The sequence below is a fragment of the Meleagris gallopavo genome, chromosome 4 (genome assembly GCF_000146605.3).
Source record: "Meleagris gallopavo isolate NT-WF06-2002-E0010 breed Aviagen turkey brand Nicholas breeding stock chromosome 4, Turkey_5.1, whole genome shotgun sequence".
In the NCBI taxonomy this organism is placed as follows: domain Eukaryota; kingdom Metazoa; phylum Chordata; class Aves; order Galliformes; family Phasianidae; genus Meleagris; species Meleagris gallopavo.
In genome coordinates, this window is record NC_015014.2 from 8,981,282 (window position 1) to 9,114,302 (window position 133,021).

The 133,021-nt window shown below is 46.1% G+C and overlaps 3 protein-coding genes and 1 long non-coding RNA gene across 5 annotated transcripts in view; 2 read left to right on the forward strand and 2 right to left on the reverse strand.

Moving 5' to 3' along the window:
• The window catches only part of SETD7 (SET domain containing 7, histone lysine methyltransferase), a 19,208-nt gene extending 14,008 nt beyond the window's left edge, over window positions 1-5,200 (reverse strand). The window contains exons 1-2 of the mRNA XM_010709506.2: window positions 5,197-5,200; window positions 5,000-5,077 (exon numbers count right to left, since the gene is read on the reverse strand). Of these exons, the coding sequence (XP_010707808.2) occupies window positions 5,000-5,077; window positions 5,197-5,200 (82 nt within the window). The remainder of the gene's footprint in view (window positions 1-4,999; window positions 5,078-5,196) is intronic.
• Window positions 5,201-15,411: 10,211 nt separating this feature from the next.
• MGST2 (microsomal glutathione S-transferase 2) lies at window positions 15,412-21,828 on the forward strand. Its single transcript, XM_003205398.4, has 5 exons — window positions 15,412-15,541; window positions 16,632-16,731; window positions 17,577-17,647; window positions 18,863-18,944; window positions 21,583-21,828. The coding sequence occupies exons 1-5, from the start codon at window positions 15,484-15,486 to the stop codon at window positions 21,713-21,715; spliced, it is 444 nt and encodes a 147-aa protein (XP_003205446.1). The 5' UTR covers window positions 15,412-15,483; the 3' UTR covers window positions 21,716-21,828.
• Window positions 21,829-24,123: 2,295 nt separating this feature from the next.
• Window positions 24,124-97,329, reverse strand: MAML3 (mastermind like transcriptional coactivator 3). The gene is given in 5 exon segments (XM_031553011.1): window positions 24,124-26,396; window positions 26,398-27,218; window positions 30,569-30,656; window positions 32,652-32,894; window positions 95,797-97,329. Coding segments are annotated over 5 exon segments (2,841 nt in total). The 5' UTR covers window positions 97,315-97,329; the 3' UTR covers window positions 24,124-26,225.
• LOC109367153 lies at window positions 88,001-90,436 on the forward strand. Of its 2 annotated transcripts, XR_002113943.2 has the most exons (3): window positions 88,001-89,522; window positions 89,643-89,725; window positions 89,890-90,436. It is a non-coding gene; the product is annotated as an uncharacterized LOC109367153 (long non-coding RNA). The 2 variants fall into 2 exon arrangements; XR_002113942.1 differs by lacking the exon at window positions 88,001-89,522 and having other exon boundaries at window positions 89,533-89,725.
• Window positions 97,330-133,021: the final 35,692 nt, after the last annotated feature.

Consider the following 133,021-nt stretch of genomic DNA (forward strand, 5'->3'; position numbering starts at 1 on the left):
GTAGCGTTCGCGGTGCGGGAGGAGCGCGAGGCTCGGACAGAAACACGTAAAACGGGCGTTAAGAGCTGAGCCTTTGGCAGCGGCTCTTGGCGTTACGTGGCATTTCGCTTGTTCAAAGCCTAACTTCCACGAGCTGCAGGCTGTTACTCGTCCAGAATCACAGAAGCACAGAATCACAGAATGGCCAGGGTTGGAAGGGACCTCAGGCATCAAGAATCTCCAACTCCCCTGCCACACGCAGGGCCACCAACCTCCCCATTTAATACCAGACCAGGCTGCCCAGGGCCCCATCCAACCTGGCCTCGAACACCTCCAGGGACGGGACATCCACAGCCTCTCTGGACAGCTGTTCCAGCGCCTCACCACCCTCATAATAAAGAACTTTCCCCTGACATCCAACCTAAATCTTCCCTCCCTCAACTTAAAACCATTTCCCCTTGTCCTGCAGTTCTCTACCCTTTCAAAGAGTTGACTCCCCTCCTGTTTGTAGGCTCCCTTTAGGTACTGAAAGGTACCCCGAGGTCACCCCACAGCCTTCCTTTCTCCAGGCCGAACAAGCCCGGCTCCCTCAGCCCATCTTCACAGGGGAGGTGCTCCAGTGCCGTGATCATCTTCGTGGCCCTCCTCTGGACCCTCTCCAACAGTCTTTCCTGTACTGGGGCCTCACAAGACCTGTACACATTACGCTGCGTTTTGAAGGATGCTACCTGGGAGTTAGATGCAGGCAGTGCGGCTTGCTCCTCTGCTCCTTCAGGCAGGTGTAATGTGGACCGGGCTGCTCAAAGCCCCAGCCCCATTGCACCCCCACCTCATCAGGGGCTCACCAGGATTGGATGGGCTCTTCCCATCTCCGCTCCTAATGCTTCCCTTCTGCATTCCAGGGAGGGGATCAGTGAAGCTGAGGAAAACCAGAAGTTGGGCACTGCTGCAGAACTGAGTGATGTTTTTGTCAGCTGCTCATCAGCACGGACAAAATTCCCCCTGCAACAGAAGGCTCTGCTGTGGCCAAGCGACACTCTTGAGACAACTTATGGTTCCTGGCACGAACAACATGTCTTCTAGCTCCAGTTCCATCCTGATCTAATGATGGAAGGAGGTTCTGCATCTTCCACAACACCGTACCCAAAACGCAGCACGCTGTCAGCAACAACAGCAAAGCTACGCTTTGTTCCCTTGTTTAGACAGGGAAACTTGCGCTCCTTCATGGGCCGCAAGAACTTAGGCCAGATGGGAGCAAAGTAAGGACTGAAGCAAACGGAACTACAGGATGAAGCTGCACTGCAGAAATCTGGTGGAGAATTCCCTCCCAAGGACAGGGAAGGGATATGACTTTCTGTCACAGCAGTGCCAGCTCCGTCACTAAGCTCTTCTATGCACTTACGCACCTGAGTCGCAGCACAGCAAATTGTCCCGTGCCTCGACTGCTGAGAGATGCAAACTTTAAGGCGATGGGGGAGCGCATGCACCTGACTTTTTGGTGAGGAGCTCATTTAAATCCACTTTTCTCATCGGCCAAATAATTAGTGGCTGTCTCCACATAGTGGTTTCTCATGTAATTCCACTGAGTGGGGTTTGGCATTTGGTACTTTCTTTCCCTGTAGTGTGGTTTCCCAGAGAGGGGCCATTTGCAAGCCTGAACAGCCTAGCGGTCCTTGCAGAAGAGCAGTGAAATCCAGCTGGAGTCCTTCTGGCCACCAGCAGTCCTGTTTTGGGCCGGGGAGACTGGGGACTGGGAGGTGGTGGTGACCCGAGTGCACATCTGTGAGCGTGATACTGGGTGTCTGCAGAGACAGGGGCAGGGCGTCAGTGGAGGAATTTGGTTCTCCATAAACATAAGGACGTGCTGTGATTAAATACGTACATATTGTACCTACAAAGCCATTGTCAATATTGATTTACTCATCTGAAAGTGAAGGTGAATCTGCAGCTCTGACCGAGGACTCTCGAAGCCACGACAAGTGGCTGAAAGTATCTCATTTCAGAGAGGCTTGTGGGGAACAGGTGCATTACTGTAAGGAGCTCGTTGGATGCGTGCTGGGTGCAGCTGTATCACTTAGTGCTGCTCTCTCAAGCCATGGCAGCGGGCTGCTCAGAGGCTGTGATTTCAGTTACATAAGTTGCTGTGTCAGGCCGGGAGGAGAACGAGTGGAGGCACACAGATGATGCTGCACTCGTGTGCCGGACAAGGCACGACTCTAACCAGAAACTTTCTGGCACTGGTTTGCAAGAAGACGGATTCCCATCTGCTTCCAATTTTGGGATGTTCTCTCTGCGGGATGCGCAGCGTTAACCTGTAGCTTTCCACTGCAACATGACTCACGGTACCAGTCATCAGTTCTGGGAACCATATGTGCTTCTGGGAGCAGGCACTGACAACTGGGGACTATGCTGCTCCTCTGAAGGTGCCGTCAGATGTGACTACAAATACAGAGCTTTCTGCTTCCAGCCCGATAAACTCTGCCCTTGGATTCCCAGCTGTCTTTTTCAGCTGTTCTGTGCAAGCTCTGTCTTGCAGATCATTGGGTAGGCTCCTCCTTCGCCTGTCTCTACGTGGATCAGCTGTAAAAAGAAACCAGGCACTGTGCAGATGTTTAAAGGAAGTAAAGGAGAAAGAAAAAGACTCCTCCTTCTTGAGGGTGTATGTAATCTATAGAGAGAAACCTATTAAGCCCAGAAAAGATTGGATGGGGCGAGACAAAATATTGTCTGACCGTATCATGCCAACAGACTTGCAAGCAGCAGTTCTCTCAAGACTCCACTGATGGTTTGGTTCCCACAGCAAAGCCCCACTGCTCCAGGAACAGCACGTGCACGGGCCAGGTGGGACCTCCCACCCTGCAGTGTGAACAGTCACAGCTGCTAGTGGGCAAGGCAGCAAGTGGCAGAAAAGCAACGTGATGTCGCACCGGGGAACACGACGCGGTTCATATATATGTGTGCACATGTGTCTGTGTGTGTCCTGATCTCTTAAGCTCTTCTCTCTGCCACAGTGATTTCTGACAACTCATTCTGCCTCGGCTGAGAAACAGATGGGGATGCTGAGCGCTTGCAGTTTCTCGTGATAGAATTAGCACGCCTTGAGCATGCATGTGAAATATCCGGAGCGTCTATTCCTACAGCAAATCAGATTTGGACAACCCCGCCTTTCAAAGTCAACTAACGATAAAAGCTGCGTACTCAATTGCAACACTATTTAGTTCTTTCCAAGTTCCACAGAAACAGGTGCGTGATCTTCAGCTTTCTATCGCAACGTATGCCCCTCCATTTTCATTAACATTCAACAACTTCCCAGGACCACGCTTTCTAGAACCCAGCTGGGCTTGTTCTGGTCACCAGCAACCCGATCACAAGGAATACCACACTGGGAAAACTTCAGCTCTCCGTGTTTATGTTGAAAACAGCACGCATGCCTCAACAGCGCACAATCTATTTGGCACCCTGTGTCAGTGGGAATAAGCATTGCCCCCTACTGCTCGTGCTCAGGGAAGGTCTTTGAGCAACCGCTCAAACCAATTGATCTTGGGCAGGTTTTTTCCTCAGCACTTCTTCCCTTACTAATACACAAACCTTCTTTCGCACTCCTCGGGGCTGTTCTGACATTGTGCTGATCCGCAGCTGACGTCACATCAGCCGTGCCCTGCAACAGCGGAAAATTAAAGCTACTGCTGTAGAACAGCTGCACGCACTACTTTCTTTCACTGCTGAGAGCACTTGCTACTCTTTTTTTAATAGCAGTGTTTCTGACTGTATGCTGCCAATGTAGCAATGAATTGTATGTGCCCATCTAGTGCTGACCAGTTTGCTCAGGAAGGCATGCAACTCTGTCTTTCAGGCCATCAGAATAAGCACTCTGCTCAGAGGGACCATGCCTTGTTAACAAGGACATCCACCTGCACACACAGTGCTCCAAATAACTCAAATCCGGGGTTAATGCTCTGTTAAAAATGTAGGTGCTGAATCTCCTTCTCCTTCTGAAACGCAAGGCTGGCAATGCCTCCAGGCCTAGGGGCAGACAAAACGCTCCTTTGATGCAGGATCTATTCTTGGCCGCGTGACAGATCCTCAGGGAGCTGCTGCAAGTCATTTCAGGCAATGCTTTCCATAACACTTTGCCCTGGCTCAGGTCTGCTTACTGTCACTGACTTCTGCTTCTGCAGGAGGAAACCACTTCTAGATTCTTCTGAAAAACAGAGACTTCACCCTCGTGGAGCCCTAAGCTCAGAGAGCTTCGTGCAGACCGTCAAGTGCCTCTGTCTCCTGCCTCTGTGTATCCACTGCACGTGTGCTGTAGATGTGAAAATGAGGGATTCTGTCCACGGAATCTGGTATGGTGGGTGCCGTCAGAACAGACACTGCACAAATGTGGGAGGGTGACAAACCTCAGCCGTGCAGAAGGGACAAAATCAATGCACCCTCGCTCGCTCCAGCCAGCTGTGCTCAGAGCCTTTCCCACAGAGCCCGCAGATGTCACGCACAGCGTTCGGTGCCTCTGGAAGCAGCTGCAGATGGCTTCAGAGCTGCATGCCGACATAGCTTAGCCAGTTACACCTGGGCCTGCATCCCCTCCGCTCTCAAGGCTTTGCCAGCAGCTCCAGTTGCAGACAGCCTTCATCACTGGTGAATCACTGAGCTGTAAGCGCTCAGCTATGGCAGCACCCCACAGCAGCGAGTTCTTGGAGCACCTTGTTCTTAAAGCAGGTGCTGTTTCTATGCCTTTTTGGAAGAGCAGAGATTGCAAATCGTAAGAAAAATGATACAAAAATACACACAGAAGCTCACTGGGCTCATAAAATTGGGAAGTTTTTTTCAGGATTTTTTGCATTTCCAATTAAAATGGTATTTACCCATGAGTCACTGTGTATCTCAGTGTTATTCACATGGGTTCATGGCTAAGCTATCGTATTTTGCCATTTCCACTGAGTCTCCTTTTGAAAACTGTCGACACGTTATCAGGCAGAGTGACTCCCAAATGCCAAGTAACACCAATCTTCTTGCCTACTCATCTCCTTGCTTCCTGGCTGTTCTGTGCCTTCGCTTGGGATAGCGCCCTGGCAGGCAACGGGCAGAAGTTGCACACCTGCATATACAAGCGGTTACGTTTATGTCAGCAATCAGTTTTCCTAGCAGTGATTGGCAGCCGCTGCTTTTCCGTCGCTAGAGATTAGGCACGGAAGGTGACACGAGGCATTTCTGTACCCATCGCGCACACACACACGAGAGTAGTTCTCTGCCATAAGGATCAGGACTAACGTATTTAAAGGATAAGCCTAATAAGCTTTGGAGATTCTCTGTGTTACGGCGTCTCCAGAACATGCTTATTTTTGCACTGCTGGGAAGTGCTGTAGCAATTACAGAGAGAGGCTGGTACGCAAACTAGTGAACCACAGACTTCTGTTCATGCTAAATTGTAATATTTGTCTAAAATATTTAATAGGAACAAAGTAACATCGGTATTTTGCGACTGGATTCAATAAAAGCAGTGGCATCCAATTAGTTCCCGTCACCAGAGGGCATTGGAGGACAAGCTGATTTTCAGAAAGCAGAGGTCCTATTCCTGCAGTTCAACCGGTGAATGTTAACAAAGCCGGTGGAGCTGAGGCTGCACTCTTGCTGGTAACAAACCAGCAACCCTGGCGCAAGCAGTGAGATGAGGCCCTGGGTTTGCCCCGAGCAGAGCTGCAGGCGAGGGGCCATCTCCTTGCACACATCTGAGGGTAACTTCATTACCAATTAGGAATGTGACTCAGCGGTGCTTCAGCTTACCGTGCAGCCAAATTACAAGTGCAGGGAGGTGGCTCTCCGGGTACTGAACCCTCACCAACAAAGAATTGCCAACACTTGGCAATTGGCAACTTGAGTCTCCGCACACAGTGTTATTTCAGGAGACAGAAGGAAGGGAGGGAGGTGTGGAAAAGGCTGTGTGAGGCAAACCTGAGCTACCAGCCCATGAGTCTCCTATACAGGCCGGCTATCCTGCAGTGCATTTTTAGCAGTGTACATGGAGGCTGTGAGTCCCTTCTAGGCTCATGCAGTTCCCTTATGCTTCCTAATCTGATTCAGGAAATTCATTTCTATGCTAAACACAGGCTCAGAGATTTACAGCAGGAGAGGATTTTCTTAGACTGCCTCACTTGACTGAAGGGTACCTCTTCAGATTAGCAAGGGAATAAAACCCATCTGAGCCTGGAAACAGCATGAAAAAATATTCACCTTGGTGCCAAAATGGCAAACACATTTCAGTTCCCAGAAAGAGATACTGCCCATTAAAATCAAACAATGAGCCTTTCTCTGCACTGTGAACACTTCGCTTTGAAATGAGAGGGCGCAGACCAAGTGGCTCTGTTCTGCTGCACCACAAAATAGCAATACTCGTTTATTAGCTGTGCTCGTTAATAAACTATGACGGTGGCAAATTTGTGCTCCTTAAAGACAGCGCTTCCAAGCTACTGTCCCTACAGTTTGCAATGAAGGGGTTCTGACAGGAGATAATGACTTGAGTTGACACGAAGATGTGTCAAAACAAAGCGCATCCCATTCTCTCTCCTGTACAGATTGCCTTATTCTTCTCAAAGCTTATAGGCTGGAACGGCCTGATTTCTAAAGATTACTACATCCGTACGTTCTTAGCTTACAAGCAATAGAGCAGTCTCCAACTGCACAAAGCAGGGATTAAACAAAGCCACACACTTGAAGAGAGACCTGTTTTTCGCACTGATCTGAGCACGCTCACTAGTGTGTTTTTAGCCAGAAAAAAATTAATTCAAGAAAGATCAATTTTTACTTTTGAGACTTGATTTTTGTATTATAAACCTTCCAAGGAGATGTAGCATTTCAGTTTCAAAATATAAAAATGCTTAGGATGTTCACCTTTCCTCCATTTAAAAAGTTAACTTCCTTCAGCTCCCCTTTCAAGAAAAGTGACGCTGAGAGTGCTAGGTAAAAGCAGAACAAATTTCTGAAAACAATATCTAATTAGCAATTGCCAAAAATGAAATCCTGATTGACAAACAAAGAACAGTACAGACCCCAGGAAAATAAGAAGGAATGAATTCCCAAAGTCACCTCGAGTGCTTTTGTTTGCTTTCAAACTAGCATAAATCATGAATGACACTGGGACAACACAACTTGAAGTGTATTCCACGGTCATGCTATGCTTACTCCAAGCTATGAGCATTTTATAAGAGAACACTGCTTTCATAACCACGTCCACATATGGTAATGCACACATAGCTCTGACCAACAGGAAAACTAAGCACGTGACGATTAACATAGTGGAAATGTTACTTCTCAACCTGCAACTCCAAACTGTGGCGCACAGAGCAATAAATTAAGTGGTAGGGGAACGCCTATTTATTTGTCCCAGTGCTTTTTCTTTTAGACTAACTGAGCTAGGCTCCCTAGAGGAACAGCACCAGTCAGAGAAAACGGACCTAAACTCGACACTCGGTCCTCCTCTGGGGCAGCGTTGCCTTTCCACAGCTTCACCAAAGGACCTGCAGCCTCTCATCTCTTTGCTCCGTTCTCGTTTTGAGATGCAGGAGAGGGAAAAGAACAGCCTTGCAGAGCAGGTGCTGCAATTCCAATATTTTCCTCAAGAGTGGCATGGAAACCCTCCGTGCACTTACCCCCTTTCTATGGGCGCTTCAATAATTCGTGGAAGCAGAAAACCAGCCTTGTGCGACGGATCAGAAATAGCAGCTAATGCACTTGTGTGCAGCTCCCACTAGTCCTCATCGGAAATACCATTTTCTTCTGACAAGTGGAACAGACAGGACTGTAGCAGGAGAACATTGTCAAACAGGCTCAGTGCTACAGGCTACATGTCTGTCTGGTGACAAATTTTGAGATTGGAACTAAATTTGGGATTAACAGAGACTTTAATTTCTTTCTTGCTAGATCCTTCCTGTAAAACATACTGACAAGTAAAGGTCTGTCACCCTGAAGCTGTCATGGTGCCAGCCTCAGGGGCAAGGACCTCACTGTGAAAGGAACCAGTAAGCAAAGGAGAGCAAGGACAAAAGCTGTTTGCGCATGCTATTGATTTCACAAGGTGTAAAGCAAAGAAGAAGCAAGCCTCTGAAATGCAGGGAAGTGAACTGTGTAACGCTGCTTAGGAACAGGCAGAAATGGGACGTTATATTTGATAGATACAACCCATCCTGTGCGACTTCCCAGGAGTATCCCCCTCCTCCTCAGGAAAATAACTAATGGATTTTAGGAGCTGAGAGGGCATTTTCTATCAGAGGGTTGTGAGAGTGCCATGGAATGGAAGAAAATATGATTGTCATGTGCAGCTGGGAGAAGTGCTCCACACTCATGTCAGAGGCCCACGATCTGAATGGAAGATATTTATAGCTCTGGCTCTGAAGAAGATGAAAGTAGTTCTGATGCTGAAAAAAAGGGGGAAAAAAAAGTGTTACCTAAAAATAAATGTCCCAAGTCAATGCCACCTATTTCTACATTCCTCGTTTCAGAGCTGGTTAAATGAACTATACTGAGAAGCATTTGGATTACTCAAAGATTATCAAGGCAATTCTGGAGCTGGGATGCTTTTTATTTTCAAAATCTGTTAGTTTAGCAGGGGTTACCTGCACTCTGCCATACCGTCTCTCTCTGAGCTGAGAAAGGCAATTCGGTCAGCACGGGGGTATCAGCTGATCCAGGCAGTGACCAGGGCGAGATGTCCAATGAAAGTACTGCTAATTGCACTCCCACGTTACATGGTTTATCTCCCGCTAGCCTCTGCATGAGCAAACAAATAAAACCAGGTGCACAATGTACCTCTGCTGCTATTCGCTGTAGTTTCAAGAAAGAAATGGCTGGCAGCGGGTCACTCCCACAGACCGCTCCTGTCCTGCATTTCAGAGAACTTCCTCTTAAACCACCAATCTGCCTAGACCAAGAGAGTGGGATTCACAGGCTCTCTTCCTTCTCTGAGGAACAGCTGGGCAGTGCCATCCTCTTCTCTACTGGTGTAATGCCATAAAGGTGCACGCTGTCTCTCCTCTTAGGTGTACCTCTGTTGCAGCACCCCAGTGGTGGGCCTTCATTTCTACACAGGTCTTCATTTCAAGGCCTTTCAAAGGCCTCTGTTTTAGGAAGCCATTTCAAGGAGGCTGCGGTTAACAACCCCGGCTGTGGGAAAACTGGATTCAAAGGTAGTCTCGGAGTCCTCCATCTCAGAGCCTTTAGGCTGGGTCCTTCGTAACACCATCCTCAGCATGAGGGTGAACAGACGCAGATCAGGCAGTATACCTGAGTGCTGAGCTCAGAAACTGTATGAACATCTGATTGCAAGCACTGAAAACACATAAACAGTAACCCAATGTACAATCTAAAAGTGGCAAACTGTCAGGTTGGTACATCTGTCAGTACATATCGGCAATAAAGGCAGCTCGATCAGCAATGAAAAGAGCCTCATGATGCAAAAAAGATGTATAACCCCATCCTTTTTAAACAAACAAACAAACAAACAAACAAAAAAAGCAAAACTCTGCGTTACAGCAGAGATGGCTTTTATGAACCTCAATGGTTGGGGCCTGGCAACGTGGATGTCTGTGCTGGGGCAGCTCCTGTGCTGCTCGTTGTGCTGGGTGCTCCGTGACAACTGCCTGCTGAACCTACCAAAGCAGGTAATTTCCCAAAGTAAAGGAGAATGTTCTACTGAGGAAATCGGAACGGCTGAAGGTACACGCCAGTAGTTCTGGCATATCCCAGCAGAGGGCAATGGCAGACATACATATGCATGTGTCGCCGCAGAGCACTGCTCCAAGATGAAACAAAGTTCTCCCCTGCCTGCCAGATCTTTTCATTAGCGAGAAAGTCACTCAGTGCCAAGCAGTGGAATAAAACCAATCTAGAATGAAGGCTCGGCAGAAGACCTGGCAGCAGGTAACTAGCTGGCAGCACGAACAAAGCCTTCCAGGTCAGTCCTGAGCTGCAGTTATAGAGCAAGGAGAGGCCGAGGGAATACCTCTGCAGGATTTTCAGGCTAAGATCACAGGGGAAAAAAAGGATGTCTGTTCACATCAGTAAGGCCCCAGCTTTCCTGGATATCCTCTTTGTGCACAGAAATGTTTGCAATCTGGAAAACTTCACGTTAGCATTGGTGTCCTTTTGGAAGGGACAGAAAGTGGTGAGGAGCAGGGTTTGTTAGATACACAAGTACCAAAAAGCGATGGCCACAGCTGGCAGCACTAAGCCCGACTCTTCACACTGAACTGTGGTACTTTTGAGGAGAAAGCCTCAAGTGTTTCCATTTACAGCTGAAAAATAGAGACCTCCAGAAGCAGGAACCACTTTAGAAATGGCTGATCAGACTGTATGTCAGGTGCACGGTAACACAGTGACCATCCATTAATTACGCAGGCAAGCCACTGAAGTAGTAAGAATTTCAAACAGGGACGGATGTCAAGAAATACTCCCCAATCCTTTTGCAGCAACAACCATCAGCATGAAGTCAGCGCCGACAGCAGCCAATGTTGCCTTGGTGCTGCTCTGCGCTGCGCTTACCTCACCTCAGCAGCACTGAGGGGAGATGGCTGGCAGAGTGAGGTGTTGCTAAGCAACGGGACATGGCATGGCGGCCCACTCCCTGCCAGGCCACCCTGATGGTCTCTAGATTTGGAGGTAGCAAGGGCTAGAAGGGGCTGCCAGAGATGGCAGCTGCCCTGTTGATGCCTGTGATGCACGCTGCACGGACTGCGGGCAGGTGGCTCTGAGGGACTGGGTCACACCTGCCTGCAGGGATGCTGAGACCTTCCGTTCTCCCTGCAGGCAGTGGGTAAGGCTGGACGTGACCACAGCTCGTCATCCGCCTCCAAAGCACACTTGATTTCCACAAAGGTGAAATTAAACTTCCTTACGTGAGCATGGCTGAAAAGAATCCCCGGAGCTGAAGTCTATTAAAATACATCTTTCTCCAAAGTAAAATTGCAAGTACAAAGTATTGTCACAGATCTACTAAGCGTTGTGAGGGAGACAAGAGACGTGCAACCAACGTGTCCTCAAATCTCTTGCTGAAGCTCCTTTAATCCCCTGCATTCCACATATCAGAGCTATCACGCCGGCCTGGGATCTGCTTCCAATTGGTCAATAGCAACAGGAAAGTCTTTAAACCTCCTTTTGATCCAGACATAAGTCACGTAAGATCTGCATCTCGCAGACCAGCCCTCAATTCTCCCAAGACTACTTGCTGTAATCCGGAGACACCGTACACAGAACCAGCAGGGCTGTGTGCAACAGAAAGCGTTCTCACGTCTGGAAACACCGCTGACTCTCAGTTCCCATAACTTATTAATGAGTTATTATTATTCATTGTTGAAATGCTGCCAATTTATATTATACAGGCAGTCAGGCAAGATGATCGTATTGGGCCCCAGCAGCTTTAGTCTGTGAATGAGCCGCTGAACGTGCGCCACACTGATTTCCATTGGGTGCAGAATCTAGGAGAGCTGCTTCTAATCTTCAGGCATCATCGCATGTGCTGACAAAAGAAATGTGGCTTTGCGTAAGTCTCCCCTCAAATATCACGTGAATGTGAGCCCCGTAACGCCAGCCCATCTCCAGGCTGGTAGCTTTTGCAGCACACAGCAAGTATTGCACAAGGCAAGTCAAAGGAAAGAAGGTGAAATAGCTTTGTGTCACGCATTTCTTCCTCTACTGTCGAATGGAAGAGGCAGGCTGCGCCTCTTTTCAGGAGATGTACTGCTTGTTCTGGAAACTTCTGGGTTAGGAGGAACGCGTCTGAGACATGGGAGGTGGGGAATGTAAGTACTCCCTGATCACCACATACACACAGCCTTCACATCCCAGAGAAGATGTGCTTGTGCACCATTTTCCTTCCAGCCTTCTGACAGTCTCTCCCAAGCCACTGCAGTGCACTCGGAGCTGAGATCAGGTGAGGATATTTCAACGGGGGGGAAAAAAGCATCATTTTAACAAAACACAACCCCACACCCTCCTCACACAGAGTTACTTTGCACGATCTAGACTCCTATTCTTCCTGCTATTTTGAAAAAGCATGGTATGATTACAATGGGATGACTGCAAGATCGGCACAGTTTATTTTTCATAAACATGTGCGAAATTATATCACACTCTAAGCCAATCCAGAATGGCGTATGTTCTTGTGATATCCAAAGGAAAAAAAAAAGAAAAAAGTAATGATACCTATCCAAAGGCTTCAAAGAAATCCAAAGGCCTGTGGGCATGCAAGAATTTATGTGCATATAACAACGCACATTAGCACTGATGGGACTTACAGCACATCAATCTTTTGTACACCCAGACAGGAACACCATGAACCAATTATTCCCTGACTTATATACAGTACTGATGCAGGTGAAAAAAGGCTGCAGAAGGCACAGCTTGGGGAAGAATCGGAACCTTTGGCTACTACTTTATTTAATCCTTTTAAATCTGCTCTGCCACAACCACCAAAAATAATCTGATCTCATTGAACTGACATCCATAGGAAGGGGTGGAAACTGAGGATCTGTTTCGCTGTTTGGTATAGCCTGTGCAAACCGGAGGACGCTGGGCAATCAGGCCTTAAAATGGACCATTCATCCTTTCTCTGAGGGCCCATGCAAAGTGTACATATGACAGTAGCATACAGGGGTTATGAACTAGTATTTAGGAGGGAGCAGTAGGAACCTTTGAAGAAACAAAGATTTTTCTTTCCTCTTTCATCTGTTTCATAGTTCCATAATTTTGAAGCCTGACTATGGCTCAGTGCCATGCAGGCCCACGTTCTTTGTTATATGTTGTTTTAGGGTACAGTAAATTAATTAACTACGGAGCTCACTTACTGCTGCAGCAAAACTGCTTTTGACTCATGGGCCAGCCTCATACATTGTAATAGAGTTGATTTCCCCCATAAACACTTCAAGTGTAGTATATGAGAGTGCAGATATGCTCTCCCTTCCAGGAGCCTCTCTATCCTTCAGAGCCTGCCTCCTAAAGGTGTTTAAATATAAAAGATGTTGTGCTGCCAGTTGAGACCGGCCTTTAAGAAGGTGCACCCCCCAGCTAGGACTGAATCCTGCCCTTCGCAAAGCTCTTTTCAGCTCTTTCAGAGACAAAAACCAAGCAGCTTTGTCAGTGTAAGTCCATTAAAAGAGCTTATTTGATCTGTCTGTCTTCATGCTCAAAATGCCTTTGGTCTCACTACCCCAACCATCTGCTCTCTTGTGACAGCAGCTCTGCCACCCTGCTGGGATCTGCCTTTGCTGCTGAGAAGTGGCAGCTTCTCTGCAGGGAGAAGAGCCAGCCTCCTTGGGAAGGTCTGCCAGGGAAGCACAGGTCAGCAAGACACCAGGAGTGTGCCGTAAATCCTGTGGCTACACGGATCTCCGGCTCCAATATTGAACTACCGTGTGAAACTTGCCACTCTCTTTCCTGCCCTGTGCCTCAGTTTGCACTGTTCCGGATTATATTGGTAACAGAGAACTATAACTGATTTGCCCTGTAGAGCACAAAGGGAAAGTAAGGCGTGGGAGTGAAATACTGATGCTAGTGAAATACCACCGAAGTCTGCTAAGACACTACCAGTATCTCTGACCTCACATTATGTTTCACTGTTCAGAGCCTCCCTTCTCACTATTTGGCTTTGGACGGCCGGAGAAAACACATGCACTTACATCAGCAGAGATAATCAAAGTACATATAAAATACAAACAATTGGAGGAAATGCAACATCAAACTGCGCTCCTCAAGAGCTGAGAAATCAACCACAGACAAGCTGCCATAATGTCCCAGCATAACTGGAGAAACCTTTTAGTTGATCCTGGCATCGATTCATTTATTAGGACTTAGACACATCATAAAATCTCTACGCATTTGAGGCGCTACTATACTTACACAATCAGAAATAAACCTAACCTAAGAGCCTTGTTTTGTGCATGATCTGATTTTCTATTACTGGGTTACACAGTAACTAGGAGGGACCGTAACTCTAGATCGAATTGTCTGTGGACTACATGCAGCCAAAAGCAATACAGATCTATAGGCAGCTGCGAACCTTTTGCTATCGGTGGAATGAGAATGCTGTTTTAAAAGTGCCCTAGCTCAGCCATAATGGCCACGCAAGATAAGAACACTGTGAGTTTAACCTCATACCCCAAATTGTATCACTGCCTCCCTTGTAGTCAAACTGTGGTGGAACTTCACACGTCCGCTGTCATTTTGAAAGCCATATACTTGGAACGAAGTCGGAAAGAAAACACAACCTCAGCCTCAGCTGGCCTTACAACAGTCAGCTCTTACGGGCTTAACTTTTTAAGCTGATCTTTCAGACTTCTCAGTGACCAGCTCCGTGCCTCCATTTTCCATCAGTCCCCTATATCGGCAGGGTGACGGGGCTTTCAACCCTTCTCAGCCAACCTTCAAAAACACAGAGAAACCGTCTTGTCAGAAAGCCAACCCCGAACTACAAGAACACTAGTTAAAGTGCATAAATCGGCAATTAAAAGTTACTAAGTTCAACCATCCAACTGCTGTTATTAAAGCATATCTTCTGTTCTAATCTTTAAAAAGAACAAAGTGCTGAATTAACACACAAGAAATCAAATTTGGCACGGTAAGGTAACTGATGTAAAGGCGCTGTTGCCTGAGCCTTTGCAATTAGCCTGCTGGACTGAAGCCAGCGAAATACCCCCCTCAATGTCAGTCAGCAACAAAGCAGATGGATGATCCTGGAGTCACAAGAAACACGACACTGGTTTTGTTCTGGTTCTGGGATCACAGAGGCAAACAACACTGAGCTCCCTGATGGTTAGAGCTAGCTGACAAAAAAGCCTTGAGAGGATCTCTCCTAATCTTAGGCCTAGGCATAAACTATAGGAAATGTACAACAGATGGTAAAATGAGGAGACGTTTTTTCTTTCTTTCTCAGTTGTTTTACCCTTTGAATCACCCCAAACATCTCCTTTTGGCATGCAAACTATTAGTAAGAGGCTGTCACATCATCTGTAAGAGCCTTAAGTTGTACATGTTGGGCAAAAGCCTGAAATCAAGTACAGGGCCAGGACAAAGCCAGCCCTCCTCCCCACCTGCTGCACCTGCTGCTTTAGAGCAGCACTACCAGTGACGGACGCAGACCTCGCTGCACCAGGCCCTGTGCAAACAGCGAACAAGAAGTCTTCACCCCCAAAGAGATTACAGCTTGCAGGCTAAGACATAAAAGAACAGCTGAATCCACAGGGGCAGGCAGGGCTGGTTTTGTTCTCTCTGTGTTTTCACACAGGCAAGAGGCAAGCAGAGCTGGCTGACTGCATTTGAACTTTTCACGAGCAAAAAACGGCTGTAATTTTGCACTCGTTTCAGAAAGTCAGACATTTTTCTTCCCAGGGCAGCCCTTTGTCGCAATACTGAAAAGCCCTGCAGTTTCCCCACCCATCGAGTTCCTCATTGCTCTCTGGAGCTCCCTGCCCCACTCACACATCGCACACACAGTGTGCACACGTGGGAGCTGCTGGGAACATGGCTGGTGACTTAGCTCTGCTCGCTGCCGTGTCTCTGCTTTCTGCCCTCCAGCAAGGTAATCCCCCCTGGGGCTGGGGCTTGGGGAGGTTTCCTTCTGCTCTGCAGCACTGGAAATTATTTTGTAATAAACTGGCTGCCCTGTAACTTTCACTTCTTGTGACTCCTCAGACTTCTCCCGGAGGAGCAGTTTGCCCACTATGCAGCCCGGGAGGGAGTTGGCTCAGTGGGACAGGTTACTTTTCCCTCTAGGAGAAACGCATTTCTTTCCAATTCTGTTTTGTTTGCGGACTTGCTGGAATCACCCTGTTGTGAGAGCTCGCAACTAGCTGTGAAGTTATTACCCAACAGACACGCCATGTTTTGGTTTCGATTCTTATTTATGCAGCTACGCAACCGAAAACCTCAAAAAGGGAGAGTTATTTTGTCAGATTGAGTACATCAATGCTGGACTGAAAGCACTGCTTCCTAAAATAGACAGACACGTGCTTCAGTATCTGGAAGGAAAGAGGAAAGTGAACCTTTATACCAGGCAGCAATAATAGAGACACTCTGCAGCATGTCCCCCTCACTGCATTTCTCTAAGATCTAAATATACGTACTTTGTGCCTGCTGGCACGCCACAGGGAACCAAAGAGGCGGGCAGGCCTGTGACATCCCTTTTACTGTGCTTCTGTTTGTAACTGTGGGAGCATTTTTAGTGCTTGTAGCGATTTGTTTTCAGATACTCTGGTTCCTGTAGTTGTGTTTGACACGGGAGTGCGAAGGGTTAAAGCCAAACCAAACCACATTAACCAGAAGCCTCGTGTGTTTGGAAAACTCCACTGCTGCTGTCGGCCTGGGCTGTGCAGGTCTAGGACTCGGCTATTCGGTTCATAAATAGTGTCAGCAAATACAGAGAGGGAAAAAATACATTTCTGAAACAGCGGTTTTGCAGTTTTTCTCCCCTTTCTCAAGAGTAAGCCGCTCTTGAAGGCGTGACCTGAACTTCTGTAGGGAAAAAAATCTAGCATCCATCGGATAAAAAGAGCCAAAGAACAATGATTGCTTTTTTCTTTTTCCTTCTAAAAAGTGTGTTAGAGACTCAGCTGAGCTGTTCTTAAAAGAGAAGAACCATGCAATCCACAAGCCCTTATTTTTGCTTACAGGTCGTTTTGCTCGGCTGGTGGGAAAATCAAGAATGAAGCACAAGGTCTTGCCCCCGGCTGTCACTGGAGCTCCAGAATTTGAAAGAACATTTCGTGCACAGTAAGTCCCAACACCATGGAGATGGTGGCAATGAATAACAATTCAATCCGGAAGAGAAGCAAAAACATTACCTTAAGATACTACATTTGTAATTGCATCCTTTGCTCAGAAAAAAAATGAAAAAAGAATGAAGAGTATGCTTTTCAAATGGTGTGGCTATTATTTTAATGACAATGGATATGTTCAGCTCATTTAAATCTGTCCCCGTTTGAATTCTGATAAAGATGGGCCATCAGATCCTCCAAATCTCAGCAAAGGCTCAGAACTGGTTGGCTGCACCTTACAGAATTCAGTGTGCTGACATGAAAACTGATGATGTTGACAAAGACATTACGGTCCTAACCGTAAGAAAATCTATAGTGTGCTGCCTGTGCCTGGTTGCACTTTGTAAAGGCACTTGGCCTCAGCAGAGCAACCTGGGCTGCCTGCGTGTGGCTCTGTGCCTCCTCCTGCAGTCCCAGGAATGCTGACCCACAAAACGCACTCGCTGAGCACGGAGATAAGCAATCAACACCATATCTTTGTGCTTGAACTCCTGCCTGCTTCTGCTGTACAGCCGCCTTGAGTTAGGATACTGGTTAAGCACTTCCTTGTAGGTGGGATACAAAACCTCGTCTAAGTTTAAATAAGAGGAGACATTTGAAATTGTTTGTATTTGTACTGAGATTACAAAGAAGGAAATGTTTGAGAGCATCTAGTGCTGACTTGAGCATGCTCCTGCTGAATTCAAGAGCATTAACTTTGGTGGAACAAAGCGAGGCCAAAGCTGAATCTCCTTAAAAAATCTCTCTCACCTGTAGTCCTTTCCTTTTCCAGAATAACGTTATGTCAAATTTGTCCCACAGACAAAACTGTGCAGAGTTTTACCCTATATTCCAGACTCTCCTCTGGATCGCAGGATGGTTTTGCAATCAAGGTAAGGATTCTTGCTATCAATTGGACTGCAAAGATCTGTAAAAATCAGCTTTATTGGGAGGTAGAATACTGCAGACATCCTTTTGCCTTCCCTTCATTGCACTGTCTTACCCTAGCCTTCCTGAAGGAAGGCTTGATGGCACTGCAATAAATGCCATGACAAAACAATCATGGCATTTCACACAGCCCCACCAGCTTTTGCTTTTCTTGCAAACCATGGAGCACATTCTCATTCACAGAAAATCTACTGAGGATTTTCTGGGTGAATCATTCAGAAAAGCAGCTCCTAGATGTTTCCCACTAACAATTATGTGCATGTTATAGGGCAGTTCTCACAGGACATCAAACACAGCTATGGTCCCTTGGTCATTCTGGGACATGGCACTAAGCACTGAAGTGCAGTCAGCACAGAGCATCTCCAGCCACAGGTTGGAGATGGTTTCTATCCCTCAGGTATGTAGGCAGACTTGTGAAAATCCGTTGTGAAAATCTGTGAAAATCTGTTTCTCACATACCTACGCAGGCTGGCATTTTGGCATTTAAAAACAAAAAACAAACAAAAAACAAACAAACAAACAAAAAGCCCCCCCAAACATTTTATTTGGGGCTCCCTTACAGACAGATTCCCATCTCCATTGACTAAGATAAATCTGGAGCAGCTCCACTGCTGCTGGATGTGAGATGGTACACGGGCTCTTAGACAGATACTTGAATCAAGGAAGATGCATGCTGTCATATATAAGAAGGGAACTACTTTAACTCCACTTTAAGTCACCTTTACAGCTACTCCCACAGGCATGTTCACAGGAGTTAATCCAGAGCAGAGGAAAACCCCCCTCTCTAATATTTATGTGGTTGGAAAGGACACCAAATTCACTGCTTAGTGCTGGGCAACACAAGTGGCCGCACAGCCTGCTCCATCCATCAGAAGTATCTTCATGCTTTTCCCACAGGGAGATCAGAAAGCTAGAGCTTTCTCTCCTGTCTTTGGATAAAAGCCGCTATATAAATGCAAAGCAGGTTTTGAACAACATAGATAAGATTCTCTTTCCAAAAACAAACATTCCCCTTGAACACAAACTGCCGTAATGATACCAGGTGACAGCTGGGTCAAGCCGAAGTGCTGCAGCCCACTGCCCAGTTCCTGGAACAGCCCTCAAATAACTAAAATGACTGTCAGCAACTGTCCTCGCTTTTCCCATTACTTGTTTCTTAGAACTAGCCTCCTTGCTGGGCCTGCTGTACATGTACGCTCGCCACAAGTACTTCCACGGCTATGCGGAGTCTGTATCAAGAAGGTAAGGAGCTGCGTGCAGGTTACAGACCCCAGCTGTAGCCTGAGCTGGGCTGAGAGCCAACTGACAGTGAGAAGTCACTGCAATTGAGTGCAACACGTATAGCTTGCCGGCAAGAGAGCTGAAGCAAAGGTCCTGGGGAAGGAGGGCTGGCTGTGACAGGGAAGCCTTGGGGTGAGGTGTGCACGTGCTGCAGGTGATGGGAGGAAAGGTTTGACGCCCACCTCACAGGGGCCTGCTTTGTGCCAAGCATACGGCAACCGCACTCACAGGGCCGAAGGCAGAAGAAGCTCTGCAGCTTCATGTGAAGGAGGCTGCTCAGGCAAGGCACACACAGCACCGGCTTGTCTGCTGCTTCATTTTTCCTCAGTTTATCACAACAAGAACCTTTACCCATACAAAGTGCACTCGCAGAAGCAAACACATCCGTCCTTGTAGGCTGATAAACTTTGACCAAATAGATAAGAGGCACGGCTGCAGATAAGTGCATGTTAATGAATGTAAATGCACTGCATGTAGCGGCATGAATCCTTCTACAACAAACACACACATCAGCAAAACACCTCTCTGGTGTACGGGCACACTCAAACACGCCGCTTCTTGTTTTGCTGAAGCCACAGCACTACCTGCTGTTTCCTGACCCAGGGCTCCCACTAAGGATGCAATGGCTCAAACGATACACTGACCACAAGACTGGCGACTATTAAGGAAGTCTAGGGAGCAGAGCCTTCAAAACAAATGAACAAGGAGAGCACAAGGCACTTTCATTTAATCAACAAACTAAAAAAAAAAAATGGAGTAACAAATCTTTCCCATGCTTTACTTCAGCACTCTTGGGTTTAAAAAAAATCACCCTTGCAAGGACATCTAAGGATAGCAGCTTGCTTTATTATCTATTAACTGAGGAGGTCTTACACTCACCATTCTTAAACCCTTGCTTTGCACACCCTGTATGGGGAAGCTATATGTATCAAGCCTCTAGGCACCAGTGAGGTCCTCAGGCTCCACAGCCTCCTGCTGAACACCCAACCATTGCACTTCTGCAGGCATGGGCATAGTGGGCTATAAACCAAAGTCCAGTAAGCTGTTCAGATATCTCTCCAATGCTTACGCGATGGCCTGTCCTCACTCACTCTGCCTGCAGAAATCAATCCTGCAGAAACTCCCAGAATATGCCTACCTGGCCAAAGTCTGCTCCAAGGCAGCTAAGAACGAAGAGTACATGCTGTTATTGTGTGCCAGACACATTCCGTGCTTCAGGGTTGAAGAGCTCTCCAAGTACTCCCTGAGATTTCCAGTTTAAAATCACAGAATGGCTTGGGTTGGGAGGGATCTCGAGGAACATGCATGGGTCTGGCAAAGGTCAGAGCAAAAAAAAAAGGGGGAGAGCAAAATTCAGGCTGCTTAAGGAATTGTTGGATGAGATCTCCTGGGAAGCTGTCCTTAGAGACAAAGGAGTGAAAGAAAGCTGGCCGCTCTTTAAAGATGCCTTTCTGAAAGCGCAAGAGCTCTCCATCCCCCAGAAAAAGAAAGCAGGCAGGGGAGGCAGGAAGCCCACATGGCTTAGCAGGGACCTGCTGTAAGAGATTGTACCAGATGTGGAAACAAGGGCATGTCACCTGGGTAGAATACAGGGATGCTGTCCGGACTTGCAGAGAGGGGATTAAGAAAGAAAGTGCCACGGTGCAGGTGAAACTGAAGCTGGTGAGAGATGTTAAAAACAGCAAGGGATTCTATAGGTACGTTTGCCAGATCAGGCAGGCCAAAGAGAGCTTATCTCCTTTGGTAAATGAGAAAGGAGAACTGGCTATGACAGATACGGAGAAGGCTGAGGTACTCAATGAGGTGGTTTTTTTTTGCCTCAGTCTTCTCTGGCAGCCAGGATTCTCTTATTTCTGACGTCCCTGAAGCTCAAATCACTGGGACTTTAGGTGGGAACTGGGGGAGTAAATCCCCCCCTGCTGTAAGGGCGGAGCAAGTCCAAGACCGCCTCGTGAGACTGAATGCATACAAGTCTATGGAGCCAGATGACATGCATCCCAGAGTCCTGAAAGAGCTGGCTGATAGGACAGATAGATAGCGATGGGACAAGGGGGAATGGTTTTAAGCTCAAGGAGGGAAGGGTTAGATTGGATGTCAGGGGGAAGTTCTTCACAGAGTGGTGAGTTGCTGGAACCGCACCTCAGAGAGGCTGTGGATGCTCCATCCCTGGAGGTGCTCAAGACGAGGTTGGACAGAGCCCTGGGCAACCTGGTCTAGTACAGATCTAGAGGTTGGAGGCCCTGCCTGTGACAGGGGAGTTGGAACTTGATGATCCCTTCCATCCCATGTCAACATTCCCAGTTTGTCAAAGATGCCTCCTTGGAATGAAGTAGTTCATATCAGAAAAAGTTCTCAACTTCACCTTATCAAGGAACAGTGGGGGAAGTATGTTCCTCTAGAGAGGCTACTAGGAATCACTCTCCTCCCTAGCAAATGTCACATGTGAGAATGGTTCTACTGCCGAAACACCCGAGGTATTGTTACAACAGTGATGCTTTCTGACTGTGCTTCTCTTAACTGAGGTAGACAGGCAGCTGGTTTCACTGTAAACACATCGTGTACAGCTTGTAACAGCTTTTTTTCTGCCTTCTACTTCTAGGTTAATGGGTTTTTATTTGAGTCTGATAGTTCTGGCTTGCTTGGCAATCCTGGGTGCAGCTGGGATCGTTAACAGCTTTATGGATGAATACCTGGGCTTCAACATTGGGAAGAAATTACATAAATTGTTCTGAGTACTTTAAAACAAAATAAAACCCACAAGTAAATAATGCAGAAGCTCTCCCTGTACACCAAAATGATGATAGGCTGTATGTGAATAAAGTATCAGAATTCTCCATTAGCATTCCATTGCAGCATTAAATGTATGCTTTTTCTGAGCTGTTTACAATTTCTCCTTTCTCTGTGCTCCTGAAAAGGAGTTACCAAGCCAGAATGGTGCATCACATTGCGTTTTCTATTTACACGGTCTGTCTTCCTATGCACTATCGCAAACTCTAAACAAATCACAAAAAACCAGAACCCATTAATTCACTAAGTAACTCGGCTCCAACTGACACTGCAAGCAACAGCCCATCTTAGCCAGCATCCTCTGGCTTTGTCGGTGCCTCTGAAGCCTTCCTTCACTCTTCTTCACTCCCAGCAACAGCAGCCATTCTGCACAACGGGACACTATAATGCTCCATGCTGTTGCAGCACAAATTGCATAGAACTACAGAGAAGTGAAGACCATGACTGACCATTTTGGTAGCTCCTGATAACTCAAAGGACTTTGGCAACGCTGGATGCATTCATGCTAGAGAATTCATGCTAGAGCCAGCAGGCAGAAGCTTTCTCTGCTATGCCTGATGCACAGTTTGGCCAAAAATACTGCATGTTTATAGTTCTGCTCAGTCAAGTCTATCTAATGAACACTTACCGTCTTTCTAGAAGTCCACGGGGGTTGGCAACCTGAGCACTAAATGAGCATTGACTTGGGTTCATCGTCACCTTTCACAAAAGGTGGGGGACACAGTGCATGTGCAGAAGTTTGCTTCCAAGTTGCTATAATGTGACTTAAAGGCAGTCCTTAGCGGCTGCAGGTGGTGACAGGTGATGGGGTAGTTGAACCAATAAAATGAAAAGCGTACCTAGGTGTAGGACATGAGGGCAATAGCAGCTGCTGAGGTCAGAGGACAGATCACGGTGGTGAGCAGGCGAGAGCTGACACAGTTGTAGAAAAGGCAATTCTCTGGCACGTGGTTCCAGGGAAAAAGCAGAACAGAGACGACAGCCGCAGAAATCACTGGGAATTCTTCCACAACTTCCCTCTGACAGGCAAAAGGACAGCAAATCTACCTGCCAGTGATGCCTTGAGGCAGTCACAGGCAGCAAGAAAAAGAAGGCAGGTGTCTCAACCACACATCAGGCTTGAAACACGTAATAGAGGAGACCCAGAGGCTGCTAGTAGTGTTCAGATAAGTCCTTGCTTCTGAAGTTATTCTGCACTAAGCTCACCTGTTGAAATGCACTGGCATGCTTATGGATAGCTACCCATTCCCCATCTACCCCAGGGGAAGGAAGAGGCAGCACAGGGACAGCTACATGTACCAAAAAAGGCAGATGTGAGGCTGCAAAGTGCCATCTAGTAGCACAAGCTGTAATACTGTGGGATATATGTGGGCCTCAGCTGCTCAGAGCTGCATTTACAATAGCACCAGACTGACATAAGGAGAAAAGAGCAACTCACCTTAAGGTCTGTAGTTGGACCAAGCCACACGGACAGCTCAAACACAAAGGCCTTCTGCAAGCTGCACTAGCAGGGCCCAGTGTGCGCTTCACTATGACTCCCCAGGGCGTGGGAACAGAAGAGAGACGTGCCAAGCCTTGAAAGCTGCACAACATGCTTGTCTTACACAGGTCATGTAAGTACAACAAGCCTGTATGCACTTACCAAAGGGTTTCTGACCACAAAACCTCACAGTGGAGCAGCAGGTTGGGGAGCTGCTGTGAACGTGCTTTTCCCTCGCTTCCCCAACTCTTCTTTCTACCTCCTACACCCAACCCCACATCTCTCTCCTTCCCTCCCATCTCACCTCTCCAGAGCGCAGCTGCATCACTCCTACACCTTTCACCCCGTGTCCTCCCCAAAAGCATTTCCTTCCTGCATGCAGTCATGGAAACTGAGAGATGCTGCCTCTCGTGGTAGCACAATGAATGACCAGCTCACCTGTAGCAACCACTCCAGTACAGAGTACAAGCCTTGTCTCACAACACCTGGAAGTAATGAGAGCCTTTCTTGCTCTTACGAAAGGGGAAGAAGGGCCTCAGAGCAATAGCACACAGCTGGCTGTACAACCAGCCCCCAGCAGCTCATTGCACTCACCTGTGCTTGCTGCCTGCCTGGTAACCCACGTCTGGGGCAGCATCACCGGTGTGCCACAGGAGCAGAGGGGTGAGAGGTGATCTCACAGACCAGCCTTGGATATGACTCAGATAACCATATTTTATTTGTTTGCTTGGTTGGGTTTTTTTTTTTTCTTTTTTCTTTAAAAGTGGTATGTTAACATCAGCTTTTTTCTACATTTTCAGAGCTCTGTACAGGTCTTAAAAGAAAATAAGCAATGCTTAATGTACAAAGTAAAAACAGAAAACTAGAAAAATCTGAATAAAATGGAGCAAGTTGCCATCAGGGATACAGTACAAATTAGTAATCAGACATCATCTGAAGTGCAATACCACTGCAGTAAGGATGAGTTAAGGAATGAAATAAAAATACTCTATTTTAAACAAACAGTATATATATATATTTTTATATGTATATATTTTACAGATAGTAGACCCAGTGATATCTGTAGAATTGTAAAAACATATTTACAAATAACTTTTTTTTTTTAATATTACATATACATCAGCACCATAGTAAGGAGGAAAAAAAACCAACAAAAAACCTCAAATCTATTAAAATCTACGTCTAGTACTTGGTCCCAGTACGGAGTATTTGGAGGAAGCTTTGCAAAGACAACAGCTTGGTGCTGGCCACCGTCCGTGTCCCAGAGCTGCTCTTCCCAGTGGCCCGCCTGTGCCCCCACGCTGCTCCCTTGCCCCTGTCCTCAGGGTGCTGTCACTGTGGGCTGTCCCTTCCCTCAGGCTCGTCCCAACAAGAGTCGTCTGCCCGCGGCGTGGCTGTGGGCTGAGAACTTTGGCTGGTGCTCTCGCTCGCTGCATTGGGGCCTGACCCGGCTCCTGCTGCAGCAGCAGACAGGCAAACCTCTGCCATCTTCGGAATGGGACCTCGTGCTGTGCTTCAGAATGGGGTAAGCATGACCTCCCCTAATGGGCAGCTCAGCCGAGGAGCTGGCAGGTTTTGGAGGGCAGCTTTCTTTGGCTCGGGCCCCAGCTGCATTAGGCAATCAGAATGGCCAGCATCTCTGTGGAAGACGTATCACCCCTTCACTGCAGTGCTCTCGGCACCAGTCCACACAGTGGAGATAGACAGTGGAGACAGTGATACGTCACTGTTACCTAAAAGCATATTTAGGCAGACTCAATGTTTTTAACGCCTAAATCCACTATTTTAGCCATTCATTCATGCTCTTTACTGTAGTCCTTCCTTGACTCCATTTTTCAAATACTGCAGTGAATGTTATTCCAGCAAACAAAGGAGGTTGGACCACCACTTGCTTAAAACAGAAGACCAGGTGGCACTAAATGGCAGGTTGAGAGCCCAGACACGCCAACCTGCTAAGCCTGCATTTTGCAATACAAGAGGAGGAACTCGCTCCTGCTTGCCAGACCCGCCCTGCGCATCTTCTCCTTCCTGTCTTCTCCTCCCCTTCCTGCCCCTTTGTGAAGAAAAGCGCAGTGAGTTTACTTTGTTTTACACTGACAGATGGGAGGGGGATGGATGAAAACATACCGGGGAGGGAGGAGACAGGGACCTCCTTAGGACTTTCGCTGGTGTCCCCTGGTGCCTTGAAGCCCCCTTTAGCATCTCTCTCAGCTCTGTTCTGCAACCTGGGCACACAAAGTGCTCTGACAGGGAAGCACTACTGCAAGTCCCTTGGGGACTAAATAGCTCCTTACACAACCCACTCACTAAAGCCATCTCCAGCAGCGGTCCTGTAATCAAACTGTCCTCACTGCACAACCACATTCATGTTTTGTTACACTCCTACTGGATTTTTATCACTCGGCAGTGAAAATGGTGACCTCTCTGTGACTGTTCAGGTTTGTTACATGTATGCCCCTCGCAGCAGCCCAGAGCCCGGCCATGGTTCGCTGAGGCCTGCCGACAGCAAGGCTGGTTGTGCACGGTCATCTGCGGGCATCTTTGGGCTTCCATCTGCTACCCTGAAAGCCGCGGCCTTTGCAGTTACATGAGGCGGGACACATCGTGGCTACCCCATACTGCTGTGCAAGGAAATCTCATTTCAGCAGAGAAAGACCACCTTTTCCCTTTCAGAGGCATCAGCCGGCTTTTCCAGTTTCCCCATCCTGCCCCGCACCCATGCAGCAGGTGCTGCCACGCAGTAGAGACTGCCTGTGGAAGTCTCATGATACCGATGTTCTCAGCATCACCCGAACCTTCCCAAGTTGGCTACAGATCAGCTCGATTTGCACGATTAAAAACAAAAAAAAACAAACAAAAGAATCCAAACCAATTCAAACAAAAACCCCCAACAATCCGAGGATGGGGAGCACATCCAACCCTCTCTTTGATTTCTTCGAATGTAACAACCCAAACTCCAGACTATACAAGCCCATTCACTGGGGGTTTCCGAACAACTCATCGAGTTCTTGTATCCACTCATCCCCCGGTCCGCTCTTAACGATGGAGTCCACGAGGTCTGCGCCCTCTGTTAAACTGGAGAACGAGCCCCCAGCTCCTTCGTTACTGTAGCTGTAAGATATGTCCTGAGTGGGATTCCTCTCACTAGGCCTGGCCTTGGCTGCTCGGAGCAAAGCTACCACCTGGCATCTGCTGCGCGGAAGGCTGGCTAAAACCAGACATGGTGGGGACCCCCTGGCTTATTGCAGGCATCACCATCGGCCTGGCCTGGCTGGTTCCCTGCTGTCCGGGCAGCGGCTGCAGCAGCTGTCTCCCCATTGCCGGGTTCAGGGCTCTCACTGTTCCGCTTGTGTCCACAACTGTCTGGTTAAGTCCCTGTGGGAAATGCTGCTTGGGCAGCCGAGGCTGCCCAGACTGCATCGGGTACGTTGTGCCATTATTGAAAGGCCCAATTTCACCGCTAGTCCTTCCGGGTATACCTTGCAAGCCTCGCTGCTGCCAGTTCTGCGTTCCCTGAGGGACAGTCCCCATCAGGTTCTGAAGCCGTGGTGCTTGTGGCCTGGGTAAGACCTGGCCCACCGCTCCTTTCATCTGTTGTTGATGCTGGGCAAGAGCAGAGTTTACCAGCATGTTCTGACCAAAACTGCTGACCATTCCCACCACTTGTCCAGAGGCAGTCTGCCTCGTTCCCTGGCTTGCGTTATGCGCCATGTTCATGCTGCTTTGGTTTGGGTGCTGCAACATTTGGCTCATCCCTGTGCTCATACTGTACATTCCCGGCTGGCTGGAGGAGGCGTTGCTGTAAGGAGCCATGCCCAGGTCTGACTGGCCCACCGTGGTGGGCAGCGTGCTCGGGTTCTGGGAGGGACCCATTGCCATCATGCTCGCGTTCTGGGCCATCATTCGGGACGTCCTCATGCTCTGGAGCGCTGCTTGGTTTCTTGCAGCTGCTATATCCTGGGGAGAACCTGTGCCAGAAAGGGAGCAAGGTGAGAAAAAACACGATCCTGTAAATCTTACACAAATCAACACGTCTGTGCTTACGAGAGAATCTGCAGGAGCCTCCTGCAAGACAGTGGGATTTCAGTTTGCTGTGCTTTTTCAGTGAATAAATTACTGTTTCACATGAGGGCTAGCAGAGAACTAGGTTACCTGTCCTTGGGAGACGTACTTGCAGCCTAACATTAGCCGCATCTCAGAGGTGATGCGTTCCGCGCACTGCTGTGACTGCAGCCTTGGCACTGCCCTGCCAAATCCCCACTTCTCAGAGCTGAGAGGTAGCACAGCTGAGTGCTACCCCAACCAGGAATCACTGATCGAGTTACGTATTTCATTTGTGAAGTGGGACACCGCTCCGCAGAGCGCTGTCGATACAGGCCAGCAGCTTAATTTCCCATCAGGCCTGAAGCAAGGCTGGCAAGGTGAAAAGGCCAACGGTTTACTCTCTAAGTAATTTTCAATTATGAAAGCTTGGGGATTTGTACCCAAAGGGATTTGTGGCTTTGGATTTTTGAAGAATTGTGGCAATGTGATTCCTTCCACGTGTGACGTGCCATTACAGCCATGGTTACTTCCCTGCTAATGAGCTGCTCATGCTGCACAGCCACTGGGGCCGCAGGGCTAACACAGGCCTGTCTTTCCGTTACTTTGCTGTGGCCAACAAGTAGTTATTTCTGCACTGACCTAGGAGGAAAAGTCTTCTTTCAAAAATAAAAGCATTTTTTTGTTTGCGTGCAATTTTCCACAGGCCTGGGGATGATGCACGCCCCGCTCTGTGCAATAGTTAGTCCCTCAGACTTCTGAAAGGTGCACAGCACTGTGATCAGAACTTAACCTTCTTCAGATACACCTGGTTCAGCTTCTAGTTCAAATGAGAATGCTTCCTCTGGCTTTCAGTCAAAACCGAAAGCTGAACTTGAGTTATCTGTCTGAAGCTCCCTTTTAAATATCTCCATTGTCTTTCAAAAGTAAGCCTTGAAAATGGAAATGTCAGACTCAGAAGACCAATCAATTTTTTAATAGCTCAGGAGGCACAAATGAATGGATTTTCTTTACCATTGTTACTGATTAAGTCTATGGAAAGAAGAAAAATTGTTTTTTTGTGGACATTTAAAGCAAGGAAAGTGTATTAGTGAATCAATATGATAAGCACATTTTAGTCCACCTTAGGCCGGTGATGGGAAACCAGAAAATCCTAACCTTGTTAAATTCCACACCGTGGCACAGAACTGGACCGTGCTCATGTCCCTTTGAGGGGTGGGGGAGCTATTGATTTTTGGGAAACCAATACGCTCCTGTATTTACTATCTTTATTTAAAAACAATTACCGGAGCTCTGATTGTGCCACGGGTTCGTTGTGGTTTTGAGTCAATACCGTACCAAACTAAATAGAATCCTCAGCAGGCAGAGCTCCGAGAGCAAGATGCTCACAATTACTGCAGCTCAAATATCACTAAATGCGAGAAAAAAAGTTGCTGTAAGAGTCATAAATTGTACAACAAAATCAGGATGCTCTTAAATCAGCCCCTACCTGATGTCTCTCGGCGGCAGACAGCGTACCTAAATGTCTGTGGAGACCAGAGAATGGTAGGCCCTGCTATTTGTGCTGGCCAGATTCCCATGAGAAATGGCCATGAATAACTGAAGTGTCACTCCTAGAGCGACACACATGATGCAGCGGATGGCTACATCTCATTTTCCCTGCAGCCGGACAAGCTCCAGGAGGATGCTTTTAGCTGAGCTCGCCAACATATGCATAAACAAAGCATCCTGTAGCATGAAGTGAGACCATCTGGATCTTACTTGCAGAGGGCAAATGTACCAGCAGCTTTTACTTCATCTATGCCACCAATTAAACCGGTTTTTTAATGACTGGCACTAGGGTCCCCTTGAGGTTTTTTTTTTTTAAATGTAGGTCATCTCCTTCCTCCACGGTTGCAAGATACCTCTTCTTACAGCCATTCCAGCCATTGCTGATGAGGTCAGGCAATGCTAAAAACCTGTAGTGCACCTCTCGCCATCTATGAACTGCAAACAGCAGCTGCAAACTTCCAAAGGAGTCAGCAGAACTGAGCGGCTCACTCCCTGCCTCTGGGAGCTGCTGTGCCTGGCCGGAGAGGCAGGGCTTCAGGCAAGAAGCAGTTAAAGTGGAGATGCAGCAGATTTGAAGATTTTGGGCCACCTTCTGGTCTCCATCCCACATAACCCACTGCACTAGATTACAGTATTGTGACTAAACAGAAAAAAAATAGTGCAATATTTATATTTAAATTGGCTCATTTATGAAAATGAATTCCTCGCTCTGTCACATTAGCCTAAACTCTCTTTTGCATTTCTTTTAAATTATACATATGAAGGCAAGGTTTCAAAAAAGCATTGACACAGAAAAGATTTTACATATGCTTCTCAAATAATGCGTGACAGTGCACACATACATTTTGATTTTGCAAACAAGCTATCGGGAAAGAATTCACTTCGTATAGAATTAATGCTGCCAAAATCAAGAATTGGAAGGCAATTAGAAGAGCCACACTGCTGTCTGTCAGCAGAAGCTTTGGCTGTCTGCTCGCTTCCTGAGTACCAGAACCGCAGTGTGCTCTCCTGCCTCGTTTCTGTTGCAGTTATGTGACACTATCATGGATATGCAGCACAAGGACATGCTGGTTCTATGTATATTCAGAATCCGTGGCTAGTGAAGGCATTCAGCTGATGAACTGCACTAAAAAAAGCTCTGAAGTAACCTTTTTCCTAAACCAAAACGAGTACCCTCACATTCCCCAATTATTTGTGAGCACACCGAAATAATTCTTGTTTTGTGAGCTCATTGCAGAAATCTCCATTTTCATCTCAGATATTTCACTATATTTCTCACACTTGTCTCCTATCAGAACTATTGTTGGTCCTTCTCCAGATGAAGATGACCTCTTTGAAATTCCCTGCTCATCAAATTAAACAAAGTAGGACATGAAGAAGAGTAAAACCAGGATACAGCGAGGGATGCTGGCTGAAAAAAAAAAAAGAACGATGAGAGTGAAGGCAAACATGATGAATCCACTGAACCCAGGAATCAAGCAGGCAAAACACATGTCAGATACAAAATACAGCTTTTGCTGAGTGGAACAGAACGGAAATTAGAAACATGACCAAACATTCCAAGCTGGACATTCCCCTTTAGTGAAGTCTTTGGTACGTGCAAGTATACAACAGCCCACTTTCCTATTCTGTCACATTGCTTAGCTCCTCGCGTTCACAGAGTTTCATACGCCTACTCCAGAGGCGAATTTTGTCTCCACAACAGGAAAAAGAATGTGACTTTTACCTTGGAACTGATTGACCTGTTGCACTGGATATGGGCTCCGCTGTTGCTGCAGATGCTGCCGAGGCAAATGTGACTGCTGCTGCAATTGCTGAAAATGAATGAGGGAAAGAAAGCAGAAGTGAAAAAGATGATTAATTAATTAGTGAGCTGGAAAGAGGCTGGTGACAAAAGTGCTGCAGCAGAACCGCAGTGTTCCTTATCTAGCAAGCTGTTCCAGAGAGACAAGTGGAGACATTTGAAGAATCCTCCTGAGAGTACTTGGGCTACTCAACACACAGACTCCTTCTGGTTCAAAAAGGAATAAGCACTGAGGCTAACATCATCTCTCCTTACTTACAAGCACTTCATCTTGACCTCTAAACAGCAAACTGAACTGTCCTCGGGCTGAATGGGAAGGGAGGGATCTGAGATACCTCTTCTCACCCAGCTCTGACTGCTGCTGTATCCACACACCCTTTCCTTCCCCCAGCCCTGAGAAGACCTATATATATATACACACATATATATACAGGAATATATATATTATAATATATATGTATATAAATATATATATTTAATAATCTATATAATTAATATATATATTCCTATATGTATAGTCCTTGTGCAAGACTGCAGCCCACCTCTGCACATCCAAAACGGTCAGCTGCAAGGGACAATGCCTCCTAATCTGAGCACTGTGTCCCAAGACCATTGCCTAGCCAGACCAGAAACAGCTACTGAGGCACATTCCCTCTTCCTCATGCTATCTGGGGAGCTGGCCATTGCAAAATGCCCCTGTCCCTTAGTCCAGTCCGTGCTGGTCCTCTGCACTTTTTTTTTCTATGAATAGTCAGGCATCTAAAACAGAATCACGTGTTGATTATAAAAACAGAGAGCATGTCTATCAGAGCTTTCAAGGCCCTGGATATACTTGACTGAGCAGTTACTACAACGACGCAGATGCTTTGTCCCAAACCAGGACTGAGGAACAAAGGAAAGAGAATGGCAAAGACAGAAAGGAAGCAAATACTAATCCTAATGTTTATAAATACACATTACATATGATAAAAAAGATTAAGGGAACTTCATTAGGCACAAAGCACTCAAAAGCTAGGAGCTTACGGGCTGTGCCTTTTAGTCTTGCCTTCAGCATCCAAGTCAGTGACTGGCTCTTGGGTTTACACAAGTGAATTGGCCTGGTCCATGCAGAGGGAATACTACTGTATCACTGCTCTGTACTTGTTCCCTCTGAAACCATTCATGGATCTTCACAGGATCACAGAATCATAGAATGGTTTGGGTTGGAAGGGCCCTTTAAGATGATCTAATACTAATCCCTTTGCTATAGGCAGGGATACCTCCTTCTAGACCAGACCTTGCTTATAGCCTCTTCAGCCTGGCCTTGAACACCTCCAGGGAGGAAGCACCCACAGTCTCATTGGGCATCCTGTTCCAATGTCTCACCACTCTAAAAGAAAGACTTTCTTCCTAGTGTCTAGTCTAAATCTACCCTCTTCCATCAGTAACCATCAGTACTTCTACGGTTACACAGCATGCACAAGTTCTAACTGAAAGTGGCACCCAGGTCTTAAACTGTATTTCCCCTAACAAGAGAGACATTGCTGAGCTTAGACTGACCTATCAGAACATTTTCTAGGTAAAGTAGGGGACTGCAAGTTTAACCGAGGTGCGAGCTTGCAGTTACTGAACAGTGTGACTTTCTGCTGGCTTTTCTGCTGTGTTTCCTTTAAACTGCATCTGAATTAAACACTCATAAGACAAGACCATCTAGACCAGGTAACGTAATGTCTGTACTGCGCAAGTGTAGAGCTCTGGGAATTGGTGTCATGCTCGAATGTCACAGCTTCACACTGCCACTGCTAGGGTTGTGCTCACTGCTCCCCCACTTCAGCCTGCAGTTCCCAACCTCTCCCTGAGGCTAGCATGACTGCTTGCACTGTTTGTGTGATAAAACAGAGTAAAGAACTGATCTGGGAGATCAGAGAGAAAACTGCTGAAGGTGAAAGGAAGGGCTGCGCTGCACTGTCTGCAGTACTCGCCATCTCACAACAGCTGCAGAACCTGAGACAAACAGACACCGTACCTGCTCTGCTAGGATCTGCTGCTGTTGCTGCCTCTGCTCTCTTAGGAACTGCTGCTTCTGCTGCTCTATCACGTGCAGCTGGGCTCTCTGCTCGATCAGCATCTGCTTCATGATGGCCGCTTGCGGCTGGTTGCCCAGGAAGGGCCCCCCTGAGCTCGTGCCTGTGACCACGCTGCTGGCTCCTGGTGGGACAGAGGGCTGCATAGGTGCTGTGCTCCGGGACAGTCCCACCTGGTGCTGCTCCTGTGTGGAGAGAAGGAGAAGGGCTCGTTACTGAGGGTGCTCTGCGTGTAGGGAAGCTATGGCTCATTAACACTGAGCGCCGAGCCTGTGGGCAAGGGCTGGAGCTTGGAGAAAGTGGGAAAACTGGGCAAATGCTGGTGGCTCGTGGCCTCAATGTCTGCTTCAGGAACATGGGCAGGTTTCTCACACCAGAACCTGAAGCTCCAGGCCCCCTCTGATAAGGCAGGAGCACCTCACGACTCACTGGCAGTAAGAAAAGAAAACGGGGTGTGAGGTTTATTTGCAGTCAAGATAAGCAACCTCTGAGCAATGGACTCAGGAGCCAGGGTTTGAGGCACACAGAGAACACCGTGAACCAGCAGCCCTCATTTCCACTGTTTTGCACCAGAACCTCAGGATTTAACCACATCACACGTTTATCCGAGATTCCATCCCACAAGGACGAGGAGCTTGTAGATGGAAGGACGCGGAACACGTGATGCCACAGAAACCTATTCCTAAGATCACCCTGCTCTCCCCCGTCTCTGCGTGCAGGATCTTCCCGCAGACCCCATCTCCCCCGCACCTCCCCGCGGTGCTGCTGGGAGCGGCGAGTTGCCAGCAGGGGCCGCTGCCCGCCCGCTGCCACGGCTCGGCTCGGCACGGCTGAGCACCGAGTGCTGAGGCCAGGCCAGGAGCGCTGCAACGGCCCGCGCTCCGGTACCCAGGAGCTACGAGCTGCCAGCAGCAGAGGTGGAGGGTTCCTCTTACCCATGTAATGCCGTAGTGTGGGCCGAGCGCACTGGCAGGGAAAAGCAAACTAATCTTCAGCCAGGAAACAAGAAGAAATACAATTTGTCCACATCTCCACTTTACACAGTGTCCCTGAAGGGCTCTCTGCTGAAAGGCTGCTTCCCAGTGTCGAGCTTCTGCCTCTGTTGAACTCATGCCCTGGTCTGAAAGTTTCCCCCGCTACTCCCTGCTCCCTTCTCACACAGCACCTCACCGCCTGGTCCAGCATCTCCTAGCTCAGGGGCACGAGGTGAGGGCTCCATCCTGCCCCCCTGCCCTCCCCTTGCCCCAGTGAAGTCATCAAGCTGAAGATTGCGTAACTGATGCACAGAGCTATCTTGTGTTACACTGGGAGACGGGCCAACCGCTTCCATTTATAGACAACAGCAATGCCACGCTGCCAAAGAACCTTTGCTGCAGCTACAACATGGGAAAGGCGGAAAGGAAAACCAGGAGCCAGAAGGCTCTCTGTGCAGTGACATCAGCAGGAGCTGCCCCAAGCCCTTGGGGCCACAGCCCGCTTCAACACAATCTCACAGCAGAGCTGCCATCCCAGCTCTCACACACACGGGGAGCAGCGCCTCACAGCAGTGCTGTGCAGAGGGGCTCAGTGCCATATTGCGTTATGCTGCTCCTTGGCTTTAGGGCTGCAGAAGGCAGAGAGCTCTGCAAGACACCCCAGCAGCTGACAGCCCACACAGCAGCTGGAGGAAATGAGAAGATTAGCACCAAGGTGTTACTTCCAGGGCTGTGTGTTCGGCCATTTCTAGGCACAGGAGTTCGCCTATTCATAGTGAAAACTTCCTGCTTCCAGCTTTAATAACAGATTTAAAGCCAGGCTTTTTTCATCAAGCCAGAACACCGCTCGCCCCCCCCTTTCCATCTTTTTTGGCCAAAGCTCTTCTCAAACAACGACGAAAGGCCCCGCTGACATCACCAGGAGCAGCGCAGGCTGTGTATCCAGAAGCAGGAGCAGGGCAGCAGGGCCCCGCCAGCTCTTCCACTCGAGCACCTCTGCAGTGGGTGCTGCTCCACTAAGTGTGTCCACTTCCCAAATCATCCATCCTGACCCTGCTCTTTGCTCTCCTATCTCCGGCAACCGGCACTGCTTCTTTGCTATCCTCCAAACACACCCACCAGACCCAGGGAAGCGGTGCCTGTTGGCCCCTTCCTGCAGTGTGACTCACAGCGTGACTCAGGCTGCCGTGACTCCAGATGGATTTTTGGGGATGCACGGCAGCGAGAGGACAGCCCCGCTCCTTCCCCCGGGCCTGTGCTCACGTGTGTGCCTGTGTGTAGGGGTGCCCTGCACGGCAATACGTATGTACTCAGGAGGGTGGAATTCTGTGGTGCCTTGTCAGTGCCTGAGAGGCAGCTGCCCGCTGCTGGCAACTGGTCCTTGGTTAAGCACAAATCCCGTGTTCTTCCAACGTATTTCTGGGGATCTGCTGGAGCGATGGATCTTTCCCAGGAGTTTGGGGGGATGCGTGTGTACGTACGGTTATGCACATCAGTGGAATTGAAAGCAGCGTCAAAGTGAAACAGTCAATGGAACCTGAGCTCGCTGTGCATTGCAGTATGTGAACTAATGCAATCCTTAGTGTGCAAGCGGCAAAAGAGCAAACAGAAGCCAGGAGGTGGCTTATCCTGCGTACTGCATTAGAGGAACGACACCAGAAAGACGTGTGCAATCAGATGTCTACATTTTTGAGTCAGAGCAGAAAAAGAAGAAACAAAAATGATTTGAGGCAGAAAGTGTCTGCCAGTGAAGGACTTCAAGAGCTCAATCATTCAGCTTACCACAAAGAAAACAGAGATGCTTTGACCACGGTGTATAAAAATACCTTCACGAAAGAACGAATCTTTTAAAGAGCCCTTTTATCCAGTGAAGGCGGCAAAACCAGATACAAGGGCTGGAAGCCAAAGACGGATTCAAATCAGAAAGAAGAATCAAATTTTTAGGCCATGATTTCATTACCCAGCAGAAATGGCAGGTCTCTGCTGTTTGATGCCTCCTAAGACAAAAGCCTTTCTGGGTAAACACAACTTTGTAGTGCAACCTACAGGTCTGTGATGGACAAGGCACTGCTGACCTCACCTCCATGCACTCTGAGCTGCTGCTTGCTGGCAGCAAAAACGTTACTAGATTTCTGTACACCCCATCACAAGAAAACTTATTGCATACCCAGTGTTTTTGGAGTAACCTACAAGCACATTCCTGTATTCCCCCAGAAATATTTCTATTAAATTCCTGTACTGCTGTCACTTACTGTGTCTGGCAGGGATCTTAATCCCTGTCTAAATCTGGCTGCCCAAGCGCAGCCACCTTCAACAGATAGGTGCCATCTGACTGACTGAGGGAGTTACAAATCCATTCACTTCTGACTTTGCCTCACATGAGCCAGCATGCAGGACGAAGGGACGGGCTGAACTGTTTTGCGACTGCACCCCCCAGCAGACTTCACAAGGCAGACCAACTCACCCTCATCCTCTGTCATCCATCCCAGGGAGGGGCTACAAACCTCTCCTCTCCCTGGGCCCCCGGTTGCCATGGCCTTTCAAATAGTATCTGAGCGAACAAGATCACTCTGACGTTTGATGCCAGACCTCTGCATGCAGCCCATTTGTTTTCCTTTCACCTCCCTTCCCCTGCATCTCTCCTCCCCCTGTTTTCGATACGGTTTGCTCTCGCCGCAGAACAAACAGTATCCGCCAGACTATCACTTTGGTGTACGTGTTAGCTCATCAGAGGGACTAATTTCTTTATTTCTAGCAACAAAGTACACAACAAAGGATCTGAAAATGAGCAAGTGATTTCCTAACACCATTTAGGAGCTAAAGACTTGTGCAGGCCCTCACCGGCACCTACACGGCGACCACAGCCTGCAATCCTGTTTGGGAGTAGTGTCAGTGTGTCCCTGCTGCCCCACATGGGCATAGAGCTCCCTCAGGAGCCAGTGCTCGTGGCTGTGGTTGGGAGCAATGCAGCGAGGGCTGGGCTGACCCCAAGGCCAGAGCCTGTTGGAAATGGCAGCGCTAAAGGTTTTAGCTTTAATCAATGCCCGCTTCGAGTCCATCTGGAGCAGAAGGGAGGAGAGCTAATGTGAAACACAAGGATAATTATGGCTAGAGAGCCCTTGAGAAGGGGGGAGAGAAGAAAAATGGAAGATGAAAGCAGGCAAACGGTTTAAACAAACAGTCACACAGGGCCAATGAAAAGGGGAAACAGAGGGAAAATGACACAATAAAAATAAATGCTTTAAGAGAAAGAAGAGCTTCTAGCACATACAGGGAAAAATACAGACACTGAGAAAACATACATATAAGGAAAAGATGCTCTAAAGAAGTTTTCAAGCAGCAAATGCTAAACCGCAACCCGGCTGTCCCTTCTGCTCTGATGTCCCAAGCCCACATCACACCATCACCTCGCACCCCACAGAGCTCGCTGGGTACAGAGGCATTTCACAGCCCAGCTCCAGCTCATGCCTGGCAGGAGCTGCCTGGTGGCTCTTCTAGATGCTTGTAGAGTTCGGTTGTTTTTGTTTTCCTCTTGGAGAAATTTTGCTCATTCTCCCCTCAGCTGTTTTGTTTGAGGATAAACAAAGGTATTTTTCACGCTTAAGGACATTTTTCAGATCCTTTCCTCTGTGCTGTGATAAATGAGATCTCTTTCATTTTTAGAAAAAACAAACTTGGCACTTGTGTTGATCCTCAGCAAGAAGCATGTAATTTGCCAAGCCCGAAAGAATCCTGGCTGAGAAATAAACACACCGGGCCATATGCTCTCCTTCCCCTACACAGAAGGCAACTTACCTCAAAAATTGGTAAGAGGCTGCACTTGCCCCATGTTGTTCTTCTGCCAAGACAAAAAGAAATCCTCAGAAAACTTCAGCACAAAGGTTTGGGGCTCTCACAAAATAGCTGTGCCTGGGGGGGACCTCTCCTGCACCTTCCCCATCCTGTTGGTGACTCTTTGGCTTTTGCGTTGGGACAAATGGGGTCAGGGAGTGCATATGCTCATAGTACCGCTGCATTATCCTTATCAGTATTTCCTGGCACTGCTTGATTTGCAAGTGAACAACCCACACAGCCCAACTGTTCCTTTTGCACACCGCTCTCTGTCTCATTCACAGCATGCCCACATGGCAGGAAGATCACATCCCATAAGGGCCTCAATGAAGCAAGGACCCTTTTCAGTTCTACCTTGCTTCGCTGAATTGCTACAGGAAATGCCATGTATGTAACAAACACAGAGACAGCCCACCAGCTTTCAGTGGACTTAAGCAGATGGCTAAAAGCACCAAAACAGACACATGGATACTTGTGATGACCTGTACAAATTCATGCATGAATTCCAGGATCGTCTCCTGTCAGACACCAACACAGAAAGCTGGAGTAACTCTCATCCCTGGATACATGGGTACTTGTCCGTGTAGCTTATCTCTAAAATCAAGAACCCAAAGGTATCTGGCAAGACTAAAGGAAACGGTCTTCCACTGCCGCTGCCCAGCAAAGCCATGCTGTCTTTGCAGCGGTTTCAGATAACTCACTCAAGGTGGCTGGGATGGCATGCCAGTCCTGGGACATTATGAGCTACTTCTTTCAGCATCCTTGAACCAAGGCTGCCCATCACCCAGTTCCAGCACTGAAACCCCGCTCATTTCTCCTCCAGCTTGGACACAGCCTGTGTGTTTCCATTAACCACCCAGTCTTTGTTTTGACATCCAGTCTCACCAGCCCTAGTAAGAACTGACAAATAATTCTCATTCGGGCAGTGCCTAGGCAGTCTTCAGCCATAACACGCTCTTCACTGCATGGTTCCTGCCTTCTCTCCAGGGTCTCCTTTATTTATACAGCTCAGGAAAACTCCACTCCAGAATTAATTTCTTTTGCAAGGCCTGACTCAGCTTGGCTTTAGGCAGTCCCCAGACTTCTAGATCTCTAAGGAATGGCTTCCTTTACTGAGGAAGTCCTTATTCACTCCTCCTGAGGCCTTCTGAATATCCTTAATACCTCTTCCGAGACAATTACTTATTAAGCTTTAAACTTTTTTTTTTTGTTTTAAACTTCCTGTACACCATGAATGCTTTTTCCCCTCCTCGATTCCGTCATGTTCCTAATGCTTACTCATGTTTGCCAGCCCTCACCACCGCAATCCCAGCTGCCTTTTTGCAGCCTTTGACTCACTCCTCAAGCCTTGCCTTCTGCCATCGCTGAAAAGTCACATCTCTGCTCAGGGCTGTGCTGATTTCTCCCATGAGAAACTCCACAAAGCAAGATAGTATCTCCCTCACTCCCCTCTGCTTGCTCTCCCTTGCCTCCTGCCCAGCTCTCCCTCCCAACTGTGGCCCCACTGCTTGTCCTGAAGACCTCGCTGTGTCCTGTTTTCTTATCTCCCCTAATCCCATCTGCCACCTCTTCCTTCAGATCTCTCCCTCTGCCTTCTTCCCTTCACCATATAAGCATGCTTTAAAAAAAATAATCTAAGCAATCCTTGACTCCAAGCGCCTCTCCAGCCTCTACCCTATCCCTCCTCTCACTGTCATCTCTAAGCCTATTGAATGTGCTGCCTATGATTTATATGACTTGGACTTAGCCTCCATCTCCAGCACAGATTCTTTTCCAAACAGGCTTTTGCTTCTTGCCTGTCACAGAAACCAGTATCACAGAGTCCCTAATAGCCTTTATCTTGTGGAGCTCGGTGCTGTATTTCTCCATGGCTGCCTGTCAGCTCCTAGCACAGCTGACCAAACCCTACCTGATGTCTTCTCTCTCCCCAGTGCTCTCACTTGCCTCCAGCACCTTTAGTTGCCCACTCCATGTTTCTTGTACTATCCAGTCACTGCTCAGCCCTGCACACTTCTGCAACCTCAGTCCTCTTTTCTCTCCCCCTTGTCACATCTCTGAGTAAGCTCTCCGTACAAGTCCAAGGACTCCCTCTATGCTGGCAGCTCACAGGCCTTTTCCTATCTGACCTGACTAAATTCATACCTGCCTCTGGATCACCTTGTGGGTACCCGTCAGTTTGAAGCAGGCTCCAATCCTCCATTACTTGCCTGTGATTTGGTCCGTAACCTGGTCATGATCTTTGCCTCAGACCTCCATGCTAAACCCCACAGTCAGGCTCGCACCCCCTCACACTGCGATGGTCGCAATCTCACCCTGCCTGCAGGCAGCTGGGGTGATGCTGCCCAAGCCACGTTCTTCACCTATTGTCCTAACTGTGCCATCTCTCCCTTGCCAGCCTGGTTTCCTTTCCTTTACCAATTTCAGCTCCCTCCCTTCCTTTCAAACCCAAATGCAGAATATCCTGCCTCACATACCGTCTCTTGTTCACTGCTGAGTGTTGAAGCCCACCCCATCATGACCAGCTCTTTTCTACTTGTTATATTTTAGACACAAGTGCCTTCATGCTTTCCTCCCTGTAGGACTGCATTTCTGGGAGGATACTCTCCAAATCATGCAAATCTGACCGTGACCTCTGGCCCCAGTGCAGTCAGATATGTAGGAGTCTGTGGAAGTTCCTGTCTCCATGATGCCCAGCAGCAGCCTCTGCTGTTTCCTTGCACTCCCTGGTGTGTTTGTCTCCCGCATTATCTCTTATCTCACTCTTAGGTTGGAAGTACTCGGGGGGAAGGAAATATATTTACATCCTGCGCTGCAGGGAGCCCCACACAATAGGGCTCCTGGGCTGCGACTCAGGGGTGCCACCCAGCACAGCAATTTACAAGTACAGCTTCACATCTGTGCGTGGCTAAGGATACTGTTTTATATTCTGTAGATGTGAAATTTTGCCGTTCTCAATGTGCCCTTGCTCTACTTCTTCTCCTTTTAAAGGGTGCAATATTAGGATGAGATATTGTATGCTGAAAAAGTCAGGAAATGCTAAGCTACAGTTCCCACGGCAATTGTAACTCAGGCTCATATGGCAAGGCACAAAGGTTATCACCGTACGCAGCAACGGAGGATGCTGAACTCCTGCAAAGTGACCAAATTATCGCTGTGGCAGACACCAGGTCTTTGAACTTCTGGGCAGGTGGAGTCTTAAGACATTTACAGGGGTTTTAGCACTTCATTCTAGAAAGCTGAAGTCCATCAACTTACAAATAAAAGTCAAAATTATGTTGTATAGTGAGCAGCCAGTCCCAGCAGCAGTGTGTAATTCTCTTTGCAGAAACACCACTAATGGCAACAAGAAATATTTCCATTACTTTATGAGCTCTGGTAGCTGTCAGCAGAGAGAGGAATCTGCCGATCAGAGAAATCTGGGAAGACATCAGTGTGTCAGAACAAGTGAAAAGACTTGACACAGAGGGCACATTTTTGTTGAGCAATTTGCATTAGCACTTCTGGACAAATTCTACATTTCACATGCAATTCACAAACCAACAGCAGCAGTGCTAATTGGTGCAGTTGCCACTCAAATGCGGTGCCTTGTTTGAGCTATCACTAACGCGAATGAAGACTACAGACTTTTTTGAAAAAAATGCAGCAATTATTTTGCAGGCTTTGGGGGGTCCCCCTGCCCCGACTTTCATCCTTGTAATTTTATTATCAATATACCTTAAAATAAAAAGGAACGGAATGGCAAACCTCTGAAAAGATCAGCTGAAGTTATTAAGAAAAAACTGCCCAATACCGATGCTCTTCATTGCTACAATGGTTGGCCCTCTCACCACGCTGCATCTGACTGTGTCGCAGGGTGCCACAGATAAATGTTGATCTGTAAAGCCAGAAGTAAGTGGCAGAGTACTGGTGACTCTGAAAGTTCCAGGCACCAAACCAAGGCTGTGCTCTGCACGTATCTCAAACGCTGATGGGGTAACAGAATCTCTCTGCTTCCTCTCAGGTGGTAATTGAAGTTATTTAACTTGAAACAAGGCAGACCTCTCATCCATCATTCTTTATCTTTTGTAAAATCAAGTATCCTGAGAAAAGGAGAGCGCTTCCACACTGCAGCTTTCTATTACCAGCTCTCTAAATGCTCAGGCAGCTGCAGCTCAGCTGAAGGAAGGTTTGCCCAATTCCTTTTCATAAAGTTGGACAGCTATTTTTATACCTTATTTCCTTTAGGTTCCCACAGTGCAAAATCCAAGGAGCTAATGGGATTGGCAGGCACATAGATTATTGGTGACCTCCTCTACTCCAGCATTCTTACTATATTTTTTGTAACGCACAGTGAGAAAGGGAGAAACCTACAATTACAAATCTGTCAAGCCAGCTCTGATACCTTTATGTTCAAATGCCTTAGGAGAGACCAAGGTACAATTGCTAGACAGGGAACAGAACCAAACAAAACCCTATATAGATATACATCTAGATCTAAATAAATCTAAATCTGAAAGACTGGTTTCCTAATGCAGTAATTAGGTTGTTTCTCTGCAGTGCCACGCTGTGGGCTCTGCCACCCGTCACCCAGCAGTGTTCTGCTCCCCCAGCCCCACTCCCAGGAAGGAGCAGAGGCGTGAAAGGACACATCACCACAGCTACTTGGCACATCAGGAGCTCCTGTGTTCAAAATCTGGTCCAGACAGCTGATCCCTCAACCCCTTCTCAGAGAAAAGCAAGCAGTGCCTACGTGAAGCCACGGGCTGTGCTTTCTGGTGGCAGAGCAAGGCTCCAATGTGCCAACGCATGATATGGCTGTCAGCTGTGATTCTACAAAAAGTACAGAAGATATCTTTTGGACCTCTTAATAGTTTTTTTTTTTCCTGACTGAGAAGTTGGCAGTTCCCCACCTGCTTGAGTATAATTCACTGCAAAACATCAAACAGATGCATTCAGTCCTTTGCAGACATATCATTACCTTGTGTGTTGTTCACATAATGCACATCTGTAGCCCATTGGCAGTACACCTAGTTAATGTGTGGGAGACTCCTAGGTTCAAAGCCTCCAGTGTTTCTTTTGTTCTCTAATGAATCCTTCTTTTGTTTGGCTCCCCCTCCCCTTAGGTTGTAGCTGTAATTCTGTCATTAGCATCTTAAAACTCTTTTCCTCTAAAGACACCTACAACACTACAATAAGCAGGGAACATCCTAGGAAGCACCCAATGAATCACGATTCTTACCTAAGACGAGTTTAACAGGTCTGGGTCATCAAAGCCAGCAGCACGTAGCTTACTTAGCAAACTCAGTAATCGAATATGCCCCTAAAAACCAGGAGAGGAGGGATCACAGCTGGCAAGCTAGGTTGGTAAAGTTCAAACAAGAGACGCATTCACGGTCACTAAGAGTGTCACAATTTGGACGAGTCTCTGCAGACCTGTGCCTGCTTCTCAGGGTCTAACAATTAAAGCATTTGTGCCCTTCCATGAAGGCACACGGAAAATGCTGAGCTGTTTCCTTTGCGTGGAAACATTTTGTTGAGTTTTAACCTGACTTCAATCTAATGATGCCAAACTTGATTTCCTAGATAAGATGCACGAGAACATGTAACTCTGAGGTACCTACTAATCCCGACTTGTGGTGCGCTCAGTGGCCTCATTCCAATTCTTTCCAAAGCTGCCAGACCTCTTCTCTGAAACAGCTTAGAGACTGCGAGAGAGCCAGGGTGTGTGATCTGGGGAATTTCCTCTGTGGGAAATGCAGAGCCAAAGCAGGAAGGCCACGCCACTGGCAGAAGTGTCAGGGCTCCCACGTACTGTGTGTCTTACACACTGTGGACATCTCTGGCAGCTTAACTGCATGCTTACGTGTCCATGCACCATCATCTGCATGCCTCTGCACTCCAATAAGTGAGCTCAGCTTCACAAAGAAGCTTGTGATTCTTAGCCAGTACGGTGATATGAGTCTAACTTTGCCAAACAGCTTCAACTTGTAAGAGAAGCAGAAGATTTCAGCATTTACTTTGTCACCACCAAAATAAAATGAATTTAAAAAAATCAAAACAGCTCCTTAACAGGCACAACATGTTAGCAACGTGCATTGTTGTCCCATATTCATCAATTAGCATCATTATCTTTACTTAACTGTAAGTGGCATGTTTCCTTTGCTGGCTTCCTTCCAATTAATCTGTGACTGAGCTGAGGTAGCACGCTGCCTCAGTGCTTGTGATGAGACATTCCTCTCTTCAAAAACACAAATGCACCACCACCTGAAAAATGATGTCATTTTTTGTGGCTTTTCAGTTACACTCAAGGCAGAGCCCCAAGCCCTGAAGCTTGGCCTCTGACTGCTCCCACCTTCCTGCTTCTGCTCCCCACAGCAGTGTGGGCACCCCACTGCACAGCGGCTGCAAGGGGCAGCAACAGCCCAGGGCAGCATGCCCTGTAACCAGTGCCTTTCTGTAAACCAAGCAGCACCACGCTCACACAGATCGACAACAACACGCAGCTGCAGAAGAGGAAGGCCTGCTGCACTTTCAGCAGGTGCTCAGCAGAGGCGTGTTTGCTCACAAGAGGAAATGACCCAGGATTTATAATGGCAAAAGCAAGTACACAAGCTGAAAGACTAATCAGCACATTCCCTAGACTCAAAATATCTTCTTATTGTCTGAAAATACATCTTATATCTTAGGTGAAATGAAGAGGAGTGGACAGACTGTTAATAGCCACATTACAATAAAACCACCTCTAAAAATTCAGAAACCAAAGACATTCCTGTTGCCAAGGTTGTGCTTGAAAGCAATCCGCTATTGTGGCTCTCATTTATATGTTTTCACCATGTTTCCCCCGCACTAATCTTAGACAGCTTCAAAATTAATTTCTTCTTTCTCAAAGGCTGTGGCCAAGCTGGCTGGTCTCAGGCAACAAGCTACTGCATTTTCCTGAAGCCAAAAATCACTGCCTTACAGGACAAAAATCTTCACCCACCGTAGACTCAGTAGTCACAGCTCAGTGCAAAGTACAGAGCTGCAGCTGCAGTCTTCGCATCTTTTCCAGGGGAATGCAAGTAATATTAGTGCAAAGAGAGACCTAAAGGTATTTAAATTCCAAAACCAAACTTAATTGCTTAATTGAACAAGGTTACATCTCCTCGAGAATAAGTCAAGCCGTTCAGCAGTGGAAAAAACTCATGTTGACACTGCCCTTGTTTATTTGGCCGTGTGTCAGCCCAAGAGGGTATATTTAGCTTTTGTGTGCTTGCAGGACTGCATCTTGCAGCTCAACAGGAAATCTCTGGAGTCAAAGCTAAAGATATCACTGCACGCTCGGAAATTTACAGCCAGCTGTAAAAGTGGAGCTGTGGTGGTCGGAGTGCTCAACAGCCTTCTTTCAGACAAGCGAGGAGGCTGAATTAAGCACTCCACTGTGTTGAGAGCTGGGCAGGCAGGGTGCACCCGACGAGCTAAACATAGCAACAGGGGCGGTCTTCTCTTCCTCGGATAATGCTGGATTGATCCGTCCCGTTCCCATTCCCTAACTGGTTGGAGTGGGAGAGCTGGGGCATGCATACATGTGGAGCTACCGAAGGAGCGCAGGCACCTCCTCCTCCTCTGAAGCTTTAGGAAACGTTAGCAGTTATCAGACTCATCTCAAAAAAGAGATAAATCATAGAAGAGAATGCACAGGTTTTCGTTTTTGTTAAAAAAAAAAACCTCGATGGGGGGTTGTGGTGCCAGACCTAGGGAGTGTGAACAGAGAGAGAATCCTCAGGATGTGCCCTCACTGCTTCTGAGCCTCTCCGCGGGCTTCACCTAGAGCAGGGTCACAGGGAAATACTCCATCAAGGGAAGAGTTGTAGGAGGTGACTTCTGAGATAGAGGTTTCAGTGCTCCTTAAAATAGGCCAAAATTCACCACCCTGCAAAGACATAGTGAAGGGCAAGGCCTCAGGGCAAACTGCGGTCCCTGCGCTTGGTGGCCTCACCCTGTGAGCCCTGCAAGGCACTGCACGAAGTGCTGTACTTTGTTAGCCCTGTGGTGTGCCAAAGGATCAGGCCCGCCAATTTCAGCAAAGCAAGGCAGGAACATGACCCAAGGCCGCTCTCTACTAAGAGAAAGAAGAAACAGGATGCAAAGCCAGCTCTTGTTTTCTGTTAATAAGCCCTTTCTTTCGCTATCTTATCATTTTCTCTCAAGTAAGGCTAGCCGATTGTATTTATCTCAGCTTTGGGAAAGCTTCGTACGGTCCAAGTAACACGAGTAACCCAAATCACACCTCTCTTTGCTCAGCAACAGGAGAGCCATGTATGTTTATGAAACAGAATCAAAAAGGAGGAAATGTAAACAAGCGGTCCCCTCTTGGGCGAGCTCCTCAAGATACAAAGCATTCTGTCAGCAGCTGCCGAAGGAAGTACCACGGCCCTTTGAGTCTTGCACGCTGATACCAAAAAAAGCAACTTGGTTTATCTAAGAAAGATTAACCTGTTTTCTTGTGAGCTGATGCCATCCTGTCTACAGCTGACCGGTTCCACAAGAAGCAGCTCATTTCTTCGCCTCCAGACAGGCCATTCATGCAAGGAGAGGGCATAGAGGTATGGATTTAGCCTTAACAAAGTGTGCAGAACTTCTAGGAAGGCAATTAGTTGTAAAGACAGGATTTGGTGGTCTGAAGCATTCACAATCCCGGTTGATTCTGGACAAATTACTGCCTTGCCTCAGTAGCCCCAGCCATATTTTACTGAGTGAAACTGACACTAACACAGCACACCAGGACCTGGCGAGCTGCAGTGACAATGACGTGCTCCAAGAATTTTCTCAAAAAAAACAGAACCATCAGAATTGTATTCACTTTCTGCAAGCATCCAAACAAACTAACGGGCAAAAATCTGATTCAGAACCAAGCAAGGAAGAAAAGGAACAAATTCATGTATTCTATTTAATTCTGGCTTTCTTTCTGCCATACAGGAGAAGGCAGGCAAGCCACCTAGCCAGCGAGGAGGGATTCGCTGCAGCCCAGGCAGCACTCATTTCTCTGAACCCCGACATAAACCCTTCCCTCTTCCAGAGCTCAGTGAGACTGAGTGGCAGAGCCCCACGAATCTGTCACGGCTGTCGGGAGCTGACAGCTGTGCGCTCCCCCTTCGACAATCTGTTTCCTCTTTGTCAGGTGTAATTTGAGTGCTACACACCACCAGGCACACATTCAGCCCCTCATTACCGGCGCCCGTGTGAGGCTCGGTTGCCACTGGAAGATTTAAGGACGATGCTGAGACGGGTGCTGCAGCAGCGGGCTGCTGTAGGCTGCCAGCCGGCAGCTCTGCTCGCTGGAGGAGGCATGGTGCCTCCCGTTAGCACCGCCAGCTTACCGATGAGCTGGCTGCAGGAATCAAAGGCCAGCGGTAAAAGGGAGGCCTCTTTGCAGTGAAAAGCATGACAGATTTCTACTCTGGAGGCATTAGTCTCAAAGTGTGAATGTGTGCCAGGGTAAAAGGCTGCTCAGCAACCTTCTCTATTGGGGCAGCTCTTTGGGGTGCTGACATCTCCATAGAGCAAACCACAATCCCCAAAATGTGCTGTCCTGGCTAGGTTCAGCCCCTGGAGTCCACACAAGATGCAAAGGATGCAAAACTGCTGCTGGGATTACACTGCCTACACTTACCTCTACGTGAAGTACATGGAGCTAAAAAGGCTCTTCTCTGATAATCCCAGCATTTCAGAGTGTAGTGCCAGGAGTGCTCTCCGAGGGCACTGTTTAGTGGAGCATCACATACAACACAGAGCATGAGCAGCAGCATCACAGGAGGCAAAGACGCGGGCAATCACCCAGTCTCACAGCTGCACAGGATTGCTCCCTTGAGGACTTTTTAGCCCAACATAGAGGCATTACTGCAGTGAGAGAATCTCAGAGCACATCAATGCTCCTTAACAAACAATGAAATGCCTAGAATGAGGAGGTGATCAAGAACTTTGTGATATATGCCCATTAGCAGACAGGTCCTTCTAAAGAAAGCCTGCAGAGCCTTCTTGTTAAAAACCAATTGGATGAGTAACATTAGGAAAAAAAAAAAAAAAAAAGATACGTGTATCACTTTTCACCAGCTGCCCCCTGGCTCGATTCAGACAATTATAACTTAACTACCAGGGTTAAGCTAAAGCCTTCTACATTGTCAGGATAGGAGATGCAGAGGGACACTGTCAGCTACTTCAGACATTGAAATATCATTTACGAGAAGGGGAAGCATTCCCTGTCAGCTCTTTCTTTTGTATCTGAAAGAAGTAAGAGTACTTAGAAAGGTAAAAAGTGGTAGGTGTTTCCTACAGTAGCCTTTACCTGCAGTCTTTCATTTGCACAGCTGCTGTGAAGAGGAGCCTACTCTGGAGTAAAATAGCTTTGGCATTTGACAGCAGCAGGGGACCAGCTGCCTTCCCCACATGCCTGCTCCTGATGAGCCGGCTTCCAACAGGGCCACCTCCATACCCAAGGACAGCATGTCCCTGGATACAGGCTGAACCCTTGAAATCAAATCCCTGCATATGCATCAGTATGCTCCCTTACTTACCAGGCTCACTTGTTGCGCTCTTTGAAGCTGCCATTTGGTACAAAGAGAGAACTATAAGCTTACCTTTAACCAAAGGCAGTTACACTCAGATGTCTCTTAAACACCTCCAGGGATGGGACTCCACCCCATCCCTGGGCAGCCTGTTGCAACGCTCAACTGCCTCCATGAAGAAATTAACCCTAATGTCCATTCTAAACCTCTCCAGAACAACTTGAGACCATTAATAACACGTGTGCAGTTTGGTCAGCTCCAGATTATTCTCTGGATCCCTAAAACTTTATGAGTATAGAAACTTGCTTAAAAAAAAAATACAAGAGCTCAGACATTCAGTCACCTGACTCCAGGAATCAAAGACTTGAGACAGAAAACAAGGGACAAAATCCCAAGATCCCATTACTGCTACGCTTATACATAGCCAGAATCAGCAAGGGAGATCTTGCTGTTCAGAAGATACAGGTTTATCAGTGACGAAGCCTGGATGAAAATGTAAAGTAAACCAGTGTAGAATGGTATTTAAACTGCATTTCTGGTGTTGCCAACTGTTACAGTTGGTGTTACAGCTAGAAAGATTATCACAGTGAAAATGGGAAAAGAAACAAACAGTGTAGGAATGCTCACCTGTATCTCAAGAGCTAGGTTTGCAGGACAGACTCCACAGAGGAGGGTTCTCCAGAAAGATCCTTCCCCAGTGGCAGTCAGCTCTTAGATGGGGTCTAGAAGGAACTGCCTTCACCTGTGCTCCCACAGCTGACTCAGTCCTTCCTTAGGTGATCAATCAGCGGTTCAGGCCGTGACTCAACAGTTCCCATACACAAACATAACTAAATATTTAGTTACAATGATATTTAGTTGTGTTTATAAATGAAAGATAGGATTTGTAGTTTGATTTATACTATCTCTTAAGATATTTTTAAAAATGTTTAAGTAACTACCTGGAGCGCTGGAAGTCAGGAAATCCAATACATAGCCCACCACCAGCTGCTAACTTGCTACTGGATCCTGAACATATGCATACACTGGGGTGACACTTCCAGCGTGTTGAGATTCTCAGGACACGAATGTGCAAAGCACTGGTGCTTTTTTCATGTGCATTTCACCACACTTTCAGGGTGACATTTCTCCTTGGACGCCTGCATGAAGACCGTGCCAAAAGCAATGCATGTGCATGTACACTTTTAAAAAACAAGCTCTGGCTTACTGAAGGGAGACTGTTTGTTGTTCTTTGGATTTCAGCAAAGGCTTCTTTCCAAGGGCACAGGGAACCACCCTTCTGTCAAAAGCAAACTGCAAGCATTCCCCTCAGCCATGCACAGTCTTTGGAAATGAAAGGTCCCACACGGAAGAGCAGGGAGGACCTGAACCAAGCTCCAGGAGGAAGGTTTTCTTTCTTTTTTTTCCTTGTGCTTCTCACTTTTAAAGAGCCCCTCTTCTCTAGACTGCAGTTGTGTAGCACAGCATTTGTTCTGAACTAACGCCATCCACTCACACCTCTGCTAGTGAGGTTCACTTGGCAGCCTCCTGCCATGAACCACATTCCAGATTTCTCAGGCCTATAAGTGATCCCAAGAACAATGATTCACGAAGAAACAGCATTTGTGAGGAATTCCCCTGTTCCCACTTCTGCAAAAAAAGGGAAAGGAAAAAGTGAGGAGAAACACACTAATGCCCTCTGGGACAGCAAGGCCACAACAGCCTTCAATTCAAATCTTCTACAGGATGTTTCCTTATACTGACTGCTCTCCACTCACTCTCAGCAGCTCCTTGTTTCAGCCCTTCCCTGTTCTCCAGCGCTAACCTCCAAAGATGCATGAAGTGCTCCAGGATTGCCAGCTGCAACGCACTTCCCTTTGCCAAAGAAAGAGCTGAGCTGATTTCAGGGACACAACATGCAGTCACACACAGGGCCCTCTCCCTTTCACTGCCACTGCACTGACATCTTGTCCGCTGATCCAAACAAAATGTGTCCTGGACAAGCTAGACAGGACGAAAGCCAGCAAATCTGTCGATTTTGGGCACTGGAGAGCTCAGGAAGAATGAAGTTGGCAAATGACCCAGGAATGAGTAACCAGTGCTGTCACATCTTCACCTTCACCAAAAAGACCTTGCACAAAACCTCCACTTACATCATTTTGTGTAGGTTTTTGAAGCTTAGCATTTTTCAATCTCCTGTACCAGCAGCTAACATATTTCTCTGTAGAAATTGATTTTCCCAGAAGAGAACATTTCAAAACTCAGGGTGCCTGAGGGACGGGACAGCTCAAAGCCTTGCTTACACCACGGTGCCACCTCTGACCTGCCAACTTTGAAAGAAAGTATCTCTAATTACTTGTGTCTGTGCACATCTCTAAGCACAGGCTGGGTGCTGGGACTTTTCAGTCAGTACATGGCTCAGGAACAAACCCACGCAACACTGCAGGCAGGCTGAGGCTACCAAAATGTGTAGCAGCCAGAGCAGTTATGAAGAATAAACAACAACATTTATTTACAGATCCACATACCTCCTGGTTTGATTTTATTTTCATCTGCAGTGCAATCTTCCATCTCAATCCTCCGAAACATGAAGTTGTTACTTTATTTTGGGGGACAGTCTTCAAAATCATTTGATATCAAATGTCGTGCTCTTGAGTTCATTTCAACTACTGCTCCTTTGCTGTGCTAAAATAATGAATAATAAATAATGGTGGCAGCACCAGCAATAGCAGCAGCTGTGGCGAGACATCCAAAACCATTACACAATACAAAAGGAAACAAGTCATATCTATTTCTCTCTTTCTCTTGTAATTTCTTGTCCTATTTTTTACCATGGATTTTACTGCTGTTATTGTCCTCTGTATCTTTGCTCCTTTCTTTCTTGCCACCAAGGAATGGGAGATTCCTAAAAGGTATGTGGATTTCACAACGCCAGTCTTTTGCTCATTTTAGGTACTGACTGCTACTGGAATACATAAATTAAATCCTAACAACCAGGTAAGTAGAAGACGCCCTCACCAACTTTTGCTCTTATTTTTCCGTAGATCTTACTTCTTTCGAGCCCATCCTGGAGAGGGTTGGTAAATTTCTACTCAGATAAACGTTATCCAGCATACTAACACCACCGGACACCAGTTTAGTTCGTTATTCTTCGCCCTATCACTTCTGATGTTGCTGAACTGAATACCACAAGAAAAACAGTGCCTGAAGGATGAATGCACGCAAGACCACCCGATTCCTCCTTCAGCATCCCCAGCCTGCTGACAAGCTGCTTTTCCTCGGCTGCTCTTTAGGAAGGCAGGAAGTTAGCACTATGGTGTGCTCTGGCTGACTCATCCCATGCACCGCAGTACAATCGCGCAGCTCCAACCAAGCCAACAAAAACCCTGCATACGTGCATGCTGTAGCTCTGAGAGAGAATCGCAGCCTGCAAAGGCAAGACAGAACACTTAATCAGTCTGAAAACATTGGTGAAAGAGAAAAGGAAACCATAAGAAAGTTTTATCTGTCTGAGATCAGAGGCGGCTCCCGCCCTGAAACGCATCTATCTGTTTGCCCCTCTTCAAATTTGGCTTGAAAAGTGAGTTTGAAGAGAATGCCTCAGCGGGGGCTTCCAGTGACTGAAATGGTAAATTTGTTTCTGTCATACACGATGCAGCGACAGCTCTGTGATCTATGCTCCAGGTCGATTACGGGATCTTTGTTCCCAAAAACAGCCACAGTAAGTAGCACTACAAAGGCTGTGAGCTCACAAGGAAAATGGGTGATTTGCTTTGACCACCAAATGGGTGCCACTTGTGGCAATAAGAAGGCAACACGCAATCTTGTTGGCTGGGAAACAGTGACATTATTTCTAAACTAGTGCCACGCAAAGTGTTTTCACAGACAGGCACAAGCTGAATGTAGCATTTAATTTAAATACAGGGACAGGGTTTTACCCTTTTGAGACTTCTTTTCCCTGGGGAATTACCATATCAACTGCATAAGATTCATCACAACAGGTTCCTGTTTTCAGGGAAAAAATAATAGTTTTGCCAAACACTTGGGAAGCAGAGTGCTTATAAAACGCCAGACATCTTCCAACTTCCAGCAAAAATGTTTCTTATTTTTCAAGAGGAGACACTAATTTCTATGGTAGAAAACCCATGTAATCAATACTCAACACCAGTTTTTGTCCAGTGACTCTTCTATAGGCAACCTTCTGGCTCTGCTGATGGCTCACCGTTTATCTTAACAGATCACTGTATACGAAACCAACCAAATAAAATACCCCTACACAAACTAAGCGGCATGCACTAACCATTTCTAGAAGGCCAACTCCAAAGTTTCTTTGCAAAAGTTGATTTGCGACAGAAGTGGAAATGCTCTGTTACAATTCATGACTAGCATAAATTCTGTTTTTTGTAAAGGTTACTACGCAAATGTTCTCATTAAATCTCATTTAAAGTTACACCAACCAAAAAAAACCAGCCAAGAATAAGGAAGAAGTCAGAAGAAAGCATCAGTAATCGATGGTCTGCTAAGAGACAATGCTTGCAGTATTAATGCTGAGGATCCTGTTTTCTGCCTCTAGACAGCTAACAAGTTTCTTCATGCAACCCGGTTGAGAACAAGAGCAAAAACTAAGGGAGTTCAAAGAGGGATTCCTTTGAAAGAGAAATTATTTGGGAACTGCCTATTTTACAACGTTAGTCGTCTGGAATTGAGTTACGGTATTGGTAACTCACCTATGCAAGCCAATGAAAACATGTTTCAGTGCCCCTTATTCTCCCATTAGTTTCTCCCTACTGATGTGTTTGTGTCAAAGTAAAGCAAAATAATGCTCCTAAACTTGATTTTTTTAAACCATGGAGCTAGGGAGCTTGTCCAAGGGCACCCTGTTTATCAGATACCTGTTTATAAGAGAAGAAGGGAGGAAGGGAGGAAGGAAGGAAGGAAGGAAAGAAAGAAAGAAAAGAAGAAAAAGAAAGAAAAACGTAGTGTGCTTATGCAATAGGAAGCAAAAAGCCAGTTGTTCAGGGCAGACCTGGCACTTCTCTGGTGGTGTAGCTCTGCAATTAACATGACCAAATGTCAACTCACACTCCCTGAGCCCACACCTGAACCAATCTAGTGGCAACTGTCCCTGATGAGGGGATGGTTCTTAAATCCAAGTTTCTGCAGCAGCTGATGGGTGTGCAGGGCAGCAAGATGGTAGGATCTGCCCGCATCATTGCACTCCAGGTTTGCAGCCCAGGGACGTGCTGCAGACTCACTCACAGAGTGAGTGCAGCAGCCTGGGCTTCCTCCTGCCTGCAGCAGGGGTCTGTACAAACCACCTGCATCCTCGTTTGCAGCCAGACTCTGCTTTCCACAGCTTAATGCCCACACCCCTCCCTCCTAGCTTTCCACTTTGGGACATCCCAAATTGACAGGCATCTTTGGAACCAGCACAGAGGGGAGCAGGCTCTCAGCTGCCATGAGCTACAATAGCCGGGGAGTGTTTGTCAGGGTGGCTGGTGGCAGACCTCTATATAACTGGAAGTGAATGGGGTTTCTGTGCGTCTTTCATGCCATTGTGCAGAGCTGAAGTGAGGGACAATGAGAATGGAAACATTTTGCCTGTTGTTGACATCTAACTGCCTCCTGGAAGATACAGTCTCCACCAGACAGATGGCTAATTTCTTTACCCTAACCTCCTCCCACGGCACTCCAGCGTTAGTGCAATGGTCTGCCCCTGGAGTGCAACCCTAATTGCTGTCAAACGTTCACAGACAAAAGTGGTGCCTACATATCATTCATGCAAGTGTTGTTACCGGGCTGTGAATTAAGCCGCAGAAGCCACTTGTCAATTGACTCCAACGTGAGCCGTTTTGCTCAGACACTGGCTCCCATTTTAAAGGATCAAGGCTGACAATATTTATTGCAGGGCAGGTAGGGAGCGCTGGCACTGGAAGATGTGGCATTTTCCTCTGGAGAACCCTTGGCCGCGCGGCCTCCAGCAGGCTGACAAAGGACGCGGGCTGCTCTCCCCCCGTTGCTGAGAAACCCTCCCACTGAAGAAAAACCTTCGTTTTCCTTTGTCCTCACAGCCGAGCGGCAGTTTGCTGTGAAGCCAGTGCCGAGCACAGAGCTCCTCATTTGTCTTGTTCACACATGAGACATATTTTGGGACCGACTAACTTCTTGCTTCCTGGAGACGCTGCTGCCATTGAATAGACAGGTAATACTAATGGCCAGACGGTGACAGTCAGCCACCGGTAGGCTGATTGGATGCACATTCATCTTCAAATTATGTTGTGTGACAGCACAGGCTGCTGAACACCATTTTAACATGCAGAGTAACTCCTCAGGAGGCTCTTCATTATGCATTCGGTGGGCTATTTTCAGACTAAACAGCATGTCAGTGGCTGTGTTTATCCCTTTCCACCTGGGCAGAGGAAACAGTTCAATGTCCCTCCAGAGAATTAATACATATTACAACCCACACGTCGATTCTCCTCAACCGACAAGACCGGCCAGACGCATTATGCCTTCCCAGAAAATACTGAAGTCCCGACAATGAGGGATGGCCGGGGGACGAAACATGTTCAAGCAGCAACCCTCAGCTCCACATGACCGAACCTCCACGGGCGTGAACATGAAAGCAGACCTGCAGGACAGCAAACAGCACACTTCTGGCCCACGAATGGCATCCCAAGGCCTCGTGCTGGGCCCCCCGCAGCCGCTGGATGAAGCGCATCTGCAGCAGTCTGGGAGCTGGAGCCGCTCGCAGGCGATGTACGGCATGGGGCAGGCAGCAGCTGTGCGGAGGCCCAGGGGGGCCTTCCTTCTCCTCCTGTCTCTTTCCCAGCGTGATTTACTTCCCCTTGCTGAGAATACTTCATCTCCTGCTCTTTTACAAATTCGGCTGCTGGTTTCCTGGGAATGGAGTCGTGCCCGTAGCTCCACAGCAGCGACTGAAGCGTGTAAAAACTGGCATTATACCTCTCCTCCCTTTAACCCACCCAGGCCCAATGCTACTAACTAAATGCAGACGCATGACCTGTCATTCTGGAGGTCCCTCAGCAGAAAGCCTTGAGAACCTCTAGGAGGGGATGCCTGTGGTCAGCCTCACCCCACACTCACCTAGCGCGGGATGCTGGCCCCCCCGCCCTGCTCTCACCCACGGCGGTTATTGGTGGGCAGCAAGGGGAAGATCTGTATGCTCAGCGAGGGGCAGTGGTGTTCACCAGGTCAGAACTCCCCTCACTGCGTGCAAAACACACACCGAATCTGAAATGAAAGCCTGTTTATTAAAATCGACATTTCTCTGGTGCCTGCCCAGCTGATTAGAAGTAACAGCTGTGAAGCCGGCAGTGAAGAGGCCTGATCTCCCAGAAGCTGCAAAAGCACTTTATATCCTGCTTCATTACTGACTTAACAGCCACGGGAAAAGATTTAGAGCCAAGTCCCTGCAGCCAGCGAGGGCTGACCTACTCGGCAGCACCTGTGATGCCAGCTGCCCGCACGGGACAGGGCTGTACCAGCAGCCCGAGCTGGGGGGCACCTGCCAAGGAGGGAGGTGTGGCAAGCAGCTCCTCCAGGTGGAGCAGTTCTTTCTAACAATGACAGCAGAGCTCATCCGGGGTGGCTTTCTGTGGCAGAGGGATATTGAATTCATTACACTGCAGGGAAAAACTGAGAGGTTAATAAAAAATGGCAGCAGGTGCATCTAATAAGATTACAAGGTCCCCCTGGGATGTACTTGAAGGGCGGTTTCACTGTGTATTTTGAATCATGCTATACTGTTGAAATCAACAGGATTCTAGTTGGAAAAGGCGAGCTAATTGGGAATTCGTGATTATTCAGGTATAAGATACAATGTGGCCAGAGATGTGCTGAAATACAGTCTGCTTGATCTAAGTGAGGAAGCACAAAGTGAATGCAGCTCATGAGCACAAATGCATGAGACCAGAGTGTGGAAGTATACCTTACTGAGATTTCTGTGCTGTCATTAAAAAGACATTCCAGGGAAATAGGATGAAATATATTGTGCTAAAATACCATCGAGATTCAGAATCTTTCTGCTTTAATATCTCACAGAGCCTCAGAGGAGGGGCTAGAACTGCCAGTATATCATTGTGAACTAACCAAGCTGTTCTCAAATCCTTAGCTTATAGATGACCTTATACAGCGAAGTGAAAGAAGCCTCAAACTTTATTTTAAGTATATTTTTTTAAGCATATTTTTAAAAAAATTAGAAACTGTAATTCTGCCATAGTCCATCTAAGCAGCACCTGTACAACCACCTTTCAGACGTGCTCATAAGGCAGAACTGACAGCCTGAACCGAGGAGATGCTCTGAAGGACCCACACGACCCTTCAAATAAATCTCTGCATTTCTATTTGAGCCAATCAATCTGGCTCCCTAAGTGTCAGCTGGTAACGCACACACACACATCCGTCAACATCCAAGCGTGCAGTCACAGGGTAAGCTGTATTCACAGCTGGAAACTTAGCAATTGCTTACGTTTATCTAAAAGATAACCCTGGATTATGCATTTCACACAGCAGAGGTTAAAAATGAGACTGGGCTTTAGTTTAATGCCAGTACAACGTCTCTGTCTGACCCCACGAACACATAAATGTTATCTGCAGTAATATTTCCTCTCTTTTATTCATTCTGCACTGTCCAGGAAAATCAGGGAGCCCTCTCCCTGCAGCTGGAACTTACCTATTACAGACTCTCCTCAGAGCCAAAAGGAGTCAGCTTTTACTACCAGAAACTACTCTGTTCTCTGTGGGAGGCTTCCAGCTTCTGCCTAGGAGCATAAAGTTGCTCACCTTCTTATCATTACACCAGCTTGCATACCAGCAACTGTTGTTAATGTCTATGTAGGTAGCTAAGCACCCTATGGGATGCCACTAGCCCTTTTTTTCCTGTAAGGCTCAGGAAGGGAAAGAAAAAAAGATGGCAGCAAAGTAGACATTTCAAATAGCAAATGTTGAAAAAAACATGTTTCTCAAACAAACCCCACCTGCACCATCACAAAAAGCCCATAATGTCAACAGCTAACTGGTAACAGACCTCTTAATGGGTAATGGGATCTGCCTGGAAGAAGTGACTCGAGGCAAATGTGTTTCCCAGTGAGATAATAAAAAGCCTCTTCAGAGTGACAGATTTTAAGGCAAAATGGGCCAGCCTGCATGGGGCAGCTGGTCGCTGCCCTGGAGCCAAAAAAGCAAGCAAACAAGCAAGCTCTGAGGCTCTCCCATCATCTTCATGCCCAAGTTTTCTGCCTCCTCATGGAAGCCTGAGAATAGCTGCTGTTCTGCTCCTGAGGGTCCTCTCAACCCATCTGCTTTAGCAGGATGCAGCTGCACCTCAGGCTGAGATGTGAAGGAGGTGTGGTCCTGCGCCCACCCGTTAGCATATACCATCATCCATCAGTATCAAGTGGCCCAAATTCTAGCTCAGTTGAATATTTCCGCAAGGGTCAGAGGTTGCTACAGCAAGGTGGCCAATACTGTCCCCTTCTTTGTTCAATCCCTACCCCTGCACTGAGCTGTCCTGACTGCAAGGAGAGAAGAATTACACTGGAAACCACGTGATGCAGAAACCCCTGTAAGAGTTTTCTACTCCACCACATCCAAAACAAAAGGGTTAGATAGTATAAACTGCAATTTTGTACTAACCTGCTCTTCTGAACTAAAGCGGATCAGGGAACATTCACAGGAGCAGCTATGCTGGCACGCTTCTGGAACAGAGCAATGAACTCTTCCAGTAACTGCAGCACAGCCATTTGCAGCCTGAGCTCCTGCCTGCAGTCTTACTGAAAGCAGCAGGATCCAGTGACACCAAACCATCTGAACTTCTATTTCTAGTTATGATATGTAAGAGAGAGCTTAGCTTAATGTTAGATGTTGGATTGTAAAAAGGGAGTTGAAATGAGAAAAAATGTGCCTGTTCCTAATAGCTCTGAGCATACTGGACAGATAAGTCAAAGAAACCACTAACACCTTTTCTATCTTGCAGGACTTGAAGCATGAGAGGGACTAGCGCTTGACTACACGTGCTTCCCAGAAGTTATTAATCCCTGCTTCTCATTCTCAACAGAAACAAAAGCAGAAGAGGAATTATTCCCGGTACCTCAAAACATCACTGTGCACACAAAACTATCCATTACAACTGACAAGTGCACTGCTGCATTAACCCCCTTAGTGCCACTCATCTGTCCCATATATATATGCTGGAGGTAGCTATTAAAATCTGATTGAAAACTCTCTCCACCCATGCATCCATCTCAGAAGCATTTAGGAGCAAACTAGATCCCCAGTAAATTCTGCAGGAAGATACCAAGAAGATTATTTCAGAATAAAGCAATTAATGGAACAACTTTCCTATGATTCGGAAGTACTTCAAGGAGCCCCATTCAACCACATCACGGGAAAATGACAACACATTTGACTGCAACAAGAAGACGCTGACACTCATGTACTTTCCCCAGAGCTACGTCCACAAGGAACACCTCATTTAGATAAGCTGAGCAACCAGGGTCTCACACAGGATTCTGGTCCAATTTTCTGGACAGTCATCTCCATCACTTCTTCTACCAAGTGTTTCATAGCAGGAAATCATTCCTCCCCCATTGGCCCACATAGGAACAGCAGTTTTTCCACCAAGCCAGCAGCTTCCTTAGAATCAAGATCCTCTGAAATACGGTGCAGATACAAATGCTTTAATTCTGTTTTAAGGTTTTAACATCTTTGTCTTACGGGCAAGGTGCTTTTTAATTCTAGTTCATTTTTAAACAGCAGGAAATATAGTTTAATACGTTTTTCAATAGTGGTATACACAGAAAGGGAAAATAAAGGGAAGTGGGAGAATAAATGGAACTGAAAACCGAATGTTGTATCTGCAAAACAGTGTGAAGTCTTCATGCAGAGCTGATTAGCAGGAAGCAAAGTGTTTAAGAAAATGAGAAGCGTGGTATTAGGGGGAGAGCAGAATACCACTGCTAATACAAAGGCCTTCCTCCTCCCTAGCATGTCACATCCCTTCCTTCTGACCCTTGGCCCCTTACCTCTTTGTGTCTGTTTTCCTAAACGGGAAACCACAACTGCCTCCTAACTAATCATTAGGAGGCTGACCCCGTCACTAGCAGGCAACACAGCTGCTGCTGACCCCAGAGTGAGGTTGGGAGGGCACCCAGAGGCCTGCCCCACTGTCCCACTGTGCAGGGAGTGTGCTGACATGCTTGTGCTTCCCTGCACCATGCCAGCTCTACCTTTGGCTTGCTGACGTGATTTCTCAAGTGCTGATGGATGAAGCCAGGGCTGTGCCCATCCCAACTTTTTAGAGAGCAGGGGGTGCCTGTGGAGCAGACGATGGACAAACCAGGAAGAAAGGATTCTGACGGTTGTTATACCCTGCACTGGGCCCGGCCTTGCAACACCCAGGAGCCAGCAGCAGCACAGTGCTCGGCGTGCTCATGTCCACATCCCCCTGTCCAGCCTACAGGGCAGAGGTGAGAAACCTTGTCTGGCTGTGCATGCCTTTGTTCCTTGGTCTTTCACGGCCGCACACAGAGAGAGGCTTAAGTGTGTGTTTAGCAGCTGGGCTTCGTGCCCACAAACAAAGCAAGGAAGGAGGCATCTGAAATGCTGGCAGAGCAGCGTGTTTGCAGTAAGGGAAAGAGGCAGTGTCAGCTGGGAAAAAGGAAAGCGGGCTTCCTCCGTGAAGAGCTGGTTGCCCAAGTAAGTGGTAAGAATCAAGCAACTCAGGCTGTGCTTCGAGATTAAAAGCTGCCACTATGAAGCAGCCCTTAAAAAGCTTTAGCTGGAGAGGCACAGGGCTAGAGCAGAACTCATAGCAAAGCACAAGCATAGGTGGAGAGCTAGCTGCACCTCGTGAGTTGGCACGTGTCAGGTCCCACAGCAGTGGCCCTGAGGCAGCCACGCAGCTCTGCCACCTATCCTGAGCATCTCAATGGCAAGCTGAGCTGCAGAGGTGGCCCCAGGAAAGGAGCTCAGCCCACAGTGGCCAGGGTGCAGAGCCAGAGGACATTCCAGACCTCCGGGTCCCCAGCCAGCAACCCCAGTCCTCCATGCCCTGCACCTTTATCCCCTTGTCCATACATGATGGTTTTCTGTTAAGCAAAATTCAGGCATTTATGCTTAGCCGTGTCTATGTCCCCTCACCACAAGGCTTACTCAGTGAGCAGTTAAGAAAGGGTCACGCAGATGGCAGCAGTGACAGATCCATGTGTGTGGCTGGTGGTGGCCCAGCCATGCTGCTTGCAGCACCGTTATTTTATCACCACTGCCTCGTGGCTACCCAGGAGGCAGCAATGGCAGCTCCGTGCTGCTGGCAGCAGCTGTTCTCCTGCACCACTGCAGCCATCAGCCGCCACCAATGCCGGGCATTCTGCCGCCCTCCCGCTCCCAGTCAGAGCGTGCGGAGTCACATGCTGACCCAGGGAGATATTAGCTAATTGAAATGGAGCCGCCAGCACGCTAAACGCTCCTCGCTTAAATCAATCGCCCGCTTCCTCTCCTCACCTCCATCTCGCTCCCTCCACCTGCCTCCATCCTTCCCGCCAGCTCCTCCTCCTCAGCCCCCCTCTCCCAAAGCCCCTAACTCCCGCAAGGTGATAAAAGCAGGACCAGTCACAAAGGGAAGGCGACAAAACCCTCCAGTTATTGACTGGTGGTGCTCCCCAGCAGGGCTGGGTGCTGCCAACGGCCGTGCGGGCGCAGCTTCTCCCCCCGCCCTGCACCAAGGCACTCGTCTTTCTCTGAGCAATTACCGCGGATGATTTATGTGGCCAGTCGAGAGGGCCTGCCAGGGTTCTTATTTCATCTCTGAGAAAAAGAACTCTGCTGGAATTTTATCAGGGAGCCTGGATTAAATTGACAGCTGCCTTTTGTTTTGTTTTTAAAGACCTTCCCTTCCGAGCACCGTGCTCCGCCCAGAACGAGCGGGGAAAACGCAGAGCCGAGCAAAGGGTAAAGCTCCTCCTGTAAGAGAAAAATCCATTTTCCACTCTCCGTATACATTTTAAGCGAGGCCATTTTTAAGGAGCTGACATCTGAGAGCGATCCCTACTCCCATCACCTCCAAGCAGCATTTTATTTCACCTGACTGCAGCCACCAAGGCAACTGATTTCCCTCCCTGGTGCAAGGCAGCCTCCAACTCCTCACCCAGCACAGCCTCACACTGCCCAGCTCACGGCAGCCTCACGCACACTGTGCCACAGCCACGGGCAGACATGGGCATGGGAGAGCACACGGACAGACAAACCGACAGGCTGCAAGGCAGGGCAGGTACAAAGCAGTGGGCTTGCTGTGTGCCATGGGGAGAGTGTGTGAAGCAACAGAGTATGTCCAGTGGTGTACAGAGTGGTGAGCAAGGCGACAGGGCAGGGCAGTGCAGTGCAGCCCAGCACCACACAGGAGCAGAGCTCACAAAGGAGAGGTGTGCCTTGCTGCGGGATTCTGCCAACCCCAAATCCTGCTACTTCCAAGGCACGAGCTGAAAGGATTTTCAACAAATGCACTGACTTGAACACAGGCTCTGCATTCTGCTTTCTTCTTGACTGGCATTCTGGTATATGCGCAGGTAGTTCTCTGCCTGCCAGATGTGCATTTGGGGGAATTAACCAACTCTATATAATAGATCTGTGTATTGCCACATAGCTGTGCTGTTAAGGGTACCAAGAGAAAAGGAAAACACTTTTTTTCCTCGCACTTTCTCCTCTCTCAGCAATAGTGTCTACTTCAAAAGAAAAGACAAATTATGGTGAGGAAGAATCCCTTTAAAACATGAAGCCCTCCAAATCCATTTGCTCCTTGCTGCTCTGCCCTCACTGGGCTTTCTCACCTGGTGCCTGCCTATTTAAGGACATCCGGCAAAACTCCTAAGGTGAAGTACATTAAAACTCATGAAAATGCTCTCACTGGAGAAGAAAGTGGCAGTGGATCCAAAATCCTCCACAGCGGGCCCCAAGATGAGTCACAGCACTTAATGCTGAATCCAACAAAGCCACACTAAGTATAGTTACTCTATGTACTACAAAATGACTACATTTTCTTGCTCGCTTCTGCCACTCTCCCACGGCCACTTCTCCCCCAAGTGAGAGCACTCCCAGCAGCCCCTGAGTCCCAGCTCCCTACCCTGACTTTGCACTCCTAGCTCTGGGCTTTCCACCTGTTCCCAGGCAAAGCTGGCACTGCAGGAGCGATACAGAAAAAGGACTGAGAGTAACTGACAGCCCAGCCCTGCTGTAGGGTTGCTGGCTGGTGCCCAGGCCTTCCCATGCCGCAAGAAAGGCGACGGGGAGGTGGCACAAGGAGCAAAGTAAGGATGGCAGTGTAATGTGGGAGTCCAGTATCACCCAGAGAAAGAGTGAACCCTGGTTGCCTTGGATGGGCTTTACTCCTCTTCTGGGTCAGTCCCCCCAGTACAAGGCTCAACAAGGCTGCCAGGCTCCCGGCCCCATGAATGGTGTGCCAGGCGGCCGAAAAAGCAGCGGGGAGGGGGAGATGAGGATAAAAATAGAGAGAAATGTTGATTGCATTGTTACTGCTTCAATTAAGCTCAGACACTTCAGCCTGATGAGTCAACAGCAATGACAAGAGGGCACAGCAAACAAAAGCAACCGCACTGCACAACGGCCTTACCCATCCCATTAGTGCAGAGGGCAGTGAAGTCCCAGAGCACTAAGTTTGGTAGCAAAAGGAGCACGAGCTCTGCTCTGGCTCACTCAGAGCGGGAATTCTGGTGGATGCCCAACACCTGCTGGGTGAGAGGGAGGACCAGAAACTGTGAAGCCCTGCAGTGGTGTGGCAGCAGCCTGTCCCTGCCAGGGTGTCCCCTTCCTGGAGCAGGAGGCAGTGGGTGGAAGGCAGGAAACAACTCCCCAGTGACCTTCAGATGATGAAATTACTGTTGTGCCTGTCTGTGTTGCCTGCCACTTAAAGAACGCTCGGAAAAGCAAGGAAGAGGAACAGTTGGTCACAACTTCAAACAGCCTGTCTCTCCACTGTCACACACCACACCCTGGGAAGCATTCACCTCTCCCTGTGAAGTGGTTTACAGCACACACACCACCAGCATTTACTGCACTGTCTGCCAGAGCTCCTCCTTTGACTATCCCCATCAAAGAGATGCTGAGGGTCACTCATTGGACTGTGTGCCACCGGCAGCAGATTCCTTGGGCTCTGCTCCCTAGGTTGGTCCACCACGTCCCCCCATTGTAACGCAATGGCCTTACACATAAAGACTTTCTTAGCTCAGTGTCTCATCTCCAGCAGTAGCCAGTTGCCAACAGTTAGGCAGAGCACAAAAAAGAACAAGAAAAAGAATACAGCAAGCCCTCCCTGGGATCCCTCCCAGCTCCCAGCAATCAGAGGATCAGGGGAACCCTCGCTGGGGGCTGCATCTGCCTAGCATGCTCACAGTCAGCTTCAAACATCTCCTTCCTGCCTTTACCCAATTCCTTTTACACTCAGTCCCTGTAACAGGGTGCAGAAGGGAATTATGCTCCTTAAGTAGGTGTTGTGTGGAAAAACAAAACAGAACAATGCTTCCCTTGGCTATAAACCTGCTGCCCACTCCTGTGTTGCTAGCATGCTCCAGGGACACTACAAATCTTGTACCCTTTTTTCTCACAGCTGGGAGACCTCGTGGTTGCTGCAGTTGCCTACGTGCTCCTGAAGTCCCAGCTGTGTCCCATTTGCTGAGCAGTGTTCTGAGTTACTCCCACCTGTCTGCAGCTGACTAGATACCCATGGATTGTTGCAGGGATGGATAATTTTATTATGATGCTGTGCTTTGGTGTAAGAGAGCCTAGAGGCACAAAAGGCAAGACACCAAGCTCCAACAGTTTGAGACAAGGTACACCTGTGCTGGGCCACGCTTTGGTGCAGGATGAAGGAATTACCCATTGGCTGTGAGGCTGGAGTCTCCGCAAGCAAAACTTGGTCTTCTCAGCAGTAGCAGTGTCTAAGCAAAAGGCAACGAGCCCACGTGAACCTGTCCTGTAGCACCCGAGGGACAGGCTGCAAGAACCTGCTGAGAGGAAAAGGGCTGGCATGGGATTAGGGTGAGTCAGATTCCAAAGTCCTCAGGCCCTATGTTTGCACACGCATGGGGCCGGCTTCAGGGCTCGCAGCCTTTTTGGTAGCTGTTCAGCAAAACATTTGCATTGCCAGTGTGGACAACATTCATTAAAACCAATGTTTATCTTGCAAGGATCATGCCAGATTGTTCAAATAAATGACCTACCAAATTAATCTCTTTTCCTAATGCTATCTCCTGATATTTGGGATGACTTAGAGCCTTGCTAAAGAAAGGAGTGTGGGGCTGGGGGAGGAGTGAGGGGCTGCTCGGGGACGAGCCTGTATTCATTCCTCCTCGCTCCCCTGTGAGCCCCTTTCCATCACTCTACTGAGCACAACACAATTAGTGCAAAGGGCCCGCTTTTCCTGCAGGAGCCAAGGTCCCAAAAAGATACAGCTTCAACATCATTAGCAGTTCATCTTCTTAAACCTCTGGGCAGCCCCTAGGCAGATCCCCTCACACAGACCCCACATCCCCTCCCCCTTTTTGGTGTCTGCTTATCAAACTAATGAAGCACATCCAGACTGAAAGGTCTTGGGGTAGAAGACAGCAGCTTAACCGTGATTCAGTACATGTCCTTTCCCCTCCTCCTCTTTATCAAATAAAGAAAGCAGCATTTCCTACACTTAAATGGAAGGGAGGAGGGAGGAGGGAAGCTAAGGGGAGGGAGACGTTTGTCTAGTAATTCCCTGCAGAAGGAGATGTCTGTTTACTTTCTTTGACTGAGCACTTGCATATTAAAAAGCCTCGGCTCCTTAGCAGGCAGGATTTATCAGCGCCACATTTTCTACTTGACAGGGCAAGCAGGCAATGCCTGCTGCAGGTAAGCTGGAGAAGAGAACAGTGATCTGTGACCTTCTCCTTGTCCTTCGTGGGGCCGCTGGCCCAGGAGCAGCAGGAGGTGCTGAAGCCCAGCACTGAGTGAAGTGATGGGTGCTGTGTGCTGCAGCCCCCAAACAAGAATGCTGCTGCAGGAGCAAGGGAAGCACAACAAAGCTCCATTAGCTTTTTTCCCTTCGGTGATAGCCGGAAAGGCAATTTCCAGCTTTTGGTAAAACACATAAACATCTTTCATCGTGTCACTGACCTAAATATAGATGATTACTTCAAAGCAAGTGAAAAAAGAAATGGGGAAAGGGCCCAATTCTTATACCTTCACATGCTAGGAAACCTTACAAGCAGAGTGCAGTACAAAGGAGAACCAGTTAGATGTGACAGAAGTGTGAAAGAAAGGCCTTTTCTCATGGATCATGCTGATGGGCCACAAGCCTCAGACTTCGAGGCATGCTTTTAAAGTGTGACAGGAACCTGAGCCATGCTGGCACCTCAGCACCAAAGCAAGGAATTGCGCTGGAGCATGTTTTCTCCTGGATCACCCTCAAATCAAAGCAATGCTGCACTCCTTCTCTTGCTGTACAAACCCACACCTGCTGGCCCAGCACATGGGGATGTGCAGGCAAGCCCTTCAGTGAGCTCTCTTTGCTCTACTGCAACTCGAACACTGAACATCAGCAACAAGTCATGAAGGCTCCACATTCAGTACATGTCCTACATCTGAACCACAGCTTCATGCTTTATGATCCTCACTGGTACACAGTAGACAGAATTAGTTCCTTAATTGCCCCCTGCCTCAGTTTACCCACATACATAAATGACACATCAGTAGCATGTACAGAAAAGCTACATCCTGGGATGGTGATCCAAGTAATAGGGGCATGCAAAGCCATTTGTGCATACTGGTGACAGCATGCTGTTCATTTAAAATCAATGAACACAAACACTACATGTAGTGAGTCAGAGCTGCTGTCAGAGTTTCAGCTCAGTCTTCATTTTCCTCAGTCAGGGGGAGCTTTGTCTGGTAAGGGGCTTCAGGAGTAAGAAGTTGCTCTCGTTTACACTGCAGAAAAATGAATTCTCATTAATGAAACCGGATATACTTTAAGAAAGAGTTTACTATGACAAGAGTCAGTGTCATAAGTGTCATATCTAGTTGTTCACTGTCCCCCTAAGTGTTGTACATAAGGCTTTACAAGCCTTACAAGCCACCTTCTAGTTGAGGCCGCCAGAGAACGCCTTCATTCAGATCGAAACAAACTCTCTCCTGCTTCCCAGCGCAACGATGTCCTGCATTGCAGTACCAGGCTTGATTCTTCTGAGACAAGACAGAAGCACGGCTCAACCAATCTGCCGTACCTGCTCTGAGACCTGACTGTCTTGCAAAGTCTTAAGAAACCCTAAGTTTTGTCTCTTGAAAGGCAGGGACTGTACAGAACCAAATCCAATGCACCTGTTGACTCGCTATAGAACAACCACGCAGATTACAATGTTGACTGAACATACAAGATCATTTTTTAAGCAAATCCAAAAAATCTTAACTAATGACAGGTTTTTGTTTCCCACTAATGTAGATTGATTGTTTCCATCAATTCAGGCAAGATGATTTGTGCATCAGGAAGAAAAAACCCAAGCAGCTGGATGCAGGTGGCTAAGGGAAGTCCTCCCTCAGAGGACGTGAGGTTTGCAGGAAACCAGCCCTAACACCAGAACTGGGTCCAGCTGGGATCGGCATCCTCTTGAGGGCCTATGGCTGACAGCAGATGGTGTCTTCCACTGGGACCCCCAGGTTGAACAAGACCATGCAGTGGTTTGAATCTCAGCCGCCTGGAGTCATTCTTGACTCACCTCCATGAGCGTCATAGACAAGAATGGAAACATCTGAAATGGTTTTGCGCAATTCTACAATAGCACAGCAGATTATAAACTACACTGTATAGTAATTGCTGGGAAGTCTTCGAAATCACTCTGCCTCTGCCATGGAGGACTCATGTTTAGAGAAGAGTCTCTCAATACCATTTCTCTTCCTGATCCTACTTCCAACTACCACTTGAATTAACAAGCTACTGAAGGCTACAGCTCGTGCCAAATCCCATACTCTTTGTCTCATGAAATACCTACTGCTTATTAGAGGAAAAGAAATGCTGTTCTTCTAACTGCACAACAAAATTTGCTTTATTTTTTTCCTCAGAAACCCTCAGATATTCTTGCACTATAGGCTACTTTTTGTGCTTCGTAAACATGCTGTTTGACACAGAGGAATCTGCATAGCACCAGGGCCATAAAATCTGCTGAAATGTGACAATCTGAAATGGCTAGGAATACTTCTCTAGCACTGCCCCAGCCCTGAGGATGCACCCAGCTGCTCCTGAATGGAAAGGCATTTGAGATGGTTCAGGTGCCCTCTGTGATGGGTGCTTGCAGGATGGGGGTTCTGCGCTTGCTGACTTTCATGGTGCTTGGTGCACATCTGTGCAAGTGAGAAATCTATCTGAACGTGTGGGGAAGCGTTCTGCAGGAGGGATTGGCTTTTCACAGCAGGCACCAACCAGTCTGCCAGCTCTCTCTCATGTTTCATTATGGCTCTTCTTTCTAAGAAGCATGATGCTCCAGACAAAACATGCTTTAAAACCTCTTATCAACCACACCAGGCTTGAAGAGAAAAGCTGAAGAAGACACAAGGACAGTGCTCACTCCACAGAGACAAACAGTTGCAGAGCATTCTTCTCTCTGAGGTTTAACATACCCTTTGTATTTACACCTTGCTCCCCCTTATCATGCTGCTTAGCAGTCTCTTTAGCATTTTAGCTCCAGGTGAAAACGCACTCACCCCTACACAAATCACTGCTTTTACAGTCCCTACTGAACCACCTCTCACCAGAGTTAACACTCAGAAGATGTACGCCCTGAAGTTAAGCCTGCTGGGTGAAAAGCAGGGAACTAATGGGAACTTTGTTATCAATACTGGCCTGGGGAAATGCTGCAGATTTTCAGGAAATTTATGTGAAAATTACCTGTAAACACACTCAAGCAGACAAACACAGGGGTACACACAGAGACTGTGTAAACTGTTTGACTGCGAGCACCCTGACACACAAGCGTATTTGCACAAGTAAAAGACCCACAGGCACAAAGAACACAATCATCTCTCACTGTTCTCCCTGCTTGTGCTGTCACTGAGCTCCTACCGATGCTCCTGGCTGCAGTGCTTCACTCCTCTGCAGCCCAGCTTGGCCAAGCAGGTCCCCCCTGCTCCCACAGCAGGACCCCCTCAGCAGTGAGAGCAGCACTGCTGCATGAGGCAAGACAGTGCTGCATGGCCATAGCCAACTACAGGGATGAAAAACTGGACAAATAAGGCCTAAAAATGCTGAATTGGAGTTAGTCAACATCCAACAGAGACAGGCTTGCTACTACAGATTAAGAACCTGGAAATCAGATCCACGGTTTGCCCCTTTTAAACTAGGTGAGGGTGTTGGGATTACAGCTCCTCACCATCAGACAGACATCTTCCTGAGACCGCTTGTTGTGTCGTTAGCGTGTGTGCATTATCACATTGCGATCAGCTCAATATCCCATTCCCATCTCTTATCTAATGTGTAAATACTAATTTGAGGGTTCATAGAGTACACAGCTATTTTACTTTCAGTTAAAAAAAAAAAAGAGAGAGGAGGAGGCCTGGCATCATAACAGTAATTTATGATTTTACTGGTGTATTATCATCGGGTAATAAGAGCAACTCGAAACTGCCAATTATCTCATAAGAGGGGTATCACCTTTTCTATTTTGAATGACTCCGTCGATAAATGCAGGCTCTGCTTGCTAACACTGCGTCACATAATCAGTGGCCTTCCAGCAGGAGAGATGAGAGCAGAAAAAAGAGAAAAACCAAGACGGCGAGGAGACAAGCCCTGCCCAGGGCTCAGCAGTGCAGAACAGGGGAAGAGGAGGGGGGACAGGAGGAATCGCCCCGAGCAGTCGGCAGGTCACACACACACAGTGTGCAACAGCAACCCAGGTTTACAAAGAGACATCTGTTCCATTACTTCGATGCATTGTGGCTAATTACATCCTGGCCCGTCTGTGAAATGACAGCCACTTATTCTCCAGTGAACCGTAAAATCTGTACATGTTCGGTGTAGGCAGCGGGGAGTGAGAGGGGAGCAGGGAGTGGGGGAAGGATGCAGAGGGAAGACTGGGAGAAAGGCACAGGAGGAGCGCCAAGGACACATCCGGCATCTCTTGGGCCATGGTGCCAGTGGCCAGGAAGGGGCCAGAGAAGGCAAGCTGCTCCCAAGAGCAGGGCTAGCACAGTGCTGCATTCTGAGGTGCAGGACTGCTACATCCCAAACTCTCCACTCCCCTCTCAAAGGCTTTGCCTTTGGTGAGGGAGCAAGGTGGTGCCAACACAAATGGCACCAAGTGAGCAGCGGTGCAATTCAGCTACAGGTTTCTGCAGCCTTTCTGCCAGTGCTGTCTATACTTTCCTTACCTGTCAGTCTGGCAGCTTTGTTAGAGGCTATTATCCTATGCACCAATTTAATTTTAGACTTGGATGAATTAAAAAAGGACATCTCATCTCCCATCACCTCCCACAGATTTTTAGTAATCTGAAGGAAGCTGCAAGAAAATAAATCTCATCTCAACTTTTCTATGTGACAAAATGGGACTTGTGCTCAAGCGCGATTGTAAACCACTGAGTCAGGTAACAAAACACAAATAGTATTTCAAAACTTTGAGTATGTAATGCAAGGCATGGCACGAGTTTTGGTGGCTCGGGGTGATGTAAGCAGCCCATATAACTGCTGGGGTGGCAATTAAAAGAATGGCTATGTGGTTAGGAGAGCAGGGCAGGCTACAAACAAAGACTGGCTGCATGCTGACAGCTGAGCAGCTCTATAACCAGAGGCACTGCTTTTGTTCCACGATTTCTGTGGAAAGCATCACCTTTCAATTAATGCAACTAAAGCTTGTAGATCTGGGCAGAATTTGTTCAGTGTGATGAATTGCTCGCTCCCACAATTGAAACAAAACTAAGTGCCAGGCACATAGAAGGAAGGTAAAGAGGACTGCTCCTATCTTTTACGAGCTGAAGCTGTAGAAATCTGACGAGGTCTGGGAACAGAATTGCAGCAGCCAAACTAAAGAAAACGAAGATGTTTTGGGATGGGATTTCTTCCCGCATTTGCTTACGGGCTAAGAGGGACATATTAATCCATCTGAATCCCTGACTGCACCATATCCTGCAGGTGTTATGGCCATTCAAGATGGTCAGATCTGGACGGGAAGAAAAATATAATTAATCTCCATTCACTTACACGATTCACAAACAGATGCGGAAAAAGGGGAGCACTGTTGGAGACTGGTTCACATTCACAGCTCAAAGAAAACCACCTGAGGCTGAAACAACAGGAAAAGTAGTGCAAGCATGGTGCTTTTGCTCTGACTTTAAAACTGGCCTCTGTAGCTGTTGGCAAACCAAAGTAACAGGGGGAAAAAAAAGAATAATTCCTGCCAGATTGGAAGTAAAAGAAACTGGAAAATTTAATGGATTTTTCATTAAAATGCTCACCACTTCTTCCAATTTTTGGTCTGCATTCTGTGGTTTCTGTTTTAATCCTTTCCTGACAAAGGCTTCAGTACTTCTTAAGGCCAAAATGAATATTTCTAGTCACCTCGCTTGCAAAACACAGGTTTTGCACAGCCTCTCTCGCAACATCCTGCTCATGAGGCTTGTACCATCTGGCTGCGGTCAAGCTGGGATCCTCCAGCAGGGATCCTCCTGTGCAATGGCAGCAGCACCTCCACTTGATGTTGCATGGAGGGATGGCTTCACAGAGAACAGGGAGGCTGGCTAGGGTTTTGCAGGATTTCTCCAAGGGTAGACGCAGAAGCCCCTACGCTTGTGAGCTCTGCTAGCAGTTGGCGTGTACCACAGCTGGCAAAACTCAAAGGTAAAGCACGGCTCGCTCCCAAAGAAGCACCTGCTTTGACTGACAGATTTAAAGCAAGGGGCTCAATATCACTGTGCTTGACAAAAGCTGGTAAGCTATTAAAATGCATCTGGGGAACTGAGCAGTGTCAGTCTGACTCAGAATGGATGATATATCCATCTTACCAATTTCACTGCACAACAGGCAACCGGAGAAGGCAAACCGAGGGGAAGGAGAGGCTGAGTGAGCTGAATTCAATCTTGTGGTGTGTGTCTCTGCCTTAACAGCTGGCACTTAGCCTATGGATAAATACAGGATTTCATTTTCCATGGACATCAGGTTGCCTTTCCTCACCAGCCCAAAACTCACCCCCACAAAAGCTTCAGACAGAAAAAGAAGCTCACAGTGTGTAACTCTACAAAGAGCTTACAGGAAGGATTTTCAGTAAATTAATATCATTGGCAACCATACAGTTCACAGAAGCTCACAGCCTTTTGGTGTAAACTGCAATTTAGTTGGCTAACATGCTAAGTGTTAAGATCCAGTGACCTCAATTATACTTTCCCTTCCCTGCTTATGCAGTGGGAACCTCTTCCCCACGCTGCCTTAACAATGAACTTAGCTTCTACCTTGTTTTTGTTGTACATATTGACCTATCACTTCTGATCATTCGTCTGTGCATGATCTCCTTCACAGCATCTGAGCCTGCGCTGGTGTCTGAAGCACCAAATATTTTACAGTAGGTTATCGCAAGTTCAACTTAATGAGAATCAAGGCAGCATATTGGGTACAGGCCCAGGATTGATCTTGAGTTCATTCTGGTTTGAAAAGATTAAAAGGTACATCCCCCTCCTCTATTTTATTTTTCACTTGCGTTTCACATTGTCTACGGACACCCAAGGTGAGCTTTTCCTCTCTTCTTCTGCAAAAGCTACAACAAGTGGAGGAGAGCATGAGTGACATTACAGGAGCCATATGTGAAAAATGAAGCAATGGGAGAAGGAAGGGTTTTTAATCATTCCATTTAGAATGCTGCTTCCCCCTGAGTTTGTGAAGTGTGAATTCTTGCTTGTATCTATTTCAATAAGAAATGAAAAATTTGTAACAAAGGACATCTGTTCTGCAAATGCAAAGCTTCCAGCTCTTCAATAAAGATGAAAAAATGTCTTAGAGACCTTCAGGAGTTTCTCTGTCAGAAAGCAGAGATATTCTTGAGACCTGTAAGGCAAAGTGAAATACACATGCTCTCTTCAGAATACGCTCTTCTTCCCCTACAGCTTCTTGATGTGAAAGCCTATTCAAGCCATTTTTTTCCCCAGCTAGAAAATAAAGGTGACTAGCAAAGGATTTTAAAGATACGGCTCTATACTTCCTCTTAGGTAAATTCTTCAAAGACAAGGGAGGCATGACTTTGCAAAAGCTGAAAGCATTCACAAACGGCAGTTGGGAAGAGCAAAGTGCTTAATTCCTCCCCCGAGAACGTTCCCTTCTTACAATGAGGTGCCACCACTATGAGGCTTCCCAGTTACACCCTCCACACAGCTCCTGAGACAGCAGCACTAAGAGAAGGCAGAGGCATACATTGACTTTCTCCGGGGGAGAAGGATGCAAACCAGCTGCTATTTCTTCTCTGCTGCCTGGGCACAGCATCACTGCCAGGGCAATCAGACAGCAGTGCAATAGAAAAGAAGAAAACCATCGTTCTGCCTTAAAGAAAAGGACTGGAGGGGAATATTTGCTTGACTTGGGCCTGCCACCACATGGCACAAAGCGATGCCATGTACTTGGGTTTACAGGGTTTTCAGAGACAGAGCTCTGAAATTACTGAAATGCGTACTGCCAGAATAAAACTAATCAGTCTGGGTCCCTGCCCGAGGCCAGTGTCCCTTCTCGGAGATGGAGCACAGGGGGCTGGCCTGTAAGCGCCCTGGGCTTGGTCCAGCAGTCCCAGCGTGCCAGCCCTCCCGGCTGGCTGCGATTAGCAATGCTGCTTGGAGAGACCGTGTCATTAGCCAGCATGGAAAGTTAATCACCTGTCCGCCATTACAAAAGGAAGGTCCCTTCAGGAGAAAGGTCGGTGGCTGGGACCACTGCAGGGGACAGTGGCTGCTCTCTAAATGGTGCCCTGTGAATAAATCAATGTCCTAATCCCGGGGCTTCTAGCCCTTCAACAACGCAAGCGCTCAGGAACTATATACTCCAAATGATCCAGAGAGAAAGATCTCTCTCTGAGCCCCAGCTCTGGGATTCCAGCTCTCCAGTTAACCCTTCCCACCCAGGCTGCCCTGCCTGCCTCACGGAGCGGGTTTGTTGTTCCCACAGTACACCATTTGTTGAAATAAATATGGAAATAAGGCTGAGCAAGACAGCCAAGACAGCTAGACTGAAATAAATTCATCACTCATGGGCTCTCAAGGGAAGAAAACCATGCGTTTTTTCTAAATGATTATTTCTGAAGCACTGAAGGAATGGCTATATCACTAATGAGGCCAGTGCTCCATGACTGCTGATTATAAATGACCTAAAAAGAGACAAGGGGATGGTGTATGTGTGTATAGGGGGATGGGGAACGAGATGAATTGTTCTTCCTTAGGATCTGGAATCATCTCCCCAGGCTCCTCAAAAGTCTGAGAGCATCTGTAGTTCACCACAACGGCAGGCCTGGCATATTTACAGCCGCGCCAGGAAGTTTGGGCTGCAGCTCTGTGCTGCGCTAACAAGTAAGCACACCATCCCTCTCCTCCCTTGATAGGTCACTATCTGTTCACTGCAATAATAACTAAAAAGGAAAACGAGCCCTCTCAGTTGCCCTTGGGTCTAAATTATAGGTCCTGCCAGTTGAAGCAGTCCGACTTGAGGCAAGAGGAGGCTAAAGCTGGTAATAAGATTCACTTGTGTCTTCTCTTGCTCGCTAATTCCCATGGAAACAAGCAACTCACGACAAATGACTAAAGGATGCTTGCAAAAATCTTACTCATATGTTTTGCTGCCTACCTTCCCCCACACCTTCAGGCTGAATGATTACAGATGCATCACACAGGCAGCACTCCCAGAACATGGCTGACTGCTGAACAGGACAGGACAGCCACATGCACAAGCGGTCAGGATGCGAGCCAAAAGCAGCAAACCCAGCAGCGTGAATTCAGACAATAATACAGCCATTTCGCTGCAGCTTTCAGATTCTTAGCGGTATTATTTATGTCACATGCTTTGTAGAAGTGACAGCACCCAGAAGAAAAGATAATCCAAGGGACAGCCCCTCATACATAATGTGACCTATTACCCAAATCCGGGGGTACTGAGAAGATGGGATTGCTTATTTATCTCATAGGGCTTTGTTTCAGCTTGTTTTATAAACAGCAATTGCCAGGACACCTTAAAGAACGCAGATCTGAAAATGGGCTTCTGCAGGAGCTCAGACAAAGGAGCCCTGACAGTTATTAGATGGATTACAGTCATGCACCACTGGCAGAGGTTTCCCAACACCATCTGAAAACTGTTTCCTTCTGAGGGCAGCAGTGTCTTCTCACAAAAGCCGGTGGGGTTTGGGACAGGCAACTTTGCTTCTGTCAAAACCCTTCTGTCTTACGCCTTGACCTATGGCAGCAAGCGACACGTAAGCAGAACTGGAGGGCTCCCATCTTTCTTCTGTTCCCTGTTTTGGCTGATTGGAGTGGCTTGTTGCAGAAGATTTACTGAACCTTGAAGGGGAGTTACAGACCACTTTCACCCCTCTGGGAGAAAGTGTCCGCATTTCCTTCGGGTCCAGGATCTCTCTAAGAGCTCTGCTAGCACCTGCTCCTTTACGAAACCCTAGTGTGTGCAGACCATAAAGGCAAGGCTGGACACAGTTGTTAAATCCAGAGAGAGGGTAAGAAAAGTTGAACCAAGTTTCTCTCCTTCTCCCAAGTCATTTGTCACAAGTCTTTATAGCTAATAACCTCTTTGTAAAATTTATAAGCCAAGTTAGAGAATTACAGCATAGGGAAATAGTTCACTAATAGCCTATATAAGGCGGTTTAGAAATCTGGTAGGAAAGAACCACAATATATTAAATTCCCCAGGTTTCAGAAGTTACTGCTGTAGCTGCTGCTCTTTTTAACCCTGTCATATTCAGCTGGCCTAAATCTATGCAAGAATTCATCCCTGATTCTTCTCTGAGAGATGTTCACGTTGCAGCACAGACTCACACGCCAGCTCTGTACCACCAGTGCTGGAGCCAGTTCCTAGTTCTCCCCTCAAGACATTACAGACAGGGTTGTCTTCTCCCTCACACGGCACCACAGACAAGCAAACTTCATTTGCTTTTCCAAAGGCCTAGGGCTATTCCCTCCCAGAAAGTAAATCTGAGAAGCAAGTGAAGACCACGAGCTGGGTGCTACCCCTCTGCCCCTTGCTTGAAGCAGAGAGCATAAAGAAATCACAGCAGATGCTGCATCGGTATCATTTCTGAAGTACTCTAATGAATCTGACCCCAGTCTCAAGCTTTGAAAGTGTAGTGGCTTGTAAATGTAAACAACTAAAAACTGGTGTCAAGTCAAGTGGTAACAAGGCCGCCGCTGTTTTTACAAGCCTCGTGCACTTAACAGATAAAAATGAGCATCCTATCAAAGCCCTTCGCCAGCCGCCGTTATTACCACGAGAGGAAACAATGCCCCGTACAATCGGTGTAACCCGGCGCCACTGATAGGGAGCCCAATTTCTTACAAGCTGTCCATTAGTATGATGAAGAGACTAATAACCGCCACACACAGGTTTTTTATCTTTTCTTCCTCTTCTCGTTGGTCCACTGGCAACTGCTAATAGCTTTCCAGGGCTCCTTTAAACAAACAGAACTAATTACACCGCACAATGACACCACGGCTTACAGACAACTAATTATGTCAGAGGGGTTTCTTAACATGCACATTTATTTGCAGAGGGCCACGTCTAACATGCAGCAAATTTATTCTGTCTTTATGCTATCAGCTGGTAGCAAAACAACACTGAATACATGGCAGATCCAGACGGCAGAACTTTAGCAGGCAAGCTCTCCCAGGAGGCTAAAAAACAACACATGGAGTACGCATATTACTGAACATGTATAGCAGTGCACTGCTAGCCTCTTGTGTGCTTAATACAGTGCCATGGCACAGGCTGAAACTGTTGTGTAAATAAAGCTCTGCTTTTCTTCACTCTCATTTGCTGTATGTTGAACAGGCGAGAAGTATTTGCTATGCCTAATGCCCTGACAACACGCCTCAATAGAGGAATAATGGAAATCCTTGTCCAAAAAAAGCACAGAGCCGAACAGATGGACAGCATAAAAGACAAGATACACTGGGAGACTGTTCCACCAGTACGCAAAGAAGAAAGACAGAAGTTAAGTGACTCGCTGTGTGCCATGCAACCAGCTGGAAGCAAACTTGGAGTTTCCTGACGCTCACTCCTTTTTTTTAGATGGGATGGCATCAAACCGAGACCGATTGTTTTGTATTATATACTTTGCAGACAGATATCTAACTGACAGGATGGGATTATACCAAATTATTCAAAGTGGATGTCGCTGTATGCCTTTTTGAACTCCTAAAAATCTAAAAGGACTTTGTTCTTTAAAGCAAGACACTGAGTGACAGAATTTTTTAAGGCGTGCAGTCCCCCCTCCCAACCCTTACATAAAAAGCAAATGAAAACATTTGATTTGCAAGCACTTCTGGAAAGCCACGTTAGATGAGCAGAAACTCTCTCTCCTCCGAGACAATATTCTGAAAGGATGTAGCAAGGACACCTCTCCACATACACTCATAATGATCCTTAGCATTAACAAGAATTATATGCATAAAAAGCGGCATATATCTTGTTAAGCATGTCTGAGTGACAGATGAACTGATATAAGAGGGCAGAGTATCGTATTTAGAGCTATTAGCTGACTGTCTGGTCAAAATATCTGTGCAGAAATGTGTGCCCAATTATACATGCATTCGATTCTCGTCCACATATCAAGCACGCCCACACCTGCACAAAGAGCAGTATGCTTGCTTGCTGTTTAAAGAAAATGAGTCAGTGGGTTTCCTAAGAAAATGGTAGCCCTTTACAAAAGGGGCTTCAAAATCTTACTTGAGTTGCAGGCCGCTGTTTTCTGCGATGCTCTAAGGCTCTAAGGCTCTATTTCCCCTCTAAACAAGACGATGTTTTTACAGCAGAACTGAACTACAGACAGCAAGCCTGCTGCACAGCTACAGCAGAAACAGGAGACAGGTAGTTTCCTCAGTGACCAGGCTGACCTTGACTAGCAACATCAAGATAAAAGCTACACTGCTTGGCCTTCCACTGTGATTCCACAGAGGTGGGTCACTTGGTTAAGTCTCTCACTGTAAAATAAGACAGCTTGAGCAGAGACACGCACTAAGAGCACTCCTCCCATTCACAAGAGGCATTAGAAGATAACAAGATACGAACAAAAATATGTCGTGGAAACTGAAGGAAAAATGACATGAAAGAGATGAAGAAACAAGGGCACACCATGTCCTTTGTCCCTCAGTGTAATCCCATAGCCCTGCAGCACAGCACCACAGAGAAGAGGAGGACCTCATGCTGCAGCTCACATCAGCAGAACTGAAGCTTTCAGACTGACAGCCAAGCAGTCCTGCAGTGATTGCTCAAACATTAGTTAGGCAAAGGATGCCCAAACTCATGTGATGTTAGGCATAAAAGAGGTCCAGCCCAGCTTGCATTGAGGGTATCACTGCTCACCTTGATTTTGTGCTGGCCAACTTTGGGTCAGTGCCAAGTGACAACAGGAAAGGAACAGAATCTGCACAAATGATTAATTTCTCTTAAGAGTGGAAGAACAGCATTGTTAAAGCAAGGAGAAACATAGCCACCCTGAAAATGAGCTTCTGCTCAGAATACCTCCTCTTGCTTTACACCTCTGATTTTCACATCAATTTAAAGGAAACTATACAAACCTCCATGAGCAATTATACTCATGACCTAGTTATTGTTTCCCTGGGAAACTCTGAGGTGTCTCATAGCATTTCTTATGCTAGGATGTAGTATCATTTAGTATCACAAACTGCAAGTCTTGTGTTTTCTCCTTCCGCCTATTGTTGCAGGTGTCAGGTTCAAACTTCCCTTGGTAACCAATACTTTTCTAAAACACAGAACCTAAGATTCTCTCATACACTGGGATGGCAGGACTCGAGGCCTGCGAAAGACAACGCCAGATATCCATGCCAAAACACGAGCTGGAAAACAGTGACCACAGTTCTCACTCATCAGCCCTTCTGATCCTCAGAAGTATGCAGGAGACACAAGAAGGTATTGCACCTACATGAGGCTGGTTATTAGGAAAAACTTCTCAAAAAGACTAATGGAACAGGCTGTCCAGGGAGGTGGCAGAGTCACCGTCACTGGAGGTGTTCAAGAACCATGTGGATGTGGCACTGAGGGACATGGGTTAGTGGGCATGATGTGATGGGTTGGCAGTTGGACTAGATAATCTTGGTGGTCTTTTCCAGCCTTCATGACTACATGATCTCCTCAAATGAGAGCATGCTCCCTGCATTCCCATGGCCAATGGCTATGGCCACAAAGAAAAAAATCAGAAGGAAATTAGCAATTTCATACTGTTTGCTGTTATACTCAGCTCTTTGTTTTACTGTTTTGGTAGCGAGAAAGTATACGTACCTTCGACCCTTTCCTGTGGAGGTGACTAGGGTAGCAATTTGCACAACGTTCATTTTTAGTTCTCTGAAGTGAATACAAGATTTACATATGCACATTTTCCTCCAAAAATACAAATTCAGAGGACGCAGTAGGACACATTTCTTCCGCCCAGGCAGCCCGTAACAAAAATGAAAAACCTTTGTTTTCTGACATTATAGGCTGCTGCAGGCTGAAAGGACAGGCTGCAAGTGCCTCTACATGAGCAGGAGCCTCTGAATGGGTGCAGAGACCCACATTTGGGCCACAAGGCAGCACTGGGGGATGTCAACGATGCCAAAGAACGCCAGGCAAACATGCCCACAGGCAAGGAGGAATTTGTCTATGCCTTTAAAACTTGTATCTTAAATGTGTCACCCACACAGTAGTCCAAAGATGGGCAACACGCTCACACCTCCCTTAAGTAGGAAGAAAGCATTTGTTCAAAAAGACTGCCTGTATCTGAGCCACGGTCATCTCCTGTGTGCAGCTGAGGCAGGGAAACCAGATCCCCCCTAGGACGCTCTTCCACATATCACCACGTATGTGAGTGACAGACATACGTGGTGACTACTGACAGGTGGCCTGAAACTTGGGAATTTGTTCCACATTGTGACTTCTTAAACTTCACTCTGCTGGATGCAGACTCAGAAGCATTCTGTGGACAGCATACTGTCTATACGGGGTGCTGAGCCTTGCCTCTCTCCTTCTCTTTCTTCAGGTATTTATCCAGCTTTTTTTTTTTTTTTCCCCTACCTCACACAGACTGCTTGCAATTGATACAGGAGAAAGTAGAGGTCAGAGGAAGAGTAAAGACACATAATCTAATTTTCATTTTCTCCATTAATCATGCACGATTTCAGCCAGCCATTTAACAAGGTGGAATTCAAAAGCGATTTCTTCACAGATGAGGGGAAATTCACTTTAATTTCTGCTGCTGCACAGAGCGGTCTCTTTTGCTTACACTGGAAAGTGGAATCCCTGTGCCCAAGAAAACCTACACTCACCTGCAGGTTTTGTAAAATACTTAAGCTAAATTTAAAAGTACTCCTCTCAAAGTGTTGGTTCCTTGTGGGAGCAGTGTTTTTTTTCGGTTGGAGGAAGGGCGGGGGCTATGTATCAATGCAAGCCCAAAAGGAAGCTCTGGCTTTAAATTCATTTTGATACGAACTTGACAATAATGATCTATTTGAAAATATCCTCGCTCACAAGTAAGGAATACTGCAAGTTCCCCGTATGTGTAGAATTTGAAGACACCTCCTACAGACTCTCAGCCAGTTGCCAGTCTCCCAGTTTGTCAGGACAAAATCACCTCTCTCCTAAAGTGAATTGATTCTGGAAATGAAAAGAAAAAAAGTGCACTCATCATAGGTAAAGCCAACAAGATTGGACGCATCAGGCCTTGGACATCCACAGATGAGGCAGCAAAACGCACCTTATCTTTGTCCTCAGCTAGAGTTTGATGAGTACCGCAATATTTGCTACCTCAAAAGATGATGAAGTCTATTCCTTGGTTCATTTATCTATGTCATTTTCATTTACTTATTTGTAAAAAGTAGCTGGACTGTGTGGAGAGGAAGGTATCTCTCTAAGGATTAAGAACGATCCAATGCAGCTGCACTGGGAGTAAGGGCTGAGGAACCCACCAAGGTCTATAGTGAAACGTGCACCTTCTTCTCAGTGATCGCTTACTTGTTCAAGAGGAGAAACGACTCCACTCTCCACTGGTATGTGAACTCCAAAGAGCCCAGTATCTCCATACTCAAGGAAGCTTCAATATTTCATAAGGTTTCCGTATCAGCTGTGGACGCCTTGCTCTCCTTTCCATTTGCTGGGCTTTTGTCATGCAGAGGAACAGAGCAAAGGCCAAGCCCAGACTGAGAGGCCCACCATCCTTTGTGCCTTCCTGAGTAACCTGGAGAATCCCCAAACAGAAAAGGTGATGTGCTTGAGGAACGCCCTTCTCTCTTTCTCTCAAAATGTATATTTGAGCAGAAAGAAACATTTAACAGCTGATTCCTTCACCCTGTAAAGACTTCAAAGAAACAGTGGGATGTTTAAGAAAAGAGAAGTGCATGTGCACAGAGCAGGATAATATTTGAGTATGTCAAAGACTGAGTTGCTGACAGTGACTTCATCTGTTTCAGAAGGAGCTGAACAGTTCGGCTGTTACTGACAACGCATTTGCTAAGACAGCATTGCCACTCAGGAGCCTTCCTTCTTTGCTTAGATGACAAAAAAGTGCTGATCTGCTCCAGGAAAAACCCATGTCCTCCAGCTGCAGCCCTGGTTGCCAATCTTTCTCTAAAAGGTCATACCCTTAATTCTGAGTGTATCCAGGCTTCTTTAGTAAGACCACTGATTTAAGCAGAAGTACCATGATTCCTAGGTCCAGTCTCTAAGTCCCCAGAGATATTTTCCAGGTCCACGCTATGTCAAGTCCTAATGCAGGCCGTGGAGAGGTGGTGTTTGGAACAAGCTCCTTTGGCACAACTCCAATAGAACCGAGGTGATAAGTAGGTGAAATGACAGATTTTTTATGGTTCCTTTTCATATTCCATGTTTGGCACTGATAGTCTTAGAGGCTAAGAGAGACTGGGGAGATCTGAGAGTGGCCTTTCAGTATCTAAAGGGCTACAGAAAGGAAGGGGACAGACTCCTCAGCAGGGTCAGAAAAAGCTACACACTCCAGGAAAAACGAAATATTACTTTAGACAGTGCAATTTTTCCTCTACGGAACTGGAGTCTTATGTCCCCATGACTGCTAAGAAAATCCGAACAAACCAACGCAAGGCACTCCTGGGTGACGTTCTTAATTTTCAGAAATGACACTTCATAATGTTGAAGGGATTATGGAGAAAGTAATCATCCCTTTCCACGGGGCCAAAAGAGGATGAAAAGCTAAGATACCTTTTTAAAGATGCGGTTTTGTAACAAGGAGCAGAAGTTCCAGCCACTGCAGCAGAAGCATCTGCCCACATGAGCTGAGGTACAAAGAAAACTGCCCCCAAAGCATACCCTCCACACAGCCGCATGCAGCCAGCAGTGGAAGGCAAGGCAGCAGACACAGCCCCACACTGTTCGCCCTCCAGCATCAGCTGCCCTTTCGGCTATGCCGATGCAGCCCCTCCAGGGCTCACTAGGGGCAGAGGAGAGGATGCCTACTGAGGTTTAGAAAGAGAGAAGTAATAAAGTTGCAGAGAGAAAACGTTCAAAAAATGACAAGAATTAAGGATCCAACCTCCACTTTCTGTAGGATTTGGGGCATCATTTCTGCCCTTTTGAAAACTTCCCTTTGCACATGCAGAATACAGCAGTGTGCACTAAGATGTGGTAGCTACGGCCCAGAGCAAGGGACAACACCACTTACCGGCTCCCTTCATATGACTGTTAAAACTTATTTTTAGCACTCCAACCAGAAATACTGTGAAGTTCAGGAAAAGATCTTCTACATGAACACAGGTAAGCAATTACACATAATAATGAAGTGAGTTTTCACAATCCCATTACTAAGCAAGCCATTAGCTGTTCGCATTGCAAACAACTTGATAAGGTGCTGAGCCAAAATACATTTTGCAAAGCATAAAAAAACAACTGTTCAGAGATCACAGGGGCAGGGCTAGCTTAGCGTAGTGTTTTCTGTTTGTCTGTTTGATCCAAAGGAAGCCACACAGAGCTAAAATGTTGGCTGCTTAGTCTGATTTTTGCTAAGTGTGTTTAGTGAATTAAATATTGCAAGGAACCCTGGGGTGTGCAATCATATCTCTGCTAATACACTCTTATATTCTGACAGGGACGCTTAACAGCATGAAATAATCCTCTTCAATTTACAAAAGCAACTCCCAACCTCTGAGTTTTAAACTATCAGTGATCGATCACTTGCAACAAATACAACATAGCTGCTCTGTCAACAGACTGGATTTCATAGAAGGGATTGTATAAGTGGACTGTTTCCCAGTCAAGCATTTTAATGAGCATCATCTTTTCTCCATCATATACTGTTCTAAGCAGGAGAATGTAACTCTATTTGCAGAGGGATAGAAAAAGAAGATTATGCAACAGGAAAGCAAAGACAGATATGCACTGAGGGCAATTAAGACAGATATATATTAATAACGTCACCATCTGTATGCAAAACGCAAAGAGAAACAACAAACACTCAAGCTTATATCTAGAAGAAGGAATAAAACCCAAATTCTTTTCAAAAACTCAAGATTAAAAAAATCTGATGTGTGCCTTTTAAATAGATAAAGTAGTTCAACTTTGGAGCGATTTAAGATAATTTTTCATAACCTTAATCTTGTGGCTGGAATGCAGATACTATGGTGATGAGTTCATTTGGTGACGAAATTATTTATATGACACAGAAAAAATAGAACAGATTCCCATTCCTGACCAACAATCATCTCATTTAAAAGATACGCATACGCTTTTAAGAATAATGACAACAAATTCTTCAAATTCTTCTTCCACCTTCTGCAGCTGAGCCAGGAGACATTCATCCAGAATAAGCATGAAAAACACTTCTTTTTTTAAATCATATGTTGCTTTTAGACTGAGATTTGTGCTTTTTTTTCTGTACCCAAATCCCTCCTTTGCGGGCAAATGAAAGTAAATATAAAAATAAATGTTATAAATATACTGAAAAAGTCTCAGCTCTGATTACCTGTTTTGTTGACACTTTTTATATCTGGGATTGTTTTGCCATTTAAAAAAACAAAGCTACTTAAATGTCACCGAGACATCCAAAACTCACCAAAAAATGCTAGTATTGCCCTATTAATTTCTGTTATTGTTTTTCAAGTATTGATATCAACACTGAGAACTGTGAATATTGGAAGATAGTACGTACTTTCAGAAAATGACTAAGAAAGGTTATACTGTGAAGTGTCTTTTAAAATCTTAACACAGAGGGGAAAAAGTGAGAAAATTGCATACGGTAGGGCAGAGGGAGGTGGGCTTGAGTGATGTAGAGATATTTTGTTAGAGAATACCAAAATTCTTAGCTTTCATTACTGACCTCAACTTGCCTATTTTTTTTTTTCTTTTTAAGGAGGACACAGCATTTATGTAACAAGTGATGCGCTCATTTGATGCCAAGCCATGCCTGTGCGCTACTAGCAGGGAAATAATTATGTCACATGTTTATCTCTGCAAGACAAATGTGCCTTTGCACAGCGCCTGACCGCACAGAAGTGCTCCCCACAGCTCCTACGTGGAGTCATGCCAGCCGTGGTGCCACGGCTCTGCTGGCTGGACGATCGCCTGCACCAGGGCACAAAGGAGAAATAAAGTGGCTTTGGCACTCAGCTGTACCCTTACAGGACATCAAGCACCTCTTCTCCAAACTCCAGTCTCACCTTTTGCTGTATGTACCTCTGGCAGTCCCCGTGCAAAGAAGCCCTGAAGATCTTGCTGGCACCAAGTGCCGCAGTCGCTGTGCCAGCCCCTGCTCCAAGTGTCACCACTCCCACTCCAGCATCGCCCAGCGTGGCACGGGTATGTGGGAACAGAAAATTGTTTATACGAAGAGTTAACTGTAACAGCACGCGCCCCATCTATGAGTCCACCTAAAATGGAAGCTTAACTGAATATATTCTGGTCAGACTCCACGGGTCTGGTTTTCCTGCACAGAGTAATGCAGGGTCTTGCTGCTGCCAACACCACAAATCCCAAATGCAACACGACAAAGAGCCAAACTGCCCTGTTTCCAAAGCTAAGGCAAGCTCTCCATGCTAATTCTCTGCTAAGCCAAAGCATGGGGCTTTGATTTCCTAACCTCAGGATGTTATCTGGCTCCAGTATAGGATTATCATTAGCTCCATACGTCTGTCCTTACAGCAGGGTCACTGTCATGCCATATGCCACTTGGACAATCTTTATTCTTTCTAGAATCTTTTTTGTTTGTTTTTTAAATCACAGTGTTCATCTGAAAGAATTTGGATTCTTCTTGGCTTTCAAAATCTGCTTTGCATTGCTAATGCTTGGGGCTGTAGGCAAAGTTGCATTGGAGAGACAAAGAAAGAAGAGATGCACTAAAAACCTCTTAAGACATAAAATGTCTTGAGGGTGCTCTTCTCCTAAATATGAACAACAACAACCAAAAAAAAAAAACCCAACACAGAGCAGGTTTACTCAATTTCCATTTAGCAGACAAAAGACCAAGTTCTTCTGGAAAGCAGCTTCTATCTACAGCATTGACTCAGTGAATACGTCTGAGTTGCACCACTGAGCATGAGACCTGAAAAGAGCACATCAGGCTCCACGTGGAAGTTGTAGCAGGGTGAAAAGCCACAGCATCACCACACACAAGGTGTCTCGATAGCTTGATACACCAGGGCAAATCTCCTACTCACCTCCCTCCAGTGTTGTGGCACAAGGAAGAGTCATCAGTCTCCAAACTGTCACTCTCTTACAGCAGAGTGGCAAACACACAAAAAAATCAGGGAGTCTGGAGGAAGAAGTGCAATGGCTATGAGCTCGCCATGCTGGGAGGGTAAGATACAAATGACAGAGGAAGAGACTTCAGGTTGACCTCCTTGCCAGATAAAATCCATTATGCGTGATTAAAACTTAACAAAATGCAATCACATTAAAAATGACTATCATGAAGTGCACCGTGATTTACTGACTAAATGAATGAGAAATTTATCTGAATAAAATAGTCCTAGCCCTACTGCATCGGTAGCGCATGATAAATTGCTGATTGTGAGAAGATCATCGCTTGCTGTTGGATGACATACATGCATTGATTTTTCCTAACAACGATAATTAGCATAATAGCATCTCCACATATATTACATAAAGTTTCCTCTTAGCAAGCAGAAAATATTTCAAGCCTTCTGGTCCCAAACTGCAAAGAATAAAGATGGAAAGAAAGGATTTGCAAACTGCCTCGTTGTCCTTTATTATGCAGATCAAAGGCCCAGCCCACTGGATCTTACTTAACCTTGAAGAGATGGGAACAACATTCAAGAAAGCTCTGGCATTGTTCAATTAAGCCGTGATCACAGTGGGGTGTTTTTACATGGCGATGATCTAATTTTGTGAGGCCAAAAAAAGCCTTTGGAAAAGAAGAATCGAATCCCAAAGAAGTAGAAAAAAACATTTCTCCAATTTCATTAACACACAGGGGGCAGACCGTGCAATCCTTGCATAAGTGCTCTCATTGACCAGGGCTGTGTAGGTGAGAAAGCACTCACTAGGTTCAGAAGACACAGACTACTAATGGGAAAATAGAAGTGGTGGAATAGGTCAGGAAAATGAAGGAGACATCCCACGTGATTCGCCACTAATTGAAAATCAATCACAATAAGCTGCATTTTTTGCTTTGAAAAATCTGTGAGGTGATAAAACACCACCTTAGAAGCAATACAGTACCTCACTGCTCAGCATCTCCAGCAGCACACAGATTTCAGGCTCGGCCATGAGAATATTCCAAATGGCCATACTTTTTCCAGAGGAACGGGTTCTTTGGTAGCATGAACAAAACAGCTCGTTTGTCTGCATTAGTGCTCTGCATTTCTTTGACACAGTACGCTGCACCAGAGCAGAGGCCTGAGCAGGAGGAGAGGAAAGCAGAGCCCTAACCTGCCTTGGGTGAATTCAGTAATACTGGAGCTCATACTGGCCACTTCACTACCTGACACAGCAGATGCGATGCTGGAAGCTCTCTGAGGACTCCCAACACTCCCACTTGGCTCTGACCATTACACAGAGCCAAAACACAAGAGCCCTGTACATAACACCTTTGTGGGGCAGCTGGTGAGCAGAGCAGATATGTAAGATGATTCAGATGCTGGGGAGAAGTTCAAACTGTAAGGGATTTGGGTGCTCCAAACGGCAGTTCTCCACCCTCCTCGACCCTCCAGCCACCACTATGTTGTCTCTGACCTGATCCTTTTCCACCCCTAAAATCATATGCTGGCACCTGGCATGCCAGCTATGCCCAGCCAGCACAGCCTGCCCCAAGCTGTGAGCGCATCTGTGGGTGACACCTGTGCCCCTTCAGCAGAGCCCTTCGAAGACAGCCCACACTGTATGCAACCAGAGCAGAGGATGGTGATTTTGGCAGTGGTTTTCGCTCATATGGGAGCACTGGGAAGAAACGAGGGTGTTACACTCACACTGCCTGCAAACCAGCTGCAGGAACTGGGCAACTGCAAATGAAAACTTCTGCATCAGCAAACCCAGGGACTGCCCTGGTGTCATGGTGTGAAATCTCCAGCCAAAACCCAAAGCGTAAGCTGCATGAGGCACGGGAGGCTGGCAGATAGTGTACTGCACATCTGCCCACCGTGCTCTTACACTGCACGGAGCGAGGCTGGTGGCCACAAGAAACACTCTGGGAAGCCACCAGCCCTCCCAAAAGCCCACACATCCTTCTTGGTGCTGGACTGGTGACCCCTAAATGGGGATATGAAGGAGGGAAATACTGCCTCACAGTAACCACAGACATTACATTTTACCATACATCCATGTGCACGCTATGTACATCATGTGTGATGTATGTAGTATTTCAGAAATGACTGGAAAGGCTTCAAGTATTTTGATTTTACATGTCTCTTGTTGGGAACAGTGAAGCTATCTTCAAACGATGGGAACAGTTTCATACCATACAAGAAAAGGTATCATTAACAAGGCTTAAAAGTCACAACAGAAATCACCTGAAATTACTTTTACATCTATAAGAATACCAGAGCTTACGACTGCCTTCTACTGCTGGAAACATCACCTAGTGGGAAACTGCATGTCACTGGCAATTCTATAATAGAAAACTCCTATATAGACTTTTTTGCTTCTACGATAAGCTTGACCCAGTGAAGCTGTTCTGTAGTTTCAAGTGTCAGAGTCCAGGCTGAGATGGATTAGTGGGCAGACTGAAGGTGAAGTAGCCAAATTTATCACATGGATGGTGCCACCACATCAGTGAAATTGCACCTAGGATCTTCCAGTCCTTGAACTGTCTCAAGACTGGTTAAAAAAGCATTTGATATGACAACAAATACTTCATACCATTTCCATCAGCCCGAGGCTCATGGACCACACAAAGCCTCGGTGTCTGCAGTGATCTCCTGCAGAGTGACAAGACTGAAAAATAGTTCTGTGCTAGTTAACAGATAAGAAGGGGAGGTAGAGAAGGAAAAGCTGATGAGGAGAAACAGAGGGAAAGAAGTACACACTGGAAATCAATTCCCTGGAATGCGCATATTGGACAATCTTGGGAATTCTCCTTTTTCCAGGCAATACTATGTACCAGAAATAATTTATAATGCAGATTCTTTTGAGGATGTTACCTCTCAAGCCTATAAGGAACATCACATCAGATGGGGAGGAAGCATCTTCACTGGGCAGAGCTTGAACTCCTTCTAGGCTGACCCTTTAAAAATCTTTTTATTTCTGTATTTCAAACATATTGTCTTTCCCTCAGTTTCTCCACATAGCAGAAGGAAACAGAAGGCAGCTTACAGATACACCTGTATTACTTAAATGCTTCAGCTTGCAGCAAGGAACTGGGCAGAAAAGATTTTATGGAAGGATGCTAGCACAAGCAGCCAAGGACTAGGCTTGTGGAGGGAGGAATATTTCATACTGTCTACATGAGAAGCAGAAGCAAAAAAGAGACAGCTAAAACATAAAAGCATGACTTTGTAATAGAGCTGATGGACTTGGCCTTGCTCTCTTCAGAGATACTTGGCCTTGCCTAGACAGCTCCCTCTGAGCGTGGAGCAAGAGCTGCTAACAAGCTCCTGCTGGGTGCAAACAAGCAAGCCACCTTCTTGCAAGATGTGTTGACACAGAATTTGTGGTTTCTTCACAACATGTAAGACATTCTTGCAAGCTAATACACACAAAATGCTTCCCACACGCAGGAAAAGAGGCTAAATAAGGACAGGAGAACTCAATACATGTATGCTAGTACTGCACGAGAACAAAGAACTGAGGAACCAACAGACTGGTTTCTCTCCCCAGTGACAAAGTTGGCTGTCTCGGATTTAATGCTAAGCTGCTGAACAATGGCAAAGAAAGGGCAGGTTTCCCACTGCTCATGAGGAATGAAATCTTTGCTGAGAGCGCAGAAGCCACATTCTTTAGCAAATTAGATGCATCAGCTAGGATTTGGCAGAACCTCCTGAATGCACTCCTAACCACTTACTGAGGCTGTCTTTCAAGAGGTATTACACAATTGCAGACCACGAAAAGGCTAAAAGCCATGAACTGTGGCAAACAAGGATGAGTGACAAGGAGCCACCAAAGACCGGACAATTACTTTTCTTCTGAAAAGTATTATTTGGACTGAATTGGGAACATTAATTGGTATTTATTGATGTTTTCCTCAAGCAAAAGAGTTGGCCTACATTCCTGCATGATACAGCAGAGAATTTTCTCTTTCTGGCAGTGCCTAGCCTTCCTTAAGATATCTGTATATTTTACTCCTCTTCCTGCATCCTTTTTCCTCTTCTGCCACGTCTGGCAGTTTCCAGAGCAGCACAGATAGCTGTGGACAACTTCAACTGCATCATTTCTAGGTTTCTGAAATGAAGATGTCAGTGCATGTAAGCTTGAATTAGCTGCAAGATCTCTGAGATGGACACCATCACTTCTGACACACAACTTCCACACCCCACACAAGGACCCAGGCGGAGCACTGCCATGGCAGAAACCTTCAGATTTTCTTCCCTTGCAGCACTGGGTGCTGTCAGCTCACCCAGAGTACAGCAAGTGCTGCTAGTAGCAGTGAGATTCCCCTCCCCTCCCACAGCAACTTGTTATCCTGCTGCACTCTTGGCTCTCTCAGGACGGGCTCGGTAGGAGGGAAGGCAGCAGTTTGCCCCACTCTATTCCCTGCTCCCAGCCTGGCCTCAGCTGTGCCAATACTCAGCCTTGGGAAGGCAATAGCCTGCTCCCAGCCAGCCTGTAAACAAGGCAAGAGCTGTTGCAGGAGATAAAGGAGGACTCACACAGCACCAGGTGCTGCAAATATTACTTCCCTCTCCAGCAAAACAGCCTCTGGGGGAATGCACACCCCGTGGTTATTTTCTCTGATTTCTCCCCCAGTCAGTGTTCCTTCTTTTGTTTACTTGAAAGCAGAGCTATGGGCAGAGGGAAGGAGCCACCTACATGGCAGGCTGAAAAATGATAAAAAAAAGAACAAGATGCAACTTGTTTTTAAGGTAAGCACAACCTGTTAATAGTTTGAAATAGACTTTTTAATTACAGGATACCCTGGAAGTATTTGTAATTTGAAATGTTTTCCATTAAGTTTCATTTTTTAGAGTCAAGAGTGGATGAAAGAATCAAAACTTTACTTTAAAAAGCATTCTTCTGTCCCATATAGGTAAAGAAGAGTTGGAAAACAAGAATCGTAATGGAGGAGAGCTTTTGATTTTCCAGGGGACACCAGAATACTGAATTCCTGTCACTGTCCAGTATTGAAAGCATCTGCCATTCCATGCTAATTAGGTATGCCCCATGCTTAGAGCCCACGGAAGAGCATGGTATAAATATCCCAGGATGCTCAGTGATGCTGTGTTGTCAGCTCATGACAGATCCAGCCGTAAAAGCGTGTGGAAAGAACACGATGTTACATCATTGTGTATTGACAATAAGAGTATACATAATAAAGAAGAAGAGTGAGAGATCCGTGAACAGTAAGAAATGGATCATGGCTAGTATTGCTGAAAGCAGGTAGAATGGGTTACAAGGCTGGAAAATGAAAAGTGATGATGACAACCTGCCTAGTAAGGGAAAAATGGGGGAAAAAAAAAGCAGGAAGGTGTAGCTCTGTATATAAAAATAATGGTGCTACTGGCTATAGATACTTCCAAATCACCATGTTTTGATATTACTGCTGTAACTAATAAAACTTGCTTAGTATTGGTTGACGTACATTGTATCATCAGGTGTATGTAAATAACAGAGCAAACTGCTTTATGCCACAATCTAGATAGTACAGAAAAACGTAGTATGCTATTGTGAATACTTCAAAATAGAGGACACTAAACACACTCCTTGTGCAATCAGTAATGCACATTTTCAGCTTCTAAAGGTAACGTAAGACAATTTCTTTAAGGACAAGAATGACTCTGAGTCTCTGAATCTTACAGAAACTAGACCAGAACCAAATCATACAATGTATTTTAACAAGTCTTGAAAAAGTGGTGAAATTTCGAAGAATTGGAGACTTGCCATTACAACTGTGATATTTCAGACAAGGAAAAGACAAGTTATTGTGACATGTCCCAGCAAAAGGATGGATTTCAGTTCTCTGTCAGCGATGATTCAGAGGATAAAACAGGAATACCCATCAGTGTTTTCAGGAAAGTAGGTTTCACCAAAGATAGCTATGTTTTTCTCATGGTAGAATTATTGGTTCAGTTGGGACAAGAGAACAGTGCTTTTATCCTTTGATTTTGCAAGGCTTAGACTAGAGAAAAACATTAGGAATAAGGAATGAACAAAGCATGTATTAGGTTAGAAAGCACACACACATACAGATCACGAGAGTTAGCTAATATAAGCTAACCAGAGTTCTTTTTAGCTCTCTGTTGTGGAGATCGATCTTATCCAAGTGCTGTTAACATTTGGTTCCAGTGACTGATGTTATTCTGACCTCTTCCCTAGAAAACGGGCAGATGATACTGGAAAGGTAAGCACTGGATGGCCCCGCTAGTATTTACAAATCATCTAGTGAGATTCCATCCAAGTTAATTTCCATTACCTTTCTGTCCTTAAAAGTCTATGGGAGATTGACTTCTGGGGAACAAACTTTTGCATCAAAGGCAGTCAGTGCATTTGAACTCCAGTGCAAACCTTTTGTGGAAAACAATGGTTACAAGTCAAGCACAGCACAGACAGGCATTCACTATGTCTCTATAGAAAGTTCACCAAGCAATCCTCGAAGTGTCAGTCATTATTTCCACTCTATCCTATTTCCCCTAAAATCTAGTGAGACAGTTGTGTTTCTGCTACACTTTCATGTTGTGAATACAAATCTTTAGACTTTCTTCTTTACTTTTAGCTTACCCTGGAAGTAAAGAACCTCAACAGTCTCTCTTTCTCACTGTCCCAAAGACAACCTTCAAAAAGTATAAAACCTTGCACTATTCCAGGGCGAAGCACACCTTTTCACTTGGAAAGGACAAAGACAATTACATTTCGGAACGTTCTTTGGACACACATCTCCCTTTATCCTCTGCATACAAAAACAGACTGAGCAGATGATGCATCTTCAATTTGCCACTAAAACAAAAGACAGAAAAGAGAACTTGAAGGTAGTTCTTCCAGTATGGTGTCAATTCTCCTCTTCATTCACACCCCTCTAATTTCAAACAATGTAACCAGTGGTTTCAATAGGAACTATAATTGCGGCATCCTCACAGCCTCATGCAGGCAAAGAGCGGCAGTCTAGTTTTATTTTTCTTACACCCACAGAGAATTCTGTTTTGTTTCGACCTCTCATTACTCTCCCTCCCTCACTTGGCTCCGAACATCAAATTCTCTCTCAGCCATTCAACGTCTATTCCATTTGGCTGCTTTTTTCTTACCATTATGCACACATATTGAACAGCTGGAACCAAGAACAGGCACAATTAATGATTCTGAAATTCTCCAAAGAAAACGTCTTTGCTTTTCCCCCATTTGAAATTATTTTTGGTTTAAAATAAAGGGGAAAAAAAGAAAGGAAAAATGCCTCCCATTAAACCTTACACACACCTTCAAAAACTAAATGGAACATTTTGGGTTAAAGCTCTACTTTTTTAGAGAAAAAGTTGTTTCATGGTTGCTTTTATTCCTTAAATCACATAAGAACTCCTAACGGGCCCCTGTTGCATCTCGGTGCCAAACCAATTTCTTTTATTATTGCACAGGAACCAGAACAGCAGAAGACCTCTAGCCCTCAAATACCTTACAAGTTACCAGCCCTAGGGAAAAATTGTGTTTGATGCTTTAGCCTATAGCCACAGCAAAGGGAGAGCAACAGCAGTATCCATGAGAAGGATGAGGCTAAGAGGCATTAAATGCCACATCCTCACACAGGAATAAACACTCTTAGGGCAGATCAGGGTATCTGGAGCAAGGCTAAGAGCAGGGATTTCCAAGTAAAAACCTGACCAAGTGGAGAAAAATTAGGCATGAGGGGATGCTGGTAGCAGGATAGAGTCTAGCTGAATGTAGATGTGATCATGGATCTTATACTCAGTCCTGCAGGAGTGGCCTGTACTACCTTCTACCTCATGCTGGAAAAAATCTCCTACTTCAAAACCCAAAGCAGAAAGCAGGGTCTGTTCCATGGAAAAACAGAAAAACGCCTCACCCAGCGCTTCCTTGAAGAGAACAAGCTGTAGGACAAAATGAAGGCTATCACGTTGCAGGGTGTGTGCTTCTTTCCCATCGGTGCAGAGGGGCTTACAGGCACAGTGCCAGTCCTGGTCTGCGCAGTGAAGCAAAAGACCACTGTGTCTGACAGGAACAGCTTCAACGCTGACGTTGCAGAAAGCCTTTTGCTAGACACTGGTTTTGCTGCTGTCACTGACATCGAGCTAAGTGCTCTCCTTTCTTCACAAGAGCATTTGACCCAGCAAGCCCAAGACACCAGCCCTGAGCACCAGCCACTCACCAACACGTCTGTAGGGCAGCTGTGGCCTCCACACAGTGTCCAGAAGGCCTCAACAGACCAAATGGTGTCTTCTCTAAAGTACTCTGACTGAAGTCATGAGTGCATTCTGTTCATTAACAACACAGCGGTCAAAATGGACACAGGTTAAATGAATGTACGTAGTACACACGCACACAACTAGCTATACTTGGATGACAGCAGTACGCACAAAATAAGACCAGGTGTGGTCTTTTGTACATGTCTGATTCTCCTTAAGTCACGTTCTGGGTCTTGATCATTCCCCCGACAGCAGTCATCTGACAGAAACATATGGTCACTGCTAGCCACGTAATACAATAGCTAGAACTCTCTTTCCCTTTAAATAGCATTTGTCAAATCCTCATGATTATTTAAAACAAACACACACACATTTTTACAATTCTGTGTCAAAGACCAAAACTGCAATGAAGGTAGAAACCGTAAGCTCACTGAAAGGTACGCTCCCCTTACACTCAGAAATGTGTTGCAAACTAAAGAGTGCAATCTCCTTATTTTCTGCAGATGATCTGGCAACTCTGACTGTCCACATCCTGCAGTAAGTACTAGAATCAGATAATCTGCATCAGCCTGGGTTCAACTCAACAATATCAACAGATCACTTCACCATCTTTGCAAAAACAATCTGTTTCTACCAAGCACATTTCACAATAATAAAGCTTTCCAATCTTCCACAGAAAAATGCTTTTTAGCGAAGCAGGAAAAGAAGGAATGAAAAAATACATTACATATAGAAATCTATTCTTTTAGCCTTCCTCACAAAACAAAATCCCTTCTGGGTAGGCAAGTGAGTTTTATATAATGAAATACAGATTTGCCTTAGATGTTTTCTTTGTAAGATACAGAAATGACAATATCTGGTCTTGGTTTTGGAAGAATGTCTAGGTTTAAACAAATATCTAGTTTTTCTTATATTATAAAAGGAACTGAGTGAGATTAGATATATGAAATCTTGACTTCCTGTTCATACAGGACAACTGCAGAGAGATAATAACATGAACTTCTCAACTTAGGAAACGCAGGAGATGACATTAACTCTTTCACATAGGCAGTTTTTCCTCTCAGTTTTTTGGTAGGTGTTTGACATCAACAGATGAAACCAAAACTTTAAACATTTGACAGCCTGACCAAACATTACACGCCTCTCAATTACAACCTGACAAACCTGTATCTCTGACTGCAGTCTGAGTTTTAGGTCGTTATCACAGCATTGCTCTAGATAAAGTCTTCACAAAAGGAAGCAGCTTTAGACTGGAAATTTCTAATGCAGTAGGCAAGCAGAACTAAAACACAAACACAAACCTTTGAGCTGTCACCGTACAAGCTGAATCATAAACAGGAGGCAGATGAACGTTTCTTTTTGTTTTGCAATTCGCTTTAAATAATATGTAACGCACTCTGACCTGGCAAACCTCCTGCTCCTCCTATTGGTAGATTTCCAAACACCATAGGCTGCAGAAATGACAATTTTTTTTTGATTCCTACCTGCATTACAGCATCACAGTTATCCATGCTCAGAAGGAAGCACTCCTTGCAGATGACATGGAAGCAGCTAATGTGGTTACACTATTACACAAAACTACCAACCAACAACTCTATCTGTGTACTATTATATCAGAAATCTTGATGTGTTTTGGTGGCACAGCTTCCATGAAAGCATCACCTACTTTGTAAACTCAGTATTACCTTTAATTATTTTTAAATCCCTTATAACAGCATTCTGAAGATTTATTCTCAAGCCTCTCCATTACACCACTGTGCAGACGTTTACAGAGCCTACTCAAGTAAGAATATTCAGCTAGGTGGTAACAGGGCTGTTTGTCATTACTACAACCAATACTCAGTTATTAATTAATTCCAAAATATTCCCCAAGCCTGGCATCTGTCACGCCAGCAGTTAGCATGGAATACAAGTAAGACAGATGCCAAATTACTCAAGCCAACACAGCTTTAGCCTCTTGCTGAAAGTGAGTCAGAAGACTCTACAGATTCCCAATGTTATAATATTTAAGACTGCTAAAGACTCCTTGAAAGTCCTGGAATAAGCCATCTCATATCAGCCATGGTTCAAGCACCGCTAAAACCATTCAGTTCTGTTTACTTTTTCCAATGGAAACCAAAGATATTCAGCACTCAACATCTTCACTCACTGAGCCAAAACGTCAAATGTGTTCACCCCAAGAGCATGAGCCAATCGCTCCATCTTTCTGTTATAATGCTAATTACATTGTGGAAATTAAGCCATACAGAGGTTTGGGATCTAAAAGCATCAAGTTTTATATTACAAGAAAATGAAACAAACTCTCCAAGGAGCAATAACTTACAGAGCGGCCCTATGCACTCATCAGCAGAACAGGGAAGATGCTGGTTCAGAAAAACAGTCATTTAACAACTTATCTTAAACATAATGCAACATAATTTCTGTTATTTCATAAAACGATCAAGCTCCAATATCACATGAAAAATCCAAAAAACATCTGCAATGACATTCCATACTCTCCAGAAAAAAAAAAAGAGAGTAGGAGGAGGCCATACAAAGAGTTATTAAATCTCTTTCTGGTTGCCTGCATATTGCATAATTGCACTTACCTGACCAAGGGAAGGAAGTGTTGCATATGCCATGGGCTGGTTCATCATTCCTTTCTGCTTCATGATGAGCATGCGTTTCTGTTCCTCACTCAGGTGTGCCATCTGAGCTTGCATCTGTGGCTGCTGCGACTGCTGCTGCTGTATGTATGGCATCATAGGGTTCTTGCTGGGATTTGCCATTGGTGGGGTCATCCTCTGGCTCAGCTCAGCATTGAAGTGGGTCAGAGGTTTGGTGTTGCCATAAGAAAGCATATTAGGCTGTTTGCTTAAAGAGTTTGTGCCCAGGTTATTTGGCTGCTGATTGATCATATTCATGTGATTCTGAGGGAGGTAGTTATTCATTGTGGTCTTCTGTGGATTGTTTGCCATAGGAGGCACTATTGGGTTTTGGTTGTTAAAGGCTTGGGGATACATCATTGGACTATTTGGTTTCTCTGCACTGAAGGGCCCTCCATACGGACTAGATGGAGGGCCCACAGGCGACCAGCTTGAGGCTTGATTTGGATGCTGCTGCTGCTTCTGCTGCATGAGCTTAGCTCTTTGCTGCTGCTGTGCGGCCATTTGCTTGAGCTGTTCAGCTGGAGACAAGTCAGCACTTGGTAGATTCACCGGTCCAGGCCCTGATCCTGCCACAGTTGCAGCTGCTGGGTTCATAAGATACCCATTTCCAGATCGTGTCTGAGTTTGGCCTGGAGTATGGGCCTGGTTGGGAGTCTGAGGCGACTGAACAACACAGTTTGCTGGTGAGCCTGCAGGGATTGGAGCTGGTGGAGCACTGGATACAGAAGTCACGCTAGAGGCTGTGGAAACATTTGAGAACGGAGGGCCAGAGGAAGATGGCCTCACCTGGGGAGATCCTAATGGAACATGAGCAAATGGGGAATGAGATGGATCGCTTTTGACGCTTGCACTCTCTTGAGTCTCTGCAGCAGGCCTCGTAAGGTCTGGCTCTTTCTTCTCTTCGAAGTCTTCATTGAACAAATCTTGTATGTCATCTTCCGGAACAGTGTTTGCTAGTTCATCTATTAGCTCCTGCCACTCTTGATCATTCAGATTGATGTCTGAGAAGAGTTTGTTCTGATTTGAAAGGGATGTCTCTGAAGTGTCTATGCAGGTAGGATCGTCCAAAGGCTCTTGCTTTAGTTCCTTGTTCTGCAGGACATTAAAACCATCGTCTAACTCACTGCACCCGTTAACTGGGAGCTTTATCTCTGAAAGCCCACCATTTTTACCCAAGTCCTCTAGCCCGCTACCGTGAGTTCCACTGTTCTGCAGGGGCAAGGATGCTTTCATGTCAAGCTGGTGAAGAGGAGAAACAGCAGGCAAAGGCAAGTTATTGGGCAAGCTGTTGATTGCCTCGATGCCTGGTACATCTTTCCGTATCCGCTTGCTGGTTGGAGAAAAGCTGCCATCGCAAACTCCATTCTGCTGCTCTCCATTGAGAGGTGATCGTGCGCCTTCCAACTTCCTTTTTACAGTCTCTTGAAGCTTAAGAGAAAACAAGAGAAAAAAAAACATTGACCAGTTGCAGAGACAAAGCGCTGATGAGCCTTGCGACAGACACTTATTACCAAGCTGACTAGTAACAGTAGGTTTTAAAAAACAATTAGGAAGCTTCCTTGATTTCATTCCTATGCCTTGATCAATAGATCTAACGATGTCTAAAAATAGGTCTCAGATGGTCTAAAACAAATAAACCAACTCTTCAAAACAACAACTGCAAAAACCAAAACACCCACTCCCCTGAATAGGAGAGCACGGGTCCACAGTTCCAGAAACAGTTCTGTAAAACTCGCCTGTACTCCCCAGACTACCTGAATTTTACAGAACAAATTGAATATTCCAACTTGTTGGTGCCTAACGCAGCGATGAAACTTAGGTTTTCACAAAATACTAAGCAGTATCTTCTGATAGTTTGACTCCTTTAAGGAGCCTTCCGTTACATTTTCAAAAACTGAATCACTGAATTTACTATTTATTCTGAAAAACTTTTTTTTTTTTTAAGTTTCTCCAAGTTTTTTGAAAAAATTATCTGCAATACAACTGATTGACTTTGTATTGAAATGTGCTGCTTGACGCCAAAAAAAAAAAATCTAGAAAAAATTAATTAACGTAGCTTAATTTGAATAGCATTCTGTTCTTTGGCTGCAAAACATATTAAGAATCAATTTTAAATGATTTTGCACAATGCTAACCCAATCAAATCACACACACAAAAAAAGAAAAGGAAATATTGTATGTGGTAGGAGCTAACATAAAAGACAAATAACTAACAGAAATGATAACAGGAAAAGTCCAGGAGAGCAACCAAAATAGCTATGAGAATATTATAAAGAATAACTTATTCATATAAGTTTTATTTTACATTAAAAAAAGAAGAGTAAAGCAGTGTTATGGTGTACAATCTCCTCCTACCACAATCAAACATCGAGTGCTCTGTGTATCAGGCTAAAAAAAGCAGCCTTCTTTAACTCCTGCAAAAACAATAGTGGTGGGGAGGGGAGGAAGCAAAGAGATCACAGCTCTAGAGAACTCCTTCAGGACACACTTGCATCCTTGATACTAGAACAATAGATCACAAAAAAAGATTTTATCAAATTTTAAAGTACTTTTACTGGTATGAAAATCTCAGCCACCCCGCTCCCATCCCTGCCCTAAACTTGAGGTCCTCAACCTTGTTTTTTCCCACACGGCAGACCCCATTCAGTTCTCCCACCCCAGAGGGCAGGCTCCTCTTTCATCCTGAGTGCAAAGCAAAAAAGGCAAGCAAACTCATCTCTCATCCCCACTCAGAGGGAACAGCTCGGAGAGAGCAGCTTTCCTCCCAGCCCTGTGCAGGCCATTGGGAGCACGGCACAGGGCACAGCTGCACACGAGTGGGACACTACGTGGCTCTCACCCGCCGCCTCCCTGCCCTAAAATCCTGCATTAAGCTGGACATCGCTGTTTATTTATGCGGTGTCACTATGGCTAGAGTCTTCCAGCGAGCCTGTTTTCCCTTTGCCCTAAGACCACGTTAGCAAAATACTGAGTTGCAGTGAGAACAGCCATACCGAAGGGCCTCTGGCATGCTTCTAGTGATGAAGAGAAGGCCATGTAAGAAAGACAAACCTTAATTTGTCTTAATACCGAGACAGAGCGCAGTACGAGCGATCATCGTCTGAGAAATAAAACAAAACTGATTCCATACGTTTCACAGCACTTTGCAGGCATCCCTTATGGAACAGGGCTCGGAGTGATGCCATTTCACATTTTACATCTTTTAGTAATTTATCCTGAATATATCACCTTATTTGTACATGAATGTTTACCAAGAGAATCAAAACTATCCACAGGCAAATAACCAACCCTAAAAATACCAGCTCCTAAAGATGTACTCATGCTGTAAAACTTGGATGTCCCCCTGTACAAATATACAAGGACTTCAGTGAAAGTAAAGCAGGGCCAGTATATAAATATTAATATCTTTGTTTATTATGTATTACAACAAAAAGCAGATTTAAGATGGAAACTATTTTCCATCAAATATCAACTGTACAAAGATCTTGCCTTGCTGCAAACAAACAAAAAAAAACACCCAAAACACCCCCAAAGCCTATTCTAAGTCTGTAGCTCCAAATTATTCTCCTTCAGACATTTTTGGGTGTGGGGGACTAAGAGTCAATAAAACAGTCTATTCTCTTTATCTTGTTCGTTTGCTCGCTGAACAACTGTAGGTGGAAAGAAACATAACACAAAGGTTTATTGGAAAGGAACCTGCTGCATACAAACTTCATGGGTGGCAAAGCTTCTTAGCTCCAGTATTTGGGAGGGCAACGGGGTCAGAAAAACAGATGCATCTTTTTTAGGTATGACACATAAATATTCTTAATTTATTTCAGTGCAAGTAGTTGTTCTCATATCCTGGCCTAATTCTCAATCACCGTGTAAACTAGTGGATAGCTTGAGTGTCGCGCACGGACCACAGACAGGCCAGCAGCTTTTGCATTAGGATTGCACAGTGACTTGGAACAGAACTCCAGCACCTCACCTTCCCTCCATAAAAACAAAGCCTGAAGTCAAATATTCTCCTGCAAAGTGCCTTCCACTTCCTTATAAGAAGTAGTGCCTAGCTTGTGCATGTGATTTACAGTGTGCTTCATGAAGACATTAGCCTCAGAGTAGAGATTTATATCTTCGAGCAGAAAACTCTTGATGCATAAAACAAAAATAAAATCCTTGCCAGGTTCATAGGCTTTTACCTTTATTTACACAAAATATTTGGCCGATGGAATTGCATTTCAAAGCAGAAAGCAGGGTGAAGCAGGACTTGCTGTATTTACATGCCTTTGGAGAAACTCTTGTCGCCGAGCAGGAAAAGGTCAAACTTTAGTGGGCTGACTTCTTAAAGGACTCAACTGGGGGGCAGAGGAGGACAGGAGCTGTGCACGCCAACACACAGCTGCACGAGGAGCTGGCCCAGCTGAACTAAACTGCCCTGAAATTTTCAGCAGGGCTGCTCGGACATGCCACAGCACACCCGACACATAAACAACAGAGCACCGAGTCTGTCGGCAGGGCTTTCATCTGCCGGGAGAAGCTGCTTCGCTTCATCCCACCAGCAGCAATTCATTTTTCAAAAGAAATTAGACCAAGGTGCTGTTGTTATAGCAACAGTCAGAGCCACTTACCCGGCCCCATCCCCCCTGCTTATGCTGACTTCAGCGGGCAGCTATTTCAATTATGTATGGGGAGTGACCAGGACGGCGGCTGCTTAGTTCTTTTATTGCTCTTTCAAAAATTTAAAAGAAAAAGAAAAAGGCACAGACTAAATCCTCTTCCTGCCTGTGGAAGCGGAGCACTTCTCACAGTGCCTAACACAGCTCTGCTTCCAGCTGATGGCCAGATGACACGACAGCCTGCAGACACAGGGGCTCGCAGCCTGCAGACACGCTGCAGCAAGTTCACTCCCCAGCTTTTTGCACTGTGCCCAAATGCTCGGCACGTGTCACAGCGGTTGTGTCAAGTGGCACTGCTCAACATGACTGGACCTGACAGATCACCTGAGCAAAGGTGCAACAGGCATAACAACCTCCTCTGAGATCAACAGGGAATAATTACTATCGCCACCAGTTCAGCTCCAACATTTGAAAGGATTCCACATGCCTTGGACACCTGCGTCCTTGCTGGACAGCCTCAGAGATAGCCATTAACAGGCCAACAGTGCAAAAAGGCAACACGGACCACAGCTTGTGACCAGTTTATGAAGTCTTTCAGTACCACAGCAACCTCATGCTGCACAGCTGTCACACAGAGATGAGGCGAGAGCCTCAAAAACAAGATCTCGAAAACAAGAACTGAGATCAGACAAGTGGGCAGGCAAAGCCCAGGGACAAGAGGCTGCTTCCAACAGGTGAAAATACTTTGTGCATCAAACCATCCCCACTATCTGGATTTCCTCATGCTGCTGCACACACCACACCAATGATGCGTACTTACGGGATGAAGCCTGACATAGCAAATTGATTAGGGATTGTAACTGCTCACTTAAAGCACACACTGCACTCCTCCGTGCTGGGCCTGTCTGCCCAGTTCTTAAAGACTGATAGAATCATTAAGGTTGGAAAAAGACTTCTAAGATCACCGAGTCCAATCATCAACCAAGCCCCACCATGCTCATTAACCATGTCCCTCAGTGCCACATGTCTGTGTTTCTTGAACACCTACAGGGACGGTGACTTCACGATCTCCCTAGGCAGCCTGTGCAAGTACCTGACCACTCTTTCTGATAACTTTTTTCTCCTACTATCTAACCTGAACCTCCCTTGGCACAACTGGAGGCCATTACTTCTCATCCTGTCGCAGTTGCCCAGGAGAAGAGGCCGATTCCCACTTTGCTACAACCTCTTTTCATGCAGTTGTAGAGAGCGATAAGGTCTCCCCTGAGCCTCCTCTGCTCTGGACTCAACAGTGCCAGTTCCCTCAGCTGCTCCTCATAAGACTTGTGCTCCAGACCCTTCACCAGCTTTGTTGCCCTGCAGGCCACTGAAGCATCTCAAATACACAGGAAACTCCCATTGTGAAATCTGTTTGAAGCTGGTAAAAGTCTTGCTCTGCCAATCTCCGCAGTAACCTCTGCAGGTTCACTGAGTAACCTCTGCCGAAAGAATGAGGTTAAACTGCTGCCTGTTATCCGAGCAGCTCAGGTCTGCTGGAGACTACCATCGGCCTTGTTTTTGCAAGCAGCTATCTGAAGAACAAACCACTTGTGTTAACAGCAAGGAGTAAAACAAGCTCAGAGCGTCAGGCAAGAGCTAGAAGTAAAGAAAAGGATCAGTTTAGCTGGGTCCATCGGACAGGAGGGGTTAGTGTTTTGAGCAGCAGTTGGATGCAGAGCTAGCAGTGTGCAGATCCTCGCAGAAGCTGCCCGCCCAGCCAGCAGAAGGATCATGCTGTGAGGTCAAGTGGAGCCCAGGAAAGAACAGCAGCAAAAAAGGCACTGCAAGAGGGCAAAGCGGTGGCAGCGCCGTTGAAGTCAAAGCAGGCAAATGCTGTGACTCTGACCACCTGAGGGATGTGCTTCCCTCAGCACTGCCAGAGGAGGGAAAGGGACATTCCTATAGAGCTGAGAGAGAGGTCTACCTCTTCCCCAGGACTCAACTCTGCAGTGCAGATATATCCTCCTTACAAAACAAAGTTTTGTGTTTCCACTGCTCACGTTGTGGGATAAAAGAGGACTTCTAGCTCTATACATATTAATTACAGCAAAACAGAGAAGATGAGCATCTTTTCCAATGTTTGCTGCACTCTTTCATACCACCCATCCTACTGCCGCAAGAAACATTTGCTGCTGTAGGAATTAACAGGATGGAGAATGCCTCACCAATGAAGTATGCAAGAGTGGAGAATATATACAATAAGCAGTGGAGAAATATATACAAAAAATTTGAGCAGCAAAGTTGGTATCGTGTACACTTACAAACTCTCAGGAAAAAACCTGTGATCCTTCTGGCAGACTCGTGTGTACATATCTTACATATCAATTCCAATTTGCCTTGAAAATATTTTCCCTTCTAATTCCTGCCTCTCCCTCTATGAATGCAGAGTCACTAAATGGCATGCTTTGAGGAGATTTGGAGCACAGGGTCCCCGGGGAAGCTGTTGATGCAATGGATGCAATTAATTTCCTCAATACAAAATCATTGGCAAGTTTAACTGGACTTCACAGCACAAATTATTTCATGGATGAGATGCTGTCATCACTGCCACACAGCCGGAGTGTATGATCTACATGGCTCCTCCTCAAGCCCATCCAATTTAATCCTGCTTTAGTCCAGTCGGATAAGCACAGGCGAAGCTGTAACCTCATCACGTATGGAGTGCCAGCACTCCTCTGTTTGTGCAAAAGTCTTAATGAGGGTGCTAAGAGCCTGAGTGCTACACTCCTTAGCTGGCAGAGCCTACTCCTGCCTCGCACAGCACAGCTGAGCCACGCTCTCTCTGTGACTGCCCTTGCAGACGGCAGGAGCTACGTTCTCAAGGCGTGTTATGAGGTATTAGCCAGGCAGGCTCTAATTGACTTGTCTGGGAGCTGTGCTGATAAATCTTCACCCTTCGAAAACATACCCAATCTGCTCTGTATCTTCACAGGAGAGAAATGATGATAAAAAGCAGACACTGCAGAGCATTAAAGCAGCGCAGATCTGAAGAACTGCAGATCAGGGTACAAAATAAATGCACGGAGATCACATTTTAAGCTAAGAAGGAACAAAGCACCCCAACTAGTACTGTTGCATACATTTGGTTTTGTACCACAGCTACTCATTCACTATTCACTACCTCTTTAAACTTCTACGTGACACTAGAAATAGTCTCCTGGGGAAATCTCGCTCCAAATCATCCTGGGATGGGCACAAGTCCTGGCAAGCTGTGAGGTGTGCTTGTGCCAGCCCACATGCATACTGAAGGGGCATTTGGGAGAGGAAAGTTCTGGTGCTCTGCAAAGAAGCAGTCACTCTCTGACCCAGCCTCTGCTTCCCTTTGCCATTATGGCACTGGTAGGATACAAGCTCTGATCGTGACCTTAGAATAACAGACAAAAAGCCCTTTAAGAAAAAAAGAAAAAAAAAAGACAAAACTTAACTGAAAATTCTAGCATAGAAAAGGCACTGGAAAAATCCAAAATGAATATATTTTTTCCCCCCTTCCCCCAAACAGTTCCCTCATCAGTACAATCAGCTTGATCCATCTCTAGGAAAGAAGAGCAGCACTAGAACTGCTTGTTTGTCTTGCCTTTGCATATCTATTTAAAAGACTGCACGCAGCAGCAGTTTTGTAAGACTCCTTCACAAACCTGTGTGGTCTCACATAGCCCAGTCACGCAATGTGCTTAAGGCCTCAGCTCCTGTTAAGTTCACTGTGTGCTAAGGGTCCAGTTAGTAAGACTATTTCTTCTGCACCAATACTTTTTCAGAGAGGGATGCTAAGCCTCGTGAAACAAATATTGACAGTCTCTTTTGCTTTCAATAGAGGTTATAGCCAGCACTGTTAAAAATGTTGCAGGACCCTTGAAGATTTGGGACAGCAGAGCCAAAGGACTGTCCCAGATGCCCTTGTCCTGGATTACTCTGAGCACGGTTTGAGAGCTGTTTGCCACAGGCTAAAGGCCAGGCAGTAGTGAATAGTAGTTTTGCCCTAAATATGACCAAGCAAACCATATAAACTTTATTTCTTCACTGCCTCTAAGCCTTCACTTCAAGCTGACCTTGAGTCCCACACAGGCAAATAACAACAACTATTGGAAAAGTGCTCGCCTGGTCCCCCAGATCCCAGTGATTACAGTCACAGGCTCCCAAGGCCAGATCTACTCTGTGGAGTGAGCTGCAAATGCGCCATTTAACTCTAGTGAAGAAGCGCAAAGAGGAAGAAACGAGACCTTAAATTGAGGTTCTGATTCAGCAAACTAGTTAAGCATGTGCTTCACCTTCAGCACCCTAAGCAACCTGAAATATAAAGAATGATTTATGCAACCAATGGCTTCATCTGAGGCCCTTGCTCAGCTCTCACTTTCATTTTTCCTCCATAGCAGCCACCTCCACCTGAGCATAAACCTCTCCACTGCTCCCACTGCCAGTCTGAAAATGCATACATGGTGTACCTGATTTGTATATGTGCACTGACTTCATGCTTCCTTGAAGCCAAATCCTAACAAGGATGTATTCCTTTGCAATATGGCTAATCTTTTCACTCCCTGCAAGCATCTGCAGTGCCTAGGGAAGAAAGCAGCTGTGGGAAACCTGGCCAAGCAGTACAGCATGTGCTCCTGGCAGTTGTTTCCTTCCAGTGGGCAACGTGGACCATTTTCTCCCAGTGCTCCCCTTTAGCTTCCTTAACAGTGCAAATGCACATCCACATGCGTGTCCAGTGTCAGGGAATGGGCTGTGAGATGGGAAAAGATGGTCTTCCAGCAGTCATCTGGCCTAAAGCTCTCTTTTCTGTTGATGTCTGAAGGACACCAAGAAAAAAGGTGCCTGTGTTCAATCTGACAGAAGGGGAAGAGCCCAGGGATGGCCATAACTTGCCACGTGATGTTAAACACCTCAGCAATAATTAGTCTTGTGAACACGTCCCATATTTGCTGCTTTGCCCTTCTCCTAAAGCTGTTATGTTTGCAGGTACCTCATTACCTGCAATGAGGTGACAAAATATCTTGTCACCGAACATTTTTGGAAAAGATGTTACCTGTTATTAAGGGGAAACCACATCTTACCATCTTACGCCATGCAGGTACCTCTATGCATAAAGGTGTTCGGCTCTGCTCAGAGCTTGCCTGACAGTGTCTCCAAGAGCAGTAGCAGCCTGTCTGAAGGAAAATTCCCCGAGTTCCTAGCTGTTCTGAGTCTGAACTTGTAGAAAGGGGAAGAAAAGCTAGAAAAACTCCTTAAGATGTATAAGGCCTCAACATGCCTCCTTACAGTCCTAAACGATAACCAAGAGAGAGGTGGTCAGTGTCTTGCTGAACAAGACAAATTCCCAGCTCTTCATGGCTACACACCAACATATCGACAGATACTTTAATCTGTTTTGAAAGCAGCCCTCCAAGGCAAGGAACTGCAACTCATAATGCTGTGTATGTCTGTACATGCCCACTGTACACAACTTCCCCCTTCCACCCCCCCCCCAAAATTTGCTGGCCAAAAAAAATAAAAAAGAAAGAAAATCCTTATGTTTTACACATGTGTATACATGCACACATAGCTGCTGCCATGATATTCACGTGGGGTTTTGTCTCAGCTATCTCTGCATACTAAGTATATATCCAAACTATATTTAGTCCTGTTCACCTCTGAGAGCTTGGTGCCTTGAACAATGTCAGATAAGCACACAAAGACAAAAGAGCATTTTCTATTGTTAGGTGCTCTAGGTAAACAAGAGCTAAGGCTCGGTCCCTGGGAACACTACAGTTCTTTACAAAACCCCTTAGAGATATAAAGCAGAAGACGTTATAATTTGCTGTTAGGTAAGCCATAGAAGTGCACCATAAACCAGCTGTGCACTCATGTAATGGGCTTCAGCTGATCTTATTTTCCTTCTTAAAAGACTTTTAATTCCCACCTTTTTCTCCCATTGTAGCAGTGATGAGCCAGCCAGTATCGAGGCACTTGCAATCTTTCAGTCTGCAGATAAAGCGCTCTTGTGCTACTACCAGACCTATGTGGATTTGGATCTCAGAGAACAGAAGTGGGCTAAATCTAAAACAAAAAAATATTTCTACGTCAAAAGAAATACTAACCGTCACTTAGCACTTAAATGGTGTCTTGTCATTCAGATGTAAACACAGATTAAACCTCTGCATCTCCGGTTGGAAAACCTGAAGTTGTATGTGAATCGAATTCCAGTCTCCTAAATCCTGCGCCCACCCAATGGGAATATAAAATATCTTACACCTTCTCAGATCAATAAGCACTTTTGCTTCTTTTCTTATTCACAAATCAAACAAAGAAATAAAAACTAGGACAGAAAGTGCCCACAAACTCCTGCAGGTAACTAATGGTAAGAAAGTTGCAGGCAAGAACGAGTTGATTCATTCCAGCCTTAAGGACAAGATTCATATCCCCAGTATCGGGCTGAGATAAGAATAGCACAAATCATGCTTTAGAAGTTCTTTTTAAGAAGTTATTAAAGGCAGCCTTCGTAATCAACTCAAAGAGTGGCACCAGGGCATCCATAGTCAGATGCCTGCACTAGATCCTCCCCAAGCCACCAACATTATTTGCCCAGTCACAATTAGGGCACAAATTACATGCTACTGCTATTGACATCTGTGTTTAATTAAGATCTCCGTCTGTGTGGGTGAAGTCCTTTCCCCACTTTCATTTCCAGAGGCTTCAGTTTTGTCTCACTTAAGCCTAAGAAAAAACTTGAAATCTTCATAATTTGGGCTACAATTATGGAATTGCATGTGCTAGGCCAGGGAAAAGAAGGATGTGTAGCTCCAAGTTCTCAGTTATCTATACACCTAATCACTTCTGGACAATTTAAAAGAGGCAAGGGTAAGGGTAGAGGTAGAGGCCTTGAGTTCAAATTGTAGATTAATAGTGGCATTATAACCACAACGGTTTAAGCACAGTCTAAGCAAAGTCTGGAGAGAAAGAAAAACTATGTTTAATTAGACATATAGATAGCAGGGAAATAAGCAGACAAGCTTTGGAATAGGCAAGCACTTCTTCCTTATTTAATAACAGTGGTAGTAACCTTAGTAACAACTTCAACAATGAGCAAGCACGCTTAAGAAATGATGGAAAATTGAGTAGGTATCGGGCATACAGAATTGTGCAAGTCTGCTGTATGATAAAGCTTCCCTCAGTATGAGAGCTTCTTTATAAAGAAAATTACATGGGCAGCAGGTTGAGTTTTTCCTAGGGCTATTTACAATACTCTTTTATTTTTTCTCCTTTCTTCTAAGCTTTTCAAAACTGTCAAATGAAAACAAAAGCCTGGCAATTAGCATACTTCAGAATTACATTAAGGGCCAGCTTTAAAATGCACAGCTGCCCCAGAGTGACTTTTTTCCCTGCCAGGTGGAAGACACTAGGCCAAGAACTAACCTCGAATATTCTGGGTCCTGGTGGCTGCAGCAAGGATTTACAGGAGATGATGGTCTCAGCGCATCTGGGAACAGCAGTAACCTGTGGGTTTTCTTGTGTTTAATTTTGCCAACGCCAAAGCTGCCTAGCATTGCCAAACTTCAAATTTAGAACCACAGAAGCACTCAACACTGCAAACATAGTTTGTTTTCCTGACTCATCAGTAAAGTTGTGGCAGCCTTCTCCTTTCCCTGCTAATGAGAGAGGGCTGCCATGCCAGAGTCTAAAGCAGATATTTTTCCCCCTTCCAGTGTTCCCCATGTCTCTGTACAGCAGCATAAGCAACTCAAGGGTGTTTTCTCTGTACAAGGCCTGGAAACCTTGCCAGGCAGCGAGACTCTGAACGCACACTGGGTGGAAGGCTCCCTGCAGAGCTGCAGGGGACAGATCCTGCAGCAATGCACGATGCCTTTTTTGGGAACACCATCTCCCTAAGCAGCCGCTGTCTAGCAGCGGCTCAAACCACGAAGTTTCTGACTAAACCACAGCTCCATACCCGCTGGCCTCTTGGTCCCAGCACAGCAGGGCTGCCAGACAGCCTGCACACACTGGTGCTCCCAGTCTCTTAGTAAAGACATCCAAGCAGGAGGCCCTGGGGAGAGCATTGCTGCTGCCCTGTGAGGAGCTAAGAGCTGTAGAGCTCCTTGTCTCCTCTGCTTCCCTGAAACTCATCTGAGGCTAAGAAATGCAAATGGAATGCAAGCCCCCATGGCAGCAGCTCTGCGGTGATGGAGATTTTAAGGCACGGGGTGTGAACCATGCATTAAGCAGGTGGGGAACACTAGCTTCTCCTTTGCATGTTGCCATCTTTATTCCTCTCATGACATTTTTCCCGTATTTCCACAGTTCAGATCTCAAACATCAGCTCTAAGACTGCAGAAATCAAAGTGGCTCTAGAGCATCAACGTTCCTTCCCACAAGTCAGCAACCTCTTCTTGCTCCCATCCTTGGCACATGTTCTGCAGTCAGTCAGTCTCCCCCCATCTCTCTGACTGCTCTCTTCCCAGTGCTTCTAGTGTTTACTGGTCTTGAAAAAGCCATGAGAACATTTGACCTCATCATCAGCTTCCTCAGAAAGTCAAGTGGAGCTGGGCAGCCATTTCTTCTAGCAATTCTCAAGCTCCCACAGAAGATATGAGAGGCAAAATGATGTCTTGAGTTGCTTCAGAATTCCAGCTACACGGCGAGAGAAATTTGTACAAGCTACCCCTATCTGCAGGTGCAAGCAAGAAGTTTCTGCTGCAGCTCAGGTTCTTAGCTTTCCTCATTTCCACCCTACCATTCAAGAATAAGCAGAAACTATCACTTGCGTAGGGGCTGAAAAGCCACGTGCCTGCAGCTGGGCTCATGGCACTGGTGGCTGTCAGAAAGGAAGGGCTGGTGCCATGCCTGCTCTTCTTGCACTCTGCTTCCTGAGTGCTGATGCAGGGAGAATGCTGGACTAAATGCCCCAGTACCATTGTACTTCAATCTACAGTGCCTGCAGAAGAAAATCTACTTAGAGGCTTTTCACTGAACAACAAACAAACAGAAACCCCTCTCTAGCAGCTTTTGAGCGCTCTCATCCTGAAGCATTCCAGTGATAATATAGGTTTTTATAAAGCTGCAGCTATAGAACACCATTTCCAGTGACCCCTGAACAAAGATGAGTTGGTGCACAAATAACAACCTCAAGCACTCGTTTACTGCTCTTTGAACACGGTCTGAACATCAGACTGTGGTCATCCTATTAAAAGATGAAGAAATGAACATACTTTCTCCTTATCCCCTGGTCACCCTTCACTTCCTCCCAGAACTTCAGCGTAACAATGGCCATCCTCACTGATTGTAGGTTCCCAAGGAGTACTGCTGGAGCTCAGTATCTAAAAGGAGGACGCGTGGTAACTTTCTTACCATACACAGGTCATGATAGCCCTTAGTTTCTGACATTCTTTACAAGGAGAACTCATAAAATAATCTTTATACTAACACCCAGAGCATACAGTATAAATAAAATCCATTATTTCACACACGGAATGGGTATCGCAGTCAGAAAGCGACCGGGACGGGTGGGAGCAGCAGACAAGGGAGCCTTCAGGCTGAAATGTTCGACCTGCTGCAGCCCCTGACATGAATGACAATGTCGTGTGCAGAAAGCAGCTTTGCCGGAGAGCCGAGCAGCCGCACCGCGGATGGAAAGCCACAGCACAGCCAGGAAGGGAAACGTGAATTGTCATGCTACTCCAAGTGTGTGCTCTCTGCTTTATATGCACAAACTAATCCTCTCAGAAAATGACATCTGTCTGAATTCATTTAAACAATCAACTCATTACATTCTTGAAAATATATAAGAACAAACCCGTGGACATCCTAGGTATGCAAAGAGACTACTTATTCTTTTTCCTACCTTTCCTTACTCTTCACATGTGATGCTGTGACTTGAATAAACTCTACATAAATTTTGCATACAAAAAAATTGCAACATTATTTTTTTTTTATAAAGAAAGAAATAATCGACCTCCCTGGCAGAACTTCAGCACCATTACTCAGAATGATTAGTTTGGCCACTGGAGGGCTCCAATATTGTTCCATAAAAGTAAAAGAAAGTTTACTCAGAAGGATAAATACGTAACAAACAGCCTGGGCAATAAAGTTCAAACATAATTTGCAATCTGAACCAAGATCTGCAGTTTGCAAGTATTCTGTAAGAGTCAGAGCTAGTATGGCTGTTGCTCTTGTAGCACACAGAGAACTGAAGGAGAATGATTTTCTTACAGTTTGGGTACATGTGCTTCCTCAAGTACAGCACCTATTAAAATGATTTTTTTATGCAATAGTGGAATGATTAGCTGTCTGCAGAAAAGCCAAAACCATAGGTTTCATTGGTACATGTCAGTAAATATCCCTCTGAATGAGCGCCCAGCACTGCCGAGTGCAACTCAGGTGCATTTTCTGTCCCTCCCATGACTGGAGCCTTCTCGATGAAAGCTTCCCAAGGTAAATCACGCAATTAGTAACTGTGAGCACATGGAGGAGAGCCTGCTATAAAAAGTCCTTGAATGTTTTCTCTTTCTTGGGTAAGCCAGGGCTGGGAGTTTCATTTTCTAGGAGGATTTATATGTTCATGTATAGAGAGTCAAGGAATAACTAGCTTGAAAACTTAATGGGTATTTTCCAGTGACATGGCAGCCAAGATTTTATCAGAAAAATGTATGTGGTACTGCAGAAGCCAGTGTGGGCACCGATGTCAGCTGATAAGCTAATGACTGCAGCTTATCAGCTGATAAGCTAACGACTGCAATGCTCCAGTTAAGAATAAAACAAAAGCTAGTTCAGTATAGGAGCATGAAAAAAGGTATTTCAAGCATCCCACTACCTACAAACATACAGAAGGAAGCAAAATATCGGGTAGGGGGAATTAATCCCGAGCTGAGTTCCTGAAAGCTGGAAGTTCCACACGGAACCAAATTTTAGAACTGAGTTAAGCACTCACGAAAAGGAGGTACTATGATAAGCCCAATAGAGCACTGTTCTTGTCTGAGGGATGGTACTGACTTGGGCTGATGCACAAAACATTGTGGCTTGCTGGCGCCTTGCTCTGCACACGCTATTTTTTCCGCTTCTTCAACGTAAAGGGAAAAAGGAAAAAACAGCTTGCTGAAAATATCCCTGCTGCGCTCCTTTAGTCCCTTCCTCCAGCACATCACATGTTAATGCCAATCTGCTGGGAGACTGCAATTTGAACATAATGAGATATTAATGAGCTTTGCACATGTCCCCAGTCGCAACAGTTCCCTCTGCCCGCTCACTCCCCACAGTCCTAAAAGAGATGCTCCTCTTGTCTTCCTGACACTGCACTTGTGTCTCCCCGCACCTCCCCCCTGCAAACCCCACTGCACCACTCACCTTAAGCTGCCAGCACTAAAGAGCACCAAATGGGCTGGCACTGTCTTGTTTCCTGGCCTAATGGATGCTTGTTTAAACACTGGAGCTGTTTGCATTGCTGCGGCTCACTGCATGTTAAACACAGTCCTCTGAAACCCTACGCCAATCCAATAAAGGTATCAGCAGTTCAGCGTGGGGAGGCAATTACCATGAAGTCCCAAGTGTGCCTTCTAAGCTCAAGGAAGGAAAATTTGATCGAACAACTAAAAGCAAAATCTGATTCGGTTCAGCATCACGTGGAGGACACAAGGTTTAACTGCAGCCAGGCCTATGGAGGGCAAGAGGAAATCAATGGGCGAGCTGGGGAGAGCAACTGCACGTTGTGAAGAGGGCTTTAAGCTGGCCTGTTAGCAATGCTCTCTGCTGCCTTCAGAGCCACTTCCCTCCCTTTTCTTCTGTGTGCCAAGGTGTGCTGGCTTTCTTTCTGCTTTTTTAATGATATGCTACCAATTTCTTTTCACCCTTCATCAGTTCTTGAAACAATTCTCTTTCTGGGAAAGGTCCTTTCCCTGTACAAAGTCATTGTCATATCAAAGGGGAAGTGTTACACAGGAACAGTGATGAGAGAGGGCTGATGGTAACCAAAAAAAGATCTGTGCTTCATCGAGAGATGAAATAAATCCAAACCTCAGACTAATGACAGTCAATATTTCAATGGATCAGCTTTTTACCTGGGCGAGGGCAGAAAATCAAGGGAGGAAGAAGCTGTATTTCAGTTCATTTAATCCACAGAAACAAAGCCTCTTTAAAATGTTCCGCTTCCTCTGCTTTTAAGTGAGAGATAAGGAGATGGGGGAAGGGAGGGAATGTTTCCATTTTATTCTTTTATTTTTTTTTAATTTTAAGCAGAGTCTAAGATGGCCTCACTCCAAGGGCAGCTTTGCAAGGCCGTGGAAAGTTCTCCAAGCACTCGCCACGGCCATAAAGGCGGGGTTGCCATGCCATATCAGGACTGCTGGGGCATTAGGCCCCATGCCCCTGGCCATGCCCCACATGGGCTGCTGTCCCCTTTCCATCTCCACAGTGCTGGGATCATGCTCACGGGGGGACATAGAGGCAGCCTCACAGAAGGGAAATCTGCCCCCCAGGAGCAGGTCCCTGCAGGCCAAGCTCACTCCTGTAACGAGGTGGCAGGCAGGCCAAAGCTGAGGCTTGCCTGCGTCAGAGCCAGCTGTGCCGCACCAGCACGGGAGGGCCAGCGCATGGCTAATGGACTTAGACATCAAGCTGTGCTTTCCCAGCAAAGTCCCCACAGGTCAGACACACAGGGGATCTGAGCAGTGCAGGCTGAAAGGCAGGGGGCCAGCACTGACTGATTACTGGGGATAAGTGTCACCTGGCTGCCTTTCTCAGCACTGGAATGAAGAGGGCAGTGAGAGGAAGCACTGTCTAATTTAACAAAAGGGCATGTGAGGGGAGAGATTGTTTCCTTTTTTGTTTTTACAAAGCAGGAAAACAACTGGCAGGGAGAGGATGGAGTTAACCCCAGGATCTTGCCTTCCGCACACTGCTGAGCCCCCACGGGCTCCAAACTCCAGGCAGGCAGCAGGATGCCAGAAGGGCCTGAGCACGGCTGGTGAGAGCGGCTGCCTGGGGAGCTCTGACAGGAACCAGGGGCGTTCAGCCTGGAGGAGAATGTTGGGAAACATTTTTTTTTTTTTTTTAATTAAAGAAGGCCAGGGGAGAGGAGGGCACGCACAGTAACTTTCCAATTCCAGCTTTATAGCAAAATATAAACAAGCAAGCAAACAGCAGTTGTTTTTGTTGGCATTCCTTGCCAGGGCTGGGGGAGGATGAGCTGGAGACATCATGTCTAGGTAAAGGGGGAATCCCTCCACACACTCTGCTGCCGCTGGGGCTTTGACCCTGGGGATGTAATTTCCATAGGAAAGCACCTTACAAGAAGAATTGCTGCTAAGGCAGGGCAAAGAGTATTGGCCTCGTGGGAGGAGCAGGGCAGCAGCCAGCGCCAACCAGAACCAAAACAAACAAGAACCAGGCTGCCTTGAAAGCATCAGCTCCTGAGGGCCTTGAGAGACTCTTGTCATGTTACGACTTCTTTCCTCTCTTGAAACTGAGAGCGCTGCTTCTCTTAAGAGCTTAAGCCCACTCACTTCCTCACCAGTGGGAAGTGCAGTGCTTTCCTGATGCAACTGGGGAAGGATGTGGCTCTCAAAATCATCAGCCTGTGCAGAATCCAGCCTTTAATTTGAACTAAACAAAACAGAAAAATACAGCCCTTGCAACTGCAGGGATAACTTTCCAGATAAAACCCACTGCTGTGCCATGTTTCTGAGTCTGCAGGCAGGCTGCTCCTGTTGTTCCCAAGAAGCTGCACAGCGAAATCAATAAGACTCATTAATGATAATCAGTACCCTATGGGCGCAGCAAAACTGACAAGAATCCTGCCAGGTTTGTCCTTCTGCTGCTACTTGGGGAAGCTCTGACTGACAGGAAAGGTAGATTTCCCACTTGCCTGCACGTGGTAGTGAGAGGAAGCTGCAAACGAGTCCTGCAGGAGGGTGCAACCACAACTGCATCCCACAAAGATCAGCACTTGCTACAGCCAGAGAAGAGCTTCGCACCCTCACCATCACCTGCACAGAAGACATGGTTTTCTCCTTCTTTTTTTATATCATGATTTACCACTCTACTCAGAACAGCATAAGCTTTCTTGCTTCCTGAACCCACCAAGTTGATGGGCCAACAAGCTGCAGAGGTCCTGACACCAGCCATGCCCTCAGCTTAGAGATAAACAGGGAGCTGTATCACAAGCTTTTACATAATATGAGGTATTCCAGGCTCTATTTTCACTCTCTTAACTCTGGCACAGTGACTAGAGAGTCTGCTACCCCATGTCCTCCCACCTGGAAGTGAACCACCACTCAGCACTAAAGACATATTTTGGGACTCTAGTAAGGGACTGAATGGACCCTTCCAGCTTCTTCAAGGTCTGCTTCCACCCAGCTCTCCTCATACTCTGTGGACTTCCAGTTTTTTACTTGTTCCTTTCAAACCAGAGTCTCCTTGGACACCAAGCCCTGGCTCCCACCACAGTTGTTTTCAGATATGGACCAGCACAAGCAATAAAAAAGATGTGTAGACTAACCCCCATGGAAAGTTTCATTTCAGGTTGGAACTGTCACCTTACTATTGAGGTCAGTTTCTTGGAGGCACACATTGCACACTTCTTACTTGCTTGAGACATATTTCATTCTTTGATTTAAAATGATCCCTCAGAGGGGACTGACTAGTTTCCATCTTTGAGATCTGGCCCAAGGAGATATGCAAAAAAAACCACACTGAGGTTTAGAGCAGCAAGTGTTTCCTCCTTCCCATCCCCACTGAATAATATGCGCCATGATAGCATAGCTATGCACTTACATTTTGAGTGAATCATTCCCAAGAATAAAATAGATTTTTCCAGAAGCAAAGCCTACACAATGCAGAGAGTTTACAATTAATCAGCATTATGGAAGGAAAGAGTAGTAAACTGATGTCTGTACATCTAGTGCCTGTAATCAGTTTAGATTTTAAGCACTTACAATTCACACTTTCAAGGCAAATGGAGGGAAGGACAGAATCTGTATTTCAGGAATCTGCATGTCAGGAAAAAAAAGCTGGGGAAAAAAAAGAAAATCCCTTAAGTGTTTCTCAAGCATAGTATCGTCTCATCAGGTTACGCACAGGGTGACACCGAGGTAAAGGAAATGGAGAAAATGCCATTTCCTCCTTCATTTCCTCCAGATAGGAATGTGGAGCAAGGTTCCATCAGATTAGAAATCCCAACAACCAGACGCAGACTAAACTTTATGTTTGCCATTCCTGAACTCACAGAGAAGCGAGCAGCGAGTCAGCAAGATGGAGCAGTGAGACATGGGAGAAGGGCATGGGATACTGGTGGGGTGAAGGGTGAGTAGGGATGGCTGTCACCCGCAGTCTCGGATCCGAGACCCTGAGGAGGCAAGCAGAGACCTCACTGCAGAAGACAAGGTTACTGGCCTGGGGGAGGAATTTTAGGCTGTCACTCGCAGAAACAAGAGGAAAAACCACACAATTTTCCGAACAATTCAAATATTAAGGCTACCTTAATTATGTATATCAAGGAAAAGTGCCAAGTTTCAAATCTCTGAACATTAGGCCTTTGAACATACAGGTACCCCGAAGTTGAAAGACATTTTTGGAAATGCATTCTGTTCCTGCCGGTTCACATCAATAGTTACTGCCTTGAAATCAGCAATGTAAGACTGGCATTTACTGTCACTAACCACACAAATCTACCACATAATGGTGCACAGAAATGTCAAAGCAGTCATCAGCTGCACTTTATTTCAAAGAACGTATCTAATGGGAATGTTATTATATGCCCGAACATTAAAAAAAACTCACATCAGAAGCTGCTGACTACATTTGTTTTTGGTTGGGCTTTAAGAAGTCTGAAGTACTTTCTCTTTTCTTTATGCATGTTTAGATGATGAGAAAAAGGTTATTAATGCTGGCCACAGTATCAATAGTACTGAACTCCTCTGAGTAATTTGTGATTCTGATAACCGGCAATGGGAGCTTTGTAGAGACCCAAAGTGCCAGCCTGGAACCAGGATATCAAAACCGTGCTATTCAGAGACAACTAACACTGATGCTCACGAGAATCTTCACACAGGTTTAATATGGGTACTCAGCCCCCTCCAAGTCATTCAGGCCTCATATGACAACATTAAAGCCCCACTGCAACCCATAGATCAACATCAAGATCAGATTATGATAGTATGCTGCCTTAGACATGCTGCTGTGATGCTCTTTTTATATAGGAAACACCACCACGTACCTCTTAGCTCACAACAGTCTCCTCCCTCCCTCCCTCTCAGTGCATGATGAAGCATATGGATGTGTGAGAAAGTTCACTACACATTTCAGACCTTTGCGAGTTATCTGATTTGCTTCTGTTCAGCTGTGCTTTTGCCTTGCATCTGCTCTGCACAAGGGATATTGTAAGAAACTCCGAGCAAAAACAAAAAGCAGGCAACTATAGTGCTCCCCTCAGCACTTTTTGTATTAGCAGCAATGTTAATAGTTCTACTTACGGAAATGAGAAGTTCTGCAATGTATGTATGTGTTGTGTTTTCTGCTGCTCTCCTTTGGAAGCACGCACAGATTCCAGCAGCAGCAGTGTCATCCACACCGAAAGAAACAGCATCAATCTGCTCAAGGCCTTCACTAGAAGGCCTTCCAGTAAAAGCTGAGGGATTGTTTTCCAGTTTGAACAAGTGATCGCTCTGAATCAGAACTGACAAAATTCTAAATTTATATCTCTTTGCATAAATCCTCTGCCTGGTAACAGCTGCAAGTCAAAACCAAGGCAAACATCACGGGTAGGCCAAGCAGGCAGGCTTTGGGCTGCCCAATTTTGGCGACTAATTGCTGCGGCAGCATCCGCCTGCCCAATCCTTGCTGGCCAGAGCGGCCTCAGGAAGCTGGTACATTTTGCACATAACACACAGCGGTGAAGACTGAGGTCCACTGCGAACCAGTTGCCTTGTGCCAGCCATGACCACAAGCCAGCTGTGAATGCCACAAACTCAGAGAGAACTTGAGTTGTACTTTGTAGGCAGCCTCCCTCATTTTGATTACTTGGTCTTCTGGGACTTCGTCTTCATCCTGCCTCACAAAGCATCCCCGCTGACGGGCTGACACAAAGCCAGAAACAAAGGAGCCCGCGTCTGTTTTAGTCAGAGAGGTCTCCTCAGAAGAAGAGCTGACAGGAGGGAAGAGGAAACCTTGTGGAGTGAAAAAGCTGCAGTGGTGCTAGCTCTGCTTCTCTGGCTCGTATCGATGTTTATTTCCAAAACATCTCAGAAATAATAGAAACATCACCCAACATTCATTTTAAGAAAGCAGGGAAAGGGAATGCCCTCTTCGGCCCTTCTCTATGTAGTCTGGGAGGCAAGCTACTTTGTCCCACAAGACACTGGGTGATAAAAGTATTACAGTGACACAAGGCTCTTTGACCTTTCATGCCTTTCTCTTTCCTGAAGTCCCTCCTGGGTGTGTTTTGAAACCAGAACCTTACTGTCACTGCACTGGGGTCTGGGAAGAGAAGGTGACAGAAGTGACCTTCAGCTCAGATCTGTCATTATTTTGGTCTGTGATGGAAAGACTTGCCCTGTAAAGAGCTTGAAGTTTCCAGCACTACTACTTATGCAAGGAAGGAGGCAGAAGGACCATCACTGTTCTCTCTAGTGCTTCCCTGCACTGTCTTCCCACACACCTGCACTTCTGCAGGGAGCTAGAAGGAAGAGGAGGTCCTGAGGTGCCCATTGTCCACTTGGCTATCCCTTCCAGAGCCAGCTCTGAGGGGCTGGCGGTAACCATGCAGTGGAGCAGCAATATATTAACGAGACAATTATTAGTATTAATAAAGTTCTCTTTGGAGTAACATACTCCAATTGGAACTGGGATATTTGGTTTCTTTCGGGAAAAGAAAACCAAAGCATACATACTGCAGCTTTCTTGCTACAGAAGCCTTTAAAGAGCAGAGAGAACGGAGAGAGAGACCAACAGCAGGTACAAGTGCTCTGTTTACGAAGCTCTCTGCCCAGTCTGCTCCTGTAAGTCAGTACTTTGCAGCACTGGCCAGCCAAATTCATACAGGAAAGATCATCATGCAAATAGAATGGCATTTAGCTAAGAAATGCTCTGCTTTGCCATTTCCATAATGTCCTGAGCAAGGTATTAGTCAAAATATTTGTTCTATGAAAGTATATTAAATCATCAGTTTCAATTCCTTTCAATCTTTCACAAGCTCTCGCCTCCATGCAAGAGCTTTTTTACCACACAGCCTACAGAAAGAGTCTCACTCTCCCTTTTTTCCAGCCAAATATTCATCTGTACTCATTTATTGCTTTGACTCATAACAATCAGATTGTTATGCAATTCTTAATTGCAGTAAGAATTGTCTAAAGACTAATGCTTAGATCTCAGTGACAGAAAAGGTTTCTTTTAATGTCTCAGATAACGTTTAAAGAAACAGATAAACATACCAAAGTTGTTCTAGGCAAAATATTCATTATACTTTTCAACATAATGCCACTTTTGCTCTGGCATACCGTCAGTAAAACAAAAATGGAACTACGAAGGTCTTGGCTCTGTTTTTACATTGTCTTAGAATAGGTAAGCACGGAATTAAGATGTCAATATTTGGCCCATAATTAGTAAATTCAGCTCAACAAATTCTTTCCTGTTCTGTGAGAAATACCGTTGGAGCCAGCAGCCCAACATCCCAGGGAAACCAAGGACAAGGGAGGTTTATTTTTTTGACTCGCAGATAGCAGCGCTACTCCAGAAAGTTTCTGGGAACAGAGGGACACGCAAGTGTTTCAGAAACCGAGGGAGCTTTCCATCCTGCAGATAGGAAATGAACACCCTGCTCGGGGGAGGGCTGCCATGATAATGTTAAACAAAGCCACGATACACAGCACACAGACAAAACACCCCCTCGTGATCCTGAATTACTTTACCCACCTCCAACCATCGCAGTTGCTTATTATTGTGGCGATGCAGCTATTTGCTAGCAAGATGCTGGAATGCCGTTGAGCACAGTCCTGTCTAAATTAAAAATGTTTTCAAATATTCTTTTATGCAACTGGAGTCTCTCTCAGCTGGGATTTTGCAAATGCCACTTGTGTGGATTCCTGCTCGTCAGGTGAACAGTCTCAAATGAATCCTTGCACTGTGCTAATAGGGGAAATTTGCACGAATCCCACGGGGGCAGGAAAGCAGTTTACCTGAGATGCGTGAATTTATATTGTTACATTATAAAAGCTTTGCAGAAAGGAGAATTTCTACCGGGTGTCAAGCTTATGCGCTGCATAATCTATCATCAAATCTCAAAGACATCTGGCCAATTATTTTATTTTCTCTTTAAAGCCAACAGGGAAAAATAAAAGCAAATTTAACATTTACATTACTATTTGCAAAAGTGAAAATAATGCTTTATTCCAGCAAGTTATGTCACATTTATTTTTCAGTATAACATGTTGGCAAATTAAATATTTTGCAGAAAACTTCACAGCTGCCATTAAAAAGGTGTTTTTGTTTTTTTCTTTTTCTTTTTCTTTTTAATTTTACGGCAGCTCCAGTTAATATGAATCATAAACATAACAAATAGCAAAGCAGATGCTGCTTACTTTGAATTACACTGTTTCTTTAAGGACTCATTTCCTAGGTGCAGGATGAACCTGGACTGCCAAACCCATGTCTGCACACACAGAGCACCTTGGTGCTCTCCCCATGTGCCCACCCAACATCCCGCGCTCCTGCCAGCAGGAGAAACGTGCACATCTCTCCTTTCAGAGAAATCCCTCTGAATTGTGTGGCCATAAAAAAAAAAACAAAAAACAGCCAAACTTCTCCCCCCAAAATTCACTGCGATTGGATCAACCCACATCTAGACAAGGGAAGGTGAAGGTTTCTCATGCACTCACACACACTTCCTGACTTTTAAGCATCATCCTTTGCTGCTCTGGTACAATGCACACATCACACACCTGCTACCACCACGCCAGAGGTGCAGCAGCTCTGCTGTTATCTGGAGCAGAGTGTGCCAGCCTCTGCGAACCATGCTGCGATGCTCTGATAAGGACATAAGCCTCCCTACGGCTCAGCAACCACTGTGAAAAGCTGGCAGCTCTCTCTTTAAGGCAGGGAGTCTGCATCATGTGCACCTTTTCATTGGTTTTGGATGTAAAACTTGCTAACTTACCAGCTTTATGTTTCTGTTGCAGCCCTCTAACAGTTACCCGATCATAAACACAGCAGCAAAAGCGGATCCGTATCAAAATCTTAACAGATAATGTCAGGGTATAATAGAAAAGTGAATTGCAAGTTACAAAAGGAGAAAAAAAGGAATAGCAACTGGCTACGCCTTCCTCCTGACATTGATTCATTTCAGCTGGTGAGGAGTTCCGAGCTGGGAACCGCACAGCTGCTATCGCTGGGTGTCAGAGGATCCCTCTCCGGTTTCACCAAACCCATTTCAACTCCTGCTGCTGTTACAAAAACATCATAAAAATAGCAGCAAAACTGGGCTTTTTGAAGCAAGCAGTGCAGAAAAATATCCTTCACAAAGGCAAAGTTTGCAGCACGCTGTAATTAAGCTCACATCCTGACAGCGAGAGCATGAAGTTTTATTCTAAATATAGAAGAAGTCACTCCAATGTACACAGCCCCCCTTTCTAACGCTGGATTTACAAAATTAGTCATTATATGCCAACACCCTCCTAGAAATTCTTGAAAAATGTTTGGGGCTTGAATGGAGGGAGCTTAATGGCAGGACCTGAAGGCAATCCCTAACGTCAAGAAACAGACCACTGTCGTTTATTGCCTGTGCGCTCTGCAGGCAGGACCAGCAGTGTGAGCAGGCAGCAGCACCCCAGCACCGAGGGCAAGCATATCCTTTGGTTTCCCCCTAACATCCATCTCTTCTCCAGCTTCCAGCCTCACCTACTGCTGTACCTTCAGCTGGCTCCATCAGCTTTGGGTTGTCTTTGTTCAAGTCGGTCTGAAGTAGAGATTTAAGCTAGCCCAGCCTGATTTATCCTGACTATAATGTGAATGAGACTAGAGCAAGCTGAAACAGAGTTTGGAAACCGTGTTCTTAAACAATTCTTAAAATAGATCAGGTCCAAATCCTGATCCTAGCTGCATCAGCTGTAGGCAGAATAGCTACTAATTCCAGAACAGCCTCTGTCCTGCAATCTCAGAGAAAGGAAGCTGGGTCCTGCATTACCTGTGTTTCTGCATCAGGCTGCAGACCCTGTCCCACCTCTGCATTGGAAAGGGAAGAGGACAGATGCTGCAGGCTTGCCCTCACAGCAACGCCCAGTTACAGAGGGGTCCTGGCTCAAGAGTGACATGACACGAGGCAACACAAGCACTTCCAGCAAGGTGCACGCTGCCATTGCTTCAGACAGCAGCAGTAGCTCCACAGCATCTGAGTAAACTCCTGTAAAAATAGAAGCAGGCTTCCAGCAAAATCCATTTCTGAGTGAGTCCAGACTACTCCCTCTTTGCACCTAGTAAACTGAGCCAAGCACTGGCAGCACGTGAATCAACATGGGGAACGGGGCCATTTCTAGCATCACCCACCGGTGCGGCACCCAGGCCAGAGCAGGAGCCAGGCTGGAGCCACTCAGCTCCAGCTGTGCTGACCCAGTCTTGCCAAGCCTGCAGGCAGGACGGAGGGAGCACAGGGACAGGACAGTGATATCCTGAAGCGTGCCCCAGGCTGTGCTGCCCCAGGCCCTTCCTGCACGGCCACAGCCCTCCCCTGCCCAGCATCTAATCTGCGTAAACCTTTCCCCCACTGCACAAACCAAAATGCATGCAGAAAAGCAAGCTGTCCTCTATTGTTTGCCTTTAAGAAGTAGAAGTAAAATACTCTAAGCCCTGTGTTTTTCAGGGGGCTCCAGACTGTGTCTGGAAGCAGTGAACACGTAACCGGGAGCAAATCCACCCCTTACCCAAGGCTGTTTTCCTTGTGGTTTTTTCAGTAGCATGCATGCATGCCTCCACTGTTTACTGTCAGCAATTTTCAACATGCTGACATGGCTGAAAGTGACCACAAAGCCAACGCAGGCAGAGAGAAGGAGCAGAAGTAGAAATGTCGGAAGGTGCAGACTCAAACTTGCACTTGTGCAGCAGTAACTTCCAAGGTAACCTGCCTATCTCAAGGAAGAAGGTGATTAGTGAAGCCTCACCTTTTTCATTAACCAATAGAGCTTTGACCCCGGTGTTTCTGTCTTCATGGCTGATGCACATAAATAGGAAAGTTTCACACAACAAGTGTTGTATTTCTTTCCCTACTATTGGCTCGCTTGGGGTGGCTGGGTTGTTTTTCCAGCAGCTTCGTGAACTTCTCCTCCCTAGTTTAACTCCAAAAGCAATTTTTGTCCTTCATCTGCTTACTTTTAAAGCAGATGAAGCTAGATGAACAGTGAAAACACCCAGCGGACAACCAAACAAGACTGTAGAAACATTACCACAAAGTTGTAGTCCCCAGCTTGCCATGCCCTGGAGGTACTGGCATCTCCACTAATGCACTCAGGTATGCCAATATCTCTACCCAAATTTTAAAACATTTTTGCAAAAGCAAAAACACTCATGAACCAGCCCAGGTGACAAACGCACCTCTCAAACTGTGCTTATGTACCAACTTGCTCCTCCTTTCACAAACAAAGCTTGTCAAGCCTTTTCCTGGGTTCTAGAATGAGCAGATGGAAGAAGTAAAAAGCCACATGGCTGTTGTTTCCTGTAACTCCCAAGCTGATGCAGGATCTTTTTTTCTATATGGAAATAACTGAATGAGGATTTTCTTATGATTCCACTGGAAAATACCCATCTTTGTGGAAAAACTTCTCTACGCTATCTTGTAACAACACACACCAAAAGCTGCCCCTGTAACAGAAATTTCCAGTTCTCCTTCAGTATTTGTACATTTGAGTTGTGCTACAGGTGATGCGTGCTGAGTACCACAGATTTAAAGAAAACTTAAGAAGCAAGTTCTTGATTATACTGTAAATCCTTGCTTGGAATTAAATAACCTTCCCTGATTTTCCTTATGTTGTTGATACTTACGATGCCAATAGGCATATATTCACTTAGAACAGAAAGACCTAGGATCCCTTTGCCTAAGACGATGCAAGTACCTCACAGCATTAGAACAGCACACACTGAAAAACCCTCAGCACCTGAGCGTCCCTCTAAAGAGCTGCAACCAGTTACAGATTTCACCTGTACCTAATAGCAGGACACTCAAGCCTCAGCATTTTGGCAAGAGGTCCAGCACTTTGCAGAAGACAAGAGTGCTGAGGAGCGCACGGGAAGCACATTCATTCCTCTGCACGCCGCTGCTCGTGCAAGGAGCTCCATCTCTCCTGCATCTGCTGCCTGAATCCTCCTCGCCCCTGCACCGAGAGCTGAGTAACACATCCAGAGGTGATGAAGCACGCGATGTCACGGAGCTGCTGGATGCCTGTGTCGTGATGGCCATAACTTTTAAGCGAGGCAGCGGCACAACAGCATAGATCATACGGCCTGCCGGGCTGTCTGTCTGAAATCAATAACCTCCCTGGCCAGGGCCCGACATCACAGCCTGCAGGATCAATTTGGAGCATGACTCGATAGCCGTGCTGCTGTGAGCTCTTTGCGAGTCCCAGTGGTGATTTCAGAGCCAGGCTAAGCACAGAGCTGTGCACCCTGCTGACGGGGGCAAGTCTGGCACAGCCCGGAGCAGCAGCCAGCCTGGCCCTTCCCTGGCTGTGAGCACCTCAGCACGCAGCATCGCTCACTGCGCCCAGCTGCAGGCTGCACGAGGAGGCTGTTCTCCAGGCATGTTCCTGCCTGTAACCCTAATGAGACCCCTACCATCCCCAGAAACATGAACTCCTGATTTCCTAAGAATCTCCTTGTGCATCTGGGGGAAACCATTAACAAAGATCCGCTGCTGCACGGCCCTAAGACCCCTGCTGAGCCCCCAGCCCACGCTGCACCCTGACATCAGTGCTAGGGAGTCAGGAAGGAACTTCCCTCACTTAATCCCTTAAACTGTGCCTTCCGTGAGCAGTAATCGCATGAGATTTGTCAGATTTTGTTTTGGGGTTCTTTTTCCTCCCTCACAGCTGTTTTCAGTCCAAGAAACCAGAAAGACAGCAATAAAAATAACTGACCCTGCTCACTGTCCTTTGTCCAAATCCCAAGAATTGCAAATTTGGACCAGCTTCAATGCAAATTCATATCACAATTGAAAAATCATCGTTTTTATTAATGTTCTCTGTAATTATGGGAGGTAAAATTATTTATGTAGCGAAGCCTACCCACAAGCCTTAATAAAATACGTGATGAATCTTTCCCCGTGCCATGGATGCAGACAGTTCTTAAAGAGAAAGATGAGGAACAGCAGCTTCGTGACAAGCACCCACATTTGAGGCGTCGGCGCAACAGGGACACTGGTCCCTTTGTGACAGAGGGGGACAGCCAGGCTGCCCAGAGGAGCTCATGTCCTCCTGCCTGTGCTCTGTATGTCAGCACCAACCGAACGGGACGGACATGGTTCTGTCTGAGCAGCACAGATAGATAGCAGCCATACTCTTCGCTGCTGCCATTTCAATTGTAGAACCAACAGCACGACCAGGAGGGCCACATCAGCTGCAGCGGTGAGACATCACCTGCCTGCAGGCTGTTCTGCTAACTGCAGCAAAAACATTCCCCAAACTGAAGCCAGACAGGGCAACACAATTATGTTAAGAGTTGCAAAATGTAGTCATTTGCATATCCGTGACTGACACAGAAGATCATTAATTACGCATTCTGAGTGTAAGTATATATGTATAAATTAGCATCTATTCATCATTTAAACTGTAATAGTTCTTTTATATCTGAATATTAACTATGCAGGAAAATTAGGAAGTCTTCTGTAGAAGGGCATCCAATGGAAGTTCTACCAGCAAAAATAAAACCAGGATCACAAAAATAATCAAAACATGAGAGTGAGCAGCAAGGAGTTTGCCATCCATCACACCTACCCTTGCTCTGCTCAGCACCTCTCGTTGCAGGCTTTCTGCTGCCTCCCTCACCACCTCCCTCAATACAATTCTTTCCAGTAGGGCCATTCTAGGAATATTATTTCTGACCCAATTTAAAAGGCAATGTAGAAACAGTCAGGATTTCACACAGTTGCTATCGAGGCAATCCCTGCACTTCATTAATGTTAAAGGTGGTGTGAACTGAGAGCAGGATGCCTAACTGCTGTTCTCCCTAGCAGACTGACGCACCGGCACGGACCAACATCTGTGGAGAAAACAATTAGAAGGAAAAAAAGAGCTCTCAGTTTTTAAAAAGCCGACTGGAATCTCTCTGCCAGGGAGTACAGGACACTTCAAAGTCCGTACTGTCACAAACAAAAGAAATCTGGTGCTTTTGGAAGCCTAAGACGACAACTTGGAAAATTACCAAAGCTCACAGCTTTCAAGCAGAAGTAAACAAGTCAGGAATGCTGGAAAAATGATAGACAGGATGTAAACTAATGAAGATTCAACTAACAATAATGATATCGGCAAAGTTTGCTTGGAGCTACAAAAGGTAGATAATTATATTTCACAAGCGGTCCCTGGGTGGCATAAATGGAAGCAACCTCCTTGCTGTGCCCTGCTAAGGGCACCTATGATGACAGGCAGGTGGTGAAATGGAGCACCAGGAGAAACACAATCTACTGCATGGTAGAGCATGGAGGTGAGCTTCGTGACATGGAAGCTGTTTTAAAGCTACTATGTGCAACAGAGCCAGCGAGACACATAAAATGAAAAGCACACTGGCAAAATAACAGAGTGTAAAAGCTCTGTTTACTTTGCTTACTTTCCCCTTAGGAAAAGGGAATCAACTTTTCCCTGTCCATGAAAATGGTGGCTTTTACGTGCAATGGTTCAGCAACTGCTGTCCCAGCATCTTCTGTGTTGGCAGAGATGGAAAGTCCATGAGCACTGCCATTGAGCATTACAGTTGTGTGACTAGTTAGAAGTTACTTTAGCTGGACAATAAAAGCCTGTGACTGGGAAAGGAATAGGGAGGGAAAAAAAAAGAAAAAAAAGAGCAGGTTCCTTTGTGATTAAGGTTTCCTGAATTCAGTTAAATTTAGATTCAAGGGTAGCAAGCACAAAGAATACTCAGAATACAGGCCCTCTTCAGTCCTCCCGCTCTTTGGCCTCATCAATACACAAGCACACTGACCTTACCTGGCATCACTGCCTTACCTCATTGTTACAATATCAGTTTATCTGTTTCTTTAAAAGTTCCAAGTTCCAAATTAAAAGACTGAAAACTCACTGAAACACATGCACACGCATTCAGAAGAAGCGAAACACCAGAGTGTTTCATGATCTAGACTTCTCTTCTTTAACTCAGAAAGAAAAAAAATGGAGGAAGAAAGCTCTTTTTTTTTCTTTCCCCTCCCTATTCCTTTCCCTATCCTACAGGCTTTTATTGTCTAGCCAAAGTAACTTCTAACTAGTCACACAGCTTTTTTTCTTTTTTCTTTTTTGCAAATGTAAATCTGCCAATCGTGCGCCATCTCTGCATTTTGGGGGTTGTTTTCAGCTCTCGAATGCCAGGTCTGATCTAGAGACTTGTGGAGTGCTGACAGCTCCCACTAAGCGCATACACAACTGATTCCAGCTTTGCCAGAACCACGCAGGAGGCAGTACAACTTTCTAAAGGTCCTTCAAAGCAAACAGAAAGGACTCAGGGCGGGGAGAGAATAGGCTGTTGCTGTATCTTGGGGCCAAACAAAGCTGGATTGAACAGTATGTGAACGAAACTAAGAGAAGATCACAGATAAAGTAGCAACATAAAGACTGGCATAAGCTGTGATATGAAGGCAAGAATTAGAACCATCAAAACTAAGACCAGCTTAAAGTAAGGCAGTCCTCAGTGCCAAGAACACCCATCCATCAGTCCAGCCAAATGTCTGTCACGTCTATGAAACAGCAAACCAGAAAATTCATATAGTAGCTAGAGAGCAACTGCTGAGGTGAATGGGCACAACTTGGTAGGGGTGGGTCTTTCCAAGTATCCTGAATAAACAGGACAGGGAGGTGCAGTCTATATGACTCAAAAGCAGCCTTGGGAAGGTACAAGATTCCCCCTACCTCGGTTTACGAAAGAACAAGGGCAGGTCCAGGTCATGGCCTCACAGGTTTTATTGAAAGGGCCTGTTCTTCTCTGTTTAAGAATCTGAAATGAATGGCACCATTCCCTGAAGGAAGGTTCCTTCCAAGGTAGAGCAAAAATCTTTGCCTGAGGCTTTGATATGAATAAATTGGCTTTAGATAGTTGGGGACAAATTCAAATATCAAAACTAAACATAATTCAAGCATTCACCCCAAACCTTTCCTCATATAGCATCCATTGGCTATAGAAAGGGGCTGATTTCTTAAAAAAAGATTGCTTTCGCGAGAGGATGATGGACAAAAGAAAAATATCTCTATCATTTACACGGAAGAAAAAGACCTCTTCAGGTGTGCTAGGCCACACTTTTTCTGCAAGGAAAACTAAGACTGCCTTTTGGGTCACACTGCTGTGCTGTGCTGGGCTTCCTTCTGAAGACTGAGGCAGACATTCCTCAAGGACACTGTAGTCCTCATGGCACACCACAGCCCCGGCCTTGCACCGTGGGAAAGGGGTCACAGTAGAAATGCATGGACTCTGCTGGAGGACATCAGCCTGAGAAACGCACCGGACGGAAAACAAATCAAAGAGAACCAACCACATGGTTCCAGTAACATCTGAAGAGAAGAAGGTTACTCAACTTCTGAAAAAAATCCAGCCATCGGTTTGCTTGCTAGGCTCTTGCCACTAGGTACCCTTTTGGGAGCCTCAAAAATCTGAATTTGCTAGAATTCTGCTCTAGCTAGAGTAACACTAGTTATACAACTTGATCTTAATTGAAATATTTGGTGCCTGCTGATATGTTCAAACAAATTCACCAGATCTTGATTATGCGCTGGCAATTAAAGCCATTAAGTCAGTAGACAGACAGCGGGTTATTTCATTGCTATTTGACAAAGTCAGCCGTCGTTCTTTCCCCCCGTCTATGTGACAGCGCTGTAATTAGCAGTAATCAAATACTATTTGTGCTAGGTGTTATGAGTTTGCTTCCTTAGCTAGCAAGATACCTCTGCCAATTGCAGAACACAGACATCTACCTCTGGTCAGATGATATGCAGGTTACAAAGAGAAGAGCACAATGAAACATGAGGAATGAAGGATGCTTGCTTATTTGGGGCTGAAGTGGTTTGCTCTTGAAAGCAAGATTAAGGACATTCTTTATTTCTGCAAGTTAGATATAAAAAAAAAAATTAAGTTCCATTTAAAAAAGGCTGATCAAGTAATACTGTAAAATACAATAATAATTAGAATTATATTTAGCATTTATGTATTCCCTGCTTGAGAAATGCATGCAGCCTCCATTAGCATTAATGGGTGTTCTACTCATGCATCAAGCAGAGACCGGAGCCTAATAGTGCATTACATCTTCAAAGTGCTGTACAAACATTAACTAATTAATCCTCATAACCACCCTGCGTGGTAGGTAAGCGATACAGGAAAAGTGTATGTGAGCAAGCCCAGGAGCAAGACTGCACCACTCCGTGCCCTTCAAGGCAGACCAGGAACTCAACACATTTATACTGCTGCCCAGTTCAGATGCATTTTACAAGTGCAGGAGAGGGACCCACAGTGAGCCAAATTCAATGAAGCTGGCAAGAAAACAAGTAAAGCGCATCTCTCTCTCTCTTCCCTGGGCTCTGGTGGGCTGCCTACATCTTGACAGAGCAGGAGGCATTAAAGCCCACTGCTTCACCTTTGGATTTCTACTGGGGGAAGACAGCTCTTGGATCCCAGCAAAGAGGAAGGAAAAGATCCATGGGAGCTTTATCACTGCAGACCTCCCTTCAGTTAGTACCATCCCCTTTGATAGCTTGATCTTCTTCCACTTTCTGTGTTCTTCTTTCTGGCAGGCTTCCTGCCTTCAAAACCTTTTGACAGAGTTTGCATATCAAAGCTGCACCAGGACCCCAGGAGGAGGAGCTGAGCCTCCGATGTGGGTATTCCAATTGCAGCGTATCTGAGTGATACCTCCTCTTCAAACAGGAGTCTATTACTGAATATGGTTCATCTTTTCTTGATGAAAAGATACACCATTCCAAACTCTCATTTTGTAATGGGCCATAAGCAGGACCTTTGATGGCATAACTGTATAGGCAGCAAACTACTTTAGTAGCATGCAGTGAGGTCCCAGGACATGCAAGTCTGTAACGCTGGACCAGAGGGCATTTTACAAAAGTAACAAGTGAACAAAGCACTACATTATGAGAGGGGGAGTGCTCTTGGAGAATAAAAGGAGTAGGCAGAAAGGGAGAAAAGGATGAAATACTGAATCCAAAAGGAAAAAGGGAAAGCAGAGGAGGTACTTAAAACGCGACACTGCAGCATCTCCATCGCTACCTTGCTTTCCCAAAGCTCCCTGGATGCAGTATATGCTGCAGTGTAATGGTGAAGTAGCAGGTGTGCTGGCAAACCATCGCAAACATATTAAAGGTGTTCAGGTTTCCCCAAAGCCTCAGTCATTCAGTGACGGAGTCAAAGCCACCGAAGTTTGTGGGTCTCTGACAAGCCAGTCTTTTTCACAGAGAGAGGCCAAGCTCAGCCTTCCTCCCAGCACACACCCTTCTCATCTCACCAGCAACCACAGCCACTTTTCCCTGGCTGCTGCTTGTCAGCAAAGGGATTTGTGCAGTTACAAGTCCCAGAGCAGATGGGTGCACAGGGAGAAGCATGAGCCGGAACGACACTGCACGCTCAAGAGAGAAAGATGCTCTTAAACGTGTGCTGCATTACCTTCTGGTGGTGTATCAAACCACAAGAACAGTTGGTATGAAAACACAGAAACTTTCTTTGAAGAATGCATAGAGTTTTGCTTAAAAGTAGCCCACACAACATAAACTATGCCAAATCTTCATCTAAAGGTGCTGCTCAAACCCAGTTCACCCCCACTAATTTAACAGGCAGACTTCAGGGTTTGGAAGGCAACGGGAACTGTATGTGGCTCATCTGGTGTGTTTGGTCTCCACAGATGGAAACACATTTGAAACATTCTGTTTTCATTTGTCACAGGCTGCCTAGAAAGTTTACAGACACATACCCTAAATACATATGTACTTCCTTACATAAATCCACAATATCAGTGAAGTTTCAACAAGATTACATATAAATCTTCCTAAGAGATGAACTTTTATATGCCCTCTAGTTTCCTGGTCAATATGTCAACTTAATGTACTCTGGTATAGAGAGGCAAGTGGTGGCAACTGTGAGGTTCCTCGTGCTTGAGAAGGAAAAATCTGTTTGGTTAGTCCAAATAAAAAAGGAAATAAACTTCCTAGGTGGTGCTTTTCACTTTATGAATATTAGGTAAGATGGTCAAAATTTGCTATTTGAAAACTAGGGGCAACCAAAACCAGTGGGTGTTACAGTTTCCCCTACACTTGCAGCGATTCAGAAAGTGCATGGTGGCAGCAAAAGCAGCCTTTGCCAAGGACGGATGTGCCAGCAGTGACCACTGCAGATGGGGCAGTGCAGTGCCTCCCCTGCCAGAGTGCAAGGATGGTCTGCAGGAGGGAACTGCATTGCTTTTTTTCCCCCTGCATCAAAACAGAGAGGTTGCTCGTGATGTGTCCTGGAACAGTCCTGCAGCAGGACCTTCACACTGCCCTGCTGTCCCAAAACGAAGAGAACTAAAGGAAATTTCTTTCATGCCTTCCCTAATCCTGTCATTTAATACAGAGAGAGAGAACAGCACAGAGAAACGAGATTGTGAGAAACTGGTCTCATTTCACAGGAGCTCTCCCTTTCCACTAGTAAACATTAAGCAAATGTTGTGACCATTTAATTTCTATCCTCTCTCCTTCTCTCCCTCACTCAATGACTATATAATTTCCAAAGATGTTCACGAAATATTCCCTGATCAGCTGAAATTTAGCTTAGACAAACGCAAGGCAATGCACATAAAAAGCAGCAGATTACTCACGTGCACTGACGGGAGTTCCCTTAACTCTAACTGCTCTGGAGGACACTCAGGCAGCCTCCTGACACCAAAACCACCTGCTCTGCACAGAACAGAGCTGGCAAAGACCGAACAACAAGGGGAGAGGTGCGCTCATACAGGGAAAGGAAAACATTTGAAGCCATATGTAAGCAGCTTGAGAGTGCACAAAGGCTAAGTGCTCTTATTACCTCATTTCAAGAAAGATGAAGAACAACAAATCTTGGTATAGCCACAGAAGTTCCCATCCGAGGAAGGATATAATAGGTTACAACTATTAAGTTTAGAGAGACTCAAGATCAGAAGTTTTATGACAATAATTATGTCAAATAATACATGGTTTAAGGAAGGTCCATGAAACATGTCCCTCTCTCTTCCTCTTCTCCTCAAACAGAATAAAATGAGGACTCAGACATATTATGGGAACTACATTGAAAGGGCAGTACACACTCAGTGCCTTGTCGTGACAAAGATCTCCAAGATCTAAAAATAATAATAATTTGCATTTGGAGCTAGAGAGATTTACAGTTCTACTACAAGTCTGTATGCGTTATCAGTCCAGCTTCAGCCAAAAGATAACCGTGATAAATAGGCAAGGGAAAAAAATCCTCCTTGGAGACCTCCCTAAATCATCCTTCAGAGCTTCAGAAGTACCTCCACAAGCAGAGCAGCTGCTCCCCCCGCCATCCATGGCCGCCAGGTACAGTTGTGCTGCTGACATCCCACACGACACCAACCTACATCTTCAAGCACCCAATGCTACGCCTGTGCAGACAAGAGGCTGTGACAGCCCGGCTCTGGCAGCTGCAGAGCCCAGCTTGGCCAAGCACTGGTGGTTGTGGCACTGGCTGTCAGGCTTGCCAGGCTGGTGCAGGACAGAGGCAGGGAGAGGGAGGCCCTGAGACACTGCAGCACAGACATGAGCACATCACCTCAGGAAATCCTGTGCTTGGGTTCTGGCTGGAGCTGCACTGCGGGCCCCGCTCCAAGAGCGAAAGCAGTCCCCTCCTGGGCTATATCACAGAGCCAGTGCCCAGGATCAAGCTGAAATATCCATATCTTCACCTCACAAGCACTGTGACGGGCTGCCAACACAGAGCTGAGACTGAGCTGCATCAGATACTTTTCTAGCTTGGTTTCAAACGGGCCTAATTCTGCTCTCGCTTTGACTTTTTCACTATGCAAATGAATTAACTCCAGCTATATGCTAATGCAGCTAAGAATACAATTCAGAAATTACAGAAGGCTATTTTGGGGATTTTCTTTTATTTCATGAAAGACCCTTAACTCTCCTCGTCTTTCAAAGTAAGCCAAAGCATTCAGATGTTGCTGGTACAAACTGCATCACGCAAGACACAGAAATAAAGAGTAAAACAAGCGTTATAATTTAACATTCAGGCAAGGCAGCTCAGCACTGCACGGACCCTGCATATTGTTGTGAAGGATCAGAAGCACAGAATCAACTCTTCTCTCCACAGCAGAAAGAAACCCTACTGCTGGCTTTTTGTTTTGCTTTTGTTGGGTTTTTTTT

What these genes read in the sequence shown, in the direction of transcription:
- MGST2 (XM_003205398.4), top strand. Translation starts at nt 15,484, where the DNA reads ATGGCTGGTGACTTAGCTCTGCTCGCTGCCGTGTCTCTGCTTTCTGCC. An exon ending in GCTTTCTGCCCTCCAGCAAG is followed by an intron (nt 15,542 to 16,631) that starts GTAATCCCCCCT and finishes TTTTGCTTACAG; the next exon opens with GTCGTTTTGCTCGGCTGGTG. An exon ending in GAAAGAACATTTCGTGCACA is followed by an intron (nt 16,732 to 17,576) that starts GTAAGTCCCAAC and finishes TTTGTCCCACAG; the next exon opens with ACAAAACTGTGCAGAGTTTT.